General features: G+C 45.1%; 4 protein-coding genes and 2 long non-coding RNA genes across 6 annotated transcripts; 2 read left to right on the forward strand and 4 right to left on the reverse strand.

The window, feature by feature from the left end:
- The first annotated feature begins 2,962 nt into the window (after window positions 1–2,962).
- On the forward strand, window positions 2,963–5,466 carry LOC130109217 (uncharacterized). Its single transcript, XR_008809983.1, has 3 exons — window positions 2,963–3,000; window positions 3,283–3,367; window positions 5,380–5,466. It is a non-coding gene; the product is annotated as an uncharacterized LOC130109217 (long non-coding RNA).
- A 9,354-nt stretch (window positions 5,467–14,820) lies between these two features.
- On the forward strand, window positions 14,821–21,714 carry wnt7ba (wingless-type MMTV integration site family, member 7Ba). Its single transcript, XM_056277949.1, has 4 exons — window positions 14,821–14,903; window positions 16,310–16,536; window positions 19,539–19,810; window positions 21,235–21,714. The coding sequence occupies exons 1-4, from the start codon at window positions 14,821–14,823 to the stop codon at window positions 21,712–21,714; spliced, it is 1,062 nt and encodes a 353-aa protein (XP_056133924.1).
- A 1,956-nt stretch (window positions 21,715–23,670) lies between these two features.
- On the reverse strand, window positions 23,671–38,413 carry atxn10 (ataxin 10). Its single transcript, XM_056277546.1, has 11 exons — window positions 38,303–38,413; window positions 37,646–37,837; window positions 36,983–37,068; window positions 36,775–36,871; window positions 34,350–34,514; window positions 34,055–34,135; window positions 32,085–32,241; window positions 31,126–31,234; window positions 29,898–30,079; window positions 27,003–27,066; window positions 23,671–25,913 (listed from the first exon to the last, which is right to left on the reverse strand). The coding sequence occupies exons 1-11, from the start codon at window positions 38,407–38,409 to the stop codon at window positions 25,729–25,731; spliced, it is 1,425 nt and encodes a 474-aa protein (XP_056133521.1). The 5' UTR covers window positions 38,410–38,413; the 3' UTR covers window positions 23,671–25,728.
- Window positions 38,414–39,234: 821 nt separating this feature from the next.
- LOC130109690 (fibulin-1-like) lies at window positions 39,235–55,765 on the reverse strand. The gene is made up of 18 exons (XM_056276684.1): window positions 55,567–55,765; window positions 55,013–55,121; window positions 53,549–53,684; window positions 52,642–52,783; window positions 51,749–51,816; window positions 51,642–51,696; window positions 51,212–51,301; window positions 50,345–50,482; window positions 49,882–50,019; window positions 49,050–49,193; window positions 48,641–48,763; window positions 48,000–48,125; window positions 47,230–47,349; window positions 46,588–46,719; window positions 45,369–45,492; window positions 42,134–42,270; window positions 40,988–41,128; window positions 39,235–40,172 (listed from the first exon to the last, which is right to left on the reverse strand). Exons 1-18 carry the CDS (start codon window positions 55,619–55,621, stop codon window positions 40,033–40,035), a joined length of 2,118 nt encoding a protein of 705 aa, XP_056132659.1. The 5' UTR covers window positions 55,622–55,765; the 3' UTR covers window positions 39,235–40,032.
- Window positions 55,766–57,759: 1,994 nt separating this feature from the next.
- trim24 (tripartite motif containing 24) lies at window positions 57,760–93,848 on the reverse strand. Its single transcript, XM_056276611.1, has 19 exons — window positions 93,447–93,848; window positions 92,889–93,007; window positions 92,603–92,750; window positions 91,760–91,892; window positions 90,206–90,322; window positions 89,850–89,964; window positions 87,176–87,322; window positions 86,891–87,005; window positions 81,674–81,825; window positions 79,938–80,186; window positions 78,777–78,899; window positions 78,474–78,600; window positions 78,268–78,325; window positions 77,295–77,421; window positions 63,087–63,385; window positions 60,730–60,853; window positions 59,960–60,034; window positions 59,332–59,493; window positions 57,760–59,053 (listed from the first exon to the last, which is right to left on the reverse strand). The coding sequence occupies exons 1-19, from the start codon at window positions 93,718–93,720 to the stop codon at window positions 58,508–58,510; spliced, it is 3,210 nt and encodes a 1,069-aa protein (XP_056132586.1). The 5' UTR covers window positions 93,721–93,848; the 3' UTR covers window positions 57,760–58,507.
- A 4,171-nt stretch (window positions 93,849–98,019) lies between these two features.
- On the reverse strand, window positions 98,020–108,828 carry LOC130110738 (uncharacterized). Its single transcript, XR_008810057.1, has 3 exons — window positions 108,464–108,828; window positions 99,228–99,387; window positions 98,020–98,979 (listed from the first exon to the last, which is right to left on the reverse strand). It is a non-coding gene; the product is annotated as an uncharacterized LOC130110738 (long non-coding RNA).
- Between the last annotated feature and the right edge of the window lie 35,351 nt (window positions 108,829–144,179).

Genomic DNA, 144,179 nt, shown 5'->3' on the forward strand with positions numbered 1-144,179 from the left:
AACATTTTATCATGCCTTATTACTTCATATTACTCAACTTGAAACTTTCCTCTGGGATTTTCTCCTCTTACTTGAATCACTAACGGGCTCATGTCTGAGGAGGTGATGACAGTCAGAGAGGAGAGGAGGTTAGGGGAGGACAGGGGTGGGGAGCGGGGAGAGGACAGCGGGAGAAAGGCGAGAAGAGTGGAGGTTGGTAAAGGAGATGAAAGGAGAAGAGATGAAAGAACAGAAGAGAAGAGGGGAGGACAGCAGAGCAGAGAAGAGGAAAGGTGAAGAGAGGAGGGAAGGGAGAAGAGGCGGGGAGGAGCAGGGGCTGAATCTGTCCGAGGTGGAAGGAGGGGGCTCTATTTGGCAGTGCTAATTTGCAATCAGACACTCTCTTTGAGCTTTTTCCCTCCACGTCTCCAGACAGTGTGGATGGCAGCTGAGACAAAGCTAGCATTCTCCACCACCCAAGGCCCCTCTTAGTTTTATTTCAGGCCACTGCTCTCAGACACAGGCCATTCTGCTCCGAGCACCCAAAGCCGGCAGCCAGAGAAGGGGAAGGCGCAAGGGAGGGAAGAAGAGGAGGAGAGGGGAGGAGGCAGAGAGATGGGAGGTATGGAACAAAGTGGGAGGGATCTTTGCTGAGGGGCAAACTACTGCTCCCCCCCCCCCCGTTCTCTTCTTCTATGTATCGGTCAAACCCCCCTCCTTCCCCCTCTCCTCAGACGGTACCCCCCCTCCTGTTCCCCCAAACGTGGCGCAGTGCAGTGCCACACCCCACCTGCGACTGTGACAAGCCCTGAGCCTCTATCAGCTAAAACCGATCAGACCAGGAGAGACGAACTTGGGCTGTTGACCTTCTCCCTTTCACCATCTCCTGTCATTCATGATGAGCGAAATGCAGGCCTGGGTCAGCCAACTGGGCCTACATACTGCCTACACTGTCACAAGTTTGGCTGTCAGTCCTAACAGGCTCAAGTAGGCTACTACAGTAGACATATACAATGGTTTATTATCCAATATCCGTTGTGAATTTATGCTGGAACACACCAGACAATGGACCTCTGTATTTGAATCACAACTGCTACTGAAATGCTTAACTTATATGTTTGAGAAGTGACACGAGTGATGATTCTGAAGATGTGTTTCTGCACAAGATGCGTGTGTGTAAGTGGACATGTGTGCATCACCACTATATGAATGTCTGTGCGCCTTGAACACTGCTGTTATCACGTTGTTATCAGTAGTCCAGCCATTGTGCAGTGTGTTGTGGTTTGGTTGCCACAGATAACAGGTCAATGATTACCCAGGAGGCCGAGGGTGTCCTCAAAGCTCAGGTCAGGACAACTTCACTATCAGGGAGAGAGACAAGACCAGGCCACTGCTGCCGTCTGTAACGTCGGGCCTGTGCGTTTAGCGGTGTCAAAGTGCTTGATAAGCATGTTCACATTTTGCATGCATGCTGCACTGCAAATGGGGCAGGCCTGCACACTCACAGTTGAAGTTGGATATTTCATGTCAGTCTCTGCCGAGTGCAGGGTGTTGTGCACTTTTTTTCAAATCCGAGTGCATTTTGAAAACACATTTATGTACAAAAAAAAGAGCTATAGAGGACTGAATACCAATCCACTATCCTTTCAACGGTATCAGGTGTATAATTTTTTTCTTTTCAAATGGAAATTATGGGGGGAGGGGGGGGTTCCAACAAAATGTTTCAAATATAGGGCTGTTGCTTATTACATGCCTGGAATGTGGAAATATCACGTATGGTCTTTGTTGTAAAAAAAAAAAGTTAAATTGGAAGCTCAACGTGGTCAAAGAAAAGTAAAGCCTGATTTTAAAGGTTTTTAAGGGGAAAAAAATCTCTCCCAGTCCTCTTCTGCTTTCATTCCCACAGGTTACCTCACTTGGTAACTGCCTTCCTGTACTGGCACAAGCACACAATCCCTCTCAGTCTCATTCTAACACATAACAATGCCAGGAATGGCTGCATTTGTGCAGTACACCCATTAGGGAACATCCGACTGCCTAATTCATTCAATTTCTCTCTCTGCCATGCCAGCACAACTGGCCTGAAAGGGGCGAGCTGAGGGAGAGCGAGGCCTGGGAATCTCAACAGCAGAAAAGCAAGCAAGCTGAAGTTCGTCTCAGTGTTATGATTGTTGGGCGTGGGGAGGTCGGGGACGAAGCACGGGACACAGGGTCTATTCGGCGGGTCCGACTCTGAGAGCAGCTACGCTCACCCCGACCCTTTACTCTGACAGTGACCTCCAACTCTATCTTTAGCAGCAAATATTACAAATGACTCCATAGCGTAGTTCGAGTCTCTCTCGGTCTCTCTCTCTTTCTCCCAGTCCCTCGTGCTTTCTCACTTTCTTTCTCTCTGCACGACCACAAACAGTCATTGTCACTGCGGACCGCAGGAACAATTGGCTTCTTATACCGCAGCTGGTCAGGGCATGGGAGGATAAACTACAGCAATGACTGCACTAAGCAAATTATAGCCGTGATGGCCTGTGCGGTTTGGAGAGGCCGAGCTTTGTGAGAGGTACGGCTTTGAAAAAGGAGAAAACACAACGGTTCAGCACATTTGTTGCTACAGTATACTGCATGAGACGATGCAGGCACGGCAAACTGCGCCATTTTCTTTTGTAAATAACGCGTCTTTAATATTTATAGGACTCTCATTCTGTTAAATAAATACCAAAGGCTGTTTCAGGAGGCGCCATCGGTCGTCCTTGGAAAATGCTCTCTAGCTAATTGTTGACTGAATATATTCAAATGCATCTTATGCAAACTTGTGGCTGCAGGGCAATGCAATGAAGGATTGCTAGGGCTCTGCTCAGTCTCTCCCTCCCTTCCCTCTTCCTCTCAGATCAAGGCTCCGCCTGTCCACTGTCCTCCCGCGCTCTGCTCGCTCCACCCTCCCGCCCTATCCCCTTTCTACATGACATCATTTGCACATCTGTCGTCCCAACAGGGTGCTGGTGACACAGGCGGGCCACAAAATCGGTAGATCCCTCTCCATCTCTCCCTCTTTCTCTCTCCGTTTCCCTGACCGGCTTTCTCTCTCTTACATCCTTCTTTTCTCTCCCAGTCCAGCTCTCCCTTCTCCCTTTAACGGCTATTTTTCACTGTTGCCGTCCCTGCACAACTTTCTGCACTCTTTTTTTCCCCCCTCTCTCTGTGGGGTCCTGTAAATAATATGGATGCATAATGCTACGTCGTCCTTTTGATTTATTTATATATTTTTTTCTTTCTCCCGGGCATGTGGCAACACGTACATTTGAGAAGGCAGGAAACAGCCATTAAACCAAATGGTCCATGGACCTGACCTCAGACTTGACCCGTGTGATTGTAAGCAAACTCATTCAGCGAGGTGAGCACTAACACAATGTGACTCTCCCAAAGTTGTTGTTTTTTTGTTTTTGTTTTTTCACTCTCTTTCTCTGCGGTTTTCAGCTATCAGATCTGGCTAAACCGGTTAAGCAGTTGTAGTTGTATCTCTGTAGGTGCGTTTGTTTGTTTTGTTGTTTTTTTTTTTTGGTATGTTTTCATATGTAAGAGTGACAAGCAGACAGGGAAGGTGGAATTGAGAGAGACATGGAGCCCGTTTCCATAATAATCCCCAATCCGTTAAAAGGCAGAGTATTTTCAAGGGAATAGGAATTTACAGCGGTGTAACACATGGTTGATTCCCAAAGCCCCAGTGCAGTATTTCTTCTTTCACATATGGATTAAAATATAGACTACAACAAGTTACACCAGATCAAACACACACATGAAACTACCACCCCTTTGAGAGAGAGAGAGAGAGGAGAGAGAGAGAGAGAGAGAGAGAGAGAGAGAGAGAGAGAGAGGGAGAATCACAAGTAATTCTATAATTTGCTATTTGTCTTGGAGAAGAGTGACTACCTCTCATGTATTATCTGGGTACATTAAAGCTTAGGGAGGCCTACGCACCGATACTTAATATGGCGTTCAGGATGTCTGAGCAATTAATAACAATGTAATATCACGAGGTGGCAAAATCATTATTTTTTCTTGGGGGGGGGTATGTTTTAGTGCAAATTCATTATCATGCTCTCAGAATTTCTAGAAAGAGAAGAGTGAAAATCCCCATTTGTGTCAAGAGTTTACCAATCTGCCAAACAGGACTGTTGGAGGGCACCTTTAGCAGGTCAGGAGCCAGAACAGTCCAGAGCCACTGGGTTAACAGATCACAACACAGATTACAACAGATGGGATTCAAAACCAGGATTACACAGGGGATTCATACATGGATTTAAGACATGGCTGCCGTCAGCGCTGCAGCACACAGTCACGCCCTGAATACACATTACCCATGCGATTTCTTTTTCATTTTTTTGCAAATTTTACAGCAGCAGATCACTGTTTTGGTAATTTATCCAAAGTGACATAATTGACTATAAGTACCACAGATGCATGCAATGTAACTCAACACTGTGTTTAAAATGCGCTCTGGATATGCAGTAATAAGAGCTTATGATTTCTCTGAACACCTAAGCTGTTTTTAGGCCAACTGAATCTCGCTGTGACTGATTTGGTGTGGCTCTGCGGTAAAGACTCTTAATGTACTGTACTGTAAAATAAAGCAAGATGTACTCGGCAACAACACACATTGCTGTTACATGTGTGACGTCTTGCTTTTCTCTTGAAACTAACGCTGATTCCCTGGTGATTTGGTTCATGTACCCAATTAAAAAAAAACAAAAAGGTACAGAATTCTCATTTTCATTTATGTGGTGACTTTGTTGCTCATATTAAAACATGATTAAAGATTCTCACCAAAGTAAGCAATTTCGGCACACTCCGGCTCTGCAGTTTTTACAAGGTAGGAACCAAGATGGTGGAACCACTGAAGGGTGGGTTGGGGACACCTCGTTTGGGGGGGGGGGGGGGGTGGCGACGACGGTCCGTTCTACAGCATAACTGACCGACCCCCAACACGCTGAAACGCTGGCGTGAAGAGCCACCTTGAGGATGCGAACAGAACTAACTTTACTACAATAACAACAACAAAAAAAGTGTTTCGTTAACTATGGAGAAGGCAGAAACTTAGATGAGAGACAGATTTAAACTCGTTTCAGGTGGCGGTCAAATGAAATACCTGAAGAGCAGAAATCCTCTGAAGTCAACCGCAGGTTTCAGAGCATTAACAACCACAAACCAAAACGAATGCTAACAAAACAGCCTGACGCTAAACCCGGCGTGTTTTACATCTGTGTTAACTTTTATACGTTTTAAAAGTGAGTGATGTTGAACCCTTATTGTATATTTTAAGCACGTTACAGCTGAAGATTAAATGCAGGTCTTTTGTCACGACAAGAACGGCCTCGTATATCTCTGGTACTTTGTCGCCATCTACAGGTAGATTCGAATACAACATGAAGGCCCGGGGCTCAAATCGAGGAACAAAGAATGACAAGAGAGAGCTTCAACACGGTCAAACAAAATTAAAAAATACAAAAATAGCCAAGTGCATAATGTGTTTGTGGGGGGGGGGGATCAGGGGCAGAAGTAACAATATCATCTCTCATCATGTGGGACGCTTGGATGATTTACCAGTGCCTTCAAATAACCACAGCTATTTTCTAGATCTAGCAAATATTCATTATTTGCATGAAAAAATGAATGGGAAATTTGAGTACTTAAAAAAGCTGAGAAACAGATTCAAGCGAACTATTGATTTTTTTGTTTTACATTTTTCTATGTTCATTTCCCGCGATCCTACTTTTCAAGCTGTCTGTAGATGCCATGTGTACAGTTTCTAAATTAAACACAGAAAAATCACTTTTTTTTGTGTGTGTATGTGTTCTATGGTTATTTCTCGTGGCCATCTTGCAAACAGTCTCGTGTGGTGATGCTGTGCGTCTATTTTCCAACATCTGCAATGCTTACAGCCCCAAAACAGCGTCTCTACACCGAAAACATAAATCCTGTTTATATGAAAGGGATAATTTCCCAAGATATTTATGTGCCCTACATTGCTGAAAATATGCTTTTTTTTTTGCCCTCCCTTCAAATGGTCTCAAAAAGGTTCAAGATGCTGTGAGGACAATAATTGCTCAATAGTGCATTTGCGTTGTTCTTTGCCAACATGGAAACAATTTCTTCCTGTCAGCTTTAAAGATTTTAGGGATGCTCCTAACAGTGTAAATTAGATGTGATTACAAAGTAGTCTTGCTTGGCTGGGTCATAAACACACTGGTGCATGCCCCTGCCCCCCCCCCCTTTCACATTGCTTTTCCTTTTCAATGCTGCATAATCCCATTGGATGGCAGGGGCCATATTCATTCCCCAAACCGCACTCAGATCCCTCGCACATTCCAGCATGAGTTTCCCCCTGTTACACATATAAGCACCATGTGTTTGTCTTGAAGTATTATGGATGGAAACGAAGCCTCTGACATTGCAGTAAAGCATGAAAGCCAGTGAGTTGCATGTAGCTGTGTGCCAACCTCCTATATGGTGCCCATATGCACTTGTTTGACCTTTGGAAGTTAAATCCATCAGGATGCCTTGGCTCGGCAGGTTTAAGGCACATGGTGTGTGCACCTTAATGTGGTGCACTTGAATCCAGCTGATAACCAAATTTCACTTTTGCCTCCAGGACGATTGAGGCAAAAGTAGTGGAGCTGGAAGTGAGTCTGTATCTCGCTAAAAGATTTCTGCTGACACGGCTGCTGAATTTGGAGTCCTTTAGATCTCCCCACCAACCACACCACCTGATGGCACAAATCAGGTCAAAAATACAATCAATGAGAAAATATGTTCTCAGTCTTGATGGAATTGAATATTGTGCAATTCTCATCCATCGTTCATAGATAGGCCCTATGTACAGCTTAAAGTTGTCTCAGAGATGGAGACGAGAAAAAATGTCCCTTACGAGGACTTGTCCAACATTCACTGTTTGGATCAACATTAGTTGTTTCCTGGGCGACCGTTCGGGGACTGCTAGGAATTCTGGGCCTCAAGACAAGAAGGGCCCATACCGAAAGTCCATAGGAGAAAAGGAAAAAAAACACTATCAATCTAGACTTTTTAGGCCCTAGCCCAGCTTGAGGCTCCTCTGACTCACATCCTTGCTCCACTTTCTGCATATCTGCCGCTCATCATCATCCTGGGGCCCTGGTGTCATACGCACATTGACAACCTCGCCCAGTTAAGAAATTATCCATTTGTCATCAAAAATGTGTTAACTGTCCCACCAAAAGGTAAAAAAAAAAAAAAGCTATGAAAACTTACATTAGTCACATTAGACATTCTGTACCAGTACAGAGGTGTTTCCCGTGGGGTCCCAAACGTCGATGTCTCCCGCCTCACCTCGTCTTCTGCTGCACAAATATGAAAAGAAACAGATATCTCTCAGCTTGAGTGCCAAGACAGTGAGCGCACACTGCCTAAGTGCTATCTTGGCTTCGAAACTAGTGGTCAGGAGGATTATTTGACAGAAAAAGAAGAGGGGAGAGAGATACACACAGATATACAGACACGGAGACACACGCACGCACACGCACGCACGCACGCACGCACACACACACACACACACACACACACACACACACACACACACACACACTTCTGGAAAGAGTGCTCTGCCTCTGCTGACCCACCGCCAGACACATTATGTGTGGGTTGTCCGTTGGACTGGCCTTAGATTTAGAGTCCAGCATTTTGGGACAAGGGCTTTTTATCTAAGACAGAGGCTTAAAACCAGGCTGTATCAGCCTAGATGGACCAATTCACTTGCAGAGTTTCCAAGCATAATATAGGGTAGATCTGCCAACACAATCTGACTGGGCATGAGGGAGAACGCAGTCCAACAACAGTAGAAAGATTTGAAAATATGTTTCTTCCGTGCTCTTAAACAATGTGGATGTCCCTCATAATTTCTTGTGAGCACTAACTGAGAAATGCAACTCAGTACATAAAAACTTCATTTATGGATAATCATTTAAATTCTTTAAAAAACAAAGTACTGTCCCTAGGTGTGAATGTGTCGGACTTGTGATGGACTGGCGGCCTGTCCAGGGTGTTTACCCGCCTGCTGCCCAGTGACTGCTGGGATAGGCTCCAGCATCCCACGACCCTAATTAGGATAAGTGGCTTGGATAATGGATGGATAGATGGAAAATACAAAGTATGCAGTCTGTTTAGTCAAGCAAGACCTTAATTTCCCCAGTAGCTGATTAAGAAAACACACTTTTGCACTGTTATTTCCTAAATACAGAAGAATCCTTTTTTTTTTAAATGTGGACAAATAATTTTGCACCAAAACACTAGATATAGCTTTGCCTAATGGTAATATATGAATCCCCAAATTGTCATCAACAAGCTAAGAGGCAATGTAGTTTGCCCCCGTGCCCCATTGATGAAGCAGATCTATAAAGCATCACATCGTTTGAAGGCTGTATGGAGTCGAACAGGGCTGTCCTGTTCATGGTACTTTCTTACTCGCTCTAAAATAACACTACAAACAAGCGTCTATTTGCAGGGATGGCCTTTAAAAATGGGAGGACAGCAAATATTCCCTGTGTTCGTTCCGCCTTCACAAGTGTCCTCAGTGTTTTGCAGCATTTTGTACTCGTTTGTTTTCCCACTGGGCTCCTCAAAGGGGAGTCAACATAGGAAACTGATAGTAAACCACCCTTTGAGTTGAGAAACAAAAGGTTGATGCCTAGTCAAACAAACAACATGATTAACATAAAAACAGCTGACCTAATTGTTATTTTTCAAAGGAAAACAGGTTAGTTCATTATTGACACAATTAAAGGACCTTCCTTGAATAGGTCCTCTGTAGAACTCTGCAAATAGGGAGGATGTGATAAAATTCCCATTCTCACCTAGCTGCAACAGTATTTAGCTTTCCTAAAGACATGATGGTTCAGAGGTTCCCCCTTATCACCACACGGGGGCGCAGTGTTGGCGTGAAACCAGCACGTTGTGTAGGACGAAAGAACTGAAGGGCAGATCAGTTGAATGTCCGTTCCCCATCACAATAAAAATGTATAAAAAGATGAGTTTCGACAGGTATCAGTGTGGGAATGAGCAGGGATACCTTCCTTCATTCAGAGAAGGTTTGAACAGTCACTACTGGGCAGGGCCGCCCATGGGGGGGGGGGCTTTCTGGGGCCTAGCCACTGGGGGTGGGGGGAGCATGGAGGCCAGCAACAATCACGTTCATCCTAAGAGTGTGAACTGGCTACACAGATGGACTTGAAGACATTATAAAGGGCTTTGCATCCAGTAAGACAAGGAGATGGCTGTATAAGAGGCAAACATGAAGCCATAGGTAAGAAATTGCATTTTCTACTAAGAAATGTGTGGTGTACGTGTAGCAAATCTTTGTTGACCTTGGTGTGCTTAAGTGTGTCACAGAGTTATATTATGGGGGGGGGGGTAAGCCTATGAAGCCCCTGTTACCGAGTAAGTCTTTCTCAGTTTACATGTGTTTAGTAGGAGAATGAGAGCATGTGCATGCACTGATATAAGTAAAGCAGATGGGGGGGGGGCATTCACTGGACATTTTCAGGGGCCCAGTCACTTCTGTGGGCGGGCCTGCCTTGGTGATGTGTCCAACCTGTTGGAAGTTTCGCTGAGCAGGACATTTGGGTCTCTCCTAGCTCCGGCGACACCGTTTTGTAGCCAACCCCTGCACCTCTGATGGGAAGAGAGTTTCCTTCTTAGAATCACCAAAGCACATTAGGGAAAGTGTCTGTGAATGTTCTCATTCATCCAGGTCATAGTTATCCAAAGGAATTGAATCAAGTGCAACTGGACTTATCAAGTCCAGTTGCACTTGATTCAATTCCTTTGGACACATTAGGGAAAGTATCACGTTTGTGTTGAATGGATTTTAAAATTGCTCCAATGCCTCCTAAAAGTCCTGGACGTGAATCTGTTACCAAAGCAGATTGCCCCAACAGAGGACATATATGCTCCTCCTCGTCCCTTTTTAGGTGCACTGTGGACCGACTGCTCCACGTTTGTCCTCACTGCGGTCTTTGGTTTGGCGATGCCTTGGTGTAAATGCGTTGTGACACATTTCTATTGCAGGTTCCCAATTCCCATATTGTCAAATGACAAGCAGCCATAATGAAGGGATGCAGAGGAAAAGACTGAAGGGGTGCAAAAAAAAAAAAGAGAATGAATGATGCGGAGAGAGGTAGATGTGTACAGTGCTCGAATTGAGTGACCAGTTACGGGGGGGGGTCCCTATTTGCGGTTGGGGGGGGTGTTAAAACGCTAAAATTATGCTGTCTTTTGACTCAATGCAACCATTTTGTAAGTCTGGGAGGAGAGGTGATTTACTCTTCAATGTAAGACAGTATGAATGAATGCCCCTTGCACCAGTAGAGAGAGAGAGAGAGGGAGCTAACGTTAACTGTTGTGGAGCGGGAGACAGAGGGCTGTATCGGTACCCGCACAGAACATGGATGTGCTAGTTAGATACCTCTAGTTTCTGATCACACAAATGCGGCTAGCTGCAATAGATCATTAGTTTCTCGACTATTTCTTGTATCGTTGGTAAATAGAATGTCTACGATAATGTTCGGCACACACGACACTAGCAGCATTAGCTAGCTAGCTAACGTGGTTCCGGAAGTTTCTGAACATTCTCTGACAAGTAACGTTAGCATAACGTTATAGCCAACGTCAAAACAGCATCAGCCAGCTAGTTAACTTGCTAGTTTAGAGGAGAAAAAAAACACTAAGATCACAACTCCGTTAATTCGTAGTTAACACTGCAGCAATATCGGGGAGAAATAATTATTTTTACAATATGTAATATCAATACTTACTTAAACTATTTGCCGGAGCTTCTTTTTGTTGGCTAACTTTAGTCGTTACGTAATTGTGGAGCGGGAGACAGAGCAGGAGGCTGTATTTGTACCCGCTCGTGACGTCACTGTGCTGCCTAGAAGGATTCTGATTGGTCAGCATTTGCGGTCTAGAGAGCCCGATCTGACTGCGACCACGCAGGCAGAACAGAGGTACCGGAGCAACATAAAGACAGCAGGCATAGTTCACAGATTTACCGCTACATGCCAATTAAGAACCGCTACAATATGCCCCAAAAATAATTGATAATTTATTGTCATTATTCTTATTACAACCATAATATGGCGCCCCCCCCAAAGCTTAATTTTTCCTTTCTTATGGGAGGTCCCTTGTTCGTTATGGGAGGTCAAGCCCCCCCCCCCTCAATTCGAGCCCTGCATGTGTAGGTAGGATAGCTGTTTCAACAGCAAATGATTTTCCAGTCTCCTGCAGAAGATGGTAAGCGTTGTTCTAATTTAAAAACTCCTTTTTCAACGTACTGCGTATACAAAACAGCTCATTAGCGTATAAATTGCTTTTCCTCTGCAGTGTCCCCCATTCCCCACCTTAATTCACACAAAATTATGATTCGATGTGCTCAAAAAGGCATCCCTGGGACACAAGTATATACTTATTGACTCTTGACAAAACCAGTTTCCAAACATTTAGTTTTAGGCATGTGTGAGATGAGCCTATAAATTTGTTTTTGTTTTTGTGTGTGTGCCCCCCCTCCTCCTCCTCCTTTTTTTTCTCCCCAATTGTATCCGCCCAATTACCCCACTCTTCCGAGCCGTCCCAGTCGCTGCTCCACCCCCTCTGCCGACCCGGGGAGGGCTACAGACTACCACATGCCTCCTCCGATACATGTGCCTCCTCCATACATGTGGCGTCGCCAGCCGCTTCTTTTCACCTGACGGTGAGGAGTTTCACCAGTGGAACGTAGCGCGTGGGAGGATCACGCTGGTTCCCCAGTTCCCCCTCCCCCCTGAACAGGCGCCCCGACCGACCAGAGGAGACGCTAGTGCAGCGACCAGGCCACACCCATATCCGGATTTCCACCCGCAGACACGGTCAGTTGTGTCTGTAGGGACGCCCGACCAAGCCGGAGGTAACACGGGGATTCGAACCTCCGATTCCCGTGTTGGTAGGCAACGGAATAGACCGCTACGCTACCCGGACGCCCCTTTTTCGTTTTCTTTTTCTTTTTTTTTTCAGTGCGGTAGACTATTGCAGTGACAGGTCTGAAGATGCTTCATTTTCTGTAGACGGAAAGAAACTCAAAGAGAACACAGCCGCAGTACTCAACCATGTGCCATACAGCCATCTGCAAACAGGTCTTAGATAACAAGCCAACAGTACCCCAGCTGATTTCACAGATTATTCTGGTGGTAGGTGCGTGAAATCAGATGGTGTAGTGTCGAGTTTGGGTGAAAACCTTAAGCCACGTGGGCGCCCGGGTAGCGTAGGGGTCTATTCCATTGCCTACCAACACGGGGATCTCCAGTTCGAATCCCTGTGTTACCTCCGGCTTGGTCGGGCGTCCCTACAGACACAACTGACCGTGTCTGCGGGTGGAAATCCGGATATGGGTGTGGCCTGGTCGCTGCACTAGCGCCTCCTCTGGTCGGTCGGGTCGCCTGTTCGGGGGCCGCCTGTTCGGGGGGGGAGAATGGCGTGATCCTCCCACGTGCTACGTCCCCCTGGCGAAACTCCACTGTCAGGTGAAAAGAAGCGGCTGGCAACGCCACATGTATCGGAGGAGACATGTGGTAGTCCAGAGCCCTCCCGGATCAGGAGAGGGGGTGGAGCAGAGACCGGGACGGCTCGGAAGAGTGGGGTAATTGGCTGGGTACAATTGGGGAGAAAAACGAGGAAAAATACCGCCGCCCCCCCCAAAAAAACAAAAAACCTGCGGCCACCCTCTCTCCCCGTGGCACATGATGGAGCACATCACTGAATTAGAGGGTGAAATATCGAAAATCCCAAATATTCAAACGTAAGCAACAGGTGGAAGGGTGGTCTGTATCTTCTAAACTTGAGTTTACAGCTGTATGTGCTGCCAAAGTGCCCTTCAGCAATATCCCGAACTTCTGCCTGCTAGTACTCATAAGTCGTTGAGGATAATGAGTTGAAGTTACACTTTACTAATCAGCGTGGGGGAAAGTCGTCCTCCGACTAATTAGGGGCAGTGGGGCTGTCACCGTGCCACGCCTGCAGAGCACGCCTATGTCCTGGGGCCAGCGCCTCGGTCCGGGCAGAAGAGGGGCCGGTGATATTTGAGAGAGCAGCGTTCAAATTTTTCCAAAAAATATTCTTTACAATGAGAACGCACCTTACAAATAGTAGTTGCGCAATCAAGAGGACAAGGAGACATGATTTTAGATAAATAAATGCAGATGACTATTTTAACACAATAGAATAAGAGTCCTATTTGAAGTCACAGAGAACTGGAAATGTTGTGTTCACGCCGTTTTTTGCAGTCTCCCTGGTTACTGCACGGCAGTCACGGGCACACCTCTATGGTGCGGCCTCTAAATATCTAGACAACAGGGTCAAGGGTTCAGGTCTGTTTTAGGATCCAAGACCAATAAGGCAATCATAAAGTGCTATTTGTCATGTGACCCGACCACTAACAAAATTAGCTTATCTATCTGTCTGTCTATCTATCTATCTGCCCACCCATCCATCTATCTATCTATCTATCTATCTATCTATCTATCTATCTATCTATCTATCTATCTATCTATCTATCTATCTATCTATCTATCTATCTATCTATCTGTCAGTCTGCGTGTCTGTCTGTCTATTTTATTTTATTTTTGTTCATTTTAGAGGGAAAGGTGTAAACAGGTCAGGTATTTATTGAGCGTGGCCATGGCTACCCTGTAGATCTGCCATTGTTTGCAGACAGACAGACAGACAGACAGACAGACAGACAGACAGACAGATAAACACACAGACAGGTGGACAGACAGACAGATAGACAGACAGACAGACAGACAGACAGACAGACAGACAGACAGATAGATAGATAGATAGATAGATAGATAGATAGATAGATAGATAGATAGATAGATAGATAGATAGATAGATAGATAGATAGATAGATAGATAGATAGATAGATAGATAGATAAACAGACAGACAGATAGATAAACAGACAGATAGAGAAACAGACAGACAGACGGATAGAGACAGACAGACAGAGAAACAGACAGACAAAACCAAAAAAAAAACATTTCTTCTGAAAATTGACAGCAGTATTTTATAGCCTACACCACCAGTAAAAACATTATGCCAAATAGATGGACTTGGGTACGCGTGGTTGGACGGAGTTTAGAGGTAAAAGTTTGGCTGAATGCTTGAATTGGTGTGTGTGTGTGTGTGTGTGTGTGTGTGTGTGTGGAGAGTGCAGACTCATCCATCCATCCATGTACCAGTGTGTCTATCCCAGAGGAGAGGGAGGGAGGGGAATTGTTGGGCGGGATTGGGGGTGGTTGGGAGTGGGGGGGGGGACTGGTCTCCCATCCTGCCAATGACAAATCAGTCTTTCTCTTTCGGAGACGAGAGCTACCCACAACTGACATCCGGAACCTACAACCGACCCCCCCCACCCCACCCCCTACCCCCCCACACGCACACGCACACACGCACACGCACACCACCCCCTCCCTCTTTCCAGACCAGGTGGTAGGGCACATTGGCGTGGAGATGAAGCCTGTTGATCTCAGCACATGGACAGAGGAGACCGGAGCTGCTGCACCGCGCCGACGACGCTCCGCAGACTGAGCGCAAGAAACGCACCGCTTCTCCGCTCGGCCACACCACCGGAATAGAACGGGATATATTTTGATTTTGCTGGGGGTTTTTTGGGGGGCGTCGTTGGGTTTTTCTTCTCTCTCTCTCTCCCTCCATTTCTCTCTATTGTCTTTTCGTGTTTCTTGTTAAAACTCGAGGTGGCAGCATCCGCTGTGTTCAATGTGCAGCTATGCTCATCATCTCGTCCCGCAGTGCGCTGCTGTCCGTCTACTACCCCCAGATCTTCCTCATCCTCACCAGCGGTAGCTACCTGTAGGTTGGCACATCTCTCTCTCCTCGTCACACCGCTTTGTGTCTCATGTCTGTCCTTCCGCTCGTCGGCGGCGTTTCGGCGAGACGCGTGCCCATAAAAAGAGCGCACCTGATGGGGCTGTGATCGTATCGCGAGGGAGGGAGGAACGTCAGCCGTGCGCCTTTGCTTCAAGGCAGAACACGTTGCATTTAGGATCGGAGGGAAACTCCGACCTGGGGGGGGGGGGGGGTATGGGGGGAGGAGGGGGGCACTATCTGTAAGTTGACAAGTTAGGGAGCATTTCAAGAGCGAGCTTCGCAATTTAGAGAAATTTGCACAACCAGCTGGAATTAATGGCATGTTCGTCCCCCCTCTCCCCCCTCTCTGCAACGGATTCGTGGCGAGCGGCACAAGGTGCACACTCTGCCCCCCCCCCTCTGTAGCGTGGAATATAATAACCCTGCCTTGTGCACCGGCTCTCGGTTCGAGCGTAGGTGATCGATATTTCATTTGTGAGGCCGTTCCGTGTTTCATAGACTCCAATGTGGCGGCTGATGAGATAACCTGATCCCGGGGCTTTGCGCATTACAACATAACCACTTTGTCACAGGCGCACCTCGTCAAACAGGGGCCGTAATTGGAGAGCAGCATATGGAAACGAATAAAATGGCCTTCGCCTTGGCCTGCATCACGCTCACGACTACGGGCACAGGCCTGTGTAATGATCCCTTTTCCAATGACATTAAAAGACCCAGGCCCTGAGACAGAGAGCATGATTGCTGCACCATACATGCCTTTCATTCATAACAAGGGCAGGTCCTCGAACCTAAAATAGCTACGGTGGTTTGTGTTTTCTGTAAGAGGGGCATAAAGAGACGGATTGGATTTGGACCCGTTTCCTTAGCGAGCCATTGTTCCCTTTGATGATTCTTGTGGAAGTCCATTAGATTACACATTGTGTGGTCTGGGATATGCTTTTAAGTTGCAGATTTTGCTCAGCTCACTTTGTGTTTATTTAATTACAACCCTCCCCCCTCCTCCTCCTCCTTCCAGATCTATAGACTGGCTATTGTCATGCAAAAACAAAACACATGAGCGATAATCCATCCTGATTTTTGGAAACTATGCGACTCTAAGTCTTGGATGAGGAGTGTAATTACGGTTTTTTGTTTTAACAACAGACCTTGGCCTGACCCCTACTAGTCCCATACTCATTCGGCGAATCTCGGTTCCTTTGTTCTTCTGTTTTACTCATGATTGTGTGGCAACGATGCTATATCTATCTAGGATTTTAACTTTTTTAAGGCCTCTGCTCTGTCTAAAAATCCTGCCCATCTCTAAACGTTGGCCTGTCTCTTGCCTTTTTTTGTGTGACAGCCACTCATCCAGGCATCTGTCTCATCTCCCTCTATCTCATCCTGCTCAGGGCGCTGTCCTCCGTGGTAGCTCTGGGTGCGAACATCATTTGCAACAAGATACCAGGACTGGCCCCCCGCCAGCGAGCCCTCTGCCAGAGTCGCCCAGATGCCATCATCGTCATCGGTGAAGGCGCCCAGCTGGGCATCAACGAGTGTCAGTACCAGTTCCGCTATGGCCGATGGAACTGCTCGGCCCTGGGCGAGAGGACCGTCTTCGGACAGGAGCTGAGAGTAGGTGAGTCTGTTGGCCACCTCACATCCTGGCCGGTGTCAGTGAGATTCAGCTTTTTCCCCTTAACCGAAACTCGAAAGAATTCCGCAGTTGTATTTATCAAGCATGTCAGAATAGTGATGGACAAGATAGGAGAGTCATGAGGCCTTGTGAATTGGGAAAAGCATCAAGGTATACAGGGTGACCCACAGCAACCTCTCAAGTGGTTGCAGGTGTGTTAAGAGGAGAACTTCGCTTAGTCCGAGTACCCATTCACTGCAGTTGCTGAAGCTTTGCCATGTTAAAAATTGTTTCACATGGGCTGGCATAGTTCGGCTGCGTATCGGCCTCGTGGTGTGAGAGCGGCCTGTCTGAAAGATTGTTTTCACATTGTTCTTGAATGTCCCACAACTGTGGTCAATGGAATGAGGGAGTTAGAGCTGCTCTGCATTGCTTGACTTAGCAGCATGAAATTGCTTTCTCAATGGGTGGCAAAATTTTTTATTGAAGGCATTTCAGTTCTGTCTCCCACGAGCAATAACCACAATGATTTTTCTGACTCCATTAGAGACTGACGTGTATGGTTGAAACTCCAGCCCAGTTGCCATTGTCCCGGGGGGAGTTTCAGTCTATTACTTGCCGGGTACAACATCGCTGTGGGCTGTATTTATGACACCCTTTGTCACGACAGAGCCGTCCTAGATTGAGTGTGAAAACCACCTCGAGAATTCGTACCCGTTCCCCATGTGAATGCGGTGGAGGGCCTATCTGGGCGTGCCATCTTTTTCAGAACTGGTATATCAAACCGGAGCGATCTGTAAACACAGAAACGCACACATCTCTCTGGTTTTAGTCAACATTCCTCCCGCTTTTATTTCTCACAGAGGCCTGTTCACTCCTAATGGGAACCTCTTATATAAATTGTCTTTCAGTCCGAAATGTTTTGTTGCGGTCTCACTGTGGGTTTGGATCCGTAGTTAATCCAACAGCTCTGGGAACAATCACTTTCTTCTAGATGGGACACAGACAGACAGACGTCTGGATCTCTTTATTTCTTTTGTCGGATGAAGTGTCTCCATTTCCTCGTAGTGAGTAAAAGACACTATGCACCCAACTTGGTTTCCCATCTCCTCACCATGTAATATATTGGACCTGACCGGAACATCCTGACACACTGACTCTCTCTCACAAGCAGCTGTGTGAGAACTATGAAATTATAACACAGCCACTAATGGTGCAAAAACGCACAGGTACCAAAAGCCTGCATTTTTCTCTCTTTGGCTGAATTCTATGCAGGATAATGTATAATGCTAAGCCACCACTTCCTCTTTTCATTACTATGTCCATTTTTAAAACTGTTTGGCCAGGACCATATTGCATCTCCACCCCCCACCCCCCAATACTACTTCATTTGACTGACCTGCCGGGCCTGTAAACTCATTAAGTATTGAGAAAGGCCAGAGAGATTCATTCTAACCACTAATTGAAGTCAGCCACAGCAGCTGGATGGCAACAATGAAACCCTGAATGCATTGCTGTACAATCAAAACAAATCACGGTGCGGGGAAACGGCTGCCTGGCTATTGCAGAAACGCTCACTATACAATATAGCCGAGTGGCTCGCGGACTTAGCCTGATGAGAGACGACTTCAGAATTTGTTAAGAGTTATGGATTGGGGGAACCGCAGGCCCAATGGTTTCTCAGAGTGAGTTTGTCAGGTTGGAAGGGCGCCATCAGAATCGCCTCTACCAGAGACGCCATGCATTAATACTCTGGGGGCTGTTGAGAAGAACGGAGGCCCGGCATTATCCTGATCGGCGAGGGAAGATATCCAATTGCACAGGCCAATAGAAACGCCAATATATTCATTTCCTGTCCATGCCATAAATATGTGTTTATTCTGACTGTGAAATGGTGACACGTGAACGCTCGGAAGGGGAACATCTCGGTCAAGCTTAACCACAGATTATTTCAACATTCAACACAGAGGTATCACTTGCAATAATGATGTAGACTGCCCAAGACAGACACCTAATCTGCATGAGAAGAACCATGGATGAGAACATGATGGCAAACCAGGGCTCCCGAGAGCCAATTCAGACAAGTCTCCTCTGATCAACCAGTAGATGTCACTTGTGTTTCTGCCACAGCTTTGAGCTTCTGACTACAGTGAGGACTCTTGAAGGCCTCACTGAACCTTTTATAATGCAACAACTATTCAACTAGATCATATATTTCAACAAGTAATGGTTAATAGCTTGAAACCCATTATAGTGCTGTACTAGTTATCTACTTATCAGCGGCCCTACACACGCCCCGTTAGGTGGTCATTTTTGAGCCTCATATTTAACATCTCCATATTATATGGACCCAAAATGTACCAAACCAATTTTCCCCCCCTTTTCTCCCCAACTGCACCTGGTCAATTACCTCACTCTTTCGAACCGTCCCGGTTGCTGCTCCACCCCCTCTGCCAATCCGGGGAGGGCTGCAGACTACCACATGCCTCCTCTGATACATGTGGAGTCACCAGCCGCTTCTTTTCACCTGACAGTGAGGAGTTTCACCAGGGGGACATAGCATGTGGGAGGATCACGCTGGCTCCCCAGTTCCCCCTCTCCCCCGAACAGGCGCCCAGACCAACCAGAGGAGGTGCTAGTGCAGTGACCAGGACACATACCCACATCTGGCTTCCCACCCACAGACACGGCCAATTGTGTCTTTAGGGATGCCCGACCAAGCCAGAGGTAACACAGGGATTTGAACAGGCAATCCCCATGTTGGTAGGCAACGGAATAGACCGCCATGCTACCCAGACGCCCCAAACCAATTCTATTAAGCAGTTCACTATGCTGCCCAACTTCATTTTTATCCAGATGAAATGGTAAGTTGATAAAGAAGCAAAAGACGAAGTGTAGTACAGCAGGACCAGGATTCAAATGTAAGCATTTGCACATACTTGTCATTAAGCAGCACTAGTTCAGCCCATATCAAACATGCCCATGTTCTGCTCTATTCTCCCCAGGCAGCAGGGAAGCAGCATTCACTTATGCCATCACTGCAGCTGGGGTGGCCCATGCAGTGACAGCGGCCTGCAGTCAGGGCTTCCTGAGCCAGTGTGGTTGTGACCGAGACAAGCAGGGCTACCACGACCAGGAGGAAGGCTGGAAGTGGGGCGGCTGCTCTGCCGACGTCAAGTACGGAGTGGACTTTTCCCGTCGCTTTGTTGACGCCCGCGAGATCAAGAAAAACGCCCGCCGGCTGATGAACCTGCACAACAATGAGGCAGGGAGAAAGGTAATAAATTAACGGTGACCACTAATACTAAAATTTGTGTGTATATTCCTAGGTCAATTTTCCATTATTTTTAAATGGTTTCCTTTTCCGGGGGATGATCTAATGGTATTTCCCCATATCTTGCGACAGCCATGCTAATTTTGTCCAGTTCGTGGTTCAATCATTAAATTTTAGCCAAACCTTTACCAAGGAATGCTACAGCAGCTAGTCTGCAATGTGAAGAAATGGTTAGCTTGGCTTCGAGGAGTCATGGCACATTTTACTTTTAATTAAAAAAAAAAAAAATCTTTCCGCATCACTCAATGGACCTAATAAATCCACTTCTTTTGGGACATAGCTCCAAGCGGTATAGCAATTACAGCGATGTATAATTGATGAACAAAACAACACTAGTGTAAGACAGAGACTTTAATTGCATGACTGTACACGCGCGCAAACAGGCCTGTGTGTATTGGAGTCTGTCGGGAATGCAAGGCCAGGCAGACGCAGCTGCCAAGTGGAGTCATGCCATAGCCCCAGAGTCCATTCATTGAATTACAAAGCATTAAGTCAGGATATGGGATATTATTGCAAGTCTTTCTCTCTCTTCCTCCCTCAGTGGCAGCACCAGAAAACACGCTTTGCTACTGCACACAGTGGACCAACCAAAATCATGAGCCAGCTACCCCAAATTTAATAGCTGTCCTGTGAAAAGAGATAGAATTGCTGATCATATAATACTAGGCCATGGTCTGACCAGTTACATGATGTTTTGATTATGGACTTGGCCAGACTTAGACAATTATACTGCCTTTTAGGTCCTAGATGATGGCAATGAATGTGCATCTACTGTCAAAATTGAGAGGGAATTTGTTTTGACCATCAAAGTTGTTAACAACTTGGCAAAAAATATGAGACAAATGTGTTCAAACGGTCATGCGATAATTTTTTCACCAGAATCTGCATGGCATCAAGTTGTAAATCTAGTGTTGACCACAATTTCATATATATATATATATATATATATATATATATATATATATATATATATATGGCTGCACGAAAACTCTGGTCTGTTTTCCTGTGCATTATGTGGTCTGAAGAAAGGTAAAGTTAATTAGAGACTGCAGCTCTGGGGCTCTCCTTTTTTTCCCTCTGGTTTTTGACATGGAGTTGGCATCATGGTCAACTTTAGGGATTTGAAATGTGTACTGCAACATATGGATGTTAGCCCACACTGCAGCAGACCACAGAAAAGTTCATATCACAAAAAAACAGACTTAGAATTAGGGTGCTGCATTGTTGCTGCTGTTAACTCCGCTTAAACTCAAATCGTGGATCTATGATGGCAGAAGTGTCATAAACACCATGTTTACACAACTTCCGACATGTGAAGTTATGCATTACTTATGCATCTCTCTCTGTTTTTGTGTGTGTGTTGTCAGATCCTAGAAGAGCGGATGAAGCTGGAGTGTAAGTGTCATGGCGTGTCCGGCTCCTGCACCACCAAGACCTGCTGGACCACCCTGCCAAAGTTCAGAGAGATTGGCTACCTGCTGAAGGAACGCTACAGCGAGGCGGTTCAAGTGGAGCCGGTCCGGGCTTCGAGGCTCCGCCAGCCCTCCTTCCTGCGTCTCAAAGAGGCCCGGGGCTACCAGAAGCCCACAGACACAGACTTGGTGTACCTCGAGCGCTCGCCCAACTACTGCGAGGAGGACACGGCTACAGGCAGCACAGGGACACGGGGCCGGCTGTGTAACGGCACTTCCCCCCATACAGATGGCTGCAACCTGATGTGCTGCGGCCGGGGGCACAACACGCACCAATACACGCGCGTCTGGCAGTGCAACTGCAAGTTCCAGTGGTGCTGCTTTGTCAAATGCAACACCTGCAGCGAGAGGTCAGAGGTGTTCACCTGCAAGTAGGGGGGGGCGCAGAAACGGTAGGACCCTGCAAGTGGAACAGGACTTGGAATTATTGATTCTTCATTATTTTGCACATTATGACATCCTATTTGGAGCGCTCTTGCAAGAAAAGAAAAAAAAGAGACAGAAGTGAAACATTATACATCTGGGAAAGAGAACGTTTTCTTGCACCATTACTGGAAACTGTGCCATGGTACCTGTGAAGTGCAAGAATCAGATCGTTTTGTCTCCAACAAAGCAAAGATTTGAAAAGAAAACCTAAATGACCTGAACATCACGCTCAGATTCATAGGTTAGTCTTTAAAAGACACGTAATACAAACAAGGTCTTGTCTTCCATCTGGGGTAGAACTATCGTCTGTAATACCACTAACTGGAAATGATACAAGAGCGGAGTGCCTTTTGACCACCATGCAAGAGGACAGAAGGGTCGTCAAGCATCAGCGGCTTCTTCCGAGGACTCTCAAATGGCCACGGATACCATCAGACGAATCACACTGTATTCTGTTTGAACACTGAAAATATGATTTATTTATGTGAAGCTATCTTTCAAACTTAAGTCTTTTAGTATGGAGACCAAGTTCAGTTGCTGATTAACGCCCCCCCCCCCACCACCCCATATCAGTTTCAATTGCTACTGATACATTTCATGCCGAGTGTCAAATTTTTTTACACTAGGTGTTGTAACTAGAGCCACCAAACTCAACTGTACTCTCAACATTTACAGCTCTTTTCCTTTTATTTTACACGTAGATGTATCGGTCAGTTGTTTTGCACTCACTAGGCTACACCCCTTCCTCTATTCCCATCATACCTTGGTACTTCAAAAATCTGTGTGTTGGTTTGGCGAGTGCTGCTCTGAAATATCCCCCTGTAGAAGAGTCCGGGCTCTCACCTTTTGTTAGGCCAACAACCAGAGGGGCACAAAATACACACGTACTATTTTAGGCCCCAAAGTTGTCGCTCTGAACAACACTATCCAGCCCGACCATGTTCATTGTTTTGTTTTCGGGGGCTCTTGACTCTGGAGAAATGCATGCAAGCTTCATTGGAATGCCATAGAGGTGCAATTGGGTTCAGATCGGGTTCGAGCATTCCCATGAATGCCGGAGACGTGGAATTCAACATCCCAGCCTATGCTTACACAGGGTCTTCCAGCCAGCGCAGTTTAGGCCTGTCTGAGTTGATGCATGTGCCCCCGACCACGCTGATGGTGATATAAGAGGGTCAAAGGTTACGAAGCTATTTTTGGATGGCACCCTTTATGTATTGAGATATGTTTATTTAGGCTTTATATAACTTACAAAACAATTTGAAGAGTATATTTTTATATGAGGAACATATGGCACTTTATGTCATTTATAGTTGAAAAGAACAGTTGCTATTTACAATTGTTTTATCAATGTAGTCAGACTTAAGACCCACCAATTTTGACTTCTTTTGTCCCTGATCAAAGTTCTTACATTGTACATTATCCATGTTTTCTATACAAGCGGTCCAGCTCAATATCATCGTCTACAACTCAATGCATCCCGTAAAGTGCTTGGTGATACATCAGGTTTTGAAATGAATTTTGTGGCAATTATGTAAATTAAATAGTTGAGTAATTGGATGCAACAGGGAAATGTTACATAGGATGTTTCTGCAAACAACTTCTGTGCACCTTCATTGTCAGTCCCTTGGTAAGGACTCGGGCATTTGCAGGTGTCTTGGTGCTTTCACAGTGACTACAATAAGAGAAGCTCACTGCTTCCTTAAAGCAATGATGTCTGAACTCCATGAATGAAATTTCCAAAACAAACTGCATTACTTAAAAAAGTTTAAAAAAAAAGCTTTTTTCTTTTCAACAATAAAATCTGAGCATCCTTTTAGTTCCTCTCGAGTTTTATGTTACCTTCAGCCTTAAGATAAGGCTCATTTGCACAAGAAAACAAAAAGGCACCATTTGACACACGGAAATGCTTTATTCAGTAGAATATAAACTTGTTCTTACAAGCATGAGGCATATATCAGTCATATCCTGACAAGGAGGAAGTTTGTCTCTCTCGAGATGAACATTCACAGCAAAGGCACACACAGTATAAGCAGAGGTCTGCTGAATCTAAAGATAGAGATATGCTGATCCTGAGGAGAGACAGAAGCTCCTATAGCTCTGAACACTGTGGGACCGACGTGTTAGGAAGTGAATGGTTAGACGCGGCCATGCCCGGCTGACTCTCACCGGCCTTTTCCTGTAGGGCTGAAAAGCATTGCAGCCAGCCAGCCAAGCGAGAGTAACAGCCTGTTTTGTTAGTTGTCTGAAATCCTGGGGACCGGAACCATGTAAGCTCTCCTCACTATACTGGCGGATTGAGGGGAGAGTCCAGCCGATTGTTTCGATACATTTTGTCATTAAAAATCAGAGCCAGTGCAAACAGGGTGGAGCGGGGCGTGGGCAGGCCCGTAAAGCGCCGTATTGTTGAGGTGTCAGGACTGTTCAGCTTATCCAGCAATAGGGAGGGGGGGGGGGTGTATCATTCTGCAAACTAATGCTTCTGGTCCGATTCATTCTCTCACTCGTCGGACGCTCGCTGCCGTCGCTGCGCCCCCGACCCTTGCTGTCCATGAATCCAGATCGTCATTACTCAGTCTAGAAAGAGAACTTGCGCCAATGTGCAAATGGAGCAGCCATGTTGTAGAATGTATTCAAGTATCTAAGGAAGCCTACTCTCCGTGTCGTATCCTTAAAATATAGCTTGCTTGGGGCAAATGAGACGGGGGGTTAGCTCATCGCCAAGGAGTTTAGGGGAGCATAGCTTAAATATGAGGAGTTTAAAATTGACCTATGCCGCGTGATATGCGCTCTCATGTCTCATACAGTACTTAAAATAAGAACCTACAGTAATTATCTATATTAATGCAGCAGTGCCATAAAAAACAAAAATCTAAGTGAACTAGAGTGCATTCTTCAATATTAAGCTTAACACTTACACATAATCTGCATATAATAAAATACTTGCAAAAAGCCAGAGGAAATATGGTGTTCAAATTTTGAGCACTGAGCTCAAGTGAAAAAGCATATAGCAACACACGTAGCATTCGTTTCACATTTAGTTAAGAGTTAACGCTATTTAAAAATGCAGCCACTTACAAAGGAAGTTTTAAGTTTATAAATAAAGATACAAATAAAATACTGTACCACCCAGTTCACAGCTCTGGCAAAGGCAACTGCAGGGATTTATAAGGATTTCCCAGCACTCCCCACTTCTGTTGTGTTTAGTAATTGGGGTGGGTGGGGGTCACCTCATTACATCATGTTTTGGTCATTCTCTGTTCTACTGGCAGAAGTGTCGGTGTATGGAATGAACCCCCCCCCCCAAACTCCTGCTGGTTGTTAAAAATATTTCTCAAGGTGTCAAAAACCAGGAGACTGTGGGGTTCTTTGTTTTTGGATTAAATCACAATTCTGCAGCTTCACAAAAAGGTACCAGCATGGGCTCCCGTTTCTCAGAGACTCCTCATTTCGTAGACTTAGGTCAAGACAAAGCGTCAGCTCTTGACCTGTTTGACCCCTCTTGAAACCTGCTTTTACAACAGAGATACCCCATGGGTCTTTTGTGTACTACGTAAACAAACCCAATCTTATTTGTCCTGTGGGAATGAGCAGGCATAATGAAGGTGGCAAAATCAGTTAAGCTCACTCCTCTGGAGCATATATTGTCATTCATCTTATTCACAAGCACTTTTACTTTATTGGCTTAATTGGTAGCATGAATGCCAACCCTTCCAATCAGGCACTGAACTTATGGGTTCAGATAATGGCTGAGCAACTCACCCTTAAGTGAGGTTAAATAGCTAGTATGAAAGAGACTTGTTTCAAAAGCAACTCTTAGTGCGCGCGCACACACACACACACACACACACACACACACACACACACACGTATATATGCCTTAACTCTATGACCAATCGCTTAACATGAAAACCTGCTCAAGTGTTGAGGGCTTCCAGTCTCATGGGTGGACCTCTGCAATTCTCAGGTGTCCTTCTTCATGGGCTTCAGCAGGAGGCTGCCATCTCGTTTCACAACCTGGAAGCCCAGCTCCCTGAGGGCAGAGTAGTCGGTTGTGCCACGGCACTCCAACACCGCCACCAGCTCCTGATTCTCCTTGTTGCTCTCAAGAAGGTTCCTGATGGCGAAGATTGCCCACTGGCTGATGACTGGTGATAAAGCCAGCATTAAGGGGAGAAACAGGTGACAAATGGAAACCATAAAAGCATTTTAATTCTGAAGAAAATTAAACCCATATGGAAAGATAAACACGCACTGGTATTATCTATTAACAGGTGTTTTGAGAGAAACTGTTTTACTTGATAGTAAAGAAAACAAAGATGGCAGCTTTAAAGACCTAAAATAAGTTTTGCAAGTCCTATTCTGGATATGAAACTCAATAATGTTGATGGTCACTGGTTACTGAAGCACCACATGGCCCAACATAGTGCGTTATTTTCTATTTGCGGTCTTTCTTTCAATCAACAGTGTTTTATGGATAGAGCATTTCAGGCCTAAAAGATTTTTCATGGTTCAGAGAGATCGGGTCCAGCGCAGGAACCGGTGTAAATTTAGACACCTAAGAATTAACCGTTAATGCTGCAATCCATAAAAACCCAATTTCTTTTTTTCTTTGCCACTGTTCTCTGGAGAAAGATAGAGGCTTGTACACTTCCTGAGAATAGTGGTTACAGTTGTGTGTGAATGTGTAAGTGAGTATTCTGTATATGCACATGTGTTTGGGGGAGGGGCGTCACGGCAACATAGACCAATGGGCACGGTGAAAACACAAGCTGGCAACTTCATAAGAATGGCGGATGGAAGTGTGCATGAGAGTGTGTGTGTGTGTGTGTGTGTGTGTGTGTGTGTGTGTGAGAGATGAGTGTGTTTGGTGGGGTCCAAAGGGACAAAGACCAATGGCATGGTGAAAAGAAAAGCTGGCACGATGCCTTCGCTTGTGCAAGCTAATGCAGACCGGTAGCTGGATCCCCAGAGAGTGATGGGGACAGGGGAAGTGGACAGGGGATGAGAGAAGGGGTGGGGGTCGGGCACGTGTGTGTGTGTGTGTGTGTGTGGTTAGGAGTGTGTGTTAGGGGAACACGGATTTAGGATGCTGTCAGCACATGAAGCTAATGCTTGCGTCACAAAGACTTGGAGGCCTAAACGTAAAGATTGGTTGAGATCTACTCGATGTTCACAAACACAGACAATTTTCCTTCAGTGTCTACAAATCACTCACAAACATTAACAAAGGATACATGGGTTGTTGCTGTCAATGCTACAGTTGTCCAAGATGAGTGGGATGCCGTCCATTTCTCTCACCTGAGGGGGAGTAAAGGAAGTTGATTATGACAACCAGGACAGTCCCCCCTGAAACAGGATGGAACGGTGTACTTGCATCGAGGTACATTTCGATCTGCTCAATGTTCTGTGCATTAGCAGTGAAGGGCTGTAATCTTTTTTTTCGTTTTTTTTCCAATATGTAAATTCGATACTTTGACCCCCCCCAGATTTTTATGCCTTTGTTGGTTGACAGGAAATTTAGTTTTGTGGCAAATACTTTCTGCATCACATGCACATTTCTAGATGGCATCAGACCATCTTAAACAGATTTCCTAACAAATTGCCCTCACACAGGCGTCCGGGTAGCATAGCGGTCTATTCTGTTGCCTACCAACACGGGGTTCGCTGGTTCGAATCCCCGTGTTACCTCCGGCTTGGTTGGGCGTCCCTACAGACACAATTGGATGTGTCTGCGGGTGGGAAGCTGGATGTGGGTATGTGTCCTGGTTGATGCACTAGCGCCTCCTCTGGTCGGTTGGGGCGCCTGTTCAGGGGGGGGGACTGGGGGAATAGCGTTATCCTCCCATGTGCTACATCCCCCTGGCAAAACTCCTCACTGTCAGGTGAAAAGAAGTGGCTGGAGACTCCACACCTATCGGTGGAAGCATGTGGTAGTCTGCAGCCATCCCCAGATAGGCAGAGCAGGTGCAGCATGGATCAGGACAGCTTGGAACAGTGGGGTAATTGGCCGGATACAATTGAGGAGAAAAGGGGGGGGGGTCCAAAAAAAAAATTGCCCTCACCCAAATAGAACATCTAGCTAGCGACAGCTTTCGCAAGAAATCTTTCTTCAAAAAATAATCAAAAATGTTGATATGTTTCAAAACCCCACAATCACTATTGGTGCCAAAAATCAAGATGGTGTCAACAGGCAATGATCGTCAGTCAACACCCAGCCCTCCTGTCAAATGTCTCTACAGTCAAGAAACCCAACAAACTCTGCAGAGTGCAGCCTGTCGACTGTTGTTATAAAAAAAAGGGAAAAAAATTAGAAGTGTTCTCAGCGAAAACCACCAACTTGAACTGTATCACAGAAGGGATGTATGAACATTGCAACTTAAAAAAATAAAATCTCACAAATTATTTTTTCAGACTATAGACAAAGTCAAGACGAGTCAATACGAATGCCGCAGATACCGACAGAAAAAGTCAATTAAGCTGAGTCTGTTATTTGGCGGTTTTCGGGGTTTGAGACTCGGGGATATATTTAAGTGTTGTGCTACAACTGGAGTGTCTTAAGGAAAATAACAACATACAGTCAACGTTATGTGACTTGTCCTCAGGAGAGCTTTGCTTGGAAAAGCAGCGATGTGGTTGCGGGTTGGTCTATAGCCGTCACAATAGGGTGCTCTGCTCTCTATCATGCGTCTGATTCTATAGGCTTAATTTTTGTCTAGGCTCGCCGTTTGTGGTTACCCTCTGAAACGTACTGGTAGGAGCACCAGGGCAAGAGGAAACGCTGAATTTCATAAAATGCAAGTGTCTTTTAAAAATGTCCAGAAAACAAAGATGCTGACAAGCAACGGGCACCCGATTCTGCAGTTTCGACTTTCAAAATAATCGTTTGTCTGAAGTTGCTTCCGTTACGTCCAATCCAGAAAAAGATGAATAACAAGAGACTAGACTCTTGACTTCAACCCCGACACACGCAAGTGAATGTTTTGTGTGCATGTTTTAAATTACAATCTGTCCCAAAGGTGAACAGAATGACATTGGTTTACTGGAATAGATCTTATGTGAAAACAGATCCGGGGTGATTTCTGACCACGGACAGACCACAGATCAGTGTCCGTAATTATTACGGAGGGGCCAGCCGGGGGTGGCCATCCCACAAGCATTCCACAGATCTGTTTTTATTAAGTGGGACTGAGTCTATATTGAGCCCCTATACACACTGCCTCAGCCCAGCCTCCTCCCATCCCACCTATTCCATCGATGCTTTATGCTACAGTGAGAAACGATAGAGATGATAGATGAAGAGGAAGTGATGATATTACAGGCCTGGTGTTTAGTGGGAATTTAAAACTGCTGAGAATGACTGAGTAACTGTTCACCCACCCTGTAACACTGTAACACAACCCATGAGTTGTCCACGGATAAATACACAAGCAGGCAAATGCACATGCATGTGCCCACACAGCCTTTTAGCTCATTGGTCAGACTCATTAACACTTCTCAGTTGTGCCTCAGGAAATCCACAGGCTTGTGGGCTTTTGTGCAACGGACCATCAGCAGGGTCTCCGTGACCTTTCACACTTGGCCTTCTTGAACTTTGACCCTATTGAATCAGACTAAAAAAGGGCATTTGCTACATCCAAAGAGGGCTGTGGATCTGATCAAAGGAGAGAATCCTGCAGAGTGAGAAAAAGGAGGTTCGCGAATGGGAAAGAAGCAACGGGAATATTGGAAACTCGGGTTTGGAATTCCAAGAACATTGAGAGTGTCATCCTTCTTAATTTAAAAAAAAAAACAAAAACAAAAAAGTCATCACGGTTAATGTTTTTCTTTCCAAATCCTTTGAACATAGGAAACCTTATCTCTCATATCTAATTTTGAATCTTCTTGACTGATAGTACAGATTTACACTGTGATGTCAAGACACCGATGCTTGAATGAAAAGTCCTGATGTGTGACTCTCTCATTGTGACGCACTTCTACAGTTACACATAGCTATGCATGCAAAGACTGAAAGTGTAAATTAGATGTGTCCAAATGACATTTGAATAAAGGGGGGGAAAAACAAATCATCATTGCAGCCAACCTTTCGTTAGCCCGTTTTTTCTTCAACACTCATTGATCATCTCAACCACCTTGTTCTGGTTGTTGGTGTTGCTGTGACAGAGGTTTCCTATCAGTCTGATGAGGTGGGCCTTGAAGCTGATGGACGGAGAAGATGACGAGAAGCCGCCGTCTTGGCTGGGAGAGAAGTTTTGAGCCACACTAAAGACATTCTTACTAGCCTTCCCCAATGCATGGACCTGCTCCAGAAGCTCTGAGGAGAAAAAGTGGATGACAGGAAGAAAGGGAGGGTAGGAGGAGGTAGAAGCAGACAGAAGAAAAAAAATAGTGAGAGAAAAGTAAAGATGGAGGCTTTTTGTGTACCCTGTGTTCAACCTATTACAAAAAAACAACACAAACGGAGCTGGAATTTTCTGCTTGATTTATGTCCCATTAAGTTCCCCTCAAGTCCACTTATATTTACTGCAGTTGAGCAATATTTTCTCGATTTTGCTTTCAGGCAGTTATAGGAATGCCTTTTCTTAAAACCTATTTTCAAACATTTAAAAGAAAATAGTCATCTGATTACCCAATCTTTTTGTTCAGCTATGTCTCGCTTTACACTCACAAAGTCACAAATATTCCCCCCTGGGGTCTATTCGGCACAACCACAGTCTCCTGCTGGTGGCCACTATGTGGAGGTTAAAGTCTCTTGCTCAAAGGCAGCTCGACGCTAGTTGTTGCAGGCAGAGAGAGAGAGAGAGAGCGCTGCTTTCTCATTTGCTTTCCCCAAATACCGTTTTTTTGTTCCCCCAAAACACTCCGGGGGATTCGAACAGACAATCCTCTGAACGCATGGCTGCTCCTAAAACTTAAAGGCTTCCACCACCCCAAAGAGCTGAGGAGAGTGGCTTATTCTGATGTGCCTGCTCTGGATTTGTTCAATGAACTGTTCCAAATATGTTCAAATCATCTTAACATACTGAACCAGGGACCACAATGTAAGATGTGTGGTGGATAACAAGCATATGCTTTTAGACATTGATTAGTCTCAAATGCTATAAGAATGCAACAGCTTCTTATCTTCATCTTATCTCTTTTGCTTGTTATTATACATCACAATGTGCAGATCAACTTAAAACCATTCCTCAACATAAAAAAAAGACAAAATACAGACAATATTATCGCTCTCTGAAATTCCTTTGAGGGGTTGAAAATATTTGGTTAAAGGCCAGGCTCGACCCACAGACCCCAATTTGGACAGGCTTGATTTAAACTTAAAAGTACAGAAAGAGTGTTCGAGGGTGCTTCAGTGTTTACCAACGGTGGTTTTGAGCAGGTCAGGGTGGTCTTGCAGGAACATGAACTGCTGGCGGTCTGAGGTCATTTCACATAGCACATCCAGCAAACTGATCACTGTTAGCGCCTCCTGCAGAGCATAAAGAGAAGTACAGCCATTGTGAGGAGAGACAATAGGAGTCAGGATGGGTTTGGCAGGGGTGAGTTCAATTCCCTTTCAATCCAGGAAGATTATTTTCTTGAAAAATTCTGAATATTAAGCAAAAATTCACAAGGCTGGTATTGTATAAACAGCAATCTTAATATTTTCTAATACACTTTGAATTGCAGTGATAAACAGAATGGGGATCTACACTCAATTTGAGCAAGCTAAAGAACCAAAATGAGGCAGACATGTTAACACAAAATAAGGCAAAAAGTGCTCATGCATCCCTTGTATTACAGATGCTGATGAAGATATAGTAATGCAATGCAATGTGTGTCTAATCTTGAACTAAGCACTTTTTGACACATTGGACAATATCCAACCAATTGGCCAAATAACTTACTTTTAATGCTTCTTTTTGCAATTCATACAGGAAAGGCCTATAATATTCCTTTTCCATGTCTACCGTTATCCATGGATTGTTTCTATGCAAGTCTTTTGTGGCACTATCCAGCTAACTCGTGATCTGAATTCCCTATTACTCATGTCTGCTGGTGATCTACCTAATGCACACTTGCACTTGACATGAAATGTGAGCGAGGCACGTCTATGATATGATTACTTTTTAGTGTTCCAAGATGCCTGTAGGTTGATACATGTATACACCTTTTAACTGCTAACTCTCGTGTAAGTCACTTTGGATAAAATTGTCTCTAAATCAGAAAATTTAAATGTAGGGAGAGCAATCTGGATTTTTGTTTTTTTGTTGTTGTTTTTTTTTTGGGGGGGGGGGTTATGGTAGGCTCAAAGGGAGAGATCATCTTAGTGAATGTACCTCATCACTGGCAGCAGATGCAGAGGCAAGTCTGAGTACCGCTCCACAACCTTGCTGGAAGCAGCAGGCTAGGAAACGAGCCATACTGGGAGGGATGCCACATTCCTCAGAGTCCTCCTGTCCTAGTTCAGCTGAAAGCAGCTCTAACAAGGTAACTCTGGAATATTAATATTCAAACACACACACACACACACAAACACACACGTGCACGTCCACACACACACACAAGCATTACTAAGAGAGTTGGTCCACCCTACCAATGAGGAACCCACGCATCAACATCCGTCAATATCTCTGTCTCAGTTGGCATGACTCAAACTGAGACATAGATGAGTCACAAGACTGAAAGCGTAAGTTTGAGTCCAAATACAGGGTGGATCGGCAAGTGGTTGTCTTAAATTCAATTCATTTATACATACTGTTAGACTTTAAATCAAAATAGAGTAAATATTATTCATGGCTTGAGTGTGTCTTCAGTTCTGCATTTTACTTTGGCTTATAAAATATATACACTACCGTTCAAAAGTTTGGGATCACCCAAACAATTTCGTGTTTTCCATGAAAAGTCACACTTATTCACCACCATATGTTGTGAAATGAATAGAAAATAGAGTCAAGACATTGACAAGGTTAGAAATAATGATTTTTATTTGAAATAAGATTTTTTTTACATCAAACTTTGCTTTCGTTAAAGAATCCTCCATTTGCAGCAATTACAGCATTGCAGACCTTTGGCATTCTAGCTGTTAATTTGTTGAGGTAATCTGGAGAAATTGCACCCCACGCTTCCAGAAGCAGCTCCCACAAGTTGGATTGGTTGGATGGGCACTTCTTTGAGCAGATTGAGTTTCTGGAGCATCACATTTGTGGGGTCAATTAAACGCTCAAAATGGCCAGAAAAAGAGAACTTTCATCTGAAACTCGACAGTCTATTCTTGTTCTTAGAAATGAAGGCTATTCCATGCGAGAAATTGCTAAGAAATTGAAGATTTCCTACACCGGTGTGTACTACTCCCTTCAGAGGACAGCACAAACAGGCTCTAACAGGTACTATTTAATTAAGATGCCAGTTGGGGACCTGTGAGGCGTCTGTTTCTCAAACTAGAGACTCTAATGTACTTAACTTCTTGCTCAGTTGTGCAACGCGGCCTCCCACTTCTTTTTCTACTCTGGTTAGAGCCTGTTTGTGCTGTCCTCTGAAGGGAGTAGTACACACCGGTGTAGGAAATCTTCAATTTCTTAGCAATTTCTCGCATGGAATAGCCTTCATTTCTAAGAACAAGAATAGACTGTCGAGTTTCAGATGAAAGTTCTCTTTTTCTGGCCATTTTGAGCGTTTAATTGACCCCACAAATGTGATGCTCCAGAAACTCAATCTGCTCAAAGAAGTGCCCATCCAACCAATCCAACTTGTGGGAGCTGCTTCTGGAAGCGTGGGGTGCAATTTCTCCAGATTACCTCAACAAATTAACAGCTAGAATGCCAAAGGTCTGCAATGCTGTAATTGCTGCAAATGGAGGATTCTTTGACGAAAGCAAAGTTTGATGTAAAAAAAATCTTATTTCAAATACAAATCATTATTTCTAACCTTGTCAATGTCTTGACTCTATTTTCTATTCATTTCACAACATATGGTGGTGAATAAGTGTGACTTTTCATGGAAAACACAAAATTGTTTGGGTGATCCCAAACTTTTGAACGGTAGTGTACATATGAAAACAGTGAATTTAAAAAAAAAGGAGAAAGTCAGAAGTAACAGTCATGCTGAGAGCAAGATCCACTACGACCAGCAGTCTGCATTGGGGCAAATCAGTTTCTAAAGAGTTTTAATAGGACCCTCTGTATCAATTGATGAGTATGCAATTGAGAGAATTCTATTGACATGGGAGTAAATCTCAAGTGACATTTACATTTGAACCATTATCCACTGGAACAGTCAAGAGAACATTGTTTCACAATGTGAGAATTACCTCTCTAGGTAAGACATCCCAGAGTACATGGTCTCCACCAAAGCTGAAGACTTGAGGAGGTGCTGGGTAGCAATCAGAACCCTGTTAAAAAAAAAGAATTTTTCTTACATATCAAGTCATGAGAATAGAAATGTAAAGCATTCTAAAGTATTCAGCAATTTCTCTGGGCAATACACAGGTGCAAATACTTTGCTTTACTTATTTGGTTTCTATCTCTCTCAAACACACACACACACACACACACACAAACACGTGCACCGCGCACACACACATGGCTACAACTACATAAACTTACGTCCAATCCAGATCGGGTTGGGTCCTACAGAGCTCCATGACCCTGAGGGCCAGGCAGATGTTGTTGGGCTGAACCAGCTGTTCCACCTTGGCTTCATCCAGACAAGTGTGGAGCACCATGGAGGCATAGCCTACTGCCTTCACATCATCAACACTGAGCAGCTTCCTGAAAAAAGATGCTTGGTTAACTGAGGACAAACAATTGACCTTTCGCAGAGTACCGCCCCAGAACGGTGCTTGTCCAATCCTACCTTAGCAACGGTCCGTCAAGCTTTTAAACACACAACAAAATGCTGAAACGGTGTGCCTATGGGGTCTGCAAATCAGATACTAGATATCTGAGAAGTTTGGAGGGAGTGTAATTTTCTTTCCCTTCCCGAAACCCAGAACCCAAGAAGCGCAATGTCAGCAATAGATTTCGCAGTATAGCAGACCCCATGGCCAGCTTAATCCATCCAAAATCAACAAAAATACATGTCTGCTCCAAGCTAAGCTTGCTACTAGCTATTATTGATAGCTAATACAGCTAACGTATTATTACTGTTACTTTTACCCACACCACAATGCGCTGATTTCTTCCTTCATATTTTGGTGTTTTCCGGCTACTTCCTGGATAGTTCTGAAATGCTTGACAGGCATAGCAACAGTAACTAAGGGGGGTGGGACTTTGCAAAAGGTCAATTAGGTATCAGGAACTCTCTTTTAACACTTGATAATAATAAATAAATAAGAGTGCTGAGCCGTACTCTCATATTAACTCCGTTATTTCAAGTGAGAATGAACATAGACCTCGTGTGAATACATCCGAGCGTGGTGAGATGAATTTTACAGTCTCATGTCTTCAGTTGCCCCTTTATGCTGCCTAGTACATAAGTATCATGTACACTATATGTACAAAGGTATTGGGACACCTGGCCATTACACCAACTGGAGCTTTTATGACATCTCATTCCAAATCCATAGGCATTCATATGGAGTTGGTCCCCCCTTTGCAGCTATAACAGCTTCCACTCTTCGGGGAAGGCTTTCCCCAAGATTTTGGAGCATGTCTGTGGGAATTTTTGCCCATTCATCCAGAAGAGCATTTGTGAAGTCAGGCACTGATGTTGGATGAGAAGATCTGGCTCGCAACCTCCGTTCTAGTTCATCCCAAAGGTGTTCGATGGGGTTGACGTCAGGGCTCTGTGTGGGCCAGTCAAGTTCTTCCACACCAAACTCACCCAACCATGTCTTAATGGACCTTGCTTTGTGCACTGGGGCATAGTCATGGTGGAACAGAAAAGGGCCCTCCTCAAACTGTTCCCACAAAGTTAGAAGCATAGAATGGTCCAAAATGTCTTGGTATGCTGAAGCATTAAGATATCCCTTCACTGGAACTAAGGGGCCAAGCCCAACCCCTGAAAAATAACCCCATACCATTATTCCTCCTCCACCAAACTTTACAGTTGGCACAATGCAGTCAGGCAGGTAATGTTCTCCTGGCATCCACCAAACCCAGACTCGTCCATCAGACTGCCAGACAGAGAAGCGTGAGTCGTCACTCCACAGAACATGTTTCCACTGCTCCAGAGTCCAGTGGCAGCATGCTTTACACCACTCCATCTGACGTTTGGCATTGTGTTTGGTGATGTAAGGCTTGCATGCAGCTGCTTGGCCATGGAAACCCATTCCATGAAGCTCCAGACACAGTTTTTGTGCTGATGTTAATGCCAGAGGAAGTTTGGAACTCTGCAGTTACTGAGTCAACAGAGCGTTGGCGACTTTTACGCACTATGCACCTCAGCACTCGTTGACCCCGCTGTGTGACTTTACGTGGTCTGCCACTTGGCTGAGTTGTTGTTGTTCCTAAATGCTTCCACTTTTCAATAATACCACTTAGAGTTGACCGTGGAATATCTAGCAGGGAAGAAATTTCACGAACTGACTTATTGCAAAGATGGCATCCTATGACAGTACCATGCTTGAATTCACTGAGCTTTTCAGAACAACCCATCCTTTCAAAAATGTTTGTAAATGCAGCCTGCACGGCTAGCTGCTTGATTTTATACACCTGTGGCAATGGGTCTGAATGAAACACCTGAATTCAATGATTAAAAGGTGTGTCCCAATACTTTTGTACATATAGTGTATGTCAATATGAGCTGTGAATCTCTGCAAGTTGTCTCTGGATAAATGTCACAGCAAATTCCTGCACATTAATTTTACTTGACATATAAAGTGATTCTCATCGCTTATCTTAAGAATGGGGATTCTACTGTAAAAAGCTGGCCAAATAAAACAATGAGACCAGTAATCACTCTAGGAATTTATGATTCATGATTTTTTTATGTGCATTTCCGAATACATTGTGTAACAACCTTTCATGCCATGTTAAAAACTTTATAGGGTCTCTCAAAGCAACTGTGACACATGTGCACAAAACTTACAGGAAATGATCTGGGAAGCTCAGCTGCCAAATGTCATCTTTGCATGCACAGTTTCCCACGGCTAGGTTTCCAAGAAACTGGATGCCACAACGCAGGGCTAGACCAATGAGGATGGGTAGAATGATACAGAACAGGTTACTATTTAAGTAGGACATCCAAGGAGATAAGTAAATTTCATAAGGAACAAAAGGTCTGCTCAAAGACTTACATTCAAATACACTGTCTCTGCTCCCCAAATTTAGGGTTTGAAGCAGGTCCAAGATTTTAAGAGACACCTCCGTGAAACCAAGCTCCCTGAATGTAAAAAAAAAGCAAAAAACAAATAATAAAGAATCCCATTAATTTCATTTGTGTCTTAGCTTGTCATTTTGAAAGGTTTTTGTACCATACCTACGCTCCTTCTTAAATTTCACTCTCCTTTGTTTGATCACTTTGCTTTAGTATTTATCATGGTACAATAAAGTAAAACATAATACATAATCTTCACTCTACTTGTCTTAACCTAGGGTTGCCAACTCTTTGAAATGGAAATAAGAAACAGGGGACAGGGACAGGGGTTTGATGGACAGGGCGGCACAGGCATAACAAATATAATGTGCCTTACACTATACACTACACACACACACACACATACAAATATATTATACTATATATAATAAAGAACGATTCCTTATTTTAAGGAACGGTTGACAACCCTGTCTTAACTAGAGTTGGTGAAATTTTGAAGACACTCCTTTTCACCTGACGAACACTCTGTTATGATGGAAGCTTGCAATGTGATACTTGTCGCTGAAAGGGGACAGAATGCACCGTCAATGAGCTTTACACATCTTTTTGTTAAACAAAGTCATGTAGTGAACATCTGTGTTACCCCAACAGCCCCTGGTTGCGTGGGCTCTGGACGCAGGCATTCCTTTGAGCCCTGAAGCACTCTGCTGTGATCTGAAGACAGACAGGTAAATACTGCGAGCCCCGTTCCTCTACATCTGCAGCCTGTAGCTCCTCACACAGCTTGGATATGACCTTCAAGAGACTGCAGAATACCTCTCGATCCACAGCATCTCTGGAAAAACATGCCTAAATAATTATTTTATCGTTATTGTCAATATAGATACTTGCATAGGGATAACGGTATACAAATTACGGTCTTATTGGATGACAAAGATTAAACAGATGATACAACATATGAGGTTTTAACACGTGATACGACACTCTAGACTTGCACAGTACGACGATTTTGTAGCTGCGGCCATGATACAATCCTGTAACCGTTGCATAATACCAAAAGCAAATGATTAGGATTGTGCCCTTGTAAATATAAGTGGTGTGAGGCTGAATCGTCGTCACAAAAGAACCACTTTTGAAATGAGTATAGTGACAAGGCTTCATTTGTCAGCTATCAACGTGAAAACAATCGAGTTTGACAACAGGCTGTTTGAGCCATCACAATGACTGTACGGAAATACTCGGCGAGACGCGTCGGATAGCCGATAAAAGCTATCCCAACGGCATAAAATTCAGTTCGCACCTATATTCTTGATCCCGTAACGCAGCTGTAAACGATTTCAAAACTTCCAAATGATTTGGGCAGAAATTTTCATTCAACATAGTAGCGAGAGACTCTCTAACATCCATGTTGCCTTCGAAGGAAACCGCCATGTTTGCATGCGCGTCGATCAGATGGGCGGGACTTCCGTTTAGCACCCTGGTTTATTATTGGATCGACAAAAAAATGAAGGCGGAGACAGGACACGCTGCTCTTGTTTTCGTTTAGACTTGCCAGTTGTCACACTTAAATCGCGTTTGCTCTAATCTCGTATAACCAGACCGATATCGACACTTTGTTTTAGCGCCGTGCCAGCGTTGGAGAAAGGTCTGACTGAACCCATTATCATTCTGGTATAAGGTTGAAAACGCTATGGCTTTGTTTGTATTTTTAAACCAATCACAATCCTCTTGGGCGGTGCTAAACCCAGGACGCAGCTAATAACGCACTTACGTTTGTTTGCTCAACACATTTTATCCGTTCTTGGTCCATTTTGTCATCCTCTCAACAATGCGCTCTCGTCACAGTATTTATGGGGGTATCTCATTAGCAGCGGCGATACAGTGTTTTCCACTTCAACGGGCTCTCACCCGAAAATCTTTCAGCGATTAAAATCTTAACGTCGAGTCGTTTTCGATCTGGGAAGGATGTGGTACAGTCGCTGCACCCACTAAACCACACCATGTGTAGCCGAATACTTGACATGTTCGCCCTGTGGTCGCTCTGCGCTTTCGTTGGCGACGCAACGAGGAAGTGGTTATGGATCGCAAAATTAATACTACTCCCAAACTGTTTCTAGGTGGAGATTACGTAAGGGCATTAAAGCACGGGACAGTCAGATCGTATTTTGAATGGTGTGCGTGCAGTGAAAAGATGGGTAATTGATGGTCAAGTAAGAAAAAGACACCCTGAAATTGGAATCTACTGTTTCGTTTTGTTTTGAAATCACAAAGATCTGGCAGTTTGGTACAGATGGTATGTGGAGCCCACAGTTACATATTGACCTTTAAAAGACCGGAGCAGTCTTAAAATCAAATTATTCTTAAAGCAAAACTTGGCGCAGTCAGCGGCACTTTTCACATTTACTTACAGCTGTTAAAAGCAACTCAATACATTCTGCGTTTATTATCTCGGATGTTTTACGTCTATTCCTCCAAATCAGACATTATTAAAAAAAAAGTGAGCAGATCCACAGGTCAACCAGCAGTACATCACAGTGGCAACAGAAAGCATTCATACATAATTTTATCCACATCGAAGTCCCCTCACCACTCTTAATTATTCCGTTTCATGCACTTAAATAAACTTGTATTTTCAAAACATTTTAGTGCCTATAGTTTGGGACAACACATACTAAATATTCGTGTTAAGATCTAATATTTTGTCAATATCAGCAGTTATGTTGGATAGTAACACAAATGTGTGCTGTCCCCAATAAACACAATAGCACAGACAAGCCAAAACAGTAATCGAATAATGCAATACATTTCGAATACTTACAGTAAATGTGTGAATCGCTTGGTTTGTCTTATCATCCACGTGCTGCATCAGCTTTTTGTTATTTATAAATTGTATGGCAAGACAACAAAGTAAGGCTAACCTTATTCAGGTATCAAAACTGTACTCAAAATATATTCTGCTCAGGTCTGTTTTGTGCCACCAGTGCAACATTTCAATCCGTACTTTAAACTTGTCACGGCTTGCTTCAGAGTTTAGAACGAGAACTCAGAAATGAAGATGTGGATGACGATGATGTTACGATGAGAGAAGACTCCGGACTTGACATAATTCATGGCCACTTCCACCACAATGTCCCTGGGACCAGTGATGGGTTTCACCAGCCGCACAATACCTGCAGGTTGACATGCATCAGAATGAGAAAAGTGGGGGACAAAAGTGTTGCCAAAATACATCCATCTGACCTCTGCTGCCTAAACTTGTACCTAAAAACAAATTTAACAGATATTTCCTGTACGAGTGCAGCTCTTTTTTCTACTTTAAAAAAAAACGAACAGATCAGATCAGATCTTTAGCAGATGCTTTTAGTATCCAACACTACCATGCATATACAATTTTAGAATGGGTGTCTGTCCCCAGTGGGAATGGGAACCTCCGAATAATGTAACATAAAGCGATAGTGTTGCAAATGTGACCAAAGCCCAAATGCTTTAAACACCTGTGTGAATTTAGCATTTATCACATCAGCAAATGTAATCATGCACATACACTCACAAACCCACCAAGACACACTCATAAACCCAAGCATGTACACACACACAAACGCACTCGTAACCTCAAGAACACACACAAATTGCGCATGTGCACTTACACACACGCACAGGCGTAACGAGTATTTTATTTAAAAATGGCATACGTGACTTGCTGCACATCACACCTGGGAGCTGCCCAGTAAAACCACAGTCTTCACTCTTGGCCACTGAGCAGCAGGTTGGGTTAAGTGCCTTGATCAAGGGCCCATAAGCCATGGGTATTGAGGGGGGGGGAGGGGAGGGGAGGGCGCCATCCCCCCCCCACACACACACACACACACACTTTCCTGCTGGTCTGGGGAATCGAACCGACAACCTTCCGGTCACAAGCCTGCTTCTCTACCCTTTAGGCCACAGCTGCCCTGTCTTATAGTGGTCGTGGAACCTCTCTGCTTACCCGTAATACTGTCATAGTGAAAGCGCTTCACCACATCAAAAGATTGCTGGTCATCTGCAGTCACAATGTCAAAGAACACGTCAGTGGCACCAGGGTGATGAGCAGGGTTAGTTGGAGTCATCATCCTCAAGAAGACTATCTCTGTCGGTCAAATTAGATTTGAAATTATGTTAGTCTAAAGCTCTCATGTTTAAACACCCAAGGTTCTTCAAATGCTTATACGGATTTCTAAAATGACTGAATAAGAAGATAGAACTGCATTGCAAAACTGTTGTATTGGGATGTACTTTGGAATGTCTTAATGTGGCTGAGCTTGCAAATTATTTGCGTTTCCAAAAAAGTCAGTGGTACAGCACGAGATATACTGTCAAACAAGCACACACTAAGACACAAATACATGCACAGAGACACACAATTTGCAAGAAAACAAACACACACACACATCCCCCACACAAGTATGGACACATGCACAAAAATGAATACATTTATGCATACATGACAGAAGATTGATCATCTATAGTATGGGCAAAACATCCAGTACAGGTAACTGAATGATGGGAGACAAAGCTGCCGGGATATTCTCTTCTAAAGGCCTGATATTACATACTGCATCAGAGGATTAGGTTTTAAAGTATAGGCTGTTTAACCTAATCCTCCATAACCCAGGATGGATGTTGAGTTGCTTCGTATTCATTTGAAATAACTGATTATCCCTGATGCTCAGTGGAAGACTAGCACAAGAGAAAGCAAAGCTGGTGGTTGTATGCACCATGTTATATACACAAGTTATCACAGTGTGCGTATGCACATGAAAATACACATGTACAAAGTTATTTTTGATAAATTGCTCTTCTGCTCTTATGAAAAAGACCAAACATGGTCGCTCTTTTTCAGCAGCACCCCGCTCCACACACTTATAATCAAACACACTCAGACCAGAGAACTGCTTGGCACAAGCATCCATCTATCATTGGCCAGCTATAGTACTGGATGGAGGTGACTCTCTTGATGTCACCCAGCAGAAACAAGTTAGGGAGGAGAAACCATTGCAGAGTGACTTTCTCCGGCTGACGGTTTGGAAAAGGACGACCTCGTCCAGTGATAAGCGTGCTCTTGCAAACTCCAAGCTGCCGTCATCCATCTTACCTTCTGGTGCACTGAGCTCACTGAGGGTGGGCAGAGAAAGGATGGTGTGGGTGATGAGTTGGACGGGTTGCAGAGCACAGCCGACGTCGTTGAGCTGGCAGGCCTTCGCGCAGCGTAGCAACCCCGAGCCATCATTTCTGTGTATGGGAGGGGCAGATGAGGGTTGAGGGGAAGGAAGGAAAGATGGTCGAGTGAGGGGGATAGAGTCACGAGGCAATAGACATGACAGACCGAAAAAGACACGGGTTCGAAACAAAATGACATTGCATGATATTTTACAGCTCCTTCCTCCAACATCTAAGGTGTGGAGACTACCATGCAATTAATTTGAGGTTCATCGTTGCTTTTTAGTGGAATTACATTAAGGATCTGTCAACATCTGAGTTGCCCCGTAGGATCTCTGTGGTTTTATCGAAAAAAACAGAACCTTAAAAACCCATGTAGGAATGGGAGCGAGGGATCTTTGAGGAGAAAACTTTAAACATAACCTCAAAGGCTGCTGAGGGAATGGAGACTTGTAATTAGCAGCAAGCAGGTGGTTTCGAGTTGGTGGGTACGTTTGAGGCCAACAACCACAGAAGTGACCTTTTGTTATCGTATGCCAGCGTGATGCCAGAGAAGAAGAAGGGCCCAGTGTAGCACCAACAGGACGGTACAGAGATCGCATGTCCTTTGAGGAGATCGCATGAGGGACTTATGCAAGCCACCGTAAGAAGGAGAATAAACATAGAAACCTTGCAGGAAATCCCTAATCATCCAGATCAATCATCTAATCATCTGTGTTTCCAAACAACTCTGGAAACGTTCATTCCAAAAAAGAAGACGATTGACAACTGCCAATATGTTCCTCCTAAAAAGACAGTAGGTGATTCAAACTGTTGGTCGAAAGTGAAAATACTTTTGCTGACCAGATGCTCTGTATTTCAGAGATAATTCATGACAAAAATGAGGTAAATGAGTATGTTGAGCGTTATGGAAATTAACTCCTTATACGGACAAGGACAAAGATCAAAACACTTGAGCGAATGCTAATCATCTATATTTAACATGTGTGTATTTCCAAATAGCTCTAAAAGCTCTAAACCTCAAAACCCCAACGAAAAGTGGAAAGTGTGTCGGCCCACATGTTTATGGCCGGCCAACATGGCTACTGGTCTTTTAGTATCCTTTACTGAAGAATAATTTGATTGATAACCACCCAACAGTAAAAGTAAAAGCACCATCCATCATATGGGCTGTAACACCGCTCCACCACTAATTGAGACCCCATGCTGGCTGGGGTTCAGGTGCCCATAAATAAGTGGCATGCTTATTTTTCTTACTATTCACAGATGCGGGACATCTTTGATCCTATGGTGAGTCTGTTTGGCGCAGAGAACCCATAGGAAAACTTGAATTCACCATTATTAATGATCACACCAGAGCACGGGGGGGAAAAAAACACACATAGGTGGAGTGTGAGTTGATATTCCGCCTTTGCGATGTTGATTTTATTTATTTTTTATTGCGAACACACCATTAATACAGGGAGTTATACAAAATGTGATGTTGCCACACAAGATACGAGGTAGATTCAGCCGCTGCCAATGTCGATGACGGCAATTCATCAGGCAATCAAGAGTTCATGATATGCATCATAGTTAATGAGCTCCACCTAGCGGTAAAGCAAGTCACAGCAGCCAGAATAATGTTAACGCTACAGTGCGGTAACCCCTTTGAGTTGAAGTTGTGAAGTATCAGAATCACATTACAGAACAACCTCCGATCGGCCCCCCCCCTTTTTTTTAATTAATTCCCACCCGCCACCTCTACAGGTCAGAACCGTCTCGTCTAATCCACATCCCAGATGCTAACGGGCCGTCGGCCCCCCATGGGTGACGAACACAGCAAGCTTGGCCGCATAGAGGCGCGTCGTCCCATGGCGCGTGTCGAGAATCACACGCGTCAGCCTCATCTCCACCATCAGGGAGAAGTCCCGGGGCCCCGGCAGGGCCCGGCGCAGGGTGATCACTCCGCCGAGGGCCCGCCACCGCACTTCGAAGTATCCCTCCTCATCTCCGGAGACGATGTCGACCAGCACGTCATCCCCCGGCGCGGAGCTGGACGGCCCCATCTGGAAGACGTCAACGGGGACGCGGCTGTCGGCGGGCACGGCGACGCTGTAGAAGGAGAGCCTCAGCGGCAGCGGGACGCATGACGCAGGGTCTGGCATGAACGCGCAAGTGACGCGTTCGCAATGGCTGGAAGGGGAAGAGCGCAAGGATGGGGGGGGGGGGGAACTAAGTTTGGCCCAAAAATAACAAGTGATGATCATGCAAAAATGGTGGCACGTTTTTTGTGTGTGCGTGTGTGTGTGTGTGTGAGAAAGAGCAAAAGGACGCCAATTGTGAGTCGCAACCAAACAAATCCGCATCCAGGACCACCACTACAGAACCCAGCCACAAGACCCACATGCAAACCCCCCCCCAAAAAACCACCACAGAGAAACTGGATTTCGAGCCACGTCTTTTCTATGCAAATGAAACTGCATAAATTGAGATCGGAACAACAAACTTTGATTTAAGAAATGATTCCCTTTCCCTTACACTGCAGAAAGCTTGCTTGGTGTGTTTTCGTTCGTGACGTTTTCGTGTAATAAGATAGCAATAGAAACGCATTTGGGGAATAAAAGTATGAAAAAGTGACGGTCTGAAATGATGCATCCAAAGACTGTCTGGAAAGTCACTCTTCACCGAAACCTCCCGTAAACCTATCCAGAAACTCCCATGGATGAGGATGCTGTATGACCGTTGAATGATGCATTAGAATACCTGCAATACATGTCTTTGTTTTCTCTTTTCTTTTCTTTTTGAAAGTGGAGCACAAGCTTGCCCTGCACTAATCAACTCGAGAAAGCCTTTTCCCATTTTAACAGATTGGTTTTCTGACACCCTTGGTATTCGCTTTATCACCAAGCGACGGAAACACCGATTAACACCACTAAGTTTTTGTGACATTTCTAATTATGGCAGAAATTTCACAAGTGGATGAAAACATGGGTTATGAAAGGAAAAAAAATCAAACACGCATATGAACACAAAAAAAGAGAGTAAAATGTGTAGATGAAAAGTAAAATGAAGTGTAAAATGAAAGACTCTAAGAGAGGGTGTGATGCATCATGCACAGCTGGAGGTTAATCGGTCGATTTGAGACCAAACAGTAATCATATCTGGGTGACCTGCAGGTCAGCGCTCACCCTTCTACTGCTTGTCGGAAGTTTGCTGGACACTGGAGGGACAGACAGCGGTATCCACCATGCACATTGAAGCAGCTCTCGGTGATAGAGCAGGTGTGGCTGCCAGCTACACACTCATCAATGTCTAGGTACAGAGAAGGAACAACGGTTAGACGCTCGGTAATAGCTGGTCAATAATCTACTATACCAGTTTAGCAGAATCAAGGGCATGCAGGCACTTCACATGCCTTTGAAGGGTGGCCATTCACTTTAATGGTTTTTCACCAAGAGGTAAGATTATATTCTTTTAAAATGTCCTCGGGCATCCGGGTAGCGTAGCGGTCTATTCCATTGTCTACCAACATGGGGATTGCCTGTTCGAATCTGGGGATTGCCTGTTCGAATCTGGGGATTGCCCATTCGAATCTGGGGATTGCCGGTTCGAAACCTGGTGTTACCTCCGGCTTGGTCGGGTGTCCCTATTGACACAATAGGCCGTGTCTGCGGGTGGGAAGCCAGATGTGAGTATGTGTCCTGGTCGCTGCACTAGCGCCTCCTCTGGTCGGTCGGGGCGCCTGTTCGAGGGGGAGGGGGAACTGGGGGGAATAGCCTGATCCTCCCACACGCTACGTCCCCCTGGTGAAACTCCTCACTGTCAGGTGAAAAGCAGCTGGTGACTCCACATGTATCAGAGGAGGCATGTGGTAGTCTGCAGCCCTGCCCGGATTGGCAGAGGAGGTGGAGCAGCGACTGGGACGGCTCGGAAGAGTGAGGAAATTGGCCCCACTCCCCACAATTGGGGAGAAAATGGGGGGGGGGGTGTCCTTAACGTCATGCCCTTTCCGTGATGATTGTGGCGAAGATGGAGCTGGAGGACTATTCATATTGTAACGAACTTGACCAACTGTTGTTTTGGTTCATTGCCAGACAATAATAAACAGGACATTTGTCGCCTGAACCCGATGTATCTGCGTGGATGTGGTTTCTGCTTCGGAGTTGTGACCAGAACATATAGGTTACATTGAATGACAGTTAAAAAAAAAACCTACCATGCCAGTTAATTGTAAGTTGTAAATGTTAACTGTGTGTAAATTAGGTTACAATCTTGCAGCATTATTCTGGCCCGACATCCACAAACGCCCCAGATATACACATATGTGACAAATGAGGACAGAAAGCAAATGAGGAGCAAATGAGGAGCATAAGGGTGTGTAACAGCACTGAGGTTTTGTTTCCTGACCTTGGCATGTGCGTCCATTTGGAGCTAGCGTGTAGCCTGTGGGGGGGCAGGTACAGTAGAAACTCCCCGGGGCATTCGAACATTGGTAGGAGCACACATGGCCTCTGCGCGGCAGGGCACATTCATCAATGTCTGGCGGCAGAGAACAAGTGGAGGAAAACCATCCGGCGTGTATCACGGGGAATGAAATACAATGCCTGTTTGAAAATGTAAAATAACTCATGCAACTGAATTGAACACCCTATTACCTAGGCACGGCTAAACTACTAGCTCTGCTTATACTTAGCTCGGATTCATGCTTGGCTCAAAAGTGATGTAAATGGGGATTTGCACTGACTGTCTACATGCAAGCGAGCATTCATCCTGTCAAATTTGTGTTATTGTTACAACCCACTTGAGTAACAGCCTGTTAGTGGTTTCAGTTCTGGCTTTAACATCGACAACAATTTCGGTTGCCCTAGAAATTAGTTAGCCCAAAGGTCACGGATTTGACACAGCGGCGGTGTGTGTGTGTTCTGCAACACTGCTCTTGCGTAAGACACTAAACAATGATGTGTTTACTTGATGTAAGCTGCGCTGGCTAAGCACGGTAGCGAAATGTCTAATACGGTACTAATATGGCACCATAGGGCCCAGTAGTACCTTCACAGGTGATGCCATCGATGTCGCTAAGCTGATAACCGCGTTGACAGTAGCACTGGTAAGAGCCGTAGACATTGGCACACTCCTGGCTGCACGGGTTGGCCTTACACTCGTTCACATCTGTCGGTGATACATACAGTATTATGCTCCACAGCTCCAAATTGGACAGATTGTTTGCCATTTAGACTCATTCGCTAGCTTGCAACTGACAGAAACAGGAGAAAGTGAAAGTCATAGGACGCGGGCCAAATTCAAACCATTTTATGTGGTACATGGCATACCACCAAGCCTTGGTAAAGCAAGGCGCTGTTTCTTAGCATTCACTATTCTCACACAACATACACTGGTGTAGGAGTTCTTGACCTAAAAATGTTATTTCTGCAACACGATATGTCCATTTTGCAGGCATTCCTTACATAATTAACTTACTTCAGCTATATTGAAAAGAAATTCCTCCTTATGCGGTTTTATCTGTGAAATTTTAGCAATAGGTGTCACTTTTGAGAGCCGGTGGACTTCTCACTTCTATATAAAACTACTAAAATTTGTTCAGCCGAGGACCCAAACCGCACAAATGTTTGCCTTGTACTGGGACCCAGGTCACATTACAATGTAAAGGTTTGTTTCTCATGCAAGGATCCAAAGTGATCAGATACACAATTTATTTTGGGCTCAGGTCAGCATTAAGGAACTAATCATGTAAATCGTAAATCTACTTATATATATATAGCCTACTTGTGTAAATATAGGGTAGCGAAATGTGGGTTTACCTTCACAGTTCCTGCCATCGGAGGCCAGCTGGAAGCCTATGGTGCAGCTACACTGGTAGGACCCTTCTGTGTTCTCACACTTGTGGGCACAGAGTCGTCCTGGATAATGCCTGCATTCATTGATATCTGTAGTGGGCAGCAGATGGTACAGTGGTTAGGTCAGAAAATTAAAATCATACATTTGCAAGAGAAGCCAATGCACTCTATCTTCAAATGGGGTCTCGGATTGATTTTGCACAACCTGGAAAATCTATTATTTCATGACTCACATTTTAAGATTCTTGTATTTCTTCACATTTTCCTACACTGTCCCTCAACATTTCCTCAATTTTAAAGCTATTTTTTGTTGTCTGTTTTTCCTGACATTTATTGCTAAGATGAACATCACCAGGTCATTCTCCCATTCAATGGCTCTCTGACTACTGAATGAAAGCCTATGCTAAGCTTAAGAACGTTGCTGAATCGGAGCAAAAAATTTGCCCCATTCATTGCTTTATTTCGTCAGATTTGAGATGTTTACCTTTCGTGCATGTGGTATTGTGTTAAATGTGGCACAGGTCCATTCTTTCACGTTCAACGCATGGATACAAAAGAGGAAAAAATGTCCTGCCTTTTTGAAATAAGATGTCCAAATAGCATACCTTCACACAGCCTGCTGATGCTGTTAAAGTTGAAGCCAACTCTGCACTCACACCGGTACGAGCCCACCAAGTTAATGCAGCCGTGGTCCCCACACACGTTGCCTGCCCGACATTCATCTACATCTAAAAGAAGGCAGGGGGAGCAAGTGCGCAATAGACAGACACAGAGAGTGGGGAAGAGGAAGAGAAAGTTGGGAGGGTGAATCAAAACAGGAAATGGAAAGAGACAGACACAGGTCACAGGGTACAAGGGTAAATGCACACAACACACATGTGATGAGCGGAGTTACTTTCCATCTCCTCAGTGACACAAACTACAGTCTGATGAGGGAGCCGTGACATCTTTGGACATATAAAACCTCCAAACAGACACACCGTGAAGGCAGTGACGGAAAATGAGCTTATGTACCTTCACATCGCGTGCCATCCTCATTTAGATGATACCCTCGTCCGCAGGTAACGGTGGTTCTGCGACAGGTGTAAGAGCCTACTGTGTTGAAACATGTCTGGCCAGGCTGGCATGGACTTGTCAGGGCGATACACTCATTTATATCTGATTAGACAAAGCTACGATGAGCATGGCGGCACTCAACAAACTAACATGGGTTTTAACTGGCACATGTGGTGAATCCATAGCCTATGCTGTGCATATGGCTACTAGTGGTGTATTGCTAGCCATGTTACAGCCCCATTATATCAACTCCCCCGTCCCCTTTTTTTTCTCCCCAATTGTACTTGGTCAATTACCCCACTCTTCCGAGCCGTCCCGGTCGCTGCTCCACCCCCTCTGCCGAGCTGGGGAGGGCTGCAGACTACCACGTGCCTCCTCTGATACATGTGGAGTCACCAGTCACTTCTTTTCACCTGACAGTGAGGAGTTTTGTCAGGGGGACGTAGCACGTGGGAGGATCACGCTATTCCCCCCAGTTCCCCTTCCCCCCCGAACAGGCGCCCTGAACGACCAGAGGAGGCGCTAGTGCAGCGACTAGGACACATACCCACATCCGGCTTCCCACCCGCAGACATGGCCAATTGTGTCTGTAGGGACGCCCGACCAAGCCGGAGGTAACACTGGGATTCGAACCGGAGATCCCCGTGTTGGTAGGCAACGAAATAGACCGCTACACTACCCAGACGCCCCCTATATCAACTTTTTAGTAACTGTCAATAGTAGTTAAGACTTACAGATGATCACGATACAATATCCATATGTGTTTCTATGCGTATGGCACCAAGCTCACCGATGCAGTTGCCCACTGCATCCTGAAGGAATCCATCTCCACAGCTCTGCTTCGGGTGACAGCGGAAGGAGCCTTCTGTGTTGTTGCACACAAATTCACTTGCACAGTTATGGATCCCGAGAGCACACTCATCAATATCTGGCAGGGGCAGAAGAACAAGAGCAGCTTTAGCACAGACACACCGTGCAAGAGAACATGAGAAGTACGTAACATAGCATCGACCACTAGACGCTATCTTGAGAGACTGAGCGAAAATGATCCATTTAAAAATAAAGAGAGTTGGAGAATGTCATTGAATTTCCCTGAAAGTCAACACGTCTTGCAGGGTTTTCTTCCCTGTGTTGGAATACCAGTCTGGAACTTCACTACCGATGAGAAACACTCTTGGGAACTGGAAATGACAGTAATCGATGCTGCAAAAAAAAAAAAAAATCCGGTTTCTGTGAAGGGTTTCTGTGTAAACCTTGACATTTGTTGTGGTCGGTGAGCTCATAACCGGTGCCACAGCTGGTTTCCCTCTGACAGCGAAAGGAGCCCTCAGTGTTGATGCACACCTGGCCCGAGATACAGTTGTGACTGCTGGTCAAACATTCATTAACGTCTAGGGGAATAAAAAAAAACACAACAGTCAAGACAAATAAGTTGTTAGTTGATTAAGTTGTTGCTTTAATTGTGCATTGATTCATTGAAGTGAGCACATATTAAAGAAAAAAAGCAATCTTACTTTTTGGCTTCGTGACTTTCGATAGACTGTAGTATTTGTATGTATCTATTGTGCGCTCACATCTCTGTTGTCGTGATAATTTTTAATTAGACAGACAGACAGGTACATACATAGACAGACAGATGGACGGATGGATAGATAGATAGATAGATAGATAGATAGACAGATAGATAGATAGATAGATAGATAGATAGATAGATAGATAGATAGATAGATAGATAGATAGATAGATAGATAGATAGATAGATAGATAGATAGATAGATAGATAGATAGATAGATAGATAGATAGATAGATAGATAGATAGACAGACAGACAGACAGACAGACAGACAGACAGACAGACAGACAGACAGATAGATAGATAGATAGATAGATAGATAGATAGATAGATAGATAGATAGATAGATAGATAGATAGATAGATAGATAGATAGATAGATAGATAGATAGATAGATAGATAGATAGATAGATAGATAGATAGATAGATAGATAGATAGATAGATAGATAGATAGATAGATAGATAGATAGATAGATAGATAGATAGATAGTTGCATTCAGGGGGAAATCATTGATTCATCAGGCTTTGTCAGATCAGTGTATTTACCTTCACAGTTCACACCATCTACTTTCAGTTGGTAGCCGTCGTGGCAGGCGCAGGTACCATTGCCTACACAGAGCTGGGAGCAAGTAGATTCTGAAAAGCCAACACATGCAGGCACACCAAGAAATGAACAGACAATTGGACAGAAATGTGCATACACATGCACAAACAAAATAAATACAAAGATACGCAGACACAATGACCAATGCACAGAGACGAAAACAGCAGCACAAAGACAGCGATACACAAACATAAATGCAGACAAATACAAGCAAACACATATGCACACACACACACACACACACACACACACACACACACACACACACACACACACACACACACACACACACACACACACAACCAGAATGGCCCTTCTATCAGCAAGTTAGATCATCGGCACACCATCATATGTGCAGTGCAGTTGACTGACTGACTGACTGTCTGTTATAAGACAAAGCCACTGTGTTCTTGAGCTTCTTCTTATACTGTCCATTAGGACAAAGGAGATTACATTATCAAGTTATGAAGCTGCCAAACCTCTGCAGCCCTCTGCATCTCCCTCCTCTGGACCGGCAGTGACGTTGCAGGTTTCACTGTTGTTGGAACTAAGGAAGAGAGCAACTCCTTTAGCAACAAACTCTACATTTTCAACAGTGCTGCAAAAAAACAACAAAAAAAACATTCCCCACAATGCATAAGAAAACAGAGAGAAACAACAAAAGCATCTTTTACATCACAAGACAGAAAACTCTGACCTTTTACTATTGCTCTTATCACTGTGGCCTTTGTTCTGCAACGGCAATACATTGATTTATTTTTCTTTCCAAAAAGCTGACTCAAACTAAAATGTTCTGCCACATGTTCTTCCGTCACTCTGTATTTCCCTTCTGCAGGCAAGCTATACTTGCCATCTGGGTGACAAATGATACGAGCCCCGACAGGTCACCAGTTGGCCCTGACTGAAGGACCATTTGGCAAAGTATGTATAGCTCAGCCTGCTGAATGTCTATGTAGCCTAGTTTGCCTCGCTATCTGACAACCTACTCAACGGCTGCCAAACCAAGGCCATCTAAACAAGCCATTTTAGAAACACTACTGCTCTGGTACAAGTGGTCCGCTAAATTTAATCCATTCTCCATCCATGAGATAAATCTCAATGAACACCAAGGTCTTGCCTTCACCACTGCTGAAATCAAAATAGGTATGGTGCCAAATGGCACCTAATGCGTGCAAATAGCCTAGCACAACAACAGCTTTCCAAATGCCTTCTTTGAACTTCAGAGACACCCAGCGGCTCTTCTTCCACGCGAGGCCCAAGATGAGCTCAGTAACACCAACACCGGCCCTCAAATGTTTGCAACAAAGGATTCAAGGCACTTTCGCCGACTCGAGCTCAACCGCTCAAGCTGCAGCTGATGAGGATCTGTTACCTGGAGTGGTTTCCACTATGTCGGTTTTGCCACAGCAGATGTGAGCTGCGTGCTCACACTGTCCCCCCAGTGACAGACCCTGGACACAGCTCAGACCCTGGCTTACTGCGATCAGACCCAACAAGCAGCAGTCACAGCACATCTATGCCAGGAGAGAGAGACAGACAGACAGACAGACAGAGACAGAGACAGATAGACAGACAGCGAGAGTGAGAGAGAGAGAGAGAGCTAGAGATAGACAGAGAGACAGACAGAGAGAGACAGACAGATAGACAGACAGAAAGACAGTCATTAGACAGAGAGAGATAGACATACAGACAGACAGAGACAGAGAGAGATAGACATGCAGACAGCAGACAGAGAGAGATAGACATACATACAGACAGACAGGCAGGCAGAGATAGACACAGAGAGAGAAATACAGAGAGAGAGAGAGAGAGATAGTCACACACAGACAGAGACAGACAGACAGACCGACAGACAGAGTGAGAGAGAGAGAGAGAGAGAGAAATACAGAGTGAGAGAGAGAGAGAGAGAGAGAGAGAGAGAGAATGTTATCATTCTAGGGGAGGAACTGGCTACACAATGACCCCGTTATGTTGCCACTTAAGTAACTGCCAATAGCGTTTTAGTTGATTATAACACAATAGCTAAATAGAAACAGGTAGATATATGCTCTGTGGTTATATATGGATGAAATAGCGACATAAGATAAAGCAAAAGGAAATACAGTAGACAGACAGATAGACAGATAGACAGTTCTGTAAAAATTAGAGATATCTCAGATGCTATTCTGAGAATAATATTTATGGCTCAGTATAAAATGTAGATGGGCATAGATGAGTGCATCAGTCCTTAGGTGTGCAGAGATAAGGTACTGACATTTGGGAGGAGAGAAAGAGCCCACCTTGGATAGCTTGGTTTCCCAGGGCTCTCCGCTAAAGAAGGGCCTCTCGCAGGCCCCTTGTGTTCTTCCCATGTCGATACCAGCGGTACAGCGTTTGTCTGACGCCGTCGCTATACAGCACTGCTCCTGGGCTATCCTGGGTGGTGCACGAGGGGAAAGCAACAAACCAAAGAAAATCGGCATGAGCAAAGGCCACTCAGCTCCCAGCTTCATGGTACTATAATATGAATCATGGGTTGAACGAGAAGCAGCGAAGATGTCTGCTGTGTGGTCAATCACAACATGCACAGACCGTCGTCTTGATTAAGAGTCGCAGGTGACGTCAGGCTGTGTTTCTATAACCCCAATACTGTGTCTATTGACCTTTCAGCAAGATGACCTTCAGCAAGTTTATCAGTAAAATGTTCACATACATTAATGAGTGAACTAGACAAATTCATCATTTTTCAAAAATTTTTTTTTAGCTTTAACAAAGTTTATCATATTGCACACCCCATTGCAATTTGCACCCTTGGTAATAACATCGTTTACCTATGTATGTATCTGTTATCTATCTATCTGTCCGTTCGTCAGGTCATTCATCCTTGCCTGCTCTCTGCACATGTTCCTTGACCAACCTCTGCGGGTTGTCCAGGTGTTTCACAGCGGAGGCTGTATCACTATCATCACTACCTACTCACTATGTGGTTAGAGCGTGGAAATGTTCCCCTGTAGCAAGACCTGTCTGGTAGACAAGGGTTAAACAGAGGACCGTGAAGATGATTTAGGACCTTCACTCACAGAGATATTTTGCTTGTGAATGCTAGGCCACTTCACTTTCAGGATTCCTCACATTTTCCAAAGCCCGAGTAGTTAACTGGGCTCAGACATTTTTTTTCTTTTCTTATCGTGGTGTGAAATGACGGTCAAACTCCCCATCCCGATGTTCACACCAGCTCAACATCTGATCTGACGTTTCTAAATCGTGGATAGTCTTCAGCAACTCCAGAAGGCTGAAAAAAAAATTGCACCCAAGACGCCAAGGTAGCCTGTTGTAAACAGGTGTGGTGAAAAGCATTGACCAAATAGCAGATGGGTAACAAGGGCGCATGGGTGTAATAAGGGGGAGGGGTCATTCAACCTAGCCCCCCAAAAATCAAAAGATCCAAAAAGTCCAATTTAAGTGTGTTCAATGAAACCAAGCAACAGTTGCCTTTTGAGCAAAATCACATGACATCTTTAATTGTTATGATTTGGCAGGTATAGTGTATTTATAACAACCAAAGGCTTGCATAAGTTATCCTGTGTTTGGAATAAAAAGCTCCACTTCTTTTTTTTTTTTAGTAGGCTGACTACAGCTCGGCAGATGAGTCATGTCCAGTTCTGGACTGTGTGTCGCTATATGCCCCCCCCCCCCCCCGCCACCCTTAGAAGATATGGGTGTGGGGTGAAACCAGGTGTTGCTGGGTGTAAAAGGGACTTTACCTGCAGATATGGGAGGGGGAGATGTGGGGTAGTATTTGGCAGTCTAGTCCCCCCGTGGCATGCTCCCTACCATCCTGACAACAGTCGTGCATAGTCGGCAGCGACGACTCTGTGTTGTCGGGACAAAGCGTGTGGTCAGAGTGTATCTGCTGCAAACTTTCTGCTCACAACAGCCTGTGATACACAGTACAGCAGGGCTGCAGCACTGCTAAATAATGTCCACAGTCTTAGTTTAAATTGCATTCAAAATGTGCTGTCAGATCACATAAAACTGTCACACTCCACGAAATGTCTGCAGGTATACAGAGAGAGAGAGAGAGAGAGAGAGAGAGAGAGAGAGAGAGAGAGAGAGAGAGAGAGAGAGAGAGAGAGAGAGAGAGAGAGACTATATATTATAATATGGCAGAAACATAGCCTGCTCCTCCAAAGAACATGTCAACATCACCCTGTGCTCGGTCAGCTACCATTCTGGTTTCAGAGATTTTACCGAGACTGACTTCAGCTTTGTCAGCCTGCTGCTGTCGGTGTTCAGACCCCCGGCCGTCATGTCTTACCTTGCGCATGCAGGAGTCCGTATAATGACATTAAAAATACGACCAGTGGTTCCATTGAATTCAGTTCAAATAGTTTCCTTGCTTGCGGTGTCTATATAAATATATAAATATATGTTTTTTCTTCTTTTTTTTGCGGCTCGATTGATTTATTGATGAGCGTCCCAACAATTGTCGTGTGTCTGTTTGGGACCGCTCTCTCCTATCCGCTGCTCCCCGTCATTATCACAGCAGGGGGGGGGGGGCGGAGTCTCCCTCTTAGCCACCGCTTTAACTTTTAACTTCATTCATGGTTACGGAGCGCGCGCATGGGGGTGGGGGGTGGAGACAACGTTAAAGCACCGTCCACGCCGGTGTTTTGCGTCCGAAAGCCCAACACCATTGCCTCTCACATTACTCGCTGTCATCTCCCAAAGCGTAGGAAACGGTCAAAACGAATCAGATGAGTTGGACGAGTCTCCCCTAGCTACTTGCCCCCGGAAGCATTGGATTCCATTCGTCTCAGTACGGGATAAAAATCAACTTACAGACTTGAGATTTGCTAGAGACGGGTAATCCTTCAGTGAACATTAAGTCACCTTATTTATTTCGTCGAGTTACATTATAATTGCGGGAGAAGTTTACCGGGCCTTCCTTTCAAACCGTGCTGGCCCGTAACGACAGCATACATTGGATTTTCATACTAAAATGAATGGAAACAAAGGCTGTCTGGAAGGAAGAGAAAAAAACACATGTAAAAAAAAAAAGAACAAAACTTACAACGGTATGTTTAGGAGAATGGTAAAACGGTCAAGAGTGTGTAAGGGATGCGTGATTTTTGGTTAAATGGGCTGAAATTATGAGCCAACACCGGTGATGCTGAAATCTGCGACTGTCAGAAATTGTGACCACGGTTACGTTTAAGTGCATGTTTGGTGTGGTTAGGTTTGTGAATGGATTTGGTGTGTGAAAAGTTAGGATCATCATCATTGGCAGTCACTCGGGGTTGAGTATGACCGTCCTCCCTCTGGGTCCTTCTGGGTCCTCAGGTGGGCGTAGAAGCTGATCCTGGAGCCGTATAATAGGACGACACCTGCGCTGACAGCTTTTTATGTGGAGGGGTTGATGTGCCTGCAGCCACCACACGGGCCTTCGCAGGGGGTGACCAGAGTCCAATGGCATGGAGAATCAATACGATTGGGGCGCACCCTCTATTGCAACCTTCATCTATCTGGCGACATCTTCCGCCAGTTCCACGGTTGAGGTCTTTGCTGGATCGCGCTTCGTCTGGAGCCTCCCCCTTGACCCATCTGCCTTGGGTGACCCTACCAGGAGCCAAGCTCCGGACAGCATAGCTCTTGGGATCATTGGTACACGCAAGCTTCTCCACCACGGCAAGGTGGCGATCCAGGAGAAGTTAGGTTAAGGGTTAGTTAGTGGTGTAGTTAACAGGTCAGAGAGACTATCTGAATGGGTGTTCGTCTTTTGGCAACGCCATCTAGTGATGACCGTGTGGTCACAATTTTCAACGGTGACATAATTTGGCACAGTTTTTGCTGAATCGAACGGTACCAGGGTCGAAGCAAGCTGACCTCTACTTTTGTTGCTACGACCCTTTAGCGCACACTTCCTATCAGGGGATACGTATACCTTGGCATGACACTAGTGTTATAGAATTTTCTGACTCCCTTGCAGAATTTGACTCCCCTTGGTGTTAGGCTGGGTTTGGTTAGACTATCCCTAACCCCTAACACCCCCCCCACCCCCCCACCCCGCAAACCCTAACCGTAACCTGTGCACAACAAGGGGAGTCAGATTCTGCGGGTGAGAGTCGGAAAATTCTATAACACCGGCTCCTCCATTTGAGATTAGCTGCAGTCCGGTTATCTCAGCAGGGAGCTCTGGGATCAGTAAGGCCTGTTTAGACTTTAAAGAGGAACCGGGACACAGATGAGGCGTGGAAAACTCAACACAGCACAATCTTCAACGCTTTCTGACAGCCGCTTGATTATTGTGTATTCAGCCATTATCTACCACTGATAACAGTGACGACGTCTGTGAGAAATGTTCCCTTGATATATACAAAAAAAAAAGAAGAGAACAAAAACAAACCAACCAAACTAAAATGCTGGGAATTTAAACAAGTAACCTCGCCAACGAGGTCAAAGAGATAAATGCGAGGGCAAGATGAAGCCAAAACTGTTTGTTCTCCTAATGAGCAGTGCCATTTTCCAAACTGTCTTTTTATCCATATCCAACAAGATAACACTCCATTCTATACACAAACTGCAGTATCCCTACATGTTACATAGCATATTCAACTAAAATCACACAATACATTGCAATAAAACATAAACAGACCTTGCTATCCATCTATATCCCAAATACTGTAGATATTGAAAGTGAGCTTAAGTCCATAAATATAAGAGAATGGAAAAAATGATTAATTATATTATTTCAAACTTTATGCATGCAGTTACTAATCAAAGTTGTGTTTCCGATAAATCAATTATGCCTACTTATATGGCAATGTAATGTTCATAAGTCCTCATAATAAATTAAAATACACCCTATCCACAAAGGATATCATCTGTGTGCTTTTTAGTCATCAAAGAAAATAATTTCATGTACTTAATTACAACTTTAACCGGTCAAGCAAAAAAAAAAAACAAAAACAAAAAAACAAAAAAAAAACAAAAAAAAACAACAAAAAAAAAACAACAAAAAACCCCAAAAAACAATAAGTGTAAATTGTATTCGGTGTGCATGTATTTAAGCCGCTACATAAATGTATCCAGTATTGCAGTACCTTTTTCCTATTGCAATTTAAAGAGTACAAAACAAGTGTCAAGATTGCAGCAAATGCAGGCCTGTGTTTGTCTTTACGGGCCACTCTTGGGGAAGACTGAAACCATTCAGCTTGATGACAGTTTTATTCATCTATTTTTTTCCCCCCTTTGTCAGCCTATCCTTCCTGTTCTTTGGCTGGGCTGGCCGGGGTTGGCTCAGCGTCAGAGGGCTTGGCATCATCGCTGTCCATCGGTAGCTGAGAGAGCTCCTCAGGCGGGGTGTCCTCTGGCTGCGTGTCTGCAGGCTCGATTTCAGCCGCTGCACTGTCATTCACAGAAACATTCACCTCCTGTTTTACCACCTCTGTAAGAGGCGCCCCGCCATCCTCAGGTGTCATTCCTTCACCTGTGACGATCCCCTTCTCCTCTGTCTTACCCTTCTCGCTTTCTACCAAAGGCCCCTCTTCTTCCTGGGTGGCAAGGTCCTCCTCCACAGGAGGGATACCTTCCACCGCTGGACTGGCCACTGCTGCCACATCCTCGACAGGAGCCATTCCTCCCTCTGCCCCCACCTCTTCTTCATCCTCTATCTCGTCCTCCAGGGGGGGGATCATCCGCTCCTCCCTTCCTCCGGGGAAGATCTTGTCCGGGTAAAGAAGCTTCAGCTGCTCCTCGAAGTAGTCTTCCAGGTAGAGTCCGGCAGACCCCACCTCTGAGGTTGACTGGTAGAAAACACAGCAGCATCGGAACACAGAGATGTTCAACTAAAACAGTTGCTGATAAATGCTACTAAATATGTGCCACTTAGGATTTTGGTTATCTTAATGGCATAAATTATGTAAGTTTGCAAAAAACAAAAACAAAGAAGTTTTCTTTAAATGTCACCCTTTTTACAATACAAACAATGTTAAAATGTGTTCAGTATCACATACATGCAGTACAAACTGTGTCATTGATTCAACTGATATCTAAAGGATCTTGGTTAAATGGCAATGCCTACCTTGTAGTACTTTGCGCAGTTAAAGAATATAAGCCTGACATCCGCAACAAACTCTTCAGGGCTGTCGTAATGTTCATCCACCTTTGACTTTGTCTCCAGCTTCTTTTTCACAATTGACAAGTCCATTGGACACTTGATCAGTTCCTTGTACTTCTTCGTCTCCTAAAGCAAATAAATAAGTAAATGAATGAACAAATAAAGGAAACAAATATTTTGCCAAACATTCACAATCACCAATTACCAAGTGATGACTGGCTAATAATACTAACAATAATAAAAAACAATAAAAGATGTTTTCCCTTAGTTACAAATCATATATAGATGTAAAATAGTGACTTAAATAATGTCTAATAATACACAGGTTATCTGGCTTAGTTTTTTTTTTTTTTTAGATTTCACAAGAAAACTCAAATCAGCCTTTATTTGATTATTTTCATTATTTGGTTACCCGCTGGGTAGCTGGTAGAATGGATGTCTTCAGGGGCCAAATATTGCTAAAATTAATCAGTCTCTGGCCTGTGTGTTGTTGCAGTTTCCCAACCTAACTATGAGTGAAATGGGATTAATGGTGCCAGTTTACATGAAACAAAGAAGAGGCCCGTCCATTTTGGGACAACCGTTTCCTTACCGATGGAGAAGCAGGCTGCTGGAAGTCTGTGCTGAAGTCATTGCAGAACATACGAAGCAGCAGCCTCTCACATCTCTGCAGGTTCAAAAGATGGAACAGTGTTATCACAGCATTTAGCTGATGCCCCCGTCTGGAGCAACTTGCATTGAGGGAACAGGTAGAGGTCAAAAGGTTCATACCCTATCATAATCCATCCTGTCTCCCTGGCTAAGGCAAATGCATGTAAAATGAAGTTGTGTGTTTTTTGTGGATTTCCCCCCCCCTTTTCTTCCTAATTGTACTTGGCCAATTAACCTATTTTCTGAGCTGTCCCAGTCGCTGCTCCACCCCCTCTGCCAATCCAGGGAGGGCTGCAGACTACCACATGCCTCCTCCGATACATGTGGAGTTGCCAGCCGCTTCTTTTTGCCTGACAGCGAGGAGTTTCGCCAGAAGGACGTAGCGCGTGAGAGGATCATGCTATTCCTCCCAGTCCCCCCCCCCCCCCCGAACAGGCGCCCCGACCGACCAGAGGAGGCGCTAGTGCAGCAATCAGGACACATACCCACATCCAGCTTCCCATCCGCAGACACGGCCAACTGTGTCTGTAGGGAGTAGGGACGCCCGACCAAGCTGGAGGTAACACGGGGATTCGAACCGGCGATCCCCATGTTGGTAGGCAATGGAATAGACCGCTACACTACCCGGACGCCCCCGAATGACTAATGTTAATGGGGCCACCAAATTATATCAATACAAAGGCAGAGAAAAATGGCAAGCGGTGACCGTACCCTTTTTTCCACAGTTGGCAATCCATCAGAGCCCGGCTCCTCCTTTGTCGCCTCTTTGTTGTCACAGTTGTACTCCATCTCGGGGGAGATGAGGTCACGGCAGAACGAGCAGAACCACTCGCCACTGGGAGGAGACATTTCCAGGCAGAGAACACAGGGGGATTAGAGTGAGTACACGCACACACATACGCACGCACACACACACACAGATACTGAATTCATTGGAAAAGCTGCTTGTTCAGGAATGTGGACGCCCATCTTGTAAACTTTTCGCGCAAGGGCCTGAGGAGGGCTGGATATTGTTGTCAAAAGCATCATTTGCAGAGTGTGTCCTCCCCTGTGTTATAACATATTTAAGTACCCAACACCGAACACTTCAGAAATCCCCTACGACAAATGTGTCTTGTTATTTACGCTTCTGCATGAATGCTGTTTGTTAGTGCATAGACTTGCTGATGGTGAAAACAGGTGGTAGTTCAACAGAAGATAAATGGCCAGTGAATTTACTTTTCAGATTTAGGTCAGTAAATCTGCTTAAACAGTGCTTGGAAGGTTGAAGTTGGGTAAGGGTGACCTCCAGTGGGACGTTCTGATACTCACAACACTGTTGTAATTTTAGCTCTCACGATAGGTAATCTTTAGATATCAACCTCATCATTGATCTCTAAAACACTTTAATTTCTTTTAAAATACCTGCTGTATAGCTAAAAAATGGTAAGATACTGATATAAGACGCAGAAAATTAAGTCTAATAATTCTGCACGTCAAAGCTCAGGAAATCGGGAACACTTTTTATTTGTCATTTCACTTCATGTACTTGCATACATGAATGAAACGAAATATCGTCGACCCCCCTCCCCAGTCCACAGCAGTGCACCACAAAGACAAAAACACATCCAAAAACTAAAAGAACACACATCCAAACTAACACATATATCCAAACTAAACCAAAAAAAAATCATTGTCCAGGGGAACGAACGCCAGCCAGGATGACTGTCGGAACTGCTGGTCTGCATGCGCTAGCAGTTAGCTTAGCCTGCCCCGCTTCCGCGTCCTGTTGGACCGCCCTTGGTGTTTACTCTTCGGGCGCAGCTCTGGGCAGGGGCCGTGGTCCTTGGGCCCACCGGATACAGCAGACCAGGCTCCCTCAGCCAATCCAACGCCAGCTCTCCCAGCCAGACACCATCGACACACCTCCCCGCACTCCACACGACGACACCAAAAACACCACAGTCAACGCCAGGCAAGGCCGCCGCCAGACCGCCCTCGGTTTTATCGGAACTGCCGATCTGCATTAGCTAGCAGTTAGCTTAGCTGTCCCGCTTCCGTGTCCTGTCAGACCGCCCTCGGTGTAACCTCCTCAGGCGCAGATCCGGCAGGGCCATGGTCCCTGGGCCCACAGGACGCAACAGACCAAACTCTCCCAGCCATCAGACGAGGACAAAACTTAAGACACAGATGTGGACAAAGACACTGCATGGACAGTACTGGGTGAGGCCGCCGCAAACGTTAACTTGCGCTGCCATCTTCTCACATCGGTACTGGGTGAGGCCGCTGCAAACGTGAATTTGCGCCACCACCTGCAGCTGCAGTCGACATTGACTTAAATGACTGATAATTGTAACCCCGCTTGTGAAGCCCCACTTGTTAACACTGAATGACACCTAACAGCTCATTTATGTTCAATGTTAAATACATATACGGACGGAGCCCTCTGTCCATACTCTGCGTTCATTTCGTCCGTATTGCTGCACGTTTTCTGGGAGATTGCGGATCTGTACAAACGGAGCAGTACCACCGGAAATACAACGGGAAATCGTGGGGGCAGTGTTGCGTAGTGTAGTTAACAGCTCACACGCGACCAGCCAGCAATACACAACAAAGAAGACGAAGAAATGGCGGAACTTTTTGGGGAAAGGCTGTGCGAAAGTATTGGAAATGACATTCGTCGTCAATTTCTCTCATAGGTAAAATCAGGGAGAAGAATTCTCCGTCCACATGCCGCGATGTATTTAATGGCCGCACAGACCACCGCCGTCTACTATGCTGCCTCTTTTTCAACAGATAAATGATCATGAGCTCCCTCACCGTCACCATGTTTGCTCGCTTCTTCTTCTTCGTGTAAATTTCCGGCAGCCTAGACACCTTACCTCTGAACTCGGAGGTGAACTCTGAACTTAACTCTGAACTGCCCTCTAGTGGATGTATTGCTTAACAACCATGCTAACGTAAAACGGATGGGAAGTATGTGGGCAGTGACGTTTAGATTTAGAACATTTGAAACGGACGTATCTATTTACATACGTAAAGGGAGCATAAATGAGCCTTAAGATACCTTTTGAGTGTGTGTTCCTCACCTGGGGGACTCATTTAGTGTGGGGATGTGGCACGCAAGATGAAAAACTTTGGGACACTTGTCACAACACAGAAGCTCTCCTCCATTCTGACACACGGCACACCAGTCCTCGTTGGGGTCCTCCTCCGGCTCCGCTCTCTTCTCCAGCGTCGCCTCTTGCTGGGACTGATGCTGCTGTTTTTGCCCACCGCTGGGGTCGGGACCTGGGGCTGTATCCGGGGAGGACACCCTTTGCTGCTGGGGCTTTGACTGCACCCCAGTGCTGCTGTCCGGTAAGCTCGCCCCAATACTGGACTGCACCTGGAGGCAAAAAAAAAAAAAAGAAAAGAAAAGAAAAAAGAACGAAGACGACATACTTGGATACGGACACAACAATGGACTTGAATACACAAACAGACATTCAAGCCACTAGAAAGTGAACAGCAATTTATTTTTTTGCTCCCTTTTTTCCCCCCAAACAAGTTGTGGGAACATTATGGGGGCGATGGAGTGGGGGGGGACAGGGGAGAAGCTCTGATGGGATGCTACCTCATGTCAGTGGGAACACACGTGGTCTCAGCACTGGGGAACATATCTACTGAATGAAAATCAAATAACATATTGTGCAGCCACATTACACTCATCAACTGAGAAAAATTAATCCCAATATTTCACCTTAAAGTAAAACAATCAGTTTTCTACTATTATCTCTCTCCATATATGAAGTAGGAATAACACTCCATTAGCAGCTATAATACTGAGCAGCCTACTGTGTGTCTTTGTATGGCAAAGTGGACAATCCATGAATGTGAGAACAACTGTCATAGTAGTGAAACAAATCTCAAAAAAAGGCTTGGGGGGGGGGGCATTTATGTGTGTATCACAAATGCAGATGCCAACACTTCACATGCAGAACTGCAGATTTATAAACGACCTTTCATGAGAAATTCACATGCAAAGTATAAAGCATCTTTACAAATTACAAATATTTACAAATAGACGTCTATTTGTAAAAATCAAAGGACATTTATTTAAATGCCAACTTACAAGGCACGATTAAGGGATTTTGTGTTTATGGATAGCCTAACACATTTTGTAAATCGAGGAATATTTGTGGATCTTGGTATGCTGCATTTACAAATAATTCTGAGAATGTTCTTTCTCGATATTTGTCCATCTTTGAAATGTATACCCTAACCCTACACATGAATTATAGGCAGAAATTGAATACGATATTAAAAATCCAAAACGTCTGTCAATAATAAAGTCATTTAATAATAATACTTATATGTACCAAAGACTGTTATTTTATGATAAAAGTAGGTTATTTGACGCTTCACTTCACCCTCTGATGTCACCAGCCCTTAATAAGTAACTAGTGCAGCCAGCACTTCAAACAGGCAAATACAATAACTTCATTGTGGAAGATGTAAGAAAGGAGACGAGACCGCTTCTCCTTTTGACCACACAACCGTGGGGTCGTTTATTTACTCCAACTCATTTTAAGTGAACAGTTTACAATAACAAAACCTCAGCCTCGTGTCTACCCACAATCCCCCTTGCTAACCCCTCCCACTGTCTTAAAGGGACCGTCTCTGGTCCGCTTGGTAAATATGTAAACTGCAAGTAGGTCACTGCTCACGCCCCCCCGCCCCAGAATTCCCCATGACAAAAAAAAAAAAAAAATCAAAGTGGCGGTGGACGAATAATGCGGCCGAAACGGCTCCTCTTGAAGGATGTAGGGGCAGGGGGGCGTCCACGTCAAGGAGGCTGGGTCAGTTGAACCGGCCTGTCCAAGTCCAGGTGAGCCAGCTTGAGGTGGTTCACCAAAACCTGCTCCTGCTTACCACCCACGTCCGCCACAAAGTTCTTAGCGCCCACCGCCAAGACACAGAAGGAGCCGTTGTAGGGGGGCCGCAGGGGGGTACGCTGTGCGTCGTGCCGGATGAAGATGCACCCGGCTGACTGCAGGTCCTTGGGGATGTAAGACTGAGGGAGGCCGTGCCACGAAGTTGGGGCTGTAGTGAAAACGCCAGCGCTGTCCTGGAACACTGCCCGTTGGCAGGCAGCAGACCAGGGTGCCGCGTCGTCCGGGAGAAATTCCCCCCGGGACCCACAGTGGCTGGCTGTAAACCAGCTCGGCCGACAAGGACTGGAGGTCTTCCTTAGGGACGGTCTGCAGGCCAAGAATGACCCATGGGAGCCAGTCAACCCAGCTGCTGTCTGTGAGGCTGGCCTGAAGAGCGGCCTTCATCTAACGATGAAACCGCTCACATAAACCGTTGCCCTGTGAGTTGTACGCCGTGGTGTGGTGGCACTTCACTCCTAGGCTTTCAGCGACTTCAGTCCAGAGCTCGGATGTGAACTGTGGGCCCCCGGTCAGAAGTGAGGTCAGATGGCGTGCCAAACCGGGCTACCCAGGACCCAATGAACGCCCGGGCCCCTTCGGCAGACATGGTGGTTGACAATGGAATAGCCTCAGGCCACCTGGTGGTCCTGTCCACCATGGTGAGGAGGTGAGTGAAACCACGGGAGGAGGGATGAGGTCCCACTAGGTCCACATTGACATGGTCAAAACGCCTCCGGGGCACCGGGAACAGTGCCAGGGGTGCCTTGGTGTGGCAGTGAACCTTGGAGCGCTGACACGCCACACAGGTGCCTGCCCAGTCCTTGATGTCCTTCCTGAGGCCATGCCACATTAACTTGGCCCCCACCACCTCCATCGACGCCTTCATGCCTGGGTGTGAAAGGCCATGGATGGTGTCAAAAACCCGCTGCCGCCAGCCTGTAGGCACCATAGGCCGGGGCTGACCGATGGCGATGTCACAGAGAAGCGTGGCCCCGGCGTCGTCGAACACAACATCCTTCAAATGCAGCCCGCTGTCAGCGGTCCGGTAGGCCTTCACTTCTGTGTCAGCAGCCTGGTCTGCAGCCATGGCTGCGAAGTCGAGTCCCAAGTGGATGGCCCCCAACATCGCCTGGGAGAGGCAGTCGGAGACGAAGCTGTCCTTGCTGGTGACGTGCTGAATGTCAGTGGTGAATTCTGAGATGTAAGAGAGCTGGTGCTGCTGGCGCCCAGACCATGGCCCGGTGGCTTTGGCCATAGCGAACGTCAGCGGCTTGTGGTCCACAAACACAGAGAACCAGTGGCCTTCCAGGAGGAACCAGAAGCGCCGGATGGCGAGAAACAGGCCAAGAAGCTCCCAGTCGAAGGTGCTTTATTTCCTCTCACTGCTGCACAGCTGGTGGCTGAAAAAAGAGAGCGGCTGCCAAGCTCTGCCCACTCACTGCTCATACACTGCCCCCACGGTGTAATCTGAGGCATCCGTGCAGAGTGCTACTGGGACAATTGGTGATGGATACGCCAACAAGGCGGTGTCAGCCAGCACAGCCTTAGCATCCTCAAATGCCTGGTTTCTCTCTTCCGACCAGTCCACTGGGCCCTTGGGGTCTTTACCCTTCAGAGCCTCATACAGGGGGCGCATGAGATGAGCTGCCCGGGTAATGAACCTGTTGTAAAAGTTCACTATGCCCAGGAACTCCTGAGGGACTTCACCGTGTTCGGGCGTGGGAATCTGGCGACAGTGTCTACCTTGTCGGGGAGGGAGATTGCTCAATCCTTTGTAACCCGGTGCCCGAGAAAGTCAATGGCTGACAGGCCCAACTGGCACCTTGCGGGGTTGACGATGAGCCCATGCTGGCTGAGCCACTCGAACAGCTGCCGGAGGTAGACCAGGTGCTCCGCCGTGAACATACTGGCCACGACAATGTCGTCCAGGTAAACAAACAGGAACGGCATATCCCGCAGCAGAGTCCATGAACCGCTGAAAAGTCTGCACAGCCCCCTTGAGCCCAATCGGCATCCTCAGGAACTCGAACAGGCCGAATGGTGTGATTACTGCCGTCTTCGGCACATCCTGCGGGCCCTGGTTGTATCCGCGCACAAGGTCCACCTTGAAGAAGATAACCGCCCCCACCAAGTGCATGGAGAAGTCCTGGATGTGCGGGACAGGGTAGCGGTCTGGTGTCATGGCGTTGTTGAGGCGGCGGGAATCACCACATGGGCGCCAGCCGCCGTTAGCCTTCGTGACCATATGCAGGGGGGAGGCCCACGGGCTGTCGGAATGGCGCACGATGCCGAGGCACTCCATGTTGGCAAACTCCTCTCTGGTGATGGCGAGCTTGGCTGGGTCAAGGCGCCGTGCACGGGCATAGACTGGGGGGCCCGGGGTGGTGATGTAGTGTTCCACTCCATGCTTGGTGACTGCTGATGAGAAGATGGGTGTTGTGAGGTCTGGAAACTCAGCGAGCAAACGCTGAAATTCATCCCCAGTGGTGAGCCTGTTGGACAAGCCGATGGGACCCGCCTTCCCCAGCGTACATGGGTAGGACCAGAAGAAGACGGCGTCAATCGAGCGGCGGTTTTTAATGTCCACCAAGCGCGCAGGAAATCTGCACCCAGGAGGGGAATGGACATCTTCGCCATCACAAAGTCCCAGCCGGACCGTCGACCTACAAAAACCACCTCCACATACCTCGTGCCATAGGTGCGGACCGGGGTGCCGTTGGCAGCATCCATAGGGGGGCCGAACCCGCCAGCCAATCGCGTCCACTGGTGTCGCAGGCAGGATGCTCCGCTGCGCGCCCAAATCAACTAGCAACCGCCGGCCGGAGATGATGTCCTGAATAAACAGCAGCCTGCCTTCCTGGCCAAGGTTCAGGGCTAGAACTGAGCACCGGCCCTGGCTTTTCCCGCCCCGCTGAAAGCGCATGGTGCACGGCATTGCTTGGCTTTGGCTCCAAACTTAGCATGGTATAAGCACAGTCCCCCTGAGTCTTGCTGCTGACAAGAAACTTTTGCCGCGGAGACGCCCGCAGCCTCAACAGGCGGTGGTGGAAGAGCATGGGCAGGCAGCAGAGTGGCTACACACCGTTGTCGGCTGGCCAGAAAAATCCTGTCAACCTCCGCGGCCAGCTCCCCAAAGTTGTCAGTGGTGGACAACTTGGAGCTAGCCAAGGCAGCACGGACGTGCGAGGGGAGCTGACGGAGGAACAGCTAGCCGAAAAGGAAGGCGGGGTCACACGAACCCAGCTTAGTCAGCATCTTGTCGATTAGCTCTGATGGCTCGCTGCCTCCCAAGCCTTGCAGCGAAAACAACCAGTCCGCCCGCTCCACTTCTGCTAGCTCAAAAGCCTGTAGCAAGTGTCTCTTAATTGTGATGTATTTATCCACGGGCGGCGGGGCTTGCAGCAGGCCCAATATCCGTGACACCATAGATGTTCCGAGTGCCGCCACGACGTAGTGGTACTTGGTCTCATCCACGGTGATGTTCCTAATAGCGAACTGGGCTTCGGTGTGAGCAAACCATGCTGCCGCAGCCATTTTCAAGAAGTTGGGCAGTTTGAGCGAGGCGGAGTAGCTTCGTTCTCCATGTCTCACGTCGGGGGCACCAGTGTGGAGGATGTAAGAAAGGAGACGAGACCGCATCTCCTTTTGACCACACAGCCGTGGGGTCGTTTATTTCCTCCAACTTATTTGAAGTGAACAGTTTACAACAACAAAACCTCAGCCTCGTGTCTACCCACAATCCCCCTTACTAACCCCTCCCACTGTCTTAAAGGGACCGTCTCTGTTCCGCATGGTGAATATGTAACCTGCAAGTAGGTCACTACGTTATCATAACTTTTATTTACATAGCACTTTTCTAAAACAATGTTGCAAAGTGCTTTACAAAGACATAAAACCAGACAAGGCAAAAAATAAGAATAAGACCAAATAAGTAAGAGTAAAAATAAAAACAGTATGAATAAATAAAAACAAACATCAAACATTTGTAAAAGCTTTCACAAAAAGAAAATTTTAAAGACGAGATTTAAAAAAAAAAGAGCTATAGAGTTGGTTTGTCTTAGTTCAATAGGAAGAGCGTTCCATTGTGTGGGGGCTCTAACACAAAAAGCCCGATCACCCTTTGTGACAAACCGAGACCTGGAAATAACCAGCAGGGCTCCATCTGCGGATCTTAATGGTCGAGAGGGCGTACACCAGGTCAATAAATCAGAAATGTATGTAGCTGCAAGACAGTTTAAGGCCTTCAAAGTGAGCAATAAAATTTTATAATCAATTCAAAATATAATAGGGAGCCAGTGTAGGGAGGCAAGCACAGGAGTGATAGATATAGTCATGTCTCTTTGTCCCGGTAATGAGCCGAGCAGCGGCGTTTTGAGCCAACTGCAAACAGTGGAGGGCACCCCTGCTGATAGCCGAGGAAGGTGCATTGCAATAGTCAAGCCAAGAATACATAAAAGCATGTACAACTTTTTGCAGATCGGCAATTGATAAAAATTACCTAATTTTGGTGATTACCTTGAGCGGAAGAAAGCATGACTGAACAACATGTTCGATTTGTTTATCAAAACTGAGGTTAGCATTGAATATTACCCTAATATTCCTAGCAGCTTGCTTAAGACTACCTAACAGACCACCAAGATTAGTACCAAAAGGGCTGATGGAATTTGGAGGACCGAACAGAATGACCTCAGACTTATCATCATTAAATTTAAGAAAAAATTCCGACATCCAGGACTTAATGTCAGAGAGGCAAGTTGTGAGATTTGCTAGGGCACTAGGATCTGTGGGTTTTAGTGGCATGTATAACTGAGTGTCATCAGCATAAAAATTGTAAAACACGTCATGATTTTGAATGACCTGGCCAAGGGGCAGCAAGTATGTAGAAAACAGAAGGGGGCCAAGAACTGAGCCTTGAGGGACGCTACGACTCAACTGGGCCATCAAGGAAGTCAACAGAAAAAGTTCTGTTGGAGAGGTAAGAGTGTAATAAACTAGGAGCCGAGCCCTTCTTGCCAACCCAAGTCTCTAAGCAATGTAAGAGGATACCTGTCATGGTTGTGTGATCTGGGTCATCGGAGCTCGCCTGTTCCCCATCAGGTTGATTGGTGTTTCGGTTCACCTGCGCCCGTTTGCCTGAGTGACCCTGATTGCTCTGGATTGCCCAGCTTCACTCACCTGTTCCCCTTTCTTCGATTGGCGGTGCTGTTTCTGCGCACCTGCGCCCAATCTCCCTCCCCTTTCTCTGATTGGCTGTTCGGTTCTTGCCCTGTCCTGCACACCTTCGCCCAATCTCCCTGATTGACTCCCCTATGTCTATAGTCCCCCTGGTTGCACAGGCTCCTTGTTGGATCGTCTCACAGAGACACTCACGGGGACACACGCATTAACTCTTGGTCGCCGGATGCACCACGACCTGTTGCGAGTCTTCCCCGATTTCTGTAAGTTCTTTAATTAAAGTGTTGTTCTAGCCTAGTCCGTCTCTGAGTCGTGTATTTGGGTCCTCCATTTCTGCTCCCGGCGTGACAATACTGTAATTGACTATGTCAAAAGCAGCACTTAAGTCTAAAAGAAGTAAAATCGAGCAGTTGCCTGTCTGCGGAACAACAACAACAAATATAACAACAAGTTATATTTGTATACCGTGAAATGATTTGATTTATTAAATTTTCCAGTTATTTGCGTTCTATGCTTGTCTCTAGACTCACTGCCAGGCAGGCAGCATCTCGCTTGTGGGGCAGTTTGTAGTTTTCACAGGCAATGTCCTGCAATGCGGCTGGTTAGACACGGCAACAATGCAAGATGTCTCCATCCTGGCTCACTAAGAAAACTACAGCCAAGTGGGGTCAACCATGCACTACTTTGCTAATGGTTGAGGCTGTGAATTCGCCGGTCAAAGTTCACCGAAGACGCTAATTTCTTTTGCCACCAGAAGCGAATGTTTTATTCGCCCCTTCGCTCGCACAGAACGGAAGTGAACAGGAGGCGAATATTCGCCAATGTTAATTTCGCGCATGTGTGACCGTAGCCTGAAACAACTTAGTTTTGTATAGCGCCTTTCAAGGAACCTAAGGACATCACTCTCTTCCACTTTATAATGCTTTGTCGTACTTTTGCGGTTATTTTGAAATGTAACGCCACGTGTAATCAGTAACAGATCACTCTACACGGTAATATTGCAAAGTAACATTACTTTCAAATGAAAGTAACTAGTAATGTAATGCATTACCTTTTGAAAGTAACTTGTCTCTACCGCAAGGACAAAAAATAAAAAACAAAAAAATGCAGTCAACAGAAAAAAAATGTCCTTGTTTAGCGACTGGCTTACCATGCTTTGTATTCTGTGCCTGTGACTTTCTGAAGTGCCCTAACAGAACTGTGGATGACAGCATAGTTGCACCCTAGAACTTAAAATGTTGGGTCACATTTTGTATCTATACTGTTTAAAATTGATTATTGATTTAGAATCCAATTTATGATTTACCTTTTTTTTCCCCAATTCAAATTGGTTAAATCATTTTGGAAAATGTCACGCAGCCTGTTTCATATCATATAATATATTGTCAGTGTTATTAGAAGAAAACATCAAAATAGTGTATTTAAAATAACTATCTATTGAACCTGTTTGCATTAAATGTATATAGTTTGTCTTAATCTATGGTTAGTGTCCTTCTCTTCAGACATTTACACCAGTAGGGCCCCATTGTATTACTCTGTTTGGCATTGGCTGCACTATTTACCTGTTCAGGGCTGATGACATCAGGGGGTGGAGTGAACAGTCAAATAACCTACTTTTAAGATGACATTCTTTGGTACATATGATGATGATGATAATAATAATAATAATGGATTACATTTATATAGCGCTTTACCTAGACACCCAAAGCGCTTTACAGTGAAGGGGGAAACTCGCCTCAAGCACCACCAATGTGTAGCACTCACCTAAATGATGCACGGCAGCCATGTTTGTGCCAGAACACTCACCACACTAGCTTGAGGTGGAGAGGGAGGAAGCATTGAGCCAATTACACAGGGATAAACCGGTGGCTAGATATGACATTTTTGTTGTTTGGTTTCCTTACTTTAATAATGACGTACACACGCACTCACTTTCGATTTTTAATTTCCTATTCAGATTCAGCCTATAAATTCATGTGTTTAAGTGGACGAAGGTATAAATGAATTCTTTGCTTTATTGTATGCATTGGCTATCTGTGAACATCCAGTCCACATTTGGTGACATTCTGATTATTTCCAGCAATGTATGTTTTAAGGTTGATGCTGTCCCTAAATATTCACTGTTTTGGGGAGGATCCAAGCATCAGCCAAATAAAGTAATTTTGCAGTAAAATAATTTTAGGCAACCATCCGTTTCAAAAACTTACCTGTTAAGGCTGTGCTTTCTTCTACCTCGGGTAAGGGTATCTCAATTTTTAGGGGCCTTAGTTTCTCTACTATTCTAGTTTGCTGCTACTTTTGGTGGGCTACATTGTATATGGAAAAACACTACGTACAGATCTTGCAGTGAATGCCATTTTAAGTACAGCAATTAAATTTGCTGCATAATTTCATTGGCATTTAAGAGACACTTAAGACTGCTTATCACTGCGAATGGAGTGTTATCCCTAAAAAAAAAAAATGTTGAAAATCATGATCATTTCCTTTTAGAATTAGGGAACACCCCAATGGCTTATTAGTAGGGATGTCCCGATCAAGTGTTTTGTATTTTGTCCCCAATCCGAGTCATTTAATACCATCTGCCGATAGAGTCCCGATCGGACGCTTGTATTTTCCTAGATAATACAGCTGCACAGTGCACACTTCAAGTACATTAGTTATTAAAATCCATCCAATGTATATAGTTAACAAATAGCTCTGCAATGCAGTAAGAAAAAAATTGCCTGCATCCAAGCTGTTTGTTTTTTACAAAAGTAAACAAACTAGAAATATTTTTACGGCTCTTATCACAAAGGCAAAAACCTCTACCACAGCGATGGGTTGGTCATCCAAAGCAATGAATTCAATAACCCTCTAATCTTTTTGGCCTTGTCGCTGTCTTAAGGAAATTTCTCTCTCCTTTTAATAAAAGTATCCTCCAGTGTTTGTTGTGATCGATGGGCTGACTTAACCCGCTTTCAGAGGGCCTCCACCGGCCGGCTTTGCCGGCGTTCGGGTGGCCGCTTCCTTCGGTCTTGCGGAGTTCACCCAAGGGCGGCAACAACGACATGACTCTGGGCGTCGTCGGCTGCGCGGTGGGGTCCCCCATCTCCGGTGCTACTCTGGGAACCATGAAACAAAGCGCGGTGCGGGGCGGCTCGCCCTGACGTCCCCTCCGTGCACCTCCGGGTACCCGATGGTTACTTTTTTCTTCTTTTACGCGTGCGGGTCGGGGTTTCCGTGAGCGCTGAGAGAGCTGCTGTCGGTGTCTCCGAGGCGCGCAAAGAGCAAAGGCAGCTGCCATGAGATGTGCGTCAGCCCGCCAGCCTCGCACGCACGCCATCCATGATTGGACTATGACCTCAGATCAGACGAGACAACCCGCTGAATTTAAGCCCATTACTAAGCGGAGGTCCATGAATACTGGGATGGCATTCAGCGCTTTACCTGTGCCCCCGTCCATAGGGTTAGTGGTTGTGTCAGGAAGGGCATCCGACGTAAAATTTTGCCAGATCATTATGCGGATTGACAAGACCGCCATCGGTGTTGTGCCCTCACAGGGTACCGATGGAAACTGTCGATTCCGCTGTGGCGACTCCTGGGAAACAGGGAACAAGCCGAAAGAAGAAGAAGATCCTCCAGTGTTTGTTGCTTTGGTGCAGCATTTACCTGAGTGAACTCACTGTATTCCACTGAGTGTTTATTTTTTAGGTACCACATCAAATTGATAGCATTAACCCAGCCTGGGAATGCACAAGCCAATGCATTCTTAGCGCTGGTCCCAAGCCCGGAAAAATGGAGAGGCTTGCGTAAGGAACAGCATAAAAGTACTGGTGTAATAGCTTGCCAAATCAAAAATGCGGAATATACATCAGTTTTCCATTCTGGGTGGGTTGAGGCCCGGGTTACCAACGACCACACCTGGTACTGTTGGCCAGCAGGGTGCCAGTTGAAACTATGCTACTGTTGGGCGAAGGAAAAGGGGAAGGCACATCCAGAAGCGGCGAGCGAGGAGGAAGGGTAGGAGTGTGGAGGTGAGTCAGAACTTTGAATGTGGGCACTATGACTGGTAAAGGGAGAGAGCTGGCTGATATGATGGAGAGAAGGAACGTAGATATACTGTGTGCGCAAGAGACTGGGTAGAAGGGGAGTAAGGCCAGGAGCAGCAGAGGAGGGTTCAAACTCTTCTACCGTGGTGCGAATGGGAGGAAAAATGGGGTAGGGATAATTCTGAAGGAAGATTATGTCAATGGCGTGTTGGACAGAGTGATGAGTATGAAGCTGGAAATTGAAGGTGTAATGATGAATGTTATCAGTGCACACGCCCCACAAGTTGGGTGTGAGATGGAAGAGAAAGAAGAATTCTAGAGTGAGTTGGATGAAGTGGTGGTGATTGAAGCATACTTCAGTGGGTATGTTGGTGAGGAGAACAGAGGTGATGAGCAGGTATGGTGTCAAGGAGAAGAATGTGGAAAGACAGATGGTGTGGGATTTTGTGAAAAGAATGGAAATGACTGTGGTGAATACATATTTCAAGAAGAGGGAGGAACACCGGGTGACCTGTAAGAGTGGACTATATCTTACAGAGGGAGTGCGATCTGAAAGGGATTGGAGACTGCAAGGTGGTAATGGGCGAATGTAGCTAGGCAGCATCGGATGGTAGTCTGTAGGATGACTTTGGAGATCAAGATGAGGAAGAGAGTGAAGGCAGAGCCAAGGATAAAATGATGGAAGTTGAAGAAGGAAGACTTGTGTGGAGTTTAGGGAGGAGTTGAAAAAGGCACTAGGTGGTAAAGAAGATGCCGGATGGCTGAACAACTGCAGCAGAAATGGTGAGGGAAACAGCTAGGAAGGTACTCGGTGTGTCATCTGGGCAGAGGAAGGAAGACGAGGAGACTTGGTGGTGGAATGAAGAAGTACAGCAAAGTATACAGAGAGGCTGGCAAAGAGGTGGGATAGTCAAAGATGAAGGAAGTAGATAGGTGTACAAGGAGATGCGGCATAAAGCGAAGTGAGAGGTGGAAAAGGAAAAGGCGTGAGTTGTATGACAGGTTAGACACTAAGGAAGGAGAAAAGGACTTGTACCGATTGGCTAGACAGAGGGGCCGAGCTGAGAAGGATGGGCAGCAGGTTAGGACAATCAAGGATAGAGATGGAAATGTGCTGACAAGCGAGGACGGTGTGCTTAGAAGGTGGAAGGAGTACTTTGAGGGGCTGATGAATGAAGAAAATGAGAGAGAGAAGGTTGGATGATGTGGGGATAGTGAATCAGGAAGTGTGGTGGATTAGCAAGGAGGAAGTGAAGGCAGCGATGAAGAGTGGAAAGGCGGTTGGTCCAGATGACATATCTAACTGTTGCAATCATTAGCAAGGTTTACTACCTTCAGAGGCATGGAGGTGTTTAGGAGAGATGGCAGTGGAGTTTTTAAACTAGATTATTTAACACAATCTTGGAAAGTGAGCGGAAGCCTGAGGAGTGGAGAAGAAGCATACTGGTATCAATTTTCAAGAATAAGGGTGATGTGCAGAGCTGTAGCAACTACAGAGGTATAAAGTTGATCTGCCACAGCATGAAGTTATGGGAAAGAGTAGTGGAAGCTAGGTTAAGAGGAGAGGTGATGATTAGCTGGCAGCAGTATGGTTTCATGCCACAAAAGAGCACAACAGATGCGATGTTTGCTTTGAGAATGTTGATGGACAAGTACAGACAGTCAGAAGGAGTTACATTGTGTCTTTGTGGATTTAGAGAAAGCATATGACAGTGTTGAGAGAGGTGGTGTAGTATTGAATGAGGAAGTCAGGAGTGGCAGAGAAGTATGTAGGAGTGATGTAGGATATGTATGAGGGCAGTGTGACAGTGGTGAGATGTGCGGTTGGAACAACAGATAGGTTCAAGGTGGAGGTGGGATTACATCAAGGATTGGCTCTGAGCCCTTCTTTGTTGGCAATGGTGATGGACAGGTTGACGGACGAGATCAGGCAGGAGTCTCCGTGGACTATGATGTTCACGGATGACATTGTGATCTGTAGCGAGAGTAGGGTAAAGGTTGAGGAGATCCTGGAGAAGTGGAGGTATGAACTAGAGAGAAGAGGAATGAAAGTCAACAGAAGCAAGACTGAATACATGTGTGAACGAGAGGGAGGACAGCGGAATGGTGAGGATGCAAGGCGTAGAGGTGACGAAAGCGTATGAGTTTAAATACTTGGGGTCAACTGTTCAAAGTAATGGAGTGCGGAAGAGAGATGAAGAGGGTGGAGTGGGTAGAGAAGAGTATCAGGAGTGATTTGCAACAGAAGGGTACCAGCAAGAGTTAAAGGGAAGGTTCACAAGATTGTAGTGAGACCAGCTATGTTGTATGGTTTGGAGACAGTGGCACTGACGAAAAGACAGGAGGCGGAGCTGGAGGTGGCAGAGTTGAAGATGTTAAGATTTTCATTGGAAATGATGAAGAAGGGCAGGATTAGGAATGAGTATAATAGAGGGACAGCTCAGGTTGGACGGTTTGGAGACGAAGCAAGAGATGCAAGATTGAGATGGTTTGGAAATGTGCAGAGGACAGATACTGGGTATATTGGGAGAAGGATGCTGAATATGGAGCTGCTAGGGGAGAGGAAAGCCAAAGAGGAGGTTTATGGTTGTGGTGAGGGAGGATATACAGGTGGCTGGCATGACAGAGGAAGATGCAGAGGACAGGAAGAGATGGAAACATGATCCGCTGTGGCAACCCATAATGGGAGCAGCCGTAGTAGAGATCAAATTGACAGCACTGAACGCAGCTCTGTTACTACTGCCTCACGAAATGCTTGCATTGCAGACATTACAAGTGGATGTTTGACTGCTTTAATTTTCCCAATTAAAAAATTTCCACAATGCAGACGTTTTAGCCCCAGGTATGCCAGAGTTACGCTTCTGCATCCTGCCACAAATTGTGCTCTCCGTTTACAACACCTGTGTGAAAGCTGATGTAAAACAAAGGATTGGGCTTAGGTTCGATATAACTGATAGTAATCAGTTAAAAATTGCCTCGATACTGATCTTTGAGATTGGATTGGGACAACCCTACTTGTTAGTTTACCAAAGATCACAATGATGTTATGTAAAAATTCAAAGTCAAAGTCACTTTGCGGGGGGGGGGGGGATTCTCATTCCGCAAAGTTTATTGTGCCCAAAAAAAGAAGCTTAGCTCATGGTGTCGCAGACTTATGTAACCCAAGTTGCTCTCTTACAAAGTGAACTTCATCCTCGTCCTCTGGCTCGTCCTTGATGACGATGATGGGGCCCGGGGATGTCCTTCGTCGTCGTTTGACAGAAGGGGCGGATGGCGGCTCGGAAGAATGCTTCCAAGTATTTGTCCTTCAACACAAAGCCACAACAATTAGACAAGTAAGAGAGGCAAGTATTGTGATCATCACATTATAATAAAGGGACACTTGCATCGCAGACAGTAATTTGGGTTTGAGGCCGGGTCTATTACTGAGAGCTCGTGAGTGATGTCATTTGAGGCACACTTGTTCTGTGTGGAGCCATTTTATAGGAGGATAATGCTTGTTCGATAATGTTTGTTTGTAGTCCAAGTAAGTTATTTTTTCATATGTAGTTTTTATGGTGAAAACATTTTTCATGAATTTAAATCGAAATGAAGCACTTGAGCCAAATAGATATCAAATTTATGTAACACCACAGTAAAATTCCAGTGACCAGTTACGCCAAGGGCTAGGACAAAACAGTTTTAGTGAGTCATGGGTGAAATGGCCCTTGAAGGTTCAGCAAATCTCGTTTAACCTGTCCTTGCCTCTTAGCAGCAGAATAGGCTGAAGAACATTGCGACAAATATACTGGTGTTCAGTTTCTGCAACTCTTTAAAGCCACATGTCCACTGGAAACCTCTTGTCAGTGCTGGCTACTTTTTCTTGTTTTTAACAAGTTTGAGCAGTTGCATGTTTGACAATAATGAGAGCTCATCATATTCTTAGTTATTAAAGTACTTAACCTGAGAAGCTTTTTTTTATTTTAAATTTCAGCAAAATGTTCTGCTGTAAACTGACTTCAGAATGTCCAATTAAAATAACAGCAGTCAGTCCTGAGCAAGAAGAAAATTGTGAGCTCAGGTGCCAAGTCCTTCAAAACTCACCCCACTAAATCATGGGAGAAGGGAGTAATTGAGACTAGGACTGAATTGAGATTAGTGCCACTGCTTACCCCGTGCTTCTGTCTGAAGAGGACGGTTTGGCCGTCGGGGAACTCTGTCCTCCTTGAGCTACAGAGAGAGGAAGAATAAATAACCCCAATGCATAACACAATCATTTGAAATCGTACTCGAAGATTTATCTTCATAGAGGATAGGTCTTCCAGAGCTGCTGTGTAATCACAGCAGAGGAAATAGCTTGTTATGTGGTTGAACCTACTTGTTCTATCTACAGTGGCTGAAGCCACATTTGAAGAGAAGCTGGGCTTGGGGATGGAGATGGTAATGGAGGGGATGGAGCCGCTAGCCTCACTCCTCTTCAAGAAGGAGGGATCCATTAGGCCACGCTGAGAGAGAGACACACACAAGCACACAAAAAGAGCTGTGATCACACCATCATGAATCCACAGAATGAAACCAAGTAGCATCTCCACCCTTTGGCTCATGCTGCAACCAAAAGGGGCTTAGGGTAGGACTGAAAAAAAAACTACTTAACCATTTTCAGTTCTCTTTTTCTACCAACCTGGTGAAGTGTATTTTGTGCAGCTGCTCCGGTGGGGAGAGGGTGTGGGTAGCGGGATGTTCCCTGCAGCCCATCAATGGGTTTGGGAGGGAAGTTGGAACTATGGATCAGCTCTCTCAGAGACTGGATGGAAAATAAAACCATGGAGTTAAAATTAAAAGGATAGCTCAGTATTTTGACTGGCTTATTTATCATTGACCTATAATTCATCCATGAAGCACTTGCACCAATAATTAGGTTATAGATATACTGGACGCAGAAGTCACAGTAAAGGAGGAGGTCATTGTGGATAAAGTCAGGACTCTGAATTTCCAAATACAGCAGTTTCCTGAAAAGCTTTCAAAATGTGTCTTGAGTGTACACAAGCATTTTAATTCCTAATATTTGATCCTTGTTGGTTGGAGAACTGGCCAAGGCCACTTCTATGGTAACAGGCACAATAAACCACTCTGGTTGTGTTCCCTTAGCGTTTATCTTTAGAACAGACCTCTCCCTCTCCTTGTCCTTGTGTCGAAGGACAGCCTCTCATCACCTGTGTACGACGTTTCTGTCTCTCCTTGCACGCTGCTACAGAGTGAGTCACCCTGTCATTGGTGTGTTCCCTTCAACCAAGCGGACATGTTTGATACCCAACTTAGGACAAACAATTTACATATACGTATAGTTTACGATAATCAAAAAACTTAAAGGCTTCTTTTTCTCCAATGTTTTTCAGTTCGGCAGCAAAGTCAAGAACCTCTGTCTCAATCTCTATGACAGTATCTAAATTAAAAGACTTGGGTACAAGTGTTTTTAGATGGATAAAAATTACTCATGACATACAAGATAGGCTTCAAAGAACAGAATTATCTGTCAGGAGGGAAAATTGATCAAAAATTACTTATCAGCATGGTTTAAAACCCATTCAAATCATCATGTCATTAGAAAAATAGGATCAAGTAGAAACCCAGAGCTAAGAACATTATCGTCTTGACTGACGCATATGACTGTTCTTTTATCACAGCAAAACAGTCTTGTGGGCTTTGGTTTGAATGGGAAACAATATCTGACCCTCTGTATGATGAGCTCATTTTTGATATTTGCCCATACAGATACACCTCCATCTATCTATTGCTCCTTTGATTACTCTATTCATTTGTTCATTTGCGTATGTGCACTTACTTGATGTGGGAATCCCGTGTTTTGAAGCATGGAAGAGGTGGGGCTTCTGGGGTTGGGGTTGGGGTGGGTGCTTCCATACCTGCGGCTCTGCTGCCCAAGGCTGGAGGGACCCTGGGATGGGGAGGATCCCCCCTGGATGGGCCTGGTTGGGGGCGGGGGGGCAGGGGGCCCTGGCAGCCTGACATTCTGGTACCAGGACCAGTGGTTGGGGGGGAGTTGCCTGTTGGGTGGCTGGGCCAGCTTCTCCACCTTGGAGAGAAGATGTTGAAGCATGTATGAAATGAGCAACTCAAAGGTGGGGACAATCTTAAATCAGTTTAGATAAATATAAATTATGGTTTACTCAGTTCAGACTGATTTGGTGCATGGCTGTTGTTCAATTTGTTTTTCTTTAATGGTCTCTTGTGCCACATTCATAATGGCACAAGTTGGAGTTTAATGCAAGATTTCACTGACCAATGAAAGCAATAATGTACTCAAGCAAAAAGTTTAAAAAGATGTGAGGTGTCAAATTGGATAAAGGTGAAGCATGGCAAAAATGACAAGCTTATCAAGGTATTTAATCTTTTCAGGCTCATGTTTATTTCAAGATATTTTTCATAAAATGTTCTTACGCCGCTAGCAGATATTGCTTGTTTCAAGAAAGTGTACTTGTTTTGTGATTATAAGACTTGTTATAAGGATTTTTCACTGAACAGGAAAATAATCTCAAAACAAGAAACTTGATTTGCTATAATCTTCCTATTTTAGAGTGTCCCATTATTATGAAACAAGTACATATTCTTGAAACAAGCAACAATATCTGCTGGTGGGGCAAGAAAATTCTAAGATGCTTATCTTGAAATAAGCATTATGAGACTTAAAACAAGATAAAATCCCTGGATAAGATCATCTTTTTTTGCAGTGCAGTGAGCTGTCACGCAAGGGGGAGGTTGAATAAGTATATACAGTCAATCCACATTCTGACCACAAATAAATAAGAGTGTTCATTGCGCGCACGGTAAGTACAATCACCATGGATGCTCAGCCAAAGTGGTCCTTAGAGCATAGCCAAATGCCAAACTGCATAACGCCAGTAATTTATTATGCAAGATGCAGGACAGAAATGGCCTTGTATAAGCAGGGAGTGATGGCCCATACAAAGCCTGAGATAACTAGCAAATGCAGGCTGACTGGACTTATAAGACATATAACAATTTTCATCAGAAAAGTCTCACCTTTCAATGAATGAGGAAAATCACAGTACATGCAGGACAGAGCCAATTAAGAATGGATTTCAAATAACTAATATTCCAATTTTGTCTTAACTATATGTTCTCGTGTAACTAACACTTCAATTTTTTATCTGTATGTTCTCATAATTGCAAATTGTGCATGGGTATTTCCTCTAAATAACCAGGTTGGGCGAATATGAGAGTTTGTGCCCAGACTTTTTGATCTGGTTAACCCTGTAATGGACACGGATGGATGGAATTATTAATGGATTTTTTATCAATGGATGTTTTTCATTTCTAAAACTGTCATATAATGGATATATAATTATTAATGGATGTTTTTCATTTCTAAAACCGTCATATAATAAATATCTCTCATTGTTAATCTTTAGAAATCTCTTGTGCAGTTTGCTTTCACTTGTGTCCAGTTCAGCACCGCAAATTAAGGGGCAGACAGGTTTTCACAGTTGTCTTTCACCCAAGCACCATTTTTGGTTCTCAAATTACTGTAAATGTCTCTACCTGCATCTGGAGCTGGGCCAGAGTGCTCTGGCGCTGCTGCTGCTGCTGCTGAGCTGAGGCTGACGGACCCCCAGGAGGACCTTCTACTCTGAGGCCTACCTGCTGGTTGGATAGCGGTGGTCGACCTGGGGCCCTCTCTACTACCAGAGAACCTGGGATGGGGGGGGGAAAAAAAAGGGAAAATATATTTGAATGTTAATGACGATGATGAAGAAAAAGAAGCATCCGTTTTGACGCCTTTGATTTTGATGATAGATTTATTGTCCTTGTCAGATGATCCTTCTGCCCACTTCCACACCGAGGTCAGTGTGCAGGGTCAGCTATACAGTTGTGTCCTTGGAGCTGATATGGATCCAACGGCTTGTGCTGTAGATATTCAACCACCCTAACCCAGCTGGACTAATGTGTGAACCAAAGCCTTTGTGTGGCCTGATTACAAAGCCCTTTCTGGCTTACAGTGGTACTAGAAAGTTTGTGAACCCCTTAAACTTTTCTGTACTTCTGCATAAATGTGACCTAAAATGTAATCAGATTTTCATGCAAGTCCTAAAACTAGATAAAGAGAATATCTTGCTCAATAATCCAGGTAAGGAAATCTCAGAAAGTTGAATCAGTTCATCTGGTCACAATGTTTAGTGGGAGAAACGTTTCATCACTCATCTAAGTGACTTCATCAGTCTAAGCTGAGTGCAGGTATCCCTAACCTTATAAACAGCACAGCTGCATAACGAGTCCATGTACGAGTCCACAAGTTCAGTCCACGTACTTCACATACAGGGGGCAGTATTATAGGCAGAAACATGGGTGTGCTATGGGTTCTCCAGTCTCACTTACAGTGGCCAACTTGTATATGGAGGAAGTTGAAAAGAGGGCTCTGATGTCCTATCCTGGGACACCACCTAGCCATGGGCTCAGATTTGTGGACGACATCTGGGTTAAAATTAGATCTCAGGACATACCATATTTCATTGACCACATTAACTCTGTGGACAACCACATCAAGTTCACCAGAGAGGATGTGAAAAATGACAGGTTAGCCTTCCTTGACTGTGAAATTGCAACAGGTGATGAGGGACATTTGATTGTTGATGTTTACCGTAAACCAACACGTACCGATCAGTTCTTAAGGTTTGACTCTCACCAGCCACTGGAGCACAAACTAGGAGTTATCAGGACGCTGTACCACCGAGCTGACAACTTCCCCACTAACATAGCCACTGGGGGAGGGGAAAAAATTTTCTGAAAAATCCCACATTAAGCAGGCTCTGGGTAAATGTGATTATCCAAAGACGCCCAAACAGTGCACCAGCCAATCAAAAAGAGAAGGACAATAGCTGTCTAAATAAATCAGTGGTGATCGTGTGTGTGGCAGGAGTGTTGGAAGAGTTGAGATGCATATTTTCGAAACACAACGTCTCAAGTTGCTTAAAAAAAAAAAAAACCAACAAAAAAATCCCAATGCGGTGATGAGGACACTATGCTCTAGGAGATGCCGTCCTTCAGATGAGACGTTAAACCAAGGTACTGACTCACTGTGGTTATTAAGAATCCCATGGCACTTATTGCAAAGAGGAGGGGGTCCCCCGGTGTCCTGGCAAAATTCCCAACCTGGCTCTCTCCATCTGGCCACCTAATTAGCCCCCTGTGTAATTCGCTCATTGATTCCTCCCTCTCCATTTTAAACTGATGTGTGGTGAGCACTCTGCTGCAAAATGGCTGCCGTGCATCACCTAGATGGGTACTACACATTGGTGGTGGTTGAGTTTCCCCCCTTCAATGTGAGGCGCTTTGGGTGTCTAGATAAAGTGCTATATAAATGTAAGCCATTATTATTATTATCATTATTATTATTATTACTATTATTATTATTATTGAACCTCAAAACACGCTGCACCAGAAATTGGTCCACCCCAAGGATCGGGTCCCCCAGTACAAACAGAGCAATATAGTGTACACTGTTAAGTACCGGGAGGATTACCGTAACTCGGGGAAACCAAACAGACAATCAATAGGATAATCAGATGTCAATTTAGCAGGCCCTGCCCTATTGAAAGAACATAAACCAGGGTGTTCACTATCAAAGTCTGGTCTTTATCACACAGGTTTGTGGAAGTTTGCCACGTCCCGATCAATGGAGATTTCTGAGGCCCTCAGAAAAAAAAGTTGTTGATGCTCAGCAGGCTGGAAAAAGTAAAAAAAAAACTATTTCTAAAGAGCTTGGGCTCCACCAATCCACTGTCAGGTAGATGGTGCACAAATGGAAGAAATTCAACACCCTCCCCAGGAGTGTTTGTCCAACAAAAATCACCCCAAGAGCAAGATGTATATAATATTCCGGGAGGTCACAAAGAACCCCAGGGTAACATCTCTGGATCTACAGGCCTCTGTTGCATTGGCTAAGTTCAGTGTTGATCAGTCCACCATCAGGCAAGCACTGAATAAAAAGGGTGTGCATGGCAGGATGGCAAGGAAGAAGCCATTGCTTTCCAAGAAGAACACTGCTGCCCATCTTAAGTTTACTAAATACCATGTGGATGAGCAAGAAAGCTATTGGAAGAATGTTCTGCAGCTGGATGAGTCCAAAACAGAAATTTTTGGTTTAAAGGCAAAGTGTTATGTTTGGTGAAAACCAAACGGCATTGAATCCCAACCTCCTCCCAACCGTGAAGCATGGCGGTGGCATGTCTGTGAATTTTCTCATTCATCCAGGTCATGGTTATCCAAAGGAGTTGAATCAAGTGCAACTGGACTTGGTATATATCCGTGAAGACGTTTCGCCTCTCATCCAAGAGGCTTCCTCAGTTCGTGCCTTTCTGACTAGGCGAAGCTAGTCTGACTGGCTGGTGATGGCACTATCATGGTTTGAGGCTGCTTTGCTGCCTCTGGACTAGGATTATTTGCCATCATTGACAGACAAATCAATTCTGGATTATACAAGTACATTCTACAGGAGAAATCCAAGGTTTCAGTCTATGAAGTGAAGCTCAACAGAAAGTGGGTCATGCTGTAGTACAATGACCCTAAACACACAAGTCAGTGTACCAATGAATGGTTAAACAGAATAAGAAATATAATTTTTTGGAATGGCTGAGTCAAAGTTCAGACTTTAATCAAACAGAAATGTTGCGGAAGGACCTGAAGATAGCAGTTCATGCAAGGAAGCCCATCAACATCACTGAGTTTAAGCAGTTTCTTAAGGCGGAATGGGCCAAAATTCCTCCAACCCAGTGTGCAGGACTGATCGAGACTTTCAAGAAACAGTTGGATGACGTTATTGCTGCTCAAGGGAGTAAGACCAGTTACTTAACGCAAAGGTTAACATTTTTTCCAACAAAGATATTTAGTGTTGGATAATTCTGCTCAATAAATAATGAAAAAGTGCATTTTTTTTGGTGTTTTGTTTAATCAGGTTCTCTATCTAGTTTTAGGACTTACAATAAAGGTCAAAATTATTTGCCCCCAAGGAACTATGGAACATTTCTCTAAAATTCTGCCCAATGTTTGCATCATTCATAAAACTTTACATAGTAAAACATTCATCAATGTTAAGGCCCCTATTTGGTACATTTTGGAGTGTAAAATAATTCTTCAGGTTTGCTTTATACCAAATGTAGTGAAAATTGAGGTGGTCAAAATTATTAGCCCCCATGTGATTTTTTGCTTTCAAAACACACCCGAGCAATCAATCAGCTTTCAAACCACACCTGAGCAATCAATCAGCATTGAACTTTACTTAAGGGACTCCAATGAACAGGGCCAGTGGCACTTGAACACTTGATTGAGAGGGACTACTCTTAAATTCTTGGTAAGAAGTAATTTCATCATGCCAAAAAGTAAAGAAATCAGTCTGGAACTCAGAAAGAAGATAGTGGATGCTCATCTTAAGGGGGAAGGCTCTATTGCCCTTTCCAAGCATTTCACAGCGTCTAGAACAGCTGTACATTGCATCATTGCAAAGCACAAGGAGACAAATTCTGTTAGAAACAAACTTGGGCGTGGTTGAAAGTGCAAGATTTCAAAAACTTTGGAGAGGAAAATAGTCAAGAGATGTCAACAACAATCCCCGGATCTCTGCTAAGATGATTGTTGCTGAACTGGCTTCTTCTGGACTTGATGTTTCAAGGAAGACTGTTGTGAGGGCTCTTCATCGTGGTGGGCTTCGAGGTCATCGTCCAAGAAAAACTCCATAGCTCAGACAGCGGCACATCAAAGCCAGACTGAAGTTTGCCAGTGAACATTTGAAACATGGGCATGAGTTTTGGAAGTGTCCTTTAGTCTGATGAGACTAAACTTGAGCTGTTTGGGCACATGGATGTTGCTTTTGTTTGGCGAAGGAAGAGAGAGGCCTTCAACCCTAAAAACACAGTCGCCACAGGTAAACATGGTGGTGGGAGCATAATGCTGTGGGGCTGTTTTGCTGCTTCAGGCACAGGGAACCTTGTTCGGGTGCATGGGATCATGAAGAAAGAAGATTATGTTGACATTTTGAAGGATTATGTAACGAAATCTGCGGCCAGTCTAGCTTTAGGTTGCTGCTGGGTCTTCCAGCAAGAGAATGACCCTAAGCATACATCCTAGTTGGTCCAAAACTTTTTGAAGGGCACCAAAATCAAGGTCCTGGAGTGGCCCTTTAAGAGCCCAGATCTCAATCCTATTGAGAATCTGTGGCAGGAGCTCAAGGTTAATGTCCATGCTCGAAAACAACGCAATTTGGATGAGCTGAACAATTTGCCATGGAAGAATGGGCTAAGATCCCTCAAAAGACATGTGCCAACCTAGTTAAGAACTACCATAAGAGGTTGTTGTCAGTTGTGAGTCAGAAAGGTTACACTATTGACTATTAATTGTCAGAGGGCTAATAATTTTGGCTTTGTCATTTTTGTTTTTTCTTGTTTCAATTCAGTGCATCAGTAAAATATCTTAATCAAGCTTAGTGGAGATTTTGTCTTTGTTCTTTTGGAAGCAATTAAACTATTAACACTTTTGGTTATAGTCATTTCCATGGAAAAGTTATGAGTTTTGTTTGATTTCATAAAGGGGACTAATAATTTTGACCTTTACTGTAGATGAAGATCTGATCACGATGTAGGTCAAATTTATGCAGAAATACAGACAATCCTCAAGGGTTCACAAACTTTCTAGTGCCACTGTACATCTAGAATCCGAGGCACTATTACTTCTTGTAACACATTAAATCAGAGGGGGCTCATGTCTTACCCAGGTCTACGTTTGTGGCCCAAAAGCCGGAGCGGCACTGGAAACGTACCGAGCTCTGGGGGACAATCGATGGATTACAGTTTGCCCTCATCAAGTAATGAATCTGAAAGAGGATCTGAGAGGGATAGGGACTTTTGAGATGAGTCACACAGAAAGGGATCTGTTCATACATTCATTTCAAATGGCCTTTTTAACACGCTCCATTTCGTTATTGCAAAAATAAGAAGGTATTCAAATGAATCCCTTGGACTCTAGGCAAATCTTTGTAACATTTTGTCATTTTACCAATCTCTTGCAGTAGAGGAGAGCAGTGCCACTGTGGCTGGCTGTGGCCCACTTGGTGAAGTTGATAACATGGTCTAGGTGCCTGGTCAGAGAGCTGACATCCTCCTGCTGCCTTTTCAGCCCTGTCTCATGGTCCTTGGTCAGAGCCTGAGAATAAAGGACAGAAATTTATGATCATATTTTGAATATGTTTAAACAAATATAGCCATGGGTTAAGGTGATACTGAATGGACCCCTGAGCGGAAACTTTCCTCTTGCTTGACATCCCTCACTGGGAGGTTGGAGCAAAGGAACAAAGCCCCTATATCTGGATGCATGTTTGTTAAAATGCAGCTCTAAGGCTGAAGTAAAGCCTCTCTAGAGAACTTGGCCACCGTGCCACCTCAAGTGAATCTGACTGGATATCAGATATGACCACCGCAAGTTAAATCAGTTCATCTAGACACAATGTTTATTGAGAGAAACGTTTATCAATCATCCAAGTGATAAACCTCTGTGAATAGTAAATATTGCCATCATAACTCTAGATAATGGTCATGGCAATTTGCATATGAAACCGATCGTTTTCAGTCGTTATGCCACTATAGTGTTTATAAGGGTGTGGATACCTGAAGTCAGTTGAGACTGAAGCGGTCACTTAGATGAGTAATAAACGTTTCTCTCAATTAACATTGTGTCCAGATGAACTGACTCAACTTTCAGTGATTTCCTTACCTGGATTATTGAGCATGCATAAAAAGACGTATGTTTGTCTGTTGTCAGTGGTCACGCTATATTTCACATATACATTTGCAGGATTGAGTGAACAGGCAGGGGCCAGGTATTTTGCTTAACGACAGCTAAACAAGTGTCTTGATGCAGCCATCCAGGTGAACTGATTCAACCTTGTTTGACAGCTAAACAATGTAAATTTTGTCTCCCTTTGCATAGGCAGGATGGAGCAAAACCTAGCTAAAGCAAAATTCTTAATTGAAATCCAAAATTAAGGAGAATAAAGAGTTTATATACACTACCGTTCAAAAGTTTGGGATCACATTGAAATGTCCATATTTTTGAAGGAAAAGCACTGTACTTTTCAATGAAGATAACTTTAAACTAGTCTTAACTTTAAAGAAATACACTCTATACATTGCTAATGTGGTAAATGACTATTCTAGCTGCAAATGTCTGGTTTTTGGTGCAATATCTACATAGGTGTATAGAGGCCCATTTCAAGCAACTATCACTCCAGTGTTCTAATGGTACAATGTGTTTGCTCATTGGCTCAGAAGGCGAATTGATGATTAGAAAACCCTTGTGCAATCATGTTCACACATCTGAAAACAGTTTAGCTCGTTACAGAAGCTACAAAACTGACCTTCCTTTGAGCAGATTGAGTTTCTGGAGCATCACATTTGTGGGGTCAATTAAACGCTCAAAATGGCCAGAAAAAGAGAACTTTCATCTGAAACTCGACAGTCTATTCTTGTTCTTAGAAATGAAGGCTATTCCATGCGAGAAATTGCTAAGAAATTGAAGATTTCCTACACCGGTGTGTACTACTCCCTTCAGAGGACAGCACAAACAGGCTCTAACCAGAGTAGAAAAAGAAGTGGGAGGCCGCGTTGCACAACTGAGCAAGAAGATAAGTACATTAGAGTCTCTAGTTTGAGAAACAGACGCCTCACAGGTCCCCAACTGGCATCTTCATTAAATAGTACCCGCAAAACACCAGTGTCAACATCTACAGTGAAGAGGCGGCTGCGGGATTCTGGGCTTCAGGGCAGAGTGGCAAAGAAAAAGCCATATCTGAGACTGACCAATAAAAGAAAAAGATTAAGATGGGCAAAAGAACACAGACATTGGACAGAGGAAGACTGGAAAAAAGTGTTGTGGACGGATGAATCCAAGTTTGAGGTGTTTGGATCACAAAGAAGAACGTTTGTGAGACGCAGAACAAATGAAAAGATGCTGGAAGAATGCCTGACGCCATCTGTTAAGCATGGTGGAGGTAATGTGATGGTCTGGGGTTGCTTTGGTGCTGGTAAGGTGGGAGATTTGTACAGGGTAAAAGGGATTCTGAATAAGGAAGGCTATCACTCCATTTTGCAACGCCATGCCATACCCAGTGGACAGCGCTTGATTGGAGCCAATTTCATCCTACAACAGGACAATGACCCTAAACACACCTCCAAATTGTGCAAGAACTATTTAGAGCAGAAGCAGGCAGCTGGTATTCTATCGGTAATGGAGTGGCCAGCGCAGTCACCAGATCTGAACCCCATTGAGCTGTTGTGGGAGCAGCTTGACCGTATGGTACGCAAGAAGTGCCCATCCAACCAATCCAACTTGTGGGAGCTGCTTCTGGAAGCGTGGGGTGCAATTTCTCCAGATTACCTCAACAAATTAACAGCTAGAATGCCAAAGGTCTGCAATGCTGTAATTGCTGCAAATGGAGGATTCTTTGACGAAAGCAAAGTTTGATGTAAAAAAAATCTTATTTCAAATACAAATCATTATTTCTAACCTTGTCAATGTCTTGACTCTATTTTCTATTCATTTCACAACATATGGTGGTGAATAAGTGTGACTTTTCATGGAAAACACAAAATTGTTTGGGTGATCCCAAACTTTTGAACGGTAGTGTATATATATATATATATATATATATATATATATTGCAAGCTGGGCATACTTCAAGCTGGTTGACCAAAATCTTTCCCTTCCTATTGATCTCCATAATCAGGTTGCAGATGGATTTCTTGATTTCGTTGGTAACAGTCTTCCTGTTTTCATCAACTTGCTGAAGCCTGTGAGAAACCAGAGCAAGAGGACAAATTACTTTAACTCCACATTACCACAAATCCTTAATAATCTTATCCAATTTAAATGATAAATTAGACAGAATAAAGCTAAAGTAAAAACTAGGAAACTAAAGGGGCCTAATTTTGCCTTGGGGAATTTGACTTTCAATTGCCAGTATAAATCCTATAATATTTAAAAGACCAAATTTTGAGAAAGAGCCTGTAGAGGAATAGATGACTAATTTACCCGCTGTTGATGCAGGTGGAGACCTCTTCAATTGCCTTCCTCTTCTCCTGTAGCTGTTGTGTCATGTTCTCCAGATATTGCTTGTGGTTCCTGTAAGCATCCTCTAGAAACTGGTAGCTGGATACAGAAAGTATTGAAATGTATAACTAGAATCAGAGTTGATATCCAAAACAATTCTACATTGTTTTTTTTACCTTATTGAATATTAGCTCTTGACCTCTTTAGGTGATTTCAGTATTAGCCCATGGAAGCCAGCTAGCTATTTGAAAACATAAATACTTTTATCCCATTTCAAGGCCAACCTGTTATAAATACACTGGACCACATGAAAAATAAAGTATTACTATTATTAAGATATTTGAAAATTATGTCTTTCTGTATGTTCAGTAATCCAGGTAAGGAAATCACAGAAAGTTTAATCAGTTCACCTGGACACAACATTTATTGAAAGAAACGTTCCATCACTCATCTAAGTGACTTCAGTCTCAACTGACTGCAGGTATCCCCACCCTTATAAACAGCACAGTGGCATAACAACTGAAACCAACAATTGGTTTCATATGCAAATTACCGTGACCATTAACTAGAGTTACAATGGCTATGTGTTTAGACGCATATTTTCAAAACACCGCATCTCAGTTGCTTTCGAACCCAAAAAGACTCCGTACCAGAAATTGGTCCACCCCAAGGATCAGGTCCCCCAGCACAAACAGAACAATAGTATATGTTGTTAAATGCTGGGAGGATTGTCGTGACTTGTACTTCGGGGAAACCAAACAGACGATAGCGAAGAGGGTGGCATAACACAGAATAGCTAATGTGTCAGGGCAGGACTCCACAGTCTACACCCATCTACAGGCCAGTGGCCACTCTTTCAAGGATGAGGATGTGCACATCCTTGATAGGGAGGAACGCTGGTTTGAACGGGAAGTCAAAGAGGACATCTATGTGAAGAGGGAATGACCATCCCTGAACCGAGGGGGGAGGGGGGGGGCTAAGAGTACATCTGTCACCATCTTACAATGCTGTAATTGGAACTATTCCCCAATCCTCTGTGAATAGTACACAAGGCCATTGTAACTCTAGTTAATGGTCACAGTAATCTGAATATGAAACCGATTGTTGTTTTCGGTCATTATGCCACTGTGCTGTTTATAAGGGTTGGGATACCTGCAGTCAGTTGAGACTGACGAAGTCACTTAGATGAGTGATGAAACATTTCTCACAATAAACGTTGTGTCCAGATGAACAGATTAAACTTTCTGTGATTTGAAAATCATATTGTATTCATGGGTGTTTTTATTTAACGATAACGATAATAACATTAATAATAATGAAAATACTAATGGAAATAATAGTTTTATACTCATAATAAGTTTGCTGGTTGTCAATGATAGTGAATTGTCTATCATCAATAGTATTTTTTTTTTGAGTTTAAGGATTTCATCTCTTGGGGCTTTTGTGTTGCAGATTCTCTGCAGTTTAACAGATTGACAAAGTAATGTTGCACTTCTACATTTAAGATTACATGCAGCAGAATGGAAGGTTGCTTACTTGTGATCCTTGTGCTTAAGCAACTGGCAGTCTCGGCAGGTGAGCCGATCACATGTCTCACAGAATAGCTTCAGTGGCTCCTGCTTATGGACGTCACAAAACACGGGTCTCTGTGTGGACATCCCAACTCCCTCTGGAATATATAGATAAGAAAACATTAATCAAAACAGAGAAAACACCACTGTTAGTGGCATAGCCATACATTCACGGATAAAGTTCCATGTGTGATTCTATTTGCTTAATAACCTCTATCATACAGCAATGTGAATAATGACACAAGATGACACATGGACAAGACAAACAAATTTAAATATAAAGGTACTGGATCTGCCATTTTTGCCTTCCTTCCCTCTGTAGATATCTTTTCTTGTGATCGCTGTACAGTTTGCTGTGTACTGCAAGTGTGAGCCTCATCTTTTGGGGGGCAACAATGACAAAAACAAATCCCCTGCTCCTGTGCTTTTGAATGCAGAAATCTGGTGGTGTGGGGGCAAGAGTTAATAACTTTATTTCTATTGATACCATTCAGCAACAACTGCTTATATTTACTTTTTATAAACGTTTTTCTTTAACTAGGACAGGAGCATACGATCATATGTGCTCATTTACGGCAATACCAGGAAAGCAAAAAAAAAAAAAAAACAACTACCCAAAGCACCTTCAATGTTACCCTGCTTTACCAGCCATATTGGCAGATAATCAACCACCATTTAGAGGTTCCATTCTAAAAATCCAGTTAAGTGATTAAATAGCACCTAGTAAAACGTATGGTGTACTAGCCACAACAACAAGAGGGTTGTTTCTTGCTAAGAGGGTTGTTTCTTGCTTTGACTGTCACGTTACCTGGCGACAACTCCTCCTTCTGTCTTATGGTGTGATCTCGGGTGAACTTGACCCTTTGATGGGCCTCAATACATGTCACACACAGGAATTCCACACACTCCACACAGTAGCCTGTTGCCTCTGTGTTGTCATCACAGCTCATGCAGATCTAGTAATAAAGAACAAGCCAATAAGTTCCAGATGAAGAAAATAAAACAACCAGATGTAGTTAGAATAAGGCAGTTAAATAATTGTCCAAATTATTAAGGAAATCGACTGTTATTTAAAATATTCAAATACTGCCCACCTGGCTGGTTTTCTCCACTGTGCTGCTGGGCACCTCAGCGGAGTCCTTGACAAAGAAGTTATCCAACACGTCCATCTCCCAGCATTCCTGTCTGCAGACTGGGCATCGTATTGCACCCACTGGGGCAAAACATCAAAACAATCAAGTTAAAAGTCGTTTAAAAAAAGATGGGTAAGCTTTCCCGGCACCCAATGATGTGTTTTATATCTTATTTTGAAATACACGAGAACCACTGTGCATAAACCTTAAACTAAACTAAAATGAACGTAAAACTATGTTGTACCAAAAGAAACAACTTGGATTTGTCCAAATTCTGGGCATAATTGTTTGCTGGTTATTAACTTATGCTTCAGTAACGACTGATATTAGTTGGTTATTAACTTGTGCTTCGGTAACTACTGCTATTAGTATTCACCAAAGAGCTTCAATAACACCAATCCATCAGCGCTCAATAGAAAGCATTTATCATTACAAGCTAGCCAGCTAGTGTGGCTTATATCAATATCACTTCATCAGTCACATAATATGACTGCTTGAATCAATACAGATGACTCTCACGTTGTTTGTTGTTGTCAACGTAAGCTTGTAGGTCACGTCTGGGGTCGGCACTTCTGAACGGGGACGGCAGACATTTCTTGCAAAAAGAGTGAAGGCATGGCAGAAGCTTAGGCTCTCGATTGTGAAAGCTCAATTTACAGATGGGACAAGTGTCCATGAGACCGAAGGTTCCCTGTTGTTTGAGTCTCTCATCTTCGGCAGGCAAACTCTCTGCCTCGTTTTCTACAATAATGACAATGTCATCGTTGTCAACATTTTCTGGACTTTCATCCATTTCCTATATGTCGCCTAGCGTTTCCAGTTCCAACGAATCGAACGTTTGATAACGAAGACTATATCCTTTTTCCCGACTCAATAAGCCAGATGGGAATCATCCATGCAAATATTATGCATTACAACATCAGCGAAATGGTGCTTTCATCCAATAAACCGGACCGACCATATCATATTGTCTCAAATGATATTCTCCCCGTCTGGCAAGCTAAATTAGCAACCTAGCCTACAATAACTTGCACTTGGACGAGAAGCGATAAATCCCAAATGGTCGATTTTATTCTTGTGATTCCTGTTTTAATAGACGAAAGACGAAGACGTTCAAGCATCTATAAGTGGAAAAATACTATAAATTCGTCTTTATATGAAGCCGACAGCAACATGGAAATACCACCAACGACGCCTTCCTCATCAAAACACTCACTGTCACTAAATATTACCCAGGATGCATTAGGGTGCTTCGAAATAACGGCGTCCCGGTCAGCCCAAACTAGACAGGCTCCGTAAAAAGTCATACATTTACTCCAAAAGGAAATTAAACACACTTCTTCATGGCGAAACCCCCAAATAATGCCAGACTTGCTTACTGATCAATATAACAAAGAAAATAGAGCTAACAGTAAGATATACGTTGTCAGTTAGTATTGTAACGTGCATGGATAAGAAGACACGCTGGCCGCTGGCTGGTGGATCTGAACCTTCAGTCGAGCGGTTAGCGATGTCTTCTGCGGTGCGGGCGATACTGGTTCGCTTCCCGGCCGCGGCAGTTCCTGTGGTTGCGTTGTCCCCCGAATTCGCTACATTGGTGTCAGAAGTGGGATGGAGCGACCGTAAGGCCATTGGAAGCGTATGCGCCCTGAGGCGTGAAGGAGCTGATATGCTTAAGCGCGGGGACGCGTTTCCCGAAGGAGGGGAGGGGAGCGGGGTAGTGTAACGTGCATGGATAAGAAGACACGCTGGCCGCTGGCTGGCGGGTCTGATTCTTTAGTCGAGCGGTTAGCGATGTCTCCTGCGGTGCGGGCGATACGGGTTCGCTTCCCGGCCGCGGCAGTTCCTGTGGTTGCGTTGTCCCCTGACCCGTTTGCCAAGGGCCAACTGTCAATTTATCCATGCACGTTACACTACCCAGCTTCCCCCCTCCTTCTTCAGCATATCAGTTCCCTCACGTCTCTGGGCGCACGCGACGCGCTTCAGCATATCAGCTCCCTCGTCTCTGGGCGCACGCGCTTCCGATGACCTCACGGTCTCACCATCCCACTTCTGACACCAATGCAACGAATTTGGGAGGCAGCGTGCAGCCGGGAAGATAACCCGTATCTCCCGCACCGCGGGCGACAACGTTAACCAGTCGACTAAAGGGTCCGACCCGTCTACTAATTCATGCACTGTTACACTATTGTAGCGAATTCGAGGGGCAACGAGAAGCGGCGGTTCCCGGCTGCCCCCTGATTTCGCTCCATTGGTGTCAGAAGTGGGATGGTGAGACCGTGAGGCCATCGAAAGCGCGTGCGCCCAGAGGCGTGAGGGAGTTGATACGCTGAAGCTCGGGGACGCGCTTCCCGAAGGGGGGGGGGGTGTAGTGTAATGATCATGAATGAGTAGACTCGCTAGCCCGGAGCTAACGGGTCGGACCCAATAGTCGCCTGGTTAACGTAGTTGCCCATGGTGCGGGAAACCTGGTTCGCGTCCCCGCTGAATTCGTTACAATATACAAATATGGGCGTGACCATTAACTAGAGTTAGAATGGGAATTTGGGAATGTTTGCAATCATAACAATGTAAGGCGGGAACAGATGTACTCTTAACACCCGGCTCAGGGATGGTCGTTCCCTCTTAACGTACATCTGTCGCCATCTTAAAATGCTGTGATTGCAAACATTGATTGTTGATTGCAAACATTCCCAGATCCTTTGTAGTACACATGTAGAGGTGTCAAAAGTTAATGGTCAAATCCATATTTGCATATGAAACTGGACGTTGGTTTCAGTCGTTATGCAACTGTATTGTTTATAAGGGTGGGGATACCTGCAGTCAATTTAGACTGAAGAGGTCACTTAGATGAGTGATGGAAGGTATCTGTCAATAAACGTATCCAGATGAACTGATGCAACTTTCTTTGATTTTCTTACCTGGATTATTGAGCATGCATGAAACATGTGGAGATGACAGTGGACTTCAAGAGGAGTCCCCCAATACTGCCCCCCCCACCACCATTCTCAACAGCCCAGTGTCTGCGGTGAAAACCTACAGATTTCGGGTTCCACAATCTTCCGGGACCTAAGGTGGGCATCTAACATAGACAACCATCAAAAAGGCCCATCAGAGGATGTACTTTCTTTGCCAGCTCGGGAAGTTCAACCTGCCTCAGGAACTGCTGATTCAGTTCTATTCTGCAATAATCCAGTCTGTTCTCTACACATCCATCACTGCCTGGCTTGGATCGGCCATCAAACAGGACAGGGATAGACTACAATGGACAGTTAAGTCTGCAGAGAAAATGATTGGTGCCAATCTGCCCTCTATTCAGAACTTATACACCTCCAGATTCAGGATATGGACAGGCAATGTCACTGCAGACCCATCACACCCTGGGCACAACCTGTTCCAACTCCTCCTTTCTTGTAGGTGCTACAGAGCACTGTACACCAAAACAATCAGATACAAAAACAGTTTCTTTCCGCGGGCTGTCATTCAAATGAACACTTAGCATTGTCAAATAAATCCAGCTATGTTGTACTGCACATTGTACGTATGTATACTGGTATGCTCTGTCATGTCCATCTACCTCAGGCATGTAAGTACCCTGCTAACATCTATTTCAGCATCTCTGATATATTCTCTGCACCACTGCACTTTATCACCTCTTATTTCACCTGTATATAGTCATTCCTTGTGTATATATCTGAAGATTGTTGTGTTGTGGTTTTTTTTATTCTATGTTAAGTACACTGAGAGAGCCACGAAACCGGAGTCAAATCCCGTGTATGTGCAAACGTACATGGCCAGTAAACATGATTCTGATTCTGAAATGGTGTACAATGGGCCAAAATTTGTTACTCCAGGTTAGCGATGTGTAATTTTTAAATGTTTAATTATCCATTTTTGTGGAAAGTGTGGAATAATTTCATACCACTAGCACTGTAAGAGACATCTACATACCTTTAAATTTAGTGACTAAATCACACAGATTATACCCAGTATGATCTGCAGTAGTTCGAAGAAGCTCTGTTTTGCAACAAGTGCAGCAGATGAAACTAAACTTTGAACTCAAAATCAGCAGCACATGCTGTTGATTTTGTGATTTAAACATTTGTCTCTCCCGGGCTAAACATTTTACCCCACATTTAGGACTGCAGAGACCTTTGGGAACATGGGTATACCCTCAAAGTTGCAACGCCTGATTGAAAACAGGCTGTGGCATTTCCAAGGGGTAGCAGCTGCTGCCCCCGAAAAAGGCCTTACCACCCCAGTTGCCACCCTATTTCCCTATAGGGAAAAGCCCTGGGTGCATACCATTGTGACTGTGACAAAAAGCATGTTTGGGCTGCAAGGCATAAAAGGAGTGGGCACTGAGATCGGGACACGCACAAGTATGCTTTGTGTGTCTGTTCATGAACATATTAAAAAATAACAATACTGTAAGAGATTTTTGTCTCGCTCCTCATTTAATGTCAGAGTGGGATTAAATAATTGCCACAACATGGTGTAATTTACTCACCAGTTTAGAACCCAACTAGAAATTGTACGTCGCCAGATTGTTCTGAGAGCGGTCACTGGTGTAAAGCACGTCGTCGCCTTGTAGCGTAATGAGAATGTTCTCGGACAGTCACAATGTGGAGTTCTTTAAAAGGTAGGGGGACATTTAAATAGGGGACTTTCAAGGAACATTCGGGATGTTCTGGGAATGTTTAGGGGATCATTATTATAGGACGCTCCCTCTAGGTCTCTACACTATGTTCCCCTAAAGTTTGCATAACCTTTAGTGACATTACAGGAACCTTTAGGGGACCAACCAATAATGTTTTTTTTTTTTGGTCCTATTTAAGTCCTTCCATCACATTCCCAGAATGTTTGCAGAACTAGTAGCAACATTGTAGGAATGTTTGTAGGAATGTTTGCAGAACCTTTCGGGGACCTAAAAATTGGTTTCTTGAAATACCATCAAAACATGTTTACACCATAAAATATTCATGTCTAAAGCAAGACATTGTCAGCATTTCAGTTCTCATAAATTCTTTTATTGAGCATAGGAATGGGTGGGGGAGTGAGAGAGAGAGAGAGAGAGAGAGAGAGAGAGAGAGAGAGAGAGAGAGAGAGAGCTCAGTCAGTCTTCAGCTTCACGAGGTACCCCAGGTTTTTCTTCCGCTGCCTACAACATCCATTATCCATCCATTATCCAAGCCGCTTATCCTGCTCTCGGGGTCATGGGGACGCTGGAGCTTATCCCAGTAGTCATTGGGCGGCAGGCAGGGAGACACCCTGGACAGGCCGCCAGTCCATCATAGGGTCCACACACACACACACACACACACACACACACACATTCAACATTCACACCTAGGGACAATTTAGTATGGCCGATTCACCTTACCTTCATGTCTTTGGACTGTGGGAGGAAACCGGAGCATCCAGGGGAAACCCACGCAGACATGGGGAGAACATGCAAACTTCACACAGAGGACGACCCGGCATGACTCCCAAGGTTGGACAACCCAGGGCTCGAACCCAGGACCTTCTTGCTGTAACGCGATCGTGCTAACCACTGTGCCACTGTGCCGCCCTGCCTACAACAATATAACGATATTTGCCAATCACTTCAGTTAATTTTTAATTGCTTTGAATTACTGTGTAAGTACTCACTATGAGGGAACTTAGCATATTAACCAAATGTGTTGCCATGTCAAGTGTGGATATTGATATGACAAAAAGAGATTTTCCCTGGTTAAACTATGAATAAGTGTCCATAAATCATAAGTGACAGAAGCAAAGGTTCATTCAAGGGAAAAAGTGAAAGGTAAAAAAAAAGTAATTGGTTACACTAATGTTTTGCATGTCCTCCTTTGGTGCCATAAAGTGCTACGCTACCTTGGCTTGTTTGATATAAGTGAGCAGGTACTATGAATTTAAGAATGGCATCAAAGTGCAAAACATACAGGTATCGGGACCACCTTGGCACGGTGAAGGGCATGCGTAAGGGTATCCCTTATACATGCCTCCATTTCCTTCTCACTGACTCTTGGAAACTATGCAGCACAAGCTCCTAGAAAGAAAAAAGCAAGTATTTAATAAATGCTAAATTCTCTAATAAGTCTATACAATGTAAAGGACAACACTTTATGAAATCTAATTGATTAAAATGCTAGGTAATTCATGCATGTGAAATAATGATTAAATTACATGTTTAAAAAAAGGAAAAATTGCAGCAGTGTATGTGCACAGACATGGTATTATTTGCTTTATAAAACCGTAGCATGAATAAGTAAGAGGAAGGGGATTTGAAAAGTTTACTTAAAGCAGTATGGTGGAGTGCTGTCCCCATGAAGGGCCGCTGTCCTTTTAGGCCTTTCAGGCTGTAATTTGACCAGGCGTCATTGGTCGCAAGTTTCCAGAGGATTCTCCTCACAGTGTCCCCAATGCTGCTGCCTCCCATCAAGCTCAAAAACTGGGTCTATGCAAGATATGAAGATAAATATTAAAAAGCAAGTGTCATCTTAAACAGCACAGTGGGTCTTTAAAGTAAATGGCATATAAACATACCATCCTTTTTTTTTCTGGGCCCTTAAATTGAAATTTTAACTCTTCCAGCTCCTGCACTGTTTTGCAGGGCCTCTCAATGGCCTCTGTGGCTGTGTTGTCATGGATGCTGGACCAGGATGATTCTGTTGAATAGCCTGGACCAGGCGTTCAATAGAATTGGCTACGTCTGCCTGCATTCTTTCTATTGCCAGCAGCATCGGCTTTTCCGATTGAATTATGGAATTAATGGAGGTCTAACAAATTGGGATAAGGAAAAAAAATGCTGGACATTAAATTATTTGCTCGGTGGTATTCAAGCATAGGTGTGGTATTCAAGAAGAAAATGTAAACATTAGCATATGACTCTTTGTTGCAAGATGCATTGCTATGGTGAATGAGGTTATCCTTCTGTCTAAAAGAGATCAAAATGGACAATAGATATGACATCTTTCAGGTTTTATTTTTTGTGAAGCACTTTGTGGCATTGTTTTAGAAAAGTGCTATATGAATAAAATTATTATTATTATTATTGTTGTTGTCTAATGCTGTTGTGTCTTCTAATGCTTGTATTATTATTTGGTTGTATTTTCATTTAAACCACTAGATGTCACTGCTAACTTTTGAGTATTGTTTTTACCAGAAGCGTTGTTGTGTGGTACAAAGGAAGTGACATTCAGGGAAACAGGAAGTAGAGACTGGAAGCCGTCCATGCTGCAAGATGCTCATTAAATCTTAAGCTAAAAGTCATCCATGTTCTCCTGCGTGCTTTATATGTCATCCACCTCTACAAATTGGCGACGAGGTAACCCACTTGCTATACTACGGGTATAACTGACTGTTTTTTTTTTTGCAAAGATGGCTGTAAATGTACCCAGTCCTGCCCCATTTCTGCCTTGTCCTGGGAAACCTGTTATCCAGTTCAAGACCTGGATGCGAATGTTTGATACCTATCTCCTGGTCATAAATGCAACAGGGAATGTGTGGCCCGCTGCAAGAAAAAGAGCTGTCCTGCTTCATTGCCTTGGAACCGAAGGTCAGAGGATCTTTTACTCGCTGCCGAATACAGATTATGATTCTGCTGTTGCTGCGCTACAAGCACATTTCATTCCTATGGCTAATGTGGTAGTGGAACGCCACACATTCAGAAAACGAGTTCAAGGCCCACGTGAGACTGTTATTCAGTATGTGGCTGTTTTACGAGAGCTTGCTTCATCGTGTGACTTCGGAGACAAAAGTGATGAGATTGTCACAGCCTCTCTCCCTTGACATCAAAGCAATCGCCCCCTCTCCCTTGACATCAAAGCAATAGCCCTTGACACCTGCTGACCCCCCCCCTTCACCCCGGTACACCAGCTGGTCACAGCCTCTCTCCCTTGACATCAAAGCAATCACCCTCTCTCCCTTGACATGAAAGCAATCGCCCTTGACACCTGCTGACCCCCCCCCCTTCACCCCGGTACACCAGCTGGCCATCAAAGCAATCACCTCTCTCCCTTGACATCAAAGCAATCGCCATTACCCTTAAAAAGCCTCCACTGTGGACCAGTCTTCGCTGGAACGTCGCCATTCATGGACTTCTGCCTGCCAGTCTACCTGCCACTGAGCCAACTCCTGCTCTACCCCTGAGATCGGTCACTTCAATAAAGACTTGATTTCTTCCCTTACCTGGTTGTCCCGTCTGCTTTTGGGTTCTTTCCAGATACGTGACAGTACGTTCCAGCCACTATGGACCCAGCAGACCATTCCACCACAGACCTGGCCACGGTCTGCAAGGCTGTAGCCAACCAGGAATCGGTCCTCGGCCAGCACAGCCAGGTGCTACAGGGGATGGCTGACGCCCTCCGTGAAGTCAGCTCAAAGATCTCCGGAATCCAGACCCAACTTAGTGCCTCCGCTAGCCCGGGACCCGCCCCTCCAGCTCCGCCACCCTCAGCGCCATCAACTTCGGCTAAGGAACCATGGGTTGCCCCGCCCAATAAGTATGATGGAGATTTTGGACTTTGTCGCCCTTTTTTGATGCAGTGTGAGATTGTGTTTAACCAGCAGCCCCAGTCATATTCCACGGATGGAGCCAAAGTCGCTTACATCATGGGTCTTCTCCGGGGAAGCGCTCTGGATTGGGCTACAGCGGTGTGGGAGATGCGGGCCTCCACTTCCTCATCCTACGCTGAGTTCACCACTGCTTTTCGCCAGGTTTTTAATCGTCCCGTGCGGGGAAAGGGTGCTTCGAAAAGACTGTTCTCTCTCCGTCAGGGTTCCCGCAGCGTTGCTGACTACTCAGTTGAGTTCCGTACGCTATCAGCGGAGAGCGGATGGAACAACGAGTCCCTCCAGGCCGGGTTTTCCAATGGTCTAAGCGAATCCATAAAGGACGAATTGGTTTCCTATCCCGAGCCTGGAGGGTTGGAGGAATTGGTTACCCTGGCCATTCGTGTGGACAACCGTCTCCGGGAGCGGAGGAGAGAGAGGACGCGCCGCTTTCCGGGTCACAATTTTCCACGGGCCACACCTCCAAACTCTGGGGGCTGAGCTCGCTCGACTGAGGCTGACGTCCTCCGAGAAAGCCCGAGGCGTGACTCTTCCCCAGCTTCGGAGCCAATGCAACTCGGCCGCTTCCGGCTCAACCCGGAGGAGCGTCAACGCCGCATCACTTAGAACAGCTGCTTGTATTGTGGTCAGTGTAACGGGGGCAGTCCACGGCACCAATGTAACGGGGGCAGTCCTATGCTGTTCTATGCTGGTCAGCCTGCTGCATGCCCGTCACTCTCATCATTAGCTCTGCGTTGTGTTCTAGTTGGGTGGGGCCCCAGGTGTTGTGGGGGCCCTCAGTCTCTCATCATCATCATCATGATCAAGGAAGGAGGGGGGACACACAGGACTCTATTTGGCCCACCTTGCCATTTATTTTGGTTTCAAACCCTTCGACAAACGTCCAGTCCTCCAGCGGGAGCGGTGTTTCTTACGGACGTGGGGGTCGAAGTTCAACCACTGCCCGGACTTCACTCGTGTGCGTTAGAAGTAGAAACCGTCCACGGGACTCCGATGTAAGAAAGGATAAACAAGTATTTTATCCCACAGCTTGCAGTATCTTCTTACAGGGATACTCAAGGTTACGTTCTCCTCAACCAGCAAAACTGTCCTACGGTAAGAAATACGTGTGGCTCGGCTCGATTGCTGCTTGAGACTCCTCCCACAAAACAAAAATGGCCTCTCCCGCGTTCCCTCTTCCGTGTACCCACAAAACCTCTCTCTTAAAGCGACAGTACATGTATATGACGGTCGTTGGAAAACATACATAAAAGTAAATAATGACATAAAATAAAATGTAGTAAACACAAATAACAGCACACAGACAGGATTTGGTGATATTTCATACTCAAACAAAATAAAATAAAAACATTAATTTTAACCTGGTTACATCAGCCTGGTCACTTTCTCGCCTCCTGCCCTCACCGTCCGTCAAAACTAGCAGGCTCACGAGGGAGGGGGAGGATCCTCGTGAGCCCAACTGTCTGCCCTCTGTCTCCTTGTCCACGTACCCAGTTGCAAGCTACCATCAGTTTTAAAGGTCAGTCCACTAAACTTTTGGCTTTAATTGACTCTGGAGCTGATGAAAGCTTTTTGGATGCAAGTGTTGTGAAGCAGTTAGGTCTTGCCGCTGTGAGTCTGGACCAGCCTCTTGAAGCTAATGCCATGCATGGACGTCTCCTGGCCCGGATAACCTCTAAGATCGAGCCTGTGCGCCTCCTGTTGTCGGGAAACCATCAAGAGGAGTTAAGTTTTTTGTTATCAATTCTCCATTTGTCCGGGTTCACCCTTCCTTCCATGTGTCCTGCCTCAAACCTGTCTCTACCAGCCCTCTAGTTCCCCCGGCCCCCCCGCCCCCACCTCATCGTATGATCAATGATCATCTTGCTTACACTGTTCGTTGTCTCCTGGACTCTTGTCGCCGCGGTTGCGGCCTGCAGTATCTCGTTGACTGGGAGGGATATGGCCCGGAGGAAAGGTGTTGGGTCCCTCGTCGCCTTGTCCTGGACGCGAACCTCATCCGGAACTTCCACAGGACGCACCCTGATGGGCCTGGTAGGTTGCCCGGTGGCGCCCCTCGGAGGGGGAGTACTGTCACAGCCTCTCTCCCTTGACATCAAAGCAATCACCCCCTCTCCCTTGACATCAAAGCAATCGCCCTCTCTCCCTTGACATCAAAGCAATCGCCCTTGACACCTGCTGACCCCCCCTTCACCCCGGTACACCAGCTGGTCACAGCCTCTCTCCCTTGACATCAAAGCAATTGTCCCCTCTCCCTTGACATCAAAGCAATCGCCCTCTCTCCCTTGACATCAAAGCAATCGCCCTTGACACCTGCTGACCCCCCCCTTCGCCCCGGTACACCAGCTGACCATCAAAGCAATCGCCTCTCTCCCTTGACATCAAAGCAATCGCCATCACCCTTAAAAAGCCTCCACTGTGGACCAGTCTTCGCTGGAACGTCGCCATTCATGGACTTCTGCCTGCCAGTCTACCTGCCACTGAGCCAACTCCTGCTCTACCCCTGAGATCGGTCACTTCAATAAAGACTTGATTTCTTCCCTTACCTGGTTGTCCCGTCTGCTTTTGGGTTCTTTCCAGATACGTGACAGAGATATTGTGTGAGCAGCTTATTGAGAACGTCTCAAATGCGTGCATTAGAGAAAGGCTGCCGCTAGAGCCTAACCTCACTCTAGAAAAGGCTATCACAACTGCCACACAGATGGAGTCTGCAGCTGAACAGGCTAAATGCATGGCTGGAGAAAAGCCCAACTTACAAGTACAAGCTGTGCAAAAGAAATCACGTCGGCCACGGTACCAGAATAAGCCGTCTACACATGTACCTACCGCTACGACCGCAGTCCTCTCATACATGTTTCAGATGTGGATCTGACAGCCATCTAGCGAATGCACCCTCATGCCCTGCTGCTAAAGCAACCTGCAAAACCTGCCACAAGAAGGGACATTTTGCCAGAGTGTGTCGCTCTGCTCCCACCCATCCAGTGCGAGAAGTGGAGGTTCCGGAACTGACTTTTCTATGCATTCAAGGGTCTGTTCGCACAGCTGATAAAATAGCATGTAATGTCAAAATCCAGCCATCAGACTCACCAGCCCATGTCATGGACCTAGTTGTTGACACAGGGTCCTCAGTGTCAACACTGCCCAGCTCTGTGCTTAAAGAGTATTCCAGTGAATCATAGTTAGCGCCACCTACTGTTCGGTTGGTCACATACTCCAAGACACACATACCTGTGTTGGGATGCCTTTCAGCTACGGTGTCCAGACATGACATCACCGTGTCAGCAGTCTTCTTCATCGTGGAGAATGGAACGCTGTTGCTGGGTATGGATCTGATGAAAGCACTGAACATCCACATAGTAGGCACTGCTGTAATGTCTCCTTCTCCTCTTGCTACTGCTCCAGATGCCCCTGTCATGCACCCGCCCGCCTCTCCACTCATCGGCTGTGCTAAAAACTTTGTGCACCGGGTCAAGGTTTCTGCATCTGTAACTCCAGTCCGACAAAAACTGCACCGACTGCCCCTGTCTGTGAGAGGTGCTGTCACAGAAGAGACAAACAGGCTCCTTGCCACTGGTGTGATCGAGAAAATCGATGCTTCCGCCTGGGTGTCTCCTATCGTAGTTCCGCAGAAGAAGAAAGGAAGCATTTGTGTGTGTGGCTCTCCGGGAGCCAAACAAGGCTGTCATCACAGACTGCTATCCACTCCCACACAAAGATGAGCTGCTGTCCACTCTGCGGGGAGCCGCAGTGTATTCAACGATCGATCTGGCAAGTGCCTAACATCAGGTGCCTCTATATGAGGAAAGTTGGGACCTCACTGCTTTCATTACCCATGATGGTCTCTTTCGCTACTGCCGTGTGCCGTATGGCCTCTCCTCTGTACCATCTGCATTCCAAAAGATGATGGCTACCATCCTGGAAGGTCTGCCAGGAGTGCAAAATTATCTCGACGATATCATCATCTACAGAGCCAACAGCAAAGAGCATGACGCTCGTCTGAAGAAAGTCCTCCACCGTCTGAAAGAGGCAGGTTTACTCCTGAATGAAGAAAAGTGCTGCTTTAATCAGTCGAGTCTATGCTTCCTGGGTCATGTGGTGTCTTCCGAAGGCATCATGCCTAACAAAGAACACACTGAAGCTGTTCTGAATGCCCCAGCTCCAACAGACGTTGCTGCACTGTGCTCTTTTTTGGGCTTGTTGTCATGGTACTCAAAGTTCATCCCGAACTATGCGACAGAATCAGAGCCGATGCACGCATGCATCAGAAAAGAGTCTGATTTTCACTGGACAGCTGAGGCACAGAAAAGCTTTGAGAAAGTGAAGTCACTCCTGGTGAACAGTGCCACCCTTGCCCTCTTCGACCCATCCCTGCCAGCAGTGGTGTCCACCGATGCCTCAGATTACAGTTTAGGAGCTGTGCTCACCTGGCTTCACCCTGATGGCACAGAACGCATGGTGGCTTTTGCCTCCCGGACCCTCACCGCAGTGGAACGCAAATACTCCACTGTAGAAAAAGAAGTGCTGGGATGTGTCTGGGCGGTTGAGAAGCGGCGCACATACTTGTGGGGTCGTAGATTTACCTTACGTACTGATCATCAGGCCCTCGCAACCCTGCTTACCACGAAAGGTGTAGGCCGTGCTGGAATGCGAATTGCACACTGGTCTGCCAGGCTCTTGACCTATGACTATGATGTGGTCTACTGTCCTCAGACTCACTGGTGCTTCGAGAGATGCGTCTGGTTGTGCCAGTCTCATAACACACTACTCTTTTAGCCCTTGCACATGAAACGCACCAAGGGGTGGTATGCACAGGGCAACGCCTGAGAGAGTACTACTGGTGGCCAAAGATGGATACCCTGGTCCACTCTAAAATCCAGTCATGTGAGCCCTGTCAGTCTAACGACAAGACTGCGATGCCTCGTCCTGCTCCACTTCAGCCAGCCTTTCCCAGATAGGCCATGGCAAAAGCTGGTTATTGATATCATCGGCCTTTTGAGACAGCTACGTGGGACTGTTGATATGCCATCACCCTGGTCGACTACCACAGCGTGTGGTCAGAGGTCGGTTTCTCTGCGAATGTCATAACAAAGGATGTTACGTCCTTCCTCTCCACTGTCTTCAGCAGACATGGCAACCCTGAAGCCATAGTAACAGATAATGGTCCTCAGTTTGTATCTGCTGACTTTGCTACTTTCTTGGCTGAACGGGACATTGCACACCACAGAGTCTCAGTGTACTACCCTGCTGCAAATGGCGCCATCGAGTGTTTCAACTGTGTCCTGAAACAGTGTGCAAATGGCAATCTCACAGTCTGAGCCATGGAAACCTGCCATTACTGCCTTCCCGATGACTTATCGTGCCACACCGCATGCAGCTACTGGTGTTTCTCCCTTTCAACTACTGCATGGCCGGAGGATGTGTACGAAATTGAGTGTTCTGCCGCCCTCACGTGCTGACCGTGTCTCAGATGAGCAAGTACGAAGGAAGGTCACGCACCATCAAAACAAGATGAAGTCATACGCTGTTCACAAGCGAGGTGCATGCACTCCATCTTTTCAAGAGGGGGATAGTATGCGAGTGAAAACACCTTTCCATGTGCCCAAGGCTCACCTGAAGTTTGGCAAACCTCAACAAATCAAGAAAAAGGTGGCCCAATGCACATACCTACTGGAGGATGGTCTAAGATGGAATGCCTGTCATCTAGCTCCTGATGTCTCTCGAGTTCCAAGTCCACAGAACACTCCTGCTGCACCCACTCTTCTATCCTCTCCAGACTGTCCACGAGTCAGATGGAAGCCTGCTTGGATGCAGGATTATGTGACTGCTTAACTATGGGTCTCAAGATAGACTGCATACAAATATCCTTTCAGTTTTCTAAATGTAGAAACACACCTAGGTTGTGTTGACGGTCTATTAAACAGAATAATATAAAAAATGTTGGCTAGAGTCTATGAGTAATAACACTCTTGGTTATGTACACACAATGCTATTTTCTTGGTTGTGTTTGTTATTTCTTACACAGAACTGCATAGAGACAAGGAACAATTTATATGTGCTACCTGTGTTGCAGGTTTACTAAATTAATTTTTTTACCCCAAAGGGAAATTCATTTTTTTAACAAAGTGGGGAAATGTGTTTTCTGACGTTTGTATTATTTTTTGGTTGTATTTTCATTTAAACCACTAGATGTCACTGCTAACTTTTGAGTATTTTTTTTCACCAGAAGTGTTGCGTCGTCCAAAGGAAGTGACATACAGGGAAACAGGAAGTAGAGACTGGAAGCCATCCACGCTGCAAGATGTTCAGTAAACCTAAAGCTAAGTCATCCATGTTCTCCTGCGTGCTTTATCTGCCATCCACCTCTACAAATGCAACCATTCAATTGTCAATAGTAATGAAAAAAGTGCAACCATATGTTTACCTGCATTTACTGCACCCTCTGCATGGCTAGTTTCATTTATATTATAGCTATTGTCTGTTATTGACACAAATTGTAGTGATGATTATTGTGTTTCACACATTTTAGTGACATTTCACCACATTTTTGCATAAATTTATGCATAGGCCATATTCTGGTCTTAAATTGCACAACACTGAACAAACAAGATTTCATAGGCATATTTAAAAAGAACACAACATAAGTTGGGGTGCACAGTTTTCTCTTAGCTAAGGTGCTCACCTCACAAAATCATTGAAAAATATTTAATGTCAATAGATGGATAGATGCCCAACGTTAAATGCACATACCATTTGAGGGATTATCATCTAAAAGTTTAGGCAGGGATGGCTCGTATTCAGGTGCGTGGACAGTGACTGTTGTGAGTACGCGGTTTGTCTGAGAACAGTCAATGAAAGCATGGAATAAACTTCAATTACAGTTCGGGGGCGGGGGGTTGAATACTTTTACAAGGCACTCTAACTTATGCGATATCACACCAAAAGTGAAATCCGTTACTTACAACTCCGAGGCTCATGGCGGCTTGGTGGGTTTTGAGGGGATGTAGATTATTTTTTTCCCCTCTCCGTTTTGGTGGCATCTCATCTTCACCTGTCAATTCAGGGACATGCTCCTTCGCGTCGAACGGAGCCAGTTGAGGTGGTTCGGGCATCTGATTAGGATGCCTCCTGGCCGCCTTCCTTTGGTGGTTTTCCGGGCACGTCCAACTGGGAGGAGACCCCGGGGTAAACCCAGAACTCGCTGGATGGACTACATGTCCAATCTGGCCCGAGAACGCCTTTGGGCCCCCCAGGAGGAGCTGGAGGGCGTTGCTGGGAAGAGGGACGTCTGGAGTGCCCTACTTACCTTGCTGCCACCGCGACTCAACCCCGGAGAAGCGGCTAATGATGACGACGATGATGTGAGAGAGAGAGAGAGAGAGAGAGAGAGAGAGAGAGAGAGAGAGAGAGAGAGAGAGAGTTATCTCTGTAACCACGCATGGTCTTTGACATGATTTCTAAACATTAACAGTTGAGTAACCCATCCAATAGCAGTCACATTTGTTTACTTTCACTATCTGGCTGAGACAGTTTTCTTCCGCAGTTTCCCCCCCTCCTCCTCCTCACTGTCCACATTGGCTCGCTCTCTGTCAGTTATTCAGAACGTTGTCAGGAGTTAATGTTTTCCCAGAAACCCATTATCAAAGAATACAGTAAGTTCTCTCACATTTTAGTGTGATTTTAAAAAAAATGTAATTTACAAGGGACAAGGATAACATGCTTTATACTTCCAGGGAATGTAATCAAATTAATCTTATTTCCATATATACATTTTGTTTATGCTTCGTGTTACCACCTTATTTTGAAAACCGGACATGAGTCACGTCTATCCTCCTCGCGCTAACTTCGCTAAATCTGACGCAGTTTGATTAATTATATTGTGTGTGGCGTGCTCGGGTACAATAAAGATTTCATAGCCTCTCTTCAGGTAAGACCTCCACACTGCAACATTTGTCTGTCGAAAGGGAGAAAAATTACCGAATAACGTCGCTAACCTTGCATGTCCGCTCGCCGTGGACCGTGTCACTTGCTTTTTCCATAAAGGTCAGAATACGGGTGTAGTCCAAATTAAGGGGCGGCTGGTTTGACCACGGAGTTGCGAGCGACGGCTGCCTTGACTGCAGTGTAATTTCAGACTTTACCCCGACAAAGTCATCGCTCGTAAAATAGTTTTCACGAATACTTTGTTAGTATTGTAACGTGCATGGATAAGTAGACACGTTACACGTTACAGTATTATCAATCCTAAACTGGCTTGCGCCAACATCTCCTTTCTTTCTTTCTTTCTTTCTTTCTTTCTTTCTTTCTTTCTTTCTTTCTTTCTTTCTTTCTTTATCATTCGGCTGCTCCTGTTGTGGGCCGTCAAAGCAGATCATCCGTTTCCATCTCTTCCTCTCATCTGCATCGTCCTCTGTCATGCCAGCCACCTGCCTGTCCTCCCTCACCACATCCATAAACCTCCTCTTTCACCTTCCGCTTTTCCTTTTCCCTGGCAGCTCCATATTCAGCATCCTTCTCCCAATATACCCAGCATCTCTCCTCCACACATGTCCAAACCATCTCAATCTTGCCTCTCTTGCTTCGTCTCCAAACCGTTCAACCTGAGCTGTCCCTCTAATATACTCGTTCCTGTCCTTCTTCATCACTCCCAATGAAAATCTCAGCATCTTTAACTGCCATCTCCAGCTCCGCCTCCTGTCTTTTCGTCAGTGCCACCATCTCCAAACCATACAACATAGCTGGTCTCACAACCATCTTGTAAACCTTCCCTTTAACTCTTGCTGGTACCCTTCTGTCGCAAATCACTCCTGACACTCTTCTCCACCCACTCCACCCTGCCTGCACTCTTCCTCACCTCTCTTCTGCACTCCCTGTTACTTTGAACAGGTGACCCCAAGTATTTAAACTCATCCACCTTTGTCACCTCTACTCCTTGCATCCTCATCATTCCACTGTTCTGCCTCTTGTTTACGTATATGTATTCCGTCTTAAACCTACTGACTTTCTTTCCTCTTCTCTCCAGTCTCTAAGCTCTCCTTAACATGTACCCTACTCTCACTACAGATCACTATTCCATTCGCAAATATCATTGTCCATGAAGACTCCTCCCTGATCTCGCCTGTAAACCTGTCTATCACCATTGCAAACAAGAAATGGCTCAGAGCCAATCCTTGATGTAATAACACCTCCACCTTGAACTCATCTGTCACTCCTACCACACCTCACCACTGTCACACTGCCCTCATATACACTCACCGGCCACTTTATTAGGCACACCTGTCCAACTGCTCGTTAACGCAAATTTCTAATCAGCCAATCACATGGCAGCAACTCAATGCATTTAGGCATGTAGACATGGTCAAGACGATCTGCTGCAGTTCAAACCGAGCATCAGAATGGGGGAGAAAGGTGATTTAAGTGACTTTGAACGTGGCATGGTTGTTGGTGCCAGACGGGCTGGTCTGAGTATTTCAGAAACTGCTGATCTACTGGGATTTTCACGCACAACCATCTCTAGGGTTTACAGAGAATGGTCCGAAAAAGAGAAAATATCCAGTGAGCGGCAGTTCTGTGGGCGAAAATGCCTTGTTGATGCCAGAGGTCAGACGAGAATGGCCAGACTGGTTCGAGCTGATAGAAAGGCAACAGTAACTCAAATAACCACTCATTACAACCGAGGTATGCAGAAGAGCATCTCTGAACGCACAACACGTCGAACCTTGAGGCAGATGGGCTACAGCAGCAGAAGACCACACCGGGTGCCACTCCTGTCAGCTAAGAACAGGAAACTGAGGCTACAATTCGCACAGGCTCACCAAAATTGGACAATAGAAGATTGGAAAAACGTTGCCTGGTCTGATGAGTTTCGATTTCTGCTGCGACATTCGGATGGTAGGGTCAGAATTTGGCATCAACAACATGAAAGCATGGATCCATCCTGCCTTGTATCAACGGTTCAGGCTGGTGGTGGTGTAATGGTGTGGGGGATATTTTCTTGGCACACTTTGGGCCCCTTAGTACCAATTGAGCATCGTGTCAATGCCACAGCCTACCTGAGTATTGTTGCTGACCATGTCCATCCCTTTATGACCACAGTGTTCCCATCTTCTGATGGCTACTTCCAGCAGGATAACGCACCATGTCATAAAGCTCGAATCATCTCAGACTGATTTCTTGAACATGACAATGAGTTCACTGTACTCAAATGGCCTCCACAGTCACCAGATCTCAATCCAATAGAGCACCTTTGGGATGTGGTGGACCGGGAGATTCGCATCATGGATGTGCAGCCGACAAATCTGCAGCAACTGTGTGATGCTATCATGTCAATATGGACCAAACTCTCTGAGGAATGTTTCCAGTACCTTGTTGAATCTATGCCACGAAGGATTGAGGCAGTTCTGAAGGCACAAGGGGGTCCAACCCGGTACTAGCAAGGTGTACCTAATAAAGTGGCCAGTGAGTGTATATCCTGCAGCACTCTTACATACTTCTCTGCCACTCCCAACTTCCTCACAAAATACCACACTTCCTCTCTTGGTACCCTATCATATGCTTTCTCTAAATCCACAAAGACAATGTAACTCCTTCTGAACTTCTCTATACTTATTCATATACTATATACATATTCACTGACTTCAACTCACCCAGAATTCTTCAGCACGGATTATTACACGTTCAAAGTCCACTGAACATGTATCTACCCTGCTGATTCAATTACACTGGCTTCCAGTGTCACAACAGATTACCTTTAAAATTTTATTGTTAACATTCAAAGCTCTTCATAATCTATCCCCTGCTTATCTCACAGACCTCCTTCAGACTTACATCCCATCTCGCTCCTTGCGGTCTTCACCAGCAGGTCTATTGGCACTACCAGCCATCAACCTCAGCACAATGGGTGCCAGGGCTTTCTCCTATGCTGCACCTAAACTCTGGAACTCCATTCCCTGTCACATCCGCTTACTGGACTCCATTACAGAATTCAAAACTGCTCTTAAAACCCACTTTTTTAAACTAGCATACACTTTAACAGCATTAAAAGCATCTTTGTTTTACTCCTGCTGATGTATGCTCTATTGCTTATTGTGTGTTTTATTGTTGATTGCACTAATATTTTTTACTGTTTTGTTTTATTGTATTTGATGGAAGGTGACCTTGAGTGTCATGAAAGGTGCTTTTAAATAAATAAATAAATAAATAATGCATTATTATCATTACTTCTCCATCAACAAACAAACATACATCTGTAGTGATTTTTCATGGTATGACACCATACCACTGCTCGCTAATCACCACATCTCCTCTTAACCTAGCTTCCACTACTTTTTCCCAAAACGTCATGCTGTGCCTGATCAACTTTATACCTCTGTATTTGCTAGAGCTCTGCACATCACCCTTATTATTGCACTGATTCTTGAGATAAGGGACAAAACATGTCCTACATTGAAAAGTCTTCTTTGCATTAAAAATCAAGAAACTAATAATAATAAAATACTTTAAAAGTTAAATCTGGACGACCTATGTATACTCATGAAATTAATTTAATATATTTTTAAATAATTTCATTAGAATTTGTTAAAATGCAGGCTCTTTACTCAGAAAGTACATGTAACTTAACCTGACCTCAGCAAGAGGTCAAAATGTCAAACTGTCAAAAAAAAGTGTTTAAAAATGCTACAAATGTGTAAATATAAATATCAAATGAAATGAATGGTTAATAAGATATTGTGGCAGGATGAGGAAAAACACAGGAGACAAAGGCAAGTTTGAACTTTATTCCTCAGCTCCAAAACCAAACTGAAACAGGAACAACCTTGCACCAGAGAGCCCGAGAACGTAAACCACGCCCCCAGCTCACAGCCCTGCTGGTGAGAGGCATAGCCCCTAGTGTCCGCCACAATATTACATAATACATAAAGTGAACTTTAAATTATATTTTCCATAAAAAACTGCCCATCAAAGTTGTGTCCTCACTTTCGATGATTTTTTAATATCCATTATCCAAGCCGCTTATCCCAGTTGGGGTCGCGGGATGCTGGAGCCTATCCCAGCAGTCATTGGGCAGCAGACAGGGAGACACCCTGGACAGTCCATCACAGGGCCGACACACAGGGACATTTTAGTACGGCCGATTCACCTGACCTACATGTCTTTGGACTGTGAGAGGAAACCAGAGCACCCGGAAGAAACCCGGGCAGACACGGGGAGAACATGCAAACGCCACACAAGGATGACCTGGGATGACCCCCAAGGTTTATGATCCTGAATAAATCAGACAATGTCATGGTCAGCTATAACCCTGAGGACCCCTTTTCCACTTCCTGCTGTTGGTGGATGCAACAACAGGACACTTGGTCTGGTAAATTTTCAATTTTATGATTTTTTTTTAGATTTATTTCTAGTTTTTCCCCTTATCTCACCCGATTAACCCAATGGCATATCTCTTGTTGAATAACTCCCCTGGCTCACGTTTCCACAGGAAGGAGATAGGCGTAACACCAGCTTCCTTCAAACTTGTGTCGCCTGCTCTCGCTATTTTACACGCTGAAGCCTCGCATGGATTGCATCACCTTCAAGCAGCGAAGGAGGCGTAGGGAGAACGCTTTCAGTTGCTTGGCTGCAGGCGCCCGGGTGGGCCAGAGAGGTCGCTGGAGAACGACGAGTCCCCGAACACTACACCGATCTACACCCACTATCCCTCGGGTAAGGGTGGCCTAATGAATGCCTTACCCCGTGGACGCTCTGGCCGTGACAGGTTACGGCGAGTTTGGGATTCGAATCTCCCAGCCACATGACGAGCGGATTGCAAGAACGGCGGTTTATTCCGCTCGGCCACCAGAGCGGCAATTTTATGATATTTTAAACAAAAAATTTTGATATCACTGCAGTCACACTGCAGTCACAGCTCAACACCGTCTTCCCATTATGATAATCTTAGTGTAAACTATTAATAATACACGTTAGTCCCTAGCTAATGGGCTTGACCCTTTGGCCGAGCGGTTAGTGATGTCGCCTTGTGGTGCAATACACTCCGTATCGAATCCCGCATCGGGTGTAAAAATAACTGGTTATATTAGCTAAGAATTGTGAAATAAATATTGGCATTTTAGTTTAGGGTATAGAGGAAGCTAGCAACTGAGGGAAAAAATGGCTCCTTGTGCAAGACACGGTTAAGATGGAAAAACATTTCATTTTGTCCACGCCGTCAGATTTTATGTCTGGCGGAGTTGTTTAAACTGACAGGGTTCTCAAGTGCTCCCAAAAACTCTTTATATGTAATGGATAACAACCACTTATGCTAGTTAGCTAGCTAACGTCCCTCGTCCATCTCCCAATAAAGACAAACTCATATTTATTGATTTATCTGTGCTGCAGGCAAGCATGGCTAGAAACTGTCAGTGGGAGGGCAAAGAAAGAGAAGAGAGAAATTTAACAGCGACCCAGACAGCAGAAGTGAGAAAGCTTAGAAGAGATCTAGAAAGTGCAGGGCTATGCAGAATGCAGTGCAGCAAGTAGACACACCCCCAGATAGTCCACTAGACCAGAGTACCGAAGAGCCAAGTATGAGCAGATGTGCTCTTGCAAGTGAGAGGGAGAGAAGAAAAACTAGGAAAAAGGCATTCAAGGGAAATAAACGCTTTGAAGGAGAAACTTAAGAAGATTACGAAACAGCGAAACCGACTGAGAAAACAAAAATGGCAAAAAAGAAGGCTCGTCGTCATTGTCGTTGGCGTCTCTCGTGGCCGAGGATCCATTCCAAGAGATTAAAGTGTGTGCTTAAAACGAAGATTGCTTGACAGTCCAGGGTGAGAATAGAAGAGGCTGAAACCGTGTGGACAGGGGATAGTAGGGGGAGGACCCATTTCTGCGGCTCTCTGTTCTTGGCGGATTTTTCGGCGGCGGCGCTTTTCTTCCGAATGTGTTCGTTTGTCTGTTTCTGCCTTGATGGAACCAGCCAGGCAGGCAGCTCTCCAGTGCTTTCGATTTTCCGCTACTTTTTCCCAGTTCTTAGGGTCGATGTTGAAGGTGATCAGTGTTCTCTTGATACAGTCCTTGTAGTGTTTGTTTGGGAGCTCCTCTTTTTCTTTGATCTTCAGTCAGTTCGGAGTATAAAAATTGTTTCGGGAGTCTGTTGTTTGGCATCCTCTGGATGTGGCCAAGCCACCGCAGCTGGTGATGTTTAGTTGTCGTCTCGATGGAAAGGAGATCGTCTCTTTCGAGAAATTGATTGTTGGTGACCTGTATTTGCCAGGAAATAACCAGAATACTTCTCAGTTTTTGCTGATGGAAGCGTTCTAGTTTATGGATTTGGTATTTGTAGAGGGTCCGGGCTTCACAAACGTACAGGAGGGCCGAGAGAACCACTGCACGGTAAACCATGATTTTGGTTGATGTCTTGAGATCATAATCATAGAAAACATGGTGAGAAAGTCGGCCAAAGGCAGTGTGGGCAGCTTTCAGTCTGTTGAGAGGAGGGAAATTCCTCTGTAATTGCTGCACACTCCTCGGTCCCCTTTTTTGAAAATGGTAATGATGTTTGCATCTCTGAAATCAGCTGGGGCGGTCCGGGTTTCCCAGATTTGCAGGATGATTTCGTATTGTCGCTTCTGAAGAGGTAGTCCTCCATACTTGTACAGTTCTGCACGGACTACATCGGCGCCAGCGGCTTTGTTGTTGTGCATCCGAGCGACCTCTGTTTGAAGCTCCTTGGTGGAAGGAGGTGCAGACATCCACGGTTTTTGCGGCGTAGTATAGGTAAGCCATCAAGGCAGTCCGGAGACGCTCGTGATGGTTTGTGGAGGAGCTGGTGGAAGTGCTGTTTCCATCGTTGACTGATGGCTACATCATCCCTCAGAATTGTTACGTTGTCCTCTGCTTTCATTGATGTTGGTGCCGTCTTAATGGGCCCGTAGATGGCACGGGTAGCAGAGAAGAAGTCGTGGAGTTGGTTCTGGTCTGCGTAGCCCTGGATCTCAAGGGCTTTACTTTGCCACCAAGCATCCTTCATGGAGCAGAATTGAGCTTGGGTGTTTGACTTCAGTTTCTTGTAGTGCTCTTTCATCGTGGAGGTTCTATCTTTCTCCCAACTTGATTCTTTGTGCTGATCAGGTAGAAAATGTCCTGGTTGCTCTTATCAAACCAATCCTGGTGACGTCTTTTCAGAATACAAATTTCGGTTTCAGCTACAGTGAGGAGGGTCGTTTTTAGGTTTATCCAGTTTGATATGGGGTTTTCAATGAGGGCAACATCCTTCAGGACGTCCGTGACCTTATTCCGGAAGCTTCTTCTTACACTGAGATCTTAAACCTTTCGGGCATCGATTTTCTTTAGCGGGATGGTCATGGCAGGGCTTCTAGGCTTGGGTTTGAGTCGCAGATGGAGCTCGGAGATGACCAGTCTATGATCGGTCCAACATGTTGTGGTTACACCGCCCCGAGCTGCCTCCCCGGCACGTTCAAGCCACTCCCCCAGCTCGGACGTGCCGGAAACATCCGAGCGCTCGGCTCGCGCTCTGAGAAGACGAGAGCTGCACTGCACCAGGTGTTTGCCATCATCCATCAGGCACACCTGTGGCAATCAGGCAGCCCTCTACAAGAAGTCTCCCAGAACACAGCTCCGTGCTTCGACGTACTGAACCCTGCGACTCTCCCTCCGCGACTTCCACGGCTCCCCGCGTCTCCCTCGTCCCCAGCGACCTTCACGTTTTTCTCCGGACCTCTCCTGCGATCTCCCCCCTTGTCCCTCTACCTGGACCCCTCCTTTCGGACTCGACTTCCCGGATCTCGGACCCGGACTTCCTCGGACAACCCCTCTTGGATCACGGACTGGACTTTCGTGCCAGGTGCACGCACATTATTTCAACACCTCCTGGTCATTTACATACCGCACCACACATAGGCTAAAAACACTCACACATAGTTATACACGCAAACCATGGGACACCACACAGAGTTTATTCACACATCCCACTGACGGAACGTTTTTCGCACCATACATTCCCCTCCCACAATAAAACCACCTTTTTGGATTTTGAAGTCATCCTGTGTTTGTCTGTCTTGGGTTTTGCCACACGGGTCGGGTTCTGGTGCGCGAGCATAACAGAACGTCGAAGCCATTATGGACCCAGGTAAACCCAAGGAGCAGACGGTCCCTGTGACGCCCCAGAGCCCCGTCCCCCTAGAGGCAGTAGTAAGAAGTCCCAGCTGCCAACTTGCCTCTCTCCACTCAGAGCTTACTATTGCCTTCACCCGTGTCACCGGAGAGATCAGCGATCTTCAGTCCGGCTCCCAGGCCGCGACGAGCGCGTTAGACGCCCTCTCCGCGCAGATCGCTGCACTCTCAACAGCGGTCTCCAGGATGAGCGACCCCCCTGCTCTGGCCTCGGTCTCTGCCCCCAGCTCGGCCTCCGGTTTCCCCGTACCTGGTCCCGACGTTCCCCCTCCTCCGAGTCAACCCCCGGTGCGAGCCTAACCTTCCCTGCCCCAAGGCCTTCGGTGGGGAGTTCGAGCTGTGAAGGGGTTTCCTTGGTCAGTGTGAGCTCCTGTTCAAACACCAGCCAGCCAGGTATAGGACAGGAGAGACCAAGGTAGCCCTTGTTATGTCCCTCCTCAGCTGGGCCATAGCGGCGGTTGGCCATACCGAGCGGCTCGCCTCGGACTACGGTGCCTTCCGCCGCGAGTTCAATCTGGTGTTCGACCACCCAGCTGACGGGCAGGACGCTGCCAGCCGCCTCCATTCCATCCAGCAGGGAGCCAGGTCGGTGGCAGATTATTCCTTGGAGGTGAGGATACTCGCGGCAGACAGTGGGTGGGATGACACTGCGCTCAAGAGCGCGTACAGGAGGGGGCTGAGCGAGCCCATCAAAGATCTGATCGTTCGGGACCGCCCTGCCTCCTTCAACGAGCTCGTCACCCTCGCCCTCCTGATGGACGAACGGCTGCGGGAGCGGCGCCAGGTACGCGCCCCGCGCACTGGCCCCTCCCATAGACCTACCCCTGTCCGTTCATCGGTGTCTCCCCTGGGTTAGCGTCCCGCAGGCTCTCTCCGCCCTAACACTTCCCCTCGCAACCCTGGGTGTCTTCTGGATCCAGGCCGGAGGAGGAGCCCATGCAGTTGGGTCGGTCACGGCTCCCGCTAGAGGTAAGGGAGCAGAGGATGCGTGACTGCCTCTACTGCGGGAGGTCGGGCCACTACATCAAGGCCTGCCCGACTCGCCCAAAAAGACCGGGCTCACTAGCGAGGGGTGTCCTAGTGAGCTTGACAACCCTCCCACAGCCCCAGCACAAGAAGGAGCACAACCAGCTGTTTCCTGTCACTCTCACCTGGGGTAACGACTCACTCTCCGTTGGTCAGCCTCTCCTCTGGGTATCGCCCCCAGACCAATGGGCAGGCAGAGCGGGCCAATCAAGACCTGGAGGCGGCTTTGCGTTGCGTTACCACCAACAACCCCGCCTCCTGGAGCAAGTACCTGCCCTGCGTGGAGTACTCGCTCAACACCATGGAGAGTTCGGCTACCGGTTTGTCCCCTTTTGAGTGTTCTCTTGGTTATTAACCCCCTCTGTTCCCCCGTCAGGAGGTGGCGGTCCGTCGATGAGAGCCCATCTCCGCCGGTGTCGGCGCGTTTGGAAGACCGCCCGGGCCGCTATGTTGCGAGCTACAGAGCGGGCCTGGCGCTGCCCCTCCCTACCCTCAACCGGAAGCTGGCTCCCCGCTACGTCGGTCCCTACACCATCGACCGCATCGTCAACCCATCGGCGGTGCGTCTCCATCTCCCCACCTCACTCAAGATCCATCCCGTCTTCCATGTCTCGCGCCTCAAACCGGTAGCCTCCAGCCCCCTGTCCAAGCTCCTCCACCCCCCAGGGTCCTCGACGGTGGTGACATGGTCTGGGATGTCGACCGGCTGCTCGCCGTACGCCGCCGGGGGCGTGGGTACCAATACCTGGTGGACTGGGTTGGCTATGAGCCCGAGGACCGCAGCTGGGTTCCCCGGTCCTACCTGGCCGACCCCGCACACCTGGAAGAGTTCTATCGGGCCCAGGCCCGTAGCCAGAAACATATTTTTTTGGGGGGGGGGGGTCGGGCAACACTGCCGAAAGCTACCGGTAAATAAAATTCCCACACTGTATACTATAGCCTAATACCCAACCGTACGGTAAATGTCAACGTATTAATGGCCCATAGATAATCATCAATTCATTAATAAATAAAAGTGGGTTTATAAAAGCAGGTCCAATCGTCTTTTTTGTCTGCAAAATATGTCCAGTACCTCTTCCGGCGTCACCGCAATGTCAGTCCATTAAGCCGTCTTTCCGTCATTGTACTGCGCATTTTGTCCTTGATCCTTCCCAGACGGGAAAAACTTCTCTCGACATGGGCACTGGTGACAGGAAGCGTGGTCAAAACGCGGAGAAGCTTTTAGATGCTTGGAAACAACTCTGTTACAGGCATTTAATACTTCTGGCATTTTGTGGAACATAAGTTGCATCTTTCCATTTATCCCGCCAGGTGTCAATTTCTGACTTTACAACTTCCAGTTGCGGTGACACTTCATCAGGATACAGGTTGGAGAGCGCTTGAGCTGAGCTGTCGTTCAGCATGCTGACCTTGGATGGCAGTAAGGAGCAGAGGTTGGAGATCACATTTCTGTGTTTGCTGAAGCGTTCCTTCATCTGTGATGAATAAAAGTCAAGCATGACTATGAAAAGCTTTTGCCGGTAGTGATTTTCACAGGCCTTCAATGGATCCTCATTGCAGCCCATGCCTCTTCGTGGTCGAAATTCAACCCCATGCTTGGCTGCTTGGGAAGAGGTCTTTTGGAAAATCTGCCTGAACTCCATCTCAGAGTTAGCCCTCATCTCATCTACCTGCTTAATAACAGCATCAGCAGCTGAAACGCAACTCACCAAGTCACAATCTTCCTACTGAAGGAAGGTGGACAGGTGGTAGGTTTTTGCAAGCATCTTCTCACTCACATTCATGGACAGCATGAATTCTGCACTGTCAATTGAATTAAAGAGCTGAGTGGCTTTGACAGATGTGTCTCCTGTGAAGGTTTCACTGATTTTCTGCAGGCTGGATCGCACAGGGTCTAAAAGCTCGTTGAATGTAAATATTGCGTCGTGGCGTTCGACCCATCTCGTTTCACACAACGTCGTCAGTCGCGTTTTCTTGCAGTCGGGTAAAAGACGTTCCGTCTCGTGTCGCAGACTGGCAGACCGCAAAGCCGAATCATGGAAAAAAGTGTAGATTTCCGAGACAATTCCAAAGCAATTTCGCACCATTTGTACAGTGCAGTACTTGTTTAGGACCAAATTCAAACTGGCTGGCACAGTGCACATAAACTGCTTGCTTGTGCTTCTCTTTGATTTTAGCTTGGGCACCATTTAAACGGACACTCATGGCAGATGCGCCGTCGTATCCCTGGCCACGTAAAAACTGTAAATCAACGCCTGCATTTGTCAACCGACTTTCGATTGAATTGGCGATTGCCTCCCCGGTTAACTTCTCGATATCAACCAAGGACACAAAATCCTCTGATGCTATATTGGCTGTCATGCTGGTTCACGTATCTGACACAGACAGAAAGCTGCTCCCGCCCTGAAACATCTTTCATTTTATCTGCCAACACAGCGAAACACTGCGCGGAGTTTACTTTCTGCACCAGTTTGTTTGTTATCACATCTCCAATTATGCTGATTATTTCATTTTGTACATCAGGACTGCAGTAGCTAGCGTTTGCTGCACATTTACTCAAGTTTTGTAACAGTACTTTGTCGCCAGATGTAGCCCTAAACCTGAGTAAAGCCCTGAAATTTCCGTCATTGTGAGTTGGTTCATTCGATGTCACTGGTCCTGAATCAATATCACCTCTCAGGGCGAGTTCTTGGCGACCGCAAAAAATCAACGTTGCAATGGTGCTTTTGAGTTTTTCTCTATTTTCTTGGACTCGCTTTTTTCTCTCAGAATCTAGCCTCAGTGAAATTGCATCCATTTTATTGTTGAGAACCATTTGGAAATTGTCCGCTTTCAAACATGCATCCTTGTGATATGCCTTTTGTGCATGGTCTTTGAACGTCTCTAAAGCATGTTTCCAGTCTGAGAAGTGGACATTAATTAGCTTGCCAGCTTTTCTGTGCCCTCCCTTGCCCACATGCTCGACTGCAAACGCAACACAGTGCTTACAAAAACAACCGTCGGACCTTGTTGAGTATACTAGCCAGCTAAACTGGTCAATCCCATGACGTTGGAAACGTAGTTTACCTCCTAGTTTTGTAGGGAATGTTTGTCCGATATTGACCGTCCAGTCCAGTGAGTATATTTCTCTTCCCTGTTCTTCTGATATTTTCCCACCAATATAATCCACAAAGTCGTGTGAAAACGTTTCCGGGGTAGAGGACGGCGGGTCTGCTAACTCTGGCTCCGTTTCCGAGGAGGGCAGTGGGTCTGCTAAGACTTGCTCCGGGAAATCGGTAACGTTAGTGACCAGATCATCTGTCATGTTTTTTTTTCTTTTTTGTGTCGGGACACGTTGAAACAAAAAAAAATCACTGATTTTACGAATATTAACTTTACTGCTCTTGCCTGATTTACAGGTAGCTTTCGGCGGCTCCATTGCTTTTGAAAAGCGAACTATAGATCGACCATTTAGCTAGCATAACCAGTGGCAGGTTGCTTAGCTGACTCGTCAGACTTCTGAGCCAATCAAAAGCGTGTGATTTTATTTGTTTTACGAAACAGACCAATAAGATACGTCATGTTTGGAAACAAATTAACTGACAGGTTTAACGCCTGTCAGTCACGATAGATGCAGTGTATGAGTAGGCTAGAGGGGCGGTGACAAATAATCAAAACGATAACTAAATAATTATTGGTGCCATTTCAGACGGGCCGTGGGGTTTCGGGGGGGGGGGTCAGACACGAAAACCACCTACCTGGCTACGTGCCTGATCGGGCCCACCCCAACGCCATCGGAGGGTCGCCCGGTGTCTCCCGTAGGAGGGGGGGGGGGTGTCAGATGTATCGGCGTAGCGGTGGAGATTGATACAACTTGACACTATTAGTATCTTTAGCCTTTGGCATATTTATTTTCCATCAGGCTCATCATGCGACCATGTTGTCGCATGATCTTGAATCAACAAGTCTACCGGAACTGGTAGGCTACCAACAGAAGTGGCAGTGACATCACATCCTGATGCACTGCCTAGTGTAAACATTGCCCTCTGCTGGACAAATAATATTATTGCCCTCTACTGGGCACAGGAGTTATATCCATTACTATGAACACAATAAGTAAGGGCGTACATTATATTATAATAAAACATTCAACACCCCCACTCGCACATAGCTTATTGTGGTATAACAGTGCAATGTAGAAAACAATAACCAAAAATATTCCCGCTATTTGGGGATTAGTTACCAAAATAACAAAAATACAATGAGTCACACCATACATGGCGTTTTAGCAGTTCAAGTACCAAACAAGTGCTGAGCAAACTTTTTAAGTTGTAGCTTTGTGGCTGGTTTGGTCATCAAGTCAGCGATCATGCTGTCAGTAGGACAGTATTCCAGAGATATCTTACCACTACTAACAGTCTCTCGTATGAAGTGATATTTAATATCAATGTGTTTACATCTTTGGCGATTAACTGGATTTCTTGCTAAAGCAATTGCTCCTTGGTTGTCATCATAAACCTTAGTTTGTGCATATTTGTATTTATCCATACCCTTGAGTAGCTGATGTAAATACATACACTCCTGAATAGCTGATGCTAAGGCCATGTATTCTGCCTCGCAGGTAGATAGTGCAACTGTCGGTTGTTTCCTACTCTTCCAAGAAATGAGAGAGCTTCTCTCACTTAGGCTGACACAATATCCCGTAGTGCTACGTCTATCAGAGACCTCTGAGGCCCAGTCAGCATCACTGTGGATTATAAGCCCTAGCTGACTTTTGTAATCCCTTTTAAAACATAAACCACGGTGACTTGTACCCTTGAGATACCTGAACACGTGCTTTACTGTGTTCCAGTGCTCCTCAGTTGGATCAGAGAAATGTTGGGAAAGTTTGCTGACCACAAAACTTAAATCTGGCCTAGTGCAAGTAGCCAAATAAATCAAACTCCCAACTGCCTCTCGATACAACCTTGGATCTTCCATTTTTTCTGCATCCTCTGTGTATTCTAGTTTTGCCTCGCATGGGGTCTCTCTAGACTTACAGTCTTGCATCCCAAACCTGGAGAGGATTTTATTCACATACCTCTCTTGTGACATAGTGACTTGGCTCCCTGACTGGTGAAAATCAATCCCTAGAAAATGATTGAGTTTCCCCAGGTCTTTCATTTTGAACCTAGCGGTGAGCATCATTTTTACAGTTTTCACAACATCCTCATTGTTAGCGACAATGATTAGATCATCAACCCATACAATAATGATTACTTTTTCATTTTCCTTTTCCCTTGTGTATTGACAGTTATCAGCAGGATTTTGTTTGAAACCATTTTCTGTGAGGTATGCATGTAACAGAGCATACCAGTTCCTGCCGGACTGTTTAAGTCCATAAAGGGACTTCTGTAGTTTGCATACTAGTCGTTCTCCGGTTTTTGATACCTCCTCATAACCTTCTGGTTGTTCTAGGTATATCTCTTTATCTATTTTTGCATGCAGGTATGCAGTTTTTACATCCATCTGATGTAAAACTAAATCGTCCTGCACTGCTTTCTGCATGACAACTCTAACAGTAGTCATGTCAGCTGTCGGCGAGAAGGTTTCTTCGTAGTCAATACCTTCCTTTTGGCTGTAGCCCTTAGCTACATATCTAGCCTTACATTTTTCTGACCCATTAGCGTCACTCTTTAGGGAATACACCCACCTGCCCCCCACTGTCTTTTTGCCTGGTGGCAACTGGGTGATTTTAAAAGTCTCATTCTCTTTCAGTGACTGCATTTCGTCATCCATAGCATTTTTCCACTGTTTTGACTTTGTTGACCTGATAGCTTCCTGAAAAGTTTGTGGTATGTCACAAACAGCTCTGTAACAAGCATCTACACAAATTACCAGTGTGTCTGTTGTATCAGTGTCGTATTCCTGTAAATGCGCTGGCATTCTCCTATTTCTAGGTGGGTTCCTTCTAACTCCCCCACTGCTTGGCTGTTCACTCTCGACCTCAGAAACATCACCACCAACACTTTGACCTGATGCATTTTCATCATCATTTATCTCATTGTCATAGACCATGGGTTCTACCTCCCTGTCCTGACATTCACTGTGTGGTCCCTGTGTCTGTGTTTCTTTCTCTTTAGGGGTCCTATTGTTGAACTTCACCAACCTGTGTCGTGATACCTTCTGTGTGTCAGGAAAATATACAAGATAAGCAGGACTATTCTTATCGTAGCCCACGAAAACACCCTCTTTACATCTGGAGTCCATCTTCCCTTTCTCTTGTGTGTATGTAAAACACACAGACCCGAATTTCTGAAGTCTGGACATGTCTGGTTTCTTGCCTGTAAGCATCTCATATGGTGTTTGCTGGGTGCGTTTACTATAGCACCTATTTCTTACGTGTGCTGCGGTCTGCACAGCATGACTCCACAGTGTATCTGGTAACTTGCTGTCTAGCAGCATACACCTACCCATCTCAAAGAGGGTTCGCCAACCTCTCTCCGCTGTACCGTTCTGGTGAGGTGAATAGGGTGCGGATGTTTCATGTTTTATGCCATTTTTGGTTAGCAGTGCTCTGAACTCTTTACTGGTGAATTCGCTCCCATTATCTGAGCGAATTATTTTGACCTTTCCAAAGGGGGCGGAGTCTGCTAAGTACCTCTCTGTGGCCTGTAAGGCATCACTTTTGGATTTGAGAAAATATACGGTCATCGCACCCGAATAATCGTCTGTAAAAGACTGTGCATACTTGTGACCTTCTAGACTTGGGGTTCTCATGGGACCAGCAAGATCCGTATGGACTAGCTGAAGAGGCTCTGTAGCCTTTTTATCTGCCTCTCTATTCCGTGTTTGTGTGAACTTTCCTTTAGTACATATCTCACACATCTGTGCTGGTCTAACAGCACTACCTCGTATTTCCATACCTCTTACCACACCCATTAGTTTGCTTACATCCTCGTAGTTGCAATGCCCTAAAATCTCATGCCATGTTTGCATGTCATGGCACACACTGCAAGTATCAACATTTTTCACAACAATGGGTAGGTAGAACAAATTACCACTTTCATGGAAATCAAACCTGGTACCCTTCTTGGTGAGCATGTGACTGTCCCCTCTCTTAAAAGTCACTGTCGCCCCTGCATTGGTTGCTCTTGCCACTGAAAAGATGTCGTGCGGGTACGTCGGCATATACAATGCGTCCTGTAGCTGTGCGGTTTGTTCTCGTCCATCGCTGTCTAGTAGAGAGATCAGCGCCGTCCCTCTGCGTTGCGCTGTCCCCGTGCACTTAGTTCCATCTGCCAGCTCGATTGAATGGGCGTCGGGCTGGAAAGTGTTATCGAAGCTCTCGAACATGGCAATATCAGTCACAATGTGAGATGTCGCCCCAGCGTCCACCATGATCCCTTTCTTTTTCACATTGGCTGGTGGCCTGTCGTTGCTCGTCGTCATGAAGAGGAAGTCCCTGTCGTTCCTGCTCTCCTCCTCTTCGTCCTCTGCAACCTTTCGGGCTCCGTCTCCTTTTCCCTTCTTCCTGCACACTGAGTCAGCGTGCGAGTTGCTCCTGCAGTGACTGAACCACACTTTCTGGGTGCACTTGGTCCTGACATGTCCTTTAACACCACATCGGTAACACGTCAGAGTGGCTTCCCCATCTTTTCTTTGTGTCTTGGTGCCTTGTTTGCTTTGCTTAGTGTTAGTCTTCATCACAGTGTCCGCAGATCCAGACGTCCTCATCTTTTCGGACTCTTCATACACCCTCAATCTTCTCTTAAAGTCTTGGAATGTGACATTGTCCTCATTTTGTGTTACATGGACAGCCAGTGGTCTGAATGAGTCAGGCAGTCCATTCAAGATGGTGGCTACAAGTAGCCCATCACTTATATTCTCTCCTGCATCGCGGAGAGCTGTTATAATATTCTCTGCCCTTATTATGTAATCTGTAACAGTCTCAGTTCCTTCCATACTTATAGTGGTCAAGGATGTGTACAGATTCAGAATCCTTGGCTTGCTTTTACCTGTATAGTGCTCTCTTAATATTTTTAGAGCTTTGCGGCCATCTTCAGCAGCATCGTGTCTTATTAATGACAGACTCTTATCATCAAGTGAATTTACTAATTGTGCATAACAGTCTGCATTTCTTGCTACATCTGTAGCTATAGCGTTAGCATCGGCACCGTCGGCTGGTGCTTGTAAAATAGTGTCTTTTAATTTCAGAATGTGTAACCGGCTAAGAAATCTTGTCTCCCACAGATCGTACTTATCCTCTGCTCCGTCGAACACGGGCCTCATTAACTGCTGCTGTAACAAGGAGACCGTTCCTGCTGCAGCCGCCATTATCACTTTCTTTTCCAAGTTCAATCTCCAAACGTTGAACTGCGGCTTGTAGAAACTCTCGTTGCGCACTTTTCACTGCATTTTCAGCGGGAGTCTCTCGGCGCCGTCTTCAGAAGCCCTTTTAGCCTAGCTAGTAGCTTCACTTGGCTAACAGACAAAAGTTCGTTTTTCTGTTACCTTTCCTTGCTCTAAACTGGCATGACTGGGCCCATAACCTGTCAGATGTATCGGCGTAGCGGTGGAGATTGATACAACTTGACACTATTAGTATCTTTAGCCTTTGGCATATTTATTTTCCATCAGGCTCATCATGCGACCATGTTGTCGCATGATCTTGAATCAACAAGTCTACCGGAACTGGTAGGCTACCAACAGAAGTGGCAGTGACATCACATCCTGATGCACTGCCTAGTGTAAACATTGCCCTCTGCTGGACAAATAATATTATTGCCCTCTACTGGGCACAGGAGTTATATCCATTACTATGAACACAATAAGTAAGGGCGTACATTATATTATAATAAAACATTCAACAGGGGGTCCTGTTGTGGTTACACCGCCCCGAGCTGCCTCCCCGGCACGTTCAAGCCACTCCCCCAGCTCGGACGTGCCGGAAACATCCGAGCGCTCGGCTCGCGCTCTGAGAAGACGAGAGCTGCACTGCACCAGGTGTTTGCCATCATCCATCAGGCACACCTGTGGCAATCAGGCAGCCCTCTACAAGAAGTCTCCCAGAACACAGCCCCGTGCTTCGACGTACTGAACCCTGCGACTCTCCCTCCGCGACTTCCACGGCTCCCCGCGTCTCCCTCGTCCCCAGCGACCTTCACGTTTTTCTCCGGACCTCTCCTGCGATCTCCCCCCTTGTCCCTCTACCTGGACCCCTCCTTTCGGACTCGACTTCCCGGATCTCGGACCCGGACTTCCTCGGACAACCCCTCTTGGATCACGGACTGGACTTTCGTGCCAGGTGCACGCACATTATTTCAACACCTCCTGGTCATTTACATACCGCACCACACAGGCTAAAAACACTCACACATAGTTATACACGCAAACCATGGGACACCACACAGAGTTTATTCACACATCCCACTAACAGAACGTTTTTCGCACCATACATTCCCCTCCCACAATAAAACTACCTTTTTGGATTTTGAAGTCATCCTGTGTTTGTCTGTCTTGGGTTTTGCCACACGGGTCGGATTCTGGTGCGCGAGCATAATACAACAATTCTCAGCATGCGGGAATGCCCTGGTGACATGGATGTTGGATTGGTGCTTCATGCGTACAATCACAAAGTCAATGAGATGCCAGTGATGGGGTTGCGGATGCATCCAGGTAGTTTTCTGGCTCATTTTGAGCTGGAAGATGGTATTTGTGATGATGAGGCCATGTTCCGCACAGAGGCCAAGGAGAAGGCTTCCATTTCAGTTGCATTTACCGACTCCATGCTTCCCAATGATGTTGCTCCATGTCGTACTGTCTCTGCCGATGCGAGCGTTGAGGTCACCCATAAGGATGAGCTTGTCAGCTGCTGGAATGGTGGAAATAGTTCTCGATAGGGTGTTGTAGAAAGCTATTGTCGCCTCATCGTCAGCATCAAGAGTCGGAGCATAAGTGCTGATGGCAGTCAGGAAGTATCCATTTTGAAGTGGTAATCTGATGGCGATAATGCGTTCGTTAATGCACACAGGTGTTAGATTCAGGTCACGGACAAGTTTGGATCTGATCACAAAGCTAACTCCGTGAATTGGGCTGTCCATTTCGGGTAATCCTTTCGATATGAACGTGTATACGAGACCCTTTTCTTCGAGTTGGCCTTCATCTGCAAGTCTTATCTCTTGGAGAGCCGTAAGATCGATGTTGAAACGAGAGAATTGTGCAGTAAGGGCAGTTTGTCATTCTGGTCTGTCAGAGTCACTTCGATCAAGAACAGTCTTAATGTTCCAGGTTCAAAAGGCAGTAGTGTAAAAACTTCCTTATTTCACCCGCAAGAAATGGATTTCCCACTGGATGCGATATTCCAGTCAGGAGATATGGGAAACATCTGTTTTTAGCCCACATTTTCTAGGGCCTTGCCCTGATTGGGGGTAGCAGCGCTGTCCCTAAAAAGGGCTGCTCCGTCACAAGGTTGCTGCCGAATCCAAACAAAGTTTCCTGGTTTCATGCAGAAATGACCATTGGATCCATGCCGCCAATTGTGTGCCTTTGGAGCTAGGAGCCTCCAGGAGGATCATTCCCTGCTCCCGTTGCTCCGCAGCATCGCCAATTGACTTTGTGGGGGGGGGGGGTAAAGCACGGTCCTTGAAAAACTCTCGAAGCCATTTGCTAAAGCCTTGATTAAAGTGGTGATCAGGTTGCGACGCTGGTCCACACTGCTTGGCCTGGGAGGATCTAGTTCCATGGCAACACAAGAGTGAAGACGATGGGATCTGCCACAGGTTGTACCCAAGCGATGGTCGGATTGGGAGTCCAGACTGCCCACTTGTTAGGCACTTACGAGCCAGGGATGTGTGGGATTGTTATAACCGCCAGTCTGCGGTCCCGTTAGGCTTTAGCCAGCTGAGTGCTGCCCAGGTTACATCAACTCCACAAGTGAAGTCCAGTCAATACCGCGAGGAGGCAGTGGGAGCAAGTTCAAGAAGAAACCACTAGTGGGATCCACTTCAACATGAAACTTAACTTGTACAGCGGGAGTCTTTCAGAGCTGCTCCATCTATACGAGGAGAAACTTAGAACTGAGACCACAACACGTGTGTGCTTGGTTCATAATCAAGCAAAAGCATAAAGAAATTTAAGTGAGACCTGCAGTGAGAACACAATCATCATACTTGTTGATTTTTCAGAATCTGGAAGTGCAAGTATGCCTCTGAAGTTCAAGCCTGACACTTTGGCCAGAATTTGCTGCAGTTGAATCTTCATACTGGAATGTATTACACAAAGGATGAAAAGTCAGCATTTTGCACAGGTTCAGAGTCTAAAAGACTAGATACTGCAGCAATCTGGACATGCATGGGTCCAGTGCTGAAAGATATTCAGGCAAAATTTCCATCGGTTACCACTGTGCACTTTTGGTCAGATGGTCCCAGTAAGCAGTATAAGAACAGGAAGAACTTCTTCTTCCTTTCTGAGGTACCACCCACACTGGGCTTCAACAGAACATCCCACAGCAAAGGTGCGTCAGATGGCATTGGGGGAACAGTAAAAAGAATCGCAGACAAATTGATTCTGTGAGGAAATGATGTGAGGGTTGGAAAAGAGTTCTTTGAAAATATCTGAAACAGGCTGAATGGTGTTCAGCTCTATCACATTGAGGAAGAAGGCATGAAAAAATATGACAAACTTCTCACACAACAACTCAAACAGGTTCCATTGGTTAGGAATAGTGGTAGAAAGGTCAATTTTATTTCTTGGAATGTGAAATCTCTAAAGCAGCCTGTGAAGAAGAATAAAGTGCTGGCACATCTGGATCAACTGGGGCAGGAGTAGCTTTAGATGTTTTAAGAATCCAGAGGAGCTGGGTAGGGAAAGTATTTCATTCCAAGTTTGATTCTAAGGCCATAGGCACAGCTATCCTTGTACACAAAAGTATTTCTTTTGAAAGTGACAACATAATTGTAGACCCAAATGGCAGATTTGTTATTGTCACAAGCCAGCTTTTCAATAAGCAGGTTGCCCTTGCCAGTGTATACGCTCCCAACTATGATGGCTGTGCTTTTATTAATTCCTTTTTTTTATTCCTGATATTAATAATAATTACCTGGTTATTGGGGTGACTTCGACTGTGTCCTCTGCCCCAAACTTGATAGGTCTTCATCCAAACCTGCACCCCTAACTAAAATGGCTACAGCTGTTAAGAATTTCATCAAACAATGTGGAATGGTAGAGCTGTGGCGGTTACATTTCACTACAGGTCGGGCTTTTTCCTTCTTTTCACCTGTTCACCATACTTTCTCTAGAATTGACTACTTTATTTTAGATGCAAAACTTCTAGATTCTTCTATTCCTCCCACGTATCATAGCATAGTGATTTCTGACCACAGCCCTCTGTCCTTTGAATTAGACTTCCCTGATGTACCCGCCTGTGATGTTCAGACGTTAATAGAGAATACCGCTTTAAGAGAAGCAAGAGGTTAAGGGGCGAGTACGGAAGTAGGAAGGAGAACGAGCATGTATGTGGAACACACAGCATGGATGTATGAACGACAGAACGAGAGTGATAAAATAAAGCTCCAGTTATTCGCTCACACAGTCCCGTGTATTTGTGGACATTACATCGCCCCATACAAAATATGGCGCCTGAATGCTCTCCTTCTTTCTGATGGTACTTTCGTGAAATACATCCAAACATAAATATCACTTTTTCTAATGCATCTCCGGAAATATCCCATAGCACCAGATGGGAGGCGTTAAAAGCATACTTAGTACGTGGACAGATTATTGGCTATGGGTCAAATACAAAAAAAAAGTGACCAAATTAAAAGTTCTCACAGCTGAAATTTCGCAACTATACAGCCAATATGCCTTGACTCCTTCCTCAGAATTATACCAAAAGTGAATTTGTCTGCAAACAGAATTTGATTTGGCCTCTACCTCAACAGCGGAACAATTGCTATTAAAATCTAAGCATACATTTTACAAATTTGGCGACAAAGCAGGCAGGTTTCTTGCTCACCAAACCCGCGAAATGGCAGCTTTGCACCAAATATCCCAAATTAAGACCACCTCGGGCTCTGTCACCACAAACCACAAGGGGATTAATGATGCCATTTCGGCATTCTATGCTCATTTATATTCATCTGAATATGACAATGCTTCTAAATCAGAGTCTTTTTATGAGAATTTAATTTTACCAACCCTTAATGACTCTCAGAAAGGGGACCTTGATAGCCCCTTGATGTTGGAGGAAAAGTATGCAATCTGGTAAATCCCCAGGACCAGATGGATTCCCAGTGGAATTTTTCAAGAAATTCGCAAAGGAGTTATCTCCATTATTATTGTCTATGTTTATTGAATCTTTTTCAATTGGGAATCTCCCTGAAACCCTAAATCGGGTCTGTCTGTCTCCTGCACAAAAAGAGCAAGGACCCTCTGCTGTGTGAATCATATAGATCAATTTCTCTCTCTGGATTATAAAGTCTTTGCTAAATCCCTTGCTAGGCAGCTCGAGAATGTTCTTGCTGATCTGGTATTGCCTGACCAAACCGGCTTTATTAGAAACAGGCATTCCTACTTTAATATTCATAGGTTCTTTGATATTAACTACACTCACACTTGGTCGAATGTTCCTGAACTTTTGATATCCTTAGATACGTACCAAGAAGGTTTTTGATCGGTAGGAGTGGGAACATTTATTTAGGACTATGAGAAATTTTGGATTTGGCAATGACTATATATCATGGGTTAAACTGTTATACGCATTCCCCTTAGCTTCTGTCCATACGAATGACTTACATTCAAGATATTTCCCATTACATAGATCCTCTAGACAGGGTTGCCCTATGAGTCCCCGGCTCTTCGCGCTCACCATCAAACCACTTGCTACTTCTTTATATCAGTGCCAGGCCTTAGAAGGGATAATCCGAGGAGATACCATGCATAAATTATCTCTTTTTCCTGATGACCTCCTTTTATATATTGCCAACCCATCATCTTCACTACCACATGCCCTGTCCATTTTGGAACAATTTGGAAGGTTCTCAGGTTACATATTGAACTTAGAAAAAAGTGAACTTTATCCTGTAAAACCAGTGGCCCTCAATATCCCAGCTACAGCATTTCCATTCAAGAGAGTGACATCCCACTTTAGATATCTTGGGGGGGGGGGGGGGGTGGTACCTTGCTCCTTTCATATGCTAGTTAAATTAAATTTCACACCTGTGATCGAGCAGTGCAAACAGGACATACACCGCTGGCTCTCCTTACCTCTATCACTAGCTGGCTGGATTAACCTAATTAAGATAAATATTTTAGATTTCTCAATTTGTTCCAAAGTATTCCGATTTTTATTCCTAAAAAACATTTTTTATCATTGAAACAAATCCTCACTAGATTTATATGGGATGGCAAAACCCCACATATTTGCAAGTCATTTCTATAAAGGCCGAAAAAGTTAGGAGGTATGACCATGCCTCACTTCTTCACTATTATTGGGCTAGCAATATCAAAAACATTATAATGTGGGTCAGGGATGGTGCAGAAGCTCCAGTTTGGGTAAAATTGGAATCTTTTAAATTGAAACTCCTGTCCTTAATCTCAGCCCCTTTACCACTTAGTGCTAGCTCTTCTGAACATCCTGTAGTTAACCATACATTAAAGATCTGGGTACAGTTTTGCAAACATTTTGGGTTGCAAAATGATTCACTTCGGGCTCCTATTTTTGCAAATCATTTTCACCCCTTCTACGTCAGACCTGGCTTTTCGAGCCTGGCATGGGAATGGCATTAGAGTTGTTAAAGATTTATATATAAATGGAGTATTTGCATCATTTTAACAATTGTCAGAAAAGTATGCCCTGCCACACTCCCATTTTTTTAGTACCTTCAGATTAGGCACTTTGTACAAAAAGGCTATCACCCTTTCCCAGAGTAACCTCAAGCACCCCCTTAGATGCTCTTTTAGGATTTAATACTAGTCTCAGTGGGGCTGTCTCCTGGATATATGATGTAATTAACACTATTAACCCATAATCTCTAAACGACCTGAGGACAATTTGGGAACAAGACCTAGGCCTGTCTTTTTTGCAGAGGACAAGTGGACTTCAATTCTCAACCTAGTACACTCCTCATCTCCTTGTGCTAGACATGGTCTAATACAATTCAAGATAGTTCATTGTCTTCATCTCACTAAGGAGAAACTGGCAAGGATATACCCAAACATTGATCCCACCTGTGATCGATGTAAGACTACCATTGCAAACTGGTTGCACATGTTTTAGTCATGCTCAAACCTTCAGACTTTTTGAGAAAAGGTCTTTGAATCCCATAGTGGCATGTTTAATATGACAATTGTACCTCAGCCCATTATTGCCCTGTTTGGATTGAGGCCAGAGATATAGTGTGGTCGACTGAAATGTGCAATGTGGTTGCCTTTACCCCTCTGTTAGCTTGATGTCTCATCCTCCTCAATTGGAAGAGAGTGGTGCCACCATCCCATACAAGATGGCTCAAAGAGATTATTTTACCTGAAGCTTGAAAAAAATCCAATTTACATTGAAGGGAATGCAAATAAATTTGAAAGAGTCTGGAGGCCTTTTCTTACCTACTATGATAACAGACTGGGATAGTTCATAACCTAATAATTTCTTGGTTGGAGTAGAACTGTAGCAGTCTAATTAAGAATTACTTTAAAAAGATAAAAATTAATGTATTTTTTATTATTACTATTATTATTTTCTTTTCTCCCTTGTCTGTGTTTATGTGAACGAGGCTGTTGTATATCTGTTATATATTTATTTGTACTTGATGTCATTTCGGAGGTTGTTGGGGGGGGCGGATTGGAGACATGTTAGGGAACAGGAGAGGGATGGAAATAACACTGGATTTATTTCATATGTTGATTCTATGATTTGTAAAATGCAAAATCCAATAAATATAAGTTTAAAAAAAAAACACCAGCTGAACTACATGCAATGATGTCTTCTTTGCCTAAGAACATTGATTATATACGTATGCTTAATATTAAAATGAATATACAAAATTAAGGAATTTCAAATTTGGATTTTTCAAAATAGTGTGAAATCAGAACAAAAATGTATATATTGAATTTTATTACTTAACTCTGTTACAGAACACCATTATTAGATACTCAAGGACTTTAAACTCTTGTCGACTTAATCAAATTAAAATAGCATGCATTTTGGTGTGTCTGACGGAATTGACACAAATCAAGTTATGAAGTGAATAAATGTCAATTTTCATAAAAAGTATTTTAATAAAAAAACTGTTCCCTTACATTCTTTGTTAGACCTTTGTCTATAAATATATGAATTTCAAATTAATATATAAAAAATAGGAGACCTAAAACATGTTTTGTTCCTTATCTCAAGAATCAGTGCTTGAAGATCGGTACCAGTAAACTTCTCCACTCCTCAGGCATCCTCTCACTTTTCAAGATTGTGTTAAACAATCTAGTTAAATACTTCACTGCCATCTCCTAAACATCTCCATGCCTCTGTAGCAGAGTGATGTTGTTACACTAGATTGTGGACTGAGTTTTTAATTTGATATGTATTATAAGAATGACTGGTCTCTTATTGTGAAAGGTAACAGAGCGGGCGTTCTAGCGCAAAGGACGATACCAACTGGTTTTGTTTATGTGGGTGACTTCCTGGTTTCATATTAACTTTTTACAACGCACTAGTACATATATAATGGTCAAAGTACATTTCGGAAGTCATTATAAAGTTGATAGAATCCGGTCATAACATTTCAAAGCTGAGACTTGGCATTATGAAGAAGCTATAATATAATGGACTCTTCCGTTGTGGAACAAGCTCTTCGTTCGCGCCTGGTGCGTTCCCTTTAGATCTGGACTTTGAAAGAGATGGCTGTGGGCACTGTATGCGGAAGGAGACCTGTATATTCACTGCTGTGTACGTACATGCTCCTGATGTCAATAAATACGATATAATCTACCTGGTCGTCGTAGCGTCGTCAGTCACACCAACAAACTACACAACGCAGAGAACCACGCTACAACTGGTGCAGTGACTCGTCGACTGGTTTAGCTGGAGCCGCTGTTGCTGATCTAAGCCGTCCTTCTCTTCTTGGGTCTAGGGGATTCAAATTGAATCCTTTGCAGAATATGTGTGAATATAGGTGTTGAGGTTTTGAATATTCACAGAAGTTTTTTTTACTGAGTGCATGTTTTTTATTTTTTTGTTTTTTTTAATTTTCTGAGTATTGTTGATTATAAGTTTAATGGAAACTTTCACTGTAGAGGGGAATTCTCTTCCTAGTACTGGGGGTTTGAGTGTTGGGAAAGGGAGAGGTGTTCTAATGTATACGCCTATAGCAAAATCTACTCCAGGAAATCAAGTGTTCTCAAGCCCTGGGATCTCTGGCAGGGAGAGGGGAAGATTGTTTAATTCCTTTGGTCCAGGTGTCCACCTTTGATTTTTCCCCCTGGTAGGACTCCCGTTTTCTCCCCACCCTTTGATATGGCCAATGGAAGTGAGTCATCCCACAGTCAGTTAGCCGAACTGATTTAAGTTCATTGGGTCTGAGATAGGAGAATCTATTAAGATGAGTTTAAAACAGGACTTAGCCCCAGCACCTTCACCTGTAGTAGCCCCTGATCAGAACCAGGATGCTTCTTACTTTGACTACTGTGGTACTACTGTGATAGATGCGTCCAAGATTAACCTTGTGCTACGTTCAGATGTAAATGCTCCCCTTACTTTAGAGGTGACAATTCAGATAGGTGCTCTGTATTTGAATGGGAGGAGCTAATGAGGACATACCTCAGAAAAAAATGAATGTAATAGGTCTTAAACTTACTTATAATTTTTGAAAGGATCCATGTCTGTAGATGATATTTTGGTATGATAACCATTCCTGAGTGGCAGCTGTATCACAGTTATCAGCTCATGAAGTTAACCACCCGCTAAACTAAATTGCATTTTAGACGCTGGTGCATATCCTGGTTTAGCCTCATGGTCAGGACATTTTTCAATGTTCTATAATATTGTCTTTGGTATCATTTTAAAGGGGACCTTCTTAGCTTTCATTCAAGCCCTGTTGTGGATATTTCTCACAAATATAGAGGTCACTTGAGCTCTTCAACCCGTCAATAACACACATCTTTCTGCAATTTTCGCCTAAACTATATACTTTCTTTTAGCCCTGTGGCATCTAGGAATATCAGGGACACAAAACACAAAAACTGGAATACTCACAGGACTGTAAAGATTCAGAAAATGTATAATATACCCATACTATTTCATTGTGTGAGGTGATTGTGAGCCTTAAATGAGAACTAGACCAAAGCCAGTTAGGTCACAAACTGGTCTCTATACATTTGTTTAAATACACAATCAAAATACATGATAAAAAGGATTACCATAGTGAGGTAATGAACTATTTTAATATTTTAAACAACATTGACATTTACATATACTTAGTCAATGATACATGTCATCCCATATCATTAGTGGGTATATGTAATGGTAATGGGTAGGGTAATGGGTATATGTGAATATGGTTACATTATTGTTATCAAGCTCTGGGTAACCAAGTCCAGAATCAACATCCTGTGCATCAATAGACTACTACCACAGTAATACCATCAGAATCATCACACTGTCATTCATCAAACTGCTCGTTTCTCTCATCATCTGACTCCCCAAGTTCAAAGTCCAGTTCTGGACCATCCTGCTGTTTTTGGTTACTGCAGGTCTGTAACCTGCACATGTCTGTGCATGGAAGTCCATTTGACAGGCACATGCAGCTTGGCATTTTGCATGAATGCACACACTTGCATGTTAGCATTTCCAAGACCACATCTGGTGCAGGTGGGGAGCGCATCCAGTAAATGGCCAGCTTGCCTTCATCGTCTGTCCATCCATACTCAGTAGGGCTTGGCACCACAGGGTTAGCCTGCAGACAGCACTTCCATATTGCTGCCTGATAGTTGGCTCGTTGAACATGCATAAAGAGACAGTCTCTACATGGTGGCAGCTGGCTGGACTCAACCTCTCCCCTTTTGGTGCAGAAGAGCTGGTAACGCAGTTTGTTCACCTCAGCAGTGCTGCTATTAGCAACATACATCCGACAGGTGAACTGCTCAATTTTCTGGAACAGCTCATCACTCACATTCCATGTCTGTCCCAGTTGACTAAAAGTCTCTTGGCAGGAAGTGTGCTTTCTCACTATCTTCAGGGCATTCAGCTTCCCTCGACCAGCGAATGCACTGACAGTGTCGCAGCCTGTGAAGGCATGTAAGCCAATCAGGCTGTCACAGATGCTGTCTCCAAGTGAACTTGCCAGTTTGGTGATGTCGACAAACCGTGTGCGGTTCTGAGTCCCACACTTCTGTTAGATGGGACAGGTGATGTCCTTCTGGAAGCCAAGACAAAGCACCATGACATCAGTGTCCTCAGCTGTGATGATAACTGACTTTGAGCCCGCATTTGCTGCATGCAATGCATGCAGGAGCAGACGGGTGTCAGCTTCTTCATGTGTGGAGTGCAGTTCTGCTGCTTCCTCACACCCATCTTCTGTCAACTTGTAGCAGGTTTCCTCACAGGTCATGTACAACACCTTGCCATGCAGCATAGCTCTGTATCGTGGGAGTTTCCACTCTTCCACCAGAAACTTGATGAGACTGGTCTTGTTGGAGGAACTGGACAGAAATTTTCTCCACTGCTGGATGTGGTGTCCCCCTGCAAGATTCTTGTACTGGAGAGTGATGTCTCCACCCCGGTTCAGTCGTTCAGCATCTTTGATCGAAGTCTGGTGATAGACATCAAAAACAACATCAATCCTCCCACTCTGTGCTCCCTCATGGAGGACCTGGGTCAAGGCTGACTCTGCCACCTGTGCAAAGGTTTTGTTGTTGCCATTAATTTTTTGGACCAGGCTCATCCCATCAATGATGGAAGTAGATGGGATTGGGATGTCTTCTGCAGGAGATACATTCTTTTCAAGCTCTCTGGCAAGTGCAGCCTTGTTTGTTTTTCGTAAGGACCCATCAGCATTTGCCAGTGCCCATGGTAGTGGGCCCAATGGGTAGGCAAGGACATCCTTCAGATTCACCTTCCTGCTTTCAGCCACCAGGATCATGTGACTGAAAAGGTTTCTATCTGCCTTCAGAACAACATCCTGTGCTTTCTTTCCATGAGCTTGTTTTGTGCTGACATTGGAGAATGTTTTCAGACTTTGCTTGGTCATCTTGTCGTGGAATTTCACAGGTGGTGGGTCTGCATCTAACCTTGTTTGCTGGAATGCTTGGTAGGCCTCTTCTCCTTTCTCAAGAGCTCTCAAGAGATCTATGGTCACATCAGGTGGAGCCATGTTGCCAGTGGAGAGGCTAACCAAATCAATCTCATCAGGGGACATAGGATTGAGCCAGTTATTCTCCATAAGGTCCATGAGAGACTGGACATCTGCTTCATCTCTCTTGATCCTTGGACTCTGTAGATCTGGATGAGACCATTTGCACCTGCCTTGACCTGTCAGGTCTCTCAGCTGTCTGAGGTACATGCTTCTATACTCAGCTTCGAGATAATATTTGGTCACAGCTCCTGGCTTCAAGCTGAATCCCTTTGTCCCTCCAGCTGTTTGGGTGTCTTTGTTCACCGTTTCTTCTATAGCTTGGTCAACAGGGATTCGGCCAAAGGGATTGGTGGAGTCCAGTTGGACTGAGAAGCCTCCTTCCATGAATTCTGTGTACACATCTGGGTGTGTGATGGGCAGCTCAGACATCTGGGCGTAGTAGTAGGGGAGGTAGCGTGCATAATTCATCCTGTCATAAGCAAAGCACCATGGGATCATTGCTCGAATGCTAGCCAAGTGTAGCATCCAGTCTCCCTCTCTGGATGCTCGGATGAGCCCCAACAAGATTTCAACCATGTCCAAATAGGACATCCAGAAGTTTGAGAGGCTGCCGTTTCCACCTCTAAGGAACTCACGGTAGACTTCAAATAGATCCATGATGCGTGTACAAGAGCTGTTCTCGAGGACCTCCTTCAAAGCATGTTGTGAGACTTCTTTCCCCAAGGCTGTCAATGGTCTTCAGTGTCTCATTCAGGTGAACCATGTCATTCCTGTGAGTTTCTTCCAACCAGGACAGGAAACCATTCAAGGTCAGTCGCATGAGAGCCTCATACAGGAGCTTGTGTAGTCGCACTGCCCTGTTGTACTTGCGGCCATCCATAACACCAGCAATTGAGCCTTCTGCAATCATGCCAGACTCAATGCAGAGGTCTTTGAGTCCAGCATCTTGGAAATGCTTTCCTATTATTGCCAGCAGTGTGCAGATGGTGTGGAATACCCCAAGCCTAACGATGATATCATGGAACTTGTCATGGTGTTTCCATGTGATCTCGACAGTCTTCGCATACAGGGCTTGGTCAAAGACACAGACAATCTTCCTCAGGCCTAAGCACTGCATGATGCTCAGTGACTGGTTAAGCACCTCGTTGACAGTAGACATTTGTGTCGCTGGAGCATTGATGGTAGGCAGATAGCCTATATTGTCGGGGATGACCGTCATCTCTCCTCGAGTCAGGATGTTGAAGCCTGTCCAGCTGCTGACTGACTGTTCTTCTTGTTGTGACATGCGTGCTAGGACCCAAAGAAGGTTTTTCTCTCTGGCAAGCTTAGTATTGGCTGCAGTATCGGCATCTGACTTTTTGCTTTGTGGTGGCCCTACCCGTTGTCCAGCATTGTAAGTTGGTAACATTGGTGGGGGTCCATCAATGCTTCTCTTCTTTGTTTTGGGAACAGTGGGCATGGGTTGGACAGGAAGTGGGTTGACTGGCTTTGCTTGCACAGCAATCCCATTGACTCTGTGAGATGTTCCCTCACCACTGACAGTTTCTTCAAGACGGTCGATATTGTCCCAGGCTAAAGTTGTGAATATGCCAGGATGGATGTTAGCTGGCAGGGCAATGCCACTCCCTGATGATGAGAGTTTCTGGAGACACAGGGCAGTGTTGATCTCTTCCATCTGTGAATAGGACACACTGTGACCAAGTCGGTTGAGGATGTTTATCAACTCTACATTCCCTGTCAACGATTTGACACTGAATGGCAGAACAATGTGCTTGGAAGGCTTGGTATTTCCACATGTCACTGCATATACTATGTCATGGCCAAATGACTGCAGAAGGCACTGCACTCTCTGGGATGCATGATCAGGATCATTTGAGCCTGTGAGTAGAGAGTACAGGAAGATAATGAGCGACTCTGGAATGGTAGGACATTCTGCTTCTGGTTTGACTTCAGGCGGCCAGGTTTGAGGAACATCTTGACTTTTAATGTCTGCTCTCAATTTGATGGCTGCTTTGGCTATAACATCTTGTGCACTGACACTTTTCAGGGTCTGCAGCTCCCTTTTGAGAGACTGATTTTCTTTGGCAAGTTCCCTCATGGACAAGTTATCGGGATAGAGGAGGAATTTTCCTTTCTCATCAGGGAATATCTGCAAGGCTCCAGCAAACTCACTCTCCAGGTTTCGCCTTATGTGCTTCTTGGTTGATTCCTTGACTTGGGCAATGCCTTGGGAGTTCATTGAAGCTACCAGTCTAGAAGAGAGATCAGTCATTGTCATCACTTGAGGATTGCCAAAAAGCTCCATGCTGATGAAGAGGAACAGCTCATTGTATGCCTTATTCACAGCAGCTTCATACTGGGCTGCAGCATCATCATCTTCATTGCTGGCAACCTCTTCTTTGGTGTAAAGTCTATAGCATGACCTGTGGTAGTGCCCTTCAGCTGCTACAAGGTCTCTACTCACAATGGCAAGGATTCTGCTGTCCCTTTTCTTTGTGGCTGCACTCCTGATCTTTGCATCAGCTCGCAGTTCTTGACACTGCACCAGTACTTCTCTTGTATTCTGTCTCTTGGAATATTTGCTGTTTTTCTGACAAAATATGCACTCTGCATCATAAGTCCTAGATGTACTTGGAGCATGTCGAGCTACTCTCTTAGATTGTTCCTCTTCAGCAGAGACACAACTTTTCTTTTGCAAGGAGGCCATCAAGAATTTGCTTCATAGTGAAGATACTGCGACACTTTCTGTGGTAGTGGATTGCTGGAATCTGTCCCTCAGGAATGTCTTTTGCCAGTTTCAAAACTGGTGCATGATTTCGTATCTGAGCTGCCCTGAGCAGAGTTCTCCATGAGTCGACACTTTGTAGTGAAACCAGCTTATCTGTATCATCAGAACAGTGGATAATGCACTCCACCCGTGGGCGCTTTGGTATTGGGTAAAAACTTGCTTGTTCACCAGTGGCCATATTCAGTCAGTTTTCACCTGCCACATACAAACAAATACATGTAACTTAGGTGTATGAACACTACTAAAACAAAGTTTACTTTGCTTCACCAGCGTCATATTACCATTATTTATCTTACATAGCCACAAATAGATACATTACCTAGTTGCTATGCAACAGCTGTATTTTGTCCACATGAGGCCGCTAAAATCAACACAAGATGAAAGTTCCTCGTAGCCACTTTAACTAATCATATTAACATATACATTAAAAGAACATGCTAACATTATGGGAAATTAGCTTACAATCTTCTCCAGAGTGAGACAAGAAGATAGATACCAGTTTCCTCTATATGTGTTTAGTAGAAAGCTATCTGGCTGCACGTTAGCCTAGCTTAGTACAATGAATGGAAGTACACAGTACTGGTTATCCTTGGTTGTTGGCCAACTAAGAACTGTCCCAGAGTTTAAGCTAGGCTAATCAGTACCAGGGGTGTTGAAATGCTATATTTGTAAAAATCTGGGCAAATACACAATCGTGAGAGGCACAGAAAAAGGTTTCCTGAAAGAAAAATGAAATAGCTGCTCATTTGGAAAGGTTACCATGTATTATTTTACTTCTGTTAGTGTACCAAATAAAATGGCACCAGTGAAGTTGTGTCACCTTGGGTGATATCGATATCTGGTCTGACCCATGGACTAACTGGCTTTGGTCTAGTTAGTTTCTTAGTAATAATGCCCTTCTAATTTAAGGTTCACAATCACCTCACACAATGAAATAGTATGGGTATATTATACATTTCCTGAATCTTTACAGTCCTGTGAGTATTCCAGTTTTTGTGTTTTGTGTCCCTGATATTCCTAGATGCCACAGGGCTAAAAGAAAGTATATAGTTTAGGCGAAAATTGCAGAAAGATGTGTGTTATTGATGGGTTGAAGAGCTCAAGTGACCTCTATATTTGTGAGAAATATCCACAACAGGGCTTGAATGAAAGCTAAGAAGGTCCCCTTTAAAATGATACCAAAGACAATATTATAGAACATTGAAAAATGTCCTGACCATGAGGCTAAACCAGGATATGCACCAGCGTCTAAAATGCAATTTAGTTTAGCGGGTGGTTAACTTCATGAGCTGATAACTGTGATACAGCTGCCACTCAGGAATGGTTATCATACCAAAATATCATCTACAGACATGGATCCTTTCCAAAATTATAAGTAAGTTTTGCCACCTTGAGTGTACCGAAATAGGAAATTTTGGGCTCTGGCCCATGGACTAAGTGGCTTCTGTCATCGGATTCGGCTGAAAGATGACCGCCCCTTCCGCTTGCCTTATCGAAGACTCTGTCCCGCTCATTGCCAGAAACTGAGGGAAGCACTGGATGAGATGGAGGCAAGGGACATTACCAGGAAGTCTAGTAGCGAGTATGCATCCCCACTTGTCCTCTGCTGGAAAAAGAATGGTGATCTTAGGTTATGCACAGATTTTAGGTGGCTCAATGCTCGCACAGTCAAAGGTGCACACCCCCTTCCTCATCAAGCCAATGTTCTCGCTGCGCTGGGCAGCAACGCCTTTTTCAGCACTATGGACCTAACATCTGGTTACTACAATGTCCCACTGCACGAGGATGATAAATTCGCCGCCTTCTCCTCACCTCTTGGGTTACACGAGTACAATCGTCTGCCCCAGGGGCTTTGTAAGAGCCCGGCGACCTTCATGAGAATGATGCTTTCAATCTTCGGCGATCAAAACTTTCAAAGCCTTCTCTGTTACTTAGATGATTTGTTGGTTTTCGGTAAATCAGAGGAAGAGAGTTTGCAGAGTTTTGAGGTAGTGTTCCAGTGCCTAAAAGCACACAACCTAAAACTGTGTCCATCTAAGTGCCACTTTTTGAGAAGGTCAGTTAAGTTTTTAGGACACATCATCTCTCAGGAAGGGATAGCCACAGACCCAGATAAGGTGCAGGCCATTGTCAGTGTGTCTGAGAGTGATATTATGGAGCCTGATGGCATCCTTCCATCTGTCAGTAAGATCCGGTCGTTCTTAGGCATGGTAGTGTATTACCAACACTACATTGAGAACTGCTCCAGGGTGGCAAAACCGCTGTTCCAACTGACCACTGGCAGGAAAAAGCCACAGAGAGTCAAATTAAAGAAGAGGCCTGCTCCATCTCATAAAATCACCTCAGCAGACTGGACTACTGAGTGTAAGGAGGCGTTTAGTGCTCTGAAGGCTGCGT

This window comes from Lampris incognitus, chromosome 3 (genome assembly GCF_029633865.1).
Source record: "Lampris incognitus isolate fLamInc1 chromosome 3, fLamInc1.hap2, whole genome shotgun sequence".
Lineage (NCBI taxonomy): Eukaryota > Metazoa > Chordata > Actinopteri > Lampriformes > Lampridae > Lampris > Lampris incognitus.

Excerpts from the sequence above, each read along its gene's own strand:
- trim24 (XM_056276611.1), bottom strand. The coding sequence starts at position 93,720 with ATGGATGAAAGTCCAGAAAATGTTGACAACGATGACATTGTCATTATT. Across the intron at positions 87,323-89,849 it reads TTTTGGTCAACCAGCTTGAA|GCTCTGACCAAGGACCATGA; the intron begins GTATGCCCAGCT and ends CTTTATTCTCAG. Across the intron at positions 80,187-81,673 it reads TGGCCCAGCTCCAGATGCAG|GTGGAGAAGCTGGCCCAGCC; the intron begins GTAGAGACATTT and ends CTTCTCTCCAAG.
- wnt7ba (XM_056277949.1), top strand. The coding sequence starts at position 14,821 with ATGCTCATCATCTCGTCCCGCAGTGCGCTGCTGTCCGTCTACTACCCC. Across the intron at positions 14,904-16,309 it reads CTCACCAGCGGTAGCTACCT|GGCGCTGTCCTCCGTGGTAG; the intron begins GTAGGTTGGCAC and ends CATCCTGCTCAG. Across the intron at positions 16,537-19,538 it reads CGGACAGGAGCTGAGAGTAG|GCAGCAGGGAAGCAGCATTC; the intron begins GTGAGTCTGTTG and ends TATTCTCCCCAG.
- atxn10 (XM_056277546.1), bottom strand. The coding sequence starts at position 38,409 with ATGGATGTTAGAGAGTCTCTCGCTACTATGTTGAATGAAAATTTCTGC. Across the intron at positions 27,067-29,897 it reads ACACCAACAACCAGAACAAG|GTGAGAGAAATGGACGGCAT; the intron begins GTGGTTGAGATG and ends ACTCCCCCTCAG. Across the intron at positions 25,914-27,002 it reads CATTGACAGCAACAACCCAT|TCATCAGCCAGTGGGCAATC; the intron begins GTATCCTTTGTT and ends CTTTATCACCAG.
- LOC130109690 (XM_056276684.1), bottom strand. The coding sequence starts at position 55,621 with ATGGAACCACTGGTCGTATTTTTAATGTCATTATACGGACTCCTGCAT. Across the intron at positions 51,817-52,641 it reads CATAGTGGAAACCACTCCAG|TTCCAACAACAGTGAAACCT; the intron begins GTAACAGATCCT and ends TCTCTTCCTTAG. Across the intron at positions 46,720-47,229 it reads CGATGGCATCACCTGTGAAG|ACATTGATGAATGTGCCCTG; the intron begins GTACTACTGGGC and ends CTCTGCCGCCAG.